The sequence below is a fragment of the Camelus bactrianus genome, chromosome 30 (assembly GCF_048773025.1).
Source record: "Camelus bactrianus isolate YW-2024 breed Bactrian camel chromosome 30, ASM4877302v1, whole genome shotgun sequence".
Classification (NCBI taxonomy): Eukaryota; Metazoa; Chordata; class Mammalia; order Artiodactyla; family Camelidae; genus Camelus; species Camelus bactrianus.
In genome coordinates this window covers 26,094,975-26,239,153 of record NC_133568.1, presented here as the reverse complement: position 1 = coordinate 26,239,153, position 144,179 = coordinate 26,094,975, and the positions used below count along the sequence as shown (strand labels likewise).

General features: G+C 39.5%; 1 protein-coding gene across 2 annotated transcripts; it reads left to right on the top strand.

Annotated features, from left to right (window-relative positions):
- Nucleotides 1-51,056: 51,056 nt before the first annotated feature.
- On the top strand, nt 51,057-127,450 carry NETO1 (neuropilin and tolloid like 1). 2 transcript variants are annotated; one of them, XM_010971938.3, is made up of 11 exons: nt 51,057-51,190; nt 53,217-53,270; nt 53,528-53,665; nt 58,246-58,494; nt 92,439-92,480; nt 92,599-92,726; nt 98,971-99,199; nt 119,655-119,768; nt 121,677-122,235; nt 123,216-123,290; nt 124,161-127,450. In XM_010971938.3, exons 1-10 carry the CDS (start codon nt 51,163-51,165, stop codon nt 123,274-123,276), a joined length of 1,602 nt encoding a protein of 533 aa, XP_010970240.1. In that variant the 5' UTR covers nt 51,057-51,162; the 3' UTR covers nt 123,277-123,290; nt 124,161-127,450. The 2 variants fall into 2 exon arrangements, with proteins under 2 accessions (XP_010970240.1, XP_074211391.1); XM_074355290.1 differs by having other exon boundaries at nt 123,216-127,449.
- The last annotated feature ends 16,729 nt before the right edge of the window (nt 127,451-144,179 follow it).

Sequence of the window (144,179 nt, the reverse complement as noted above, 5' to 3'; positions counted from 1 at the left end):
GTAGCAGCGGGTCAAAGGGTAATGAATACCTTGGTCTGGTAGAAAGCGCAGTTGCTGCCACCTAGGGAGGCAAAAAGTTATTTTGAATTTTTGCAAAACAAAATAACCATAAAAGAGAATTAGCAGGTGAGAGCTACTAGTCTTCAGACAGGATGACAGGTCTCTGGAGTTTCTGACTTGAGGACTGCCTACAGATTTGAAACTCTAGGAACATTGATAAGATAACTGCAATAAGATGACAATCCGCTGTTCACTGTGGAGTTGTAAGTCTTTAGATGGACGTGCACCATGGCCTCAGATCTCCGCGAAGCATAGCCTGAGTCTGTCAGGCGGGTCTTCTGTGCTACTGCTATTAAAAATCACAGCGCAGCCATCACTAAGATGTCAGAAAATGACATTCCCTGTGGGTGGTTGCCCACACCTTACTCGCTCTGTGAAATAGAATCTGGTCTACAATAGTCAGGCACTTCCCACTCAGTTCAGGTATCTGTTCACGTCCCCAAAGGGGCTGTTAAAAGTGGTACTTTATGCAAATGATCAAATAATGCATGGAGAGTAAGTGAGCCCATGTTTATAAAGAGTTTGGTAAAGAATCTGGAAATGGGAGGATGTAAATTAATCTGATAAGTGTATCTGGGTAATTTTGCCCGATTGTCTTAGAAGCTGCAATGAAGAGAATGCCAAGATCAATGTTGGTACCCATGGGAGAATTAATGGGTGGAGCTTTGTACATCTTCTCAGAATGCTGGAATTCTTCAAGTGTCGGGGTTTCCACTTTCCATCTCAGTGACCGCATCTACACATATTTATTGAACCATAAATATATGTCCCAGTATATGCACGGAAGTATGGATGTCATATTATAGTCATAGTACCAGCTCTCAACTGAGATTTTTCTCCAGCTCTAGTAGAGGAGAGAGAAAAAAAATAAAGCAGTTGGACTCACACTCACACCACTTCTGTAGCCTGGCCTGAGCAGGATGTTCTACTGATGCAGGAAAACAGACGTGAGGCATGAGGAGGGCTGTGTTCCAGGTCTCAGTTAAGCCCCTGTGATGTGTCCCGCCAAGTGTGGGTCCTTGCCTTTGTGCAGGAAAGAATTCAAGAGCAAGCCACAGTTGAGTGAAGGTAGATTTATTCAGAGATACATTGAAAGGCAAGAGAAAGGCCACGAGATGTGGGGGTTGGGTGCTCACATTAGAAGTAGGTACACACTCCATAGACAAGAGTGTGGGCCGTCTCCAAAGAGGGAGAGAGAGGGGCAGTGGCAAGGCACCCTGTTTCTAGTTTTTATGGGCTTGGTGGCTTCATATGCTAATAAGTGGAAGGACCAGTCTAAGCAGCCTGGGGAGGGGGCTGGGATTCCCGGGAAGTTGGCCATTTCCCACCCTTTGACCTTTTGTGGCCAGCCTCGGGACTGCCGTGGTGCCTGGGGGCGTGTTATTCACCATGTTAATATATTACAATGAGCACAGAGTGAAGCTCAAAGTCTACTATAAGTTAAATCTCCCACCATCCTGAGCCTCAAGGCCTCCTGGGGGTTGAATCTTCCACCATTTTGATGTTAATTGCTGTAGCATTCCTTGAATGGCTGTGCCCTGCCCCCTTCCTGTCTCACTACCACTATCTGATGTCCTAAAATTATTCTGTCTCTACTCCCAATGTCAAAATTTACTTGGTATGTATTTCATTTAAGTTCTTTCTTCTTAACTGTGCTTAGGGCTTGTACTTTGACAAAATGATGTTAATAGCCGATAGCTTACTCTATTAACCTTCTAGTGGATTTATATTTTTAAAAAAAAAGACTATTGTAGCCATGTTTGTAAAAACTGGAGTACTCCTTACAAAATGAATTATGAATTTCATCTCTATAGGAACGATGAGTAGAAATATATGCATTTTTAGAAAGGAAGACTTTTCCAATGTTTCATAAATCACATCAAAATGTTGATCTTATATAACACAGATCAGCCACCCAACAACATTTTCTTATACAATGTCTCAGTAATCCATGCCCCTTAGCTTAAGTGCAGAAGTAAATGTTCTTCCACATTATAATTCATATTGAATTCTGCTCAGTCTTTCTTCTGTAAGTCTTCACCCCTCGCCGGTAGAAGAGAGTTTAGAAAAAACAGATCATCTTTAAGTTTTCTTAAAACTCTCAAACTCAGAGTTTTCATGGAGCCTATAATTTTATTCTGTAAAGGTTGTAAAATTTCCTTCCCAAATCTTGAATCTGCCTGTTGTCTATTACAATAGTCTTTCACTTAAGCTTTGTACCATATAATCTTTTTATAATCCGAACTACTATAAAATTTTGATATTCTAAGTTCTAAAATTCTGATAATCCTACACCTTGGTCTAAGACATCAAAGAAAATATAAAATTAAGACTTGAGTGAAGACAAATTCTTTGGCACTTCAGCTGGACATTTGTTCCCAGACTTGGTGTGCCATGAGCCAGGTGTATTACAAATGCTTACGTTTTAACTATGCAGCAACTCCAGCGTTAACTTCACTTTAGAAGTGGAAAAGTTTAAGTTCACAGAATTTAAGATATTTTTCTAGGCAATCTCAGCGAGTGGCAGATTGAAGATCCAAATTCAAGTCTTCTCTAGCTTACTGCAAAGCATAAAGTCCTTCTATGACGTCAGTAGTTTGCAATTTGTTCCAAGACTCGTCTGAGATGGAATAGAGTTTTCGGTGAGGAGTCCTGTAAGGGCGAGCCCTCTATTGATTATGCATTCAGTGATCAATTAGTTCTGCCTTTATCACATATGGGTATATGTGTATCATTTATTTATTCATTTATTTAAGTTACTCCAGTATCAAAAAGGGTCAGTCTGTTCAATTAAGACTCACATTAATCAGGTATCTTATCCAATATCAGCTTTTGTCCATAATTTCAAAGACACAGGTAGTTTGAAGTAGTTTATTTTAAATACATAAGTTGGGTGCTAGGAAGCTATTTAGCTCTAAATGTTGTGCACTTTGTTACTGCTTTTCTTTACAAATATCTTCCATCTTTCAATGTCTTATAATTTTAGCTTTTTAATACTCATATTATATATGAGAGAGAGAAAGAAAGGGAGGATGGATTCTTGTAGAATTCTGACCTTTTGGTATTATTTACTTGGCTAATTGGCCGACTCATTTTAATTGGATCTCCTGTATCTTCAGTTTGCTAAAAAGAGCATAAAACTTGTTCTGTAGTGTTTGTTCAGATATTCAAGCCAATCTTCTAACAAAATCTTTTAAAGATATAGCAATCAGTTGCTTTCTGTGTCCTTATGTCATAACATTGGTTTCACATGTGCTCAAATCTGTATGGGAACTTTTAAGAGAATTTAGATTTTGTTCATTTCTATTAGCACTTTGCAGTAGTCTGATAAGAAACACCTTTTGTGATGCTAAGTACACCTAAATTATTTTTTTCCCTAGAATAACATTGATAAACAAGGACTCAAATATACTGATGGCTACTTTAGGCTCATAAGATAAAAAACAATAAATTAGGATGTTAGCACATGAGTTGATCTGTGTAACATTTCCATCACACAAACAAACTAGTTCGTGAACCTTACCTAATTTCATTGATTGTGTGCGTTGAGTATGTTAGTGGATATTTTAATATTTTATTGGTAGTGTGACAAAAGGGAAAGCCAGAGATGGGACAGAGAAAAAAACAATTTTTGTTTTTGTTTATCAAAGTTTGAGTGTAAACTTGCCTTTTTATAACTGGAAAAAAAAAATGAGTAAAGTGTGAATTTATTTGGTTGAAAATATATCAAAATTTTTCAATTCTGTAGAAACAAACTTTGCATCTCCAAATACAAAAGGATTTTAATTACCTAATATTGTGAATTATCTGGCCCATTACTATTATCCTCGGTAAAACTATATGAGCTATATTCATACTCATGAAATATACAGCTAGGAAATGTTAACCATATATAATTTTAATACAAAAACATGCAATTTTTTCAGTTTTGTTTCATAAAGAAAAAAATGAAGAAAATTTTATTCTTGCTTAACAATAACATATGCATTGACTGCATTGCAATGGGAGACATCAACATGTAGTTGAAGCAATGGACAAAAATGATGGTTTTTTTTTTTTTTTAATTTGGGAATGTAAGATTTTGTCCATGAAACTGATATTTCTAGTTTAAAACAAGTCTGATTGTCTAGTAAAGAGTAGAAAACATTACACTTTTCACTAAATTACCCTCTACTTTAATTTAAATATCTGATATTTAATTTTAGAAAATCAGGGTTTGTTTTTTTTTTTATTGTTGTTGTTGTTGTTTACAAAGCTTCAGAAGTTTAGAAACTTTTTAAAACACCCAGAATCAACAAATGCACCTCAGTGTTCTGTTCATTCGATGATTAGCTGGTTTCTTGCTCAAGTGTCACGAGGCACATTAGTCATTCTGCTGAAGACTGTGCTCTAACCTCATGGTAAACTCAGTTTGCTACCGAGTTGCATTGATGCAAGAGTCTGTGTCATTAATGCGAATGGTTATGCAGCCTTAATTCAATTGCTGACTCACTAAATAACCCTAGGCATAATTCCCCTTAGCTTCATTGTAATCAGCTATTGTATCATCTTTATAAAATATTCCCTGTGCACACAAGGTAAACGACTTTCATAAGCAAAACAGCAGTTAAGGAATGACAGCAACAGCCACAAAACTTTGCAGTTTCGTTTCTGCTGTCTTCTTTAAATCCACTGGAGCTTTATCTTGGTCACATCCGCCCTTTCCAGCTGACTGCCATGGGCTAATAGACTGTAGAAGAACCTACTCTCAAAACAGGGCGCGTAATGACAGCGAGGAAATAGTGGTGGCAAAGTCAGTCTGAAATTCAAGCTCATGGATGTTCTAAGCTTTTGTGATTAACCAACCGAGTCTGAATAATAAGTTATATAAAAACAAGTGATCACTCCTGCTAAATTAATACATCTACAGTGTCTTTGACCCTCCTTCCTCCCACATCCATCAATCCCCATTTTGGGGGAAATAAAAGATTGCTGAAGAAATTCCAAGTGCTATTTTAAAGAAAAATTATTTTTCTTCGGATGAGGGCTTTTTTTTTTTTTTTTAATAAAAGGCTTACAGGGAAGATCATCAGAAAGCTTAAAACCAAACTTCTGAAAACACAGTATATATTTAGTGACTAAAGAACATTTTCAAGCATTGTTAGAGAAAGGTATCTAAACCAGAGAATAAATTTGCCCATGACCAATTTAGGAAGAACGACTTATTATTTACAAATCGCTGGCAGTGGTAGATCATATTTAATACACTCAGACTATTGAGAAGAGATGCCAACAATATGCCAATATATGCTGTCTTAAAAAAGAAAACGGAGAAATTATTTTGAGGGAAAAAGTGTTGCACATGTTTGGCATGAAACTAATATTGGTTGAATAATAATGGAATCCATGAGAGATTGAATTTACAAACGGACATGGGCCAGACCGACAGTAGAATTCTGATCCACAATCAGTAGCAGTTAGTCCAAGAATGGCAGACCACAACTTCTGCGGTAATCAGCCCAGAATGGCCAGTTCTTGGTCAATGCCAGCTTCCCTACCTTTTGCATTGCTTCCAAGTCAGGAAAGCCAGCTCTGCTCTCAGACTTAACACAAGATGCCCTTCTTCTACTCAGCCTGCTTCTGGCTTCCTCATGCCAGCAAACTCCAATCAGCACAGACCTTACGCCTTCCTTTTTTGTCTTCACTGTGACCCTTTCCCATTGGCCCACCTGCCTTTGAGTCTTCACGCATCGTGATGGTGGCTGATGCCCTTACTCTGGCAAACTCTGAATAAATGGCCCCTGCTTGATCTCACTTGGGTGGACTTTGTTTATTTCCATATTCATAATCAGTCGTTCTAGTTTGTAGCTTAGGTCTGAAGAGAAATAGTTGGTTTAAGCATAGAAGGTGTACAAACCTGCCAACTCAGTGGAATGGAATCTACAGCTCTGAACGTCAGTGCTGGGATGAACGACTATCACAAACAGCCACAACCATTTTAAATAGAGATCATTTTCCCACTTGAGTCATAAGCATTTTAATTATCCCCACATTTTATGTTATCTCACTGTTTAGTTATGAAATTTACTTTGAAGAAAAGTGTCCTTTGCTCTCAGTTATTTAAGTGGCTTTGGTTTCATCTGTGCTGAACCATGCTGCCCTCAAGTTTAAAACGCAGAGAAAAGCCAACATATTCAAGTGTACTGAGTTCATTTTTCTCCACTTAAAACGTACATTGTACATATGAGTCCTTTGAGAGTCTGACTCTAGTAGCAGAAAATATGACTTCCCTGGACTGAGAAGCAATGTTTGAAAATTACATCATGATGATAATAGTCCTGTTGGTAATACTGAATAACCACTTTGTGCCTGGAAATATGCATAACATGGATCTCCTCATTTTAATTATCATAAAACAGTGTCTGCTAGGATCAGTTAAGAGAACAAACGAGTTGCCTACAATTCCTAGGTAAGGTTCATTAAGAAGGCACCATCAGAACAAGGCTTTACAAAGATGAAGGAATCAGACGTGAAACTTTGGTGTAAGGGTCTTGTAGGCAGAGGAGCAGCCAGAGCAGGAGCACAAGGCAAAATCCAGGGAGCTGCCGGCAGTGTAGAGGCTGAAATGGAACAAGAAAGGGGGAGTAGGGGTCATGAGAGTGAACGTGGAATGAGGAGGGCAGAACACAGGGCCAGAGGAGGCCTTTGTAGGGGTTTGGATTTTCACTGAGTGACATGGGAAACCAATGCGGGACTTCTAAGCAGAGAAGTGTCATAACTGATTTTGTATTTCTACTCTTGAAAACAGACCACATAGGAGCAATTGTAGAAACAGGGGGGAGAGGTTTGAGGGGGGATTGGGTGAAGATGGTAGCAGTTGAGGTGGAGAGAAGTGATTAGATTTTTGGAAAGTTTATCATTGCTGTATAAAACCCACCCCAAAAGCAAGTGTCCTGTTGGGAGTTAAGGGAACGATTGAGTGGTGTTGCTTTGATGTGACGAACTCGCCACTGGGTTGTGATGGCTAATGTTTTGTGTCAGTTTGGCTCGGTCACCATACTCAGATATGTTGTCAAATGTCATGCCAGACATTTCAGTGAAGGTATTTTTTTGATGAGATTAACGTTTAATACGCAAGCTTGAGTAAAGCTGATAAGCTAAAGCTAAAATGTAGTGGGCTTTTTCCAGTCAGTTGGCCTCTCTGGAAGAAGAGGGACCTCTTCCAGCAGACGGTCCGCAGACTTGAACTGCAGCTCCTGCAGGTCTTCAGCCTGCTGGCCCGCCCTGCAGACTTTGGACTTGCCGCCTCCACGGTCTCGTGAACCAGCCCCTTGAAATACATCTTTCTCTCTGTGTTTACAGATGACTCTTGAACAAAGGGAAGCAGACCCTCCACACAAATTAAAATCCACATATAACGTATATTGCTCCTTGGTATCCATGGTTCCGCATCCCTTGATCCAAACAGTCATGGATTGTGTTGTACTGTAATGTTTGCTATTGAAAAATTCTGTGCATAAATAGACCCACACCATTCAAACCTGTGTTATTCAAGGGTCAACTGTGTATATTACATCATGTAGTTCTGTTTCTCTGGAGAATCCTGACTAACACAGGGTCTTTGGTGTACTGCAGATCAGACACCTGTAAAGGGTGGGTGTAGCAAAAACCTTACCCTGTCCTGCAATGTATATATACACATATATTTGTTTTCATATTCTTTTTCCTTAAAAGTTATTACAAGATACTGAATATAGTTCCCTGTGCTATACAGAAGAAATTTATTTTTTAATCTATTTTATATATAGCAGTTATCATTTGCAAATCTCAGACTTCCAAATTTATCCCTTCCCACCATATATATGCATAACTGGGACATTATCCAGAAATTGACACATTGTAACTGACTATACTTCAATTAAAAAAAAAGAAACAGTAACAACAAAAACAAAAAAATAAAAAACAAATAAAAAAACCTTACCACGAACCGTGTTCCCTTATTATTGAGCCCCTGCCTTGTGTCAGCGTGGTGAGGCCCCCGGGGATCCAACAGAAGGAACGGGGACAATGAGGACCTTGTCCATCACGGCCGCTGCCCTGCAGTTTAGAGACACCACCTAAAAGCTAAAAGGTTTCAGGTTCTTCACTTAAAAATAGGCATGTGACTCACCTCATTCACTTGTTGAGAACATTAAATGTCATCATGCATATGAAGTATTTAGTAGTGAACTGGGCTTGAAGAGAGCTCTTAAAATGACAGTGTTATTATTACCGGCTCCCACTCAGAGGCCATTATGTGGCTGCCATCGCTGTTAACAGGACGAGTGTAACAGCGGTAGGAAGGATAATAACACCTTACACTGATTTGACTCACTTAACACTTTAAAGAACTTTCATTTATTATTTCATCATGATGCCACTGATAACCTGTGTAGATTATTGTGCTTTTAACTTCAATGGAAACCAGAAAAGTGTTGCCTGATTTTACTCTCAGTTAAGTATAGAGTTGTATCTGTCTGTAAATGCAAGTCCAACCAGCTGCCTGCTAGGGATGACGTTTTGTTTGACTGCTGTGGTGAGTGACAGGGTTGAAATAATTACTATTGCACCAAAAGTCAATATGATGCCTATGGAAAATATTAAAAGAAGCATATATAATTTCTACAAGAATATTTTAAGGGACTTATGGTTTTTTCCAAAATTTAAAAATTTAAAAATACACTTAATAAACAGAAGCTTTCTGAGTCATAGTGCCCACTTGTGTGGATATTGTGTCATTAATGGAACTTTGAAAAATTGCATTAGAAACATTGTCAACTTCCCCTTGGTGTTTTCCAAAGAGCTTTGCACTGGAAGCTATTTTATTATATTTTAATTGTTTTCCCAAAGAATAGACTGATTGTCTTTAATATTTACTTTAATTGAAAATACTAAAATAGGATTAATAGTAATAATGGCTGTTCCAAGTGAGCACACAATAGGTAGCCGCAGGCAATAAGAGCAAGGCTTTCCAGGTGTTACGCATGTAGCATCACTACAGTCCTATGAATAAGGCATCCTTCCTCATTTTCCAAGTGGATGAGTTGAGATCGAAGGAGGTCAAGTATTTTTCCTAAGGTTCTTCAGCTTGTAAGGCCGAGCTGGTATTTGAATGTTATTATTTGAATGCATGTCTGAAGATAGCACAGTGATCTGTAATTCTCAGATTTCACTGCATGAACGGCACGAGGAGTATTGCTGAAATGCAGATTCGCAGGCCTGCCCTCCAGACCCCCCGGATCAGAGGTCCTCCGGGGCAGGTCGGGACCTTATATCCTGAACACACATCTCAGGCAGTAATCCTGGGACAGGCGGTTGGAGATCCACAATTTGACAAACACTGTCCTGTTGTTAGTGGAATTGGTAAGGCATTGTTAAATACGATTTTCAGGTTTTTATGTTAAATCTTCATCAGTGAAAGAGTTCAAATTCCTGTCCTCACTGTTGTCTTAAGTATCTGTTATTATTTTAGGAAAGAAAACGTTGGGTTCATGTCTTTCCTCGGCTTCAGCCAAGATTAGTGCATGTCACAGGACAGAACTCTTTCTTCCAAATTCACCTTCTAAGGTTTTATGAATAAGCAGGGCTAGACCGACCTACTTCAGAGGGACTTAAATTTGGGAGAGTGCTAATGACCTTGTGCTTCTTTTTTTTTGGTAAAAGTCAAACTTGCTTCTTTCCATATATCTTCCAGGACCATTTTTTTATGTTCTAACATTTCAGATTACTTACATCTAAAATGCTGTGAAAACTTCAGAATAGATTTATGTTGCAAGTATATCCACTAGCAGATTGAATACGTTATCATCAGAGGGTTAAAATAAGAGAATTGTGGGTAAAGAGTGTGTGAGGGTGTCTACGGTGCTATAAACACAGCTAGCGATTGTAACAGAGCGGAAAGGGGGTGTAATTAATTGATCTAACTTTTTAAAAAATTCATTTTATTTAAGTGATTTTCTTATTCTAATTCAACATTATTCCAGCTAACACATTTAATTTGATGGGTTCCTGCCCCAGGAATTACTTGATGAAACCCTGACTTTGGAAAATTTTATTTGTGCTAATGCTGAATCTCTAGCTATCAATGTCATTGGTGCAAATAATTCTTTTATATCAAAACATGAAAGAGATTTTCATTTGTTTTTAATGCATTCATTAGAGTCCTGTCTTGTTTTAACATAGTTTAAAATATATTTTTACCCTTAAAAGAAATTGATGAGATTAGTAGGGAAAGTGATACTTCTTGTAAATAAAGAAAGTGATTTGCAGGGGACTTATTTACTTGCCCAAGATCATACAAATAAAGGTGGGCCCTCGAAGACATTCAGGTCTCTGGACTCCTGGTTTAGCAGTGAGTTTACTAATTTGGTGTAACTGGCCTGTGCTGATGTCCATTTCCAGGAAGGTTAGCTGTCTGTACTGGTGTCTGCCTACCTGGCATGTTTTGAAATATACTTAACAACATTCGTGTATTCAGGTTATTTCCCCAAGGGGTTTTGTCTGAAATTCAATAACATTCATCTCGCTGTCATGTCCTACTCTCATGGAATTGTACTGTCTGGGGAAAGTATGTCTTTGGGGCACCGTTAAATAGGGGATCTGCAAGGGGAGAGGCGGAGAATAAGGCAGCCAGGTCTGTGTTATCGGAAGGGTGGGTTATAGTGTTAGAGCAGTTGCTTGGGGGCAGCTCAAAGGCAGCATAAAGACACTAAAATTCTAAAGGGATGAGCACAGAAAGGGAGCTGAAGAGTCCAGGGCACCCCAACTTGTGGGCATGACTGACTGGGACTAGCCTCGCCCTCTGCATCCAGACCGCCTCTGCCTAGTTCAACTTCACAGGAATATCCGGACACGCCATAGTCTTTACATTGATTGCAGTTAATTGATGAATTAATGGTTGACATACATAGAATTTTCCAAGTTTAAATCTCATGAATGTGTAGATTAACATTACATTTCTCTCATCTTTATACTAAAGTTTAAATGTCAACCTGAGGAAAAAACTGAGAAAGCAAATACTACTCAAATGACAAAAAAAACCAAAAAAGAAAATGCCTCTAAAACATGACAGTTGGTTCTTGAGTGAGGAGTGCACTTTATTTTCTGAGAGAAGAAAATTGAGAGTAATAATTTCCTGAAAATACCCAGTCAGTACATTTTTAGGTAAAAAAACAAGCAATGGTGTTTTTCATAGTAAATTCTCCTGAATAAGATTCTCTGACCACTTCCCTTTCAATGATGCGTCTTCTCACATCTTTGTCAAGCTGAGTTATGTTTTCAATAAAGTCACCAAAGCATTAAAATTCTAAAGCCTTCTGTCACTACTCATGCTTTTTTTTTTTAAAAAAAAAACATCAAAGTTACACTTGAAAACAATCACGAATAAGTCTGCATTCTCTTTGCTGGATCTGGAGAAATCAAGGTGATTTAAATCCTGGCTCATCCACTTGTAACTTGTGTGTCCTTGGGTTAGTTGCCTAATCTCTTTGTGTCCCAGTTTCCCCATCTACAAGAAGATCATAATTATAATGGTCACATTGGTTTACTGTGAGAAGTCAGTGATAATTTGAGGTTAGAACACTCAGAACAGACCTACCAAATAGTAACCATCCCAGAGGTGCTTCTTATAAATGGCTGATAGCATTTGGCATTTTTTATAAATGGGAGGTAGTATGTGGGAATTTTTGTACCCAACTGGAGTCAAGCTCCTCCCACTGTCACTCAGAATGCAGGTATCCGGAAGATCCTGAGTGCTGCTACAAATTCAAAGGCTTATTTGATGTTTGACTGAACCATGGAATCAGTTTCCATGCATAATGCAGATATATCCCTTTAAATAATTTACCAGCCACTTTATTGTCTCAAAAGAAATGTAAAAAATGTGTGAAATACTAGCAAATCCCATATACCCCTTCTATTTGGAAGTTCAAACTAGGGATTTAAGAAATGTTTACTCTCTTTTTCTCTGCTGAGACTATGCCTCCAGCTTAGCCGGCACTATGCTATTTAAATTTTGTTTTCTTTGGAGAACACAGAGGCAGAGGATCTTCTGATAGATACCGAGGCGAAGAGCTCTGTGTGTGCGATTGCGTGCTGACTGCTAGAGCAGGATCTCCCTGGAGGGCTATTTGCCATTATCTTGGTTTTAGGTGAAATAATTTGAAGTTTTTATCCCATGAAAAGATGTGGGCATGGAAAAAGCTGTGGGGTTAACCTAAACAAAACAGCACAAAACAAAAACACGTAATGGCTTAGAATAATGAAACCCGCACTCCTTATCATGAGCTAAAAAATCTCTACATGATTTGGCCCCTCTTTTTTATTCCAAATTCATGTCTAAACCATTTGTACTCACTCAGTCCACTCCAGACCCAGTGCCTTCCATTCTGGTTTCTGTTTGAATCCGAGAGGTGTGTGCAGTGATTCTGGACTGGGTGATTACCAGAGGCCCCATTCAGGTCCCTGTTTGCTGGAGACACGTGCTGGCGGGGCGGAGGGAGGGGGTGGGCAGTGAGCCTGAACTTGCCGCAGACCCTCCTCTTGCTCTGACCCCACCCAGAGCAGGCAGCCCACGGGGCACTCTGTGCCTGGGTCAAAGTCGCACATCATATAGGGCGCGTGTTGCCTTCGCGCGCGTATCTTGATTGTTTTTCAGCAGAATTTGGAAGTGTGCACGTCTAGAAAATATGCAAAACTGCTGAAATGGAAACGTTACAAAACCCCAAGATTTTTTATCTTTCAAATAATGCCCAAGTAGTTAACATAAATATGTCAGGGTTAAAAAAAAAAAAAAAGCAACTAAAGCAAACAAAAACAAGCCCAAAGGTCTCTTCCAATATAATTCCTAATATTAAAATTACACAATTCCATAAATTATTTTTAAGTCTAAAATTCTCAAAATAAATTATCAACAAAGCGTACCATTCTATGTATATACTTTACTGTCATAAATGATTAGCAAGGATATTTGAACAGAATATTAAAGGTCATTTAGAGCACATGTTTTCTCCTGGTTGGTACTTTTCCTGAATGAGTAAGGACAAAACTTTATTTAAATCTATTTCAAAACAGATAAGTAACTAGAAAAAGTATATATATTAAATACATGTTGTATTAAGCTAAGTGATTTATTTTTCTTACAATTTTAAAAGACTATAGCTTTTTCCAGGATAAACTTATAGGTGTTCAAACTTATATGCCAATAAATAATATTTTAAAGTTTCATTTTCTTTGTGGACTGTCTAGATAAAACAATGATTTTACAATATATGTACAAGGTGCATGACATAAATTTTTAATATCAATAAAAGAACTGATTACACATTTATGATAAAATAATCATTTAGAATGAGCTGATTGTTTAATAAAACATACATAAACAACTGCTGAAAATGATTATTTGAGATTTATACTGTTTGACTGAATTTTCTTATCAAATTTATTAAGAGAGTCGAGCCAAATATAAGGTTCAGCTTTCACAATTTCAAAGCATAACTCAGGTATACACAGGAAGTTCAGACTCTTAGGACCTCCGTGAGCAGGCGTCACACTGGCTGAACTCACCTGTACTAATCCGCCTGCCCATCCACTCCTTCCTCCACAGAAGATGCTCAATACACATTAGTTGAATGAATGGATATCTCATTCATGCACTGTGACCTGCAAAATGCTTCTCGTGTTCCCTCTTCACAGCCAGTGTTTCCTTCAATATTCTCTGCCATATCTCTTACCCACCTTTAGGCTGCTCCCACGTCCGAGTAAAAGAAATATTTAACTCACCTCCTAGCCCACGTGTGCCTTCCTGTTTTGCCTTGTCACTCACAGGACTGATTGTTTTGCAACTCGTCCCTTTTATGTTGCTCAACCTTATCTTATCTCTCCAGTAATACATCGGCACTGTTAGCCAAAGGCATATTTGATGGTATGTAAATTGTTTTGGTTGGTTGATTGATGTTTACAGACACAAAAAGGTATGTGATTTTCTCATGTTTACGATGAGCTGGCAGGAAGAGTCTGTCTTACAAAGCAGAATATGAATCACATGCTACAAGTAGCCGTATTCTGATTTTAGAAAAGTCATCACAGAACACAATTTGTCAATTGCTTGTTTAAAGATTATTTGTTTTAAAAACCAAATTAATCTAGGCTATCCAGAATCTTACAGTCTAAGAGGAGACACACAACATGGATGTATGGACAGTGCCAACCTCAGACAAATACATAAAATGCATGATTTTTGCCAGTTCTAACTTTTTGGCTCATTTAAAAATCATTTAATTTAATTGTAGACTCCCATGGAAATTTATCAAAAGTGTACCCTCCATAGATATGATGCTTAAAAAGTATTTAGCCAGTACAGGCAGTCCTCACGGTGCACAGTTCAGTGTCAACTGAAACATCTGTATATTGGCTGAGGGGCTGGACAGAGCAGAGAGTGGGTCAGCTTCTGCCCACCCCTTGCACCCTGCAGACCCAGCTTTGTTTAAGTTAAATTTGCTCAGTCATGTCACTGGTTCTTCCAAATGGTCATTGCTGGATGCACAAAAAAGAAAGGCTTCCTGAGAGAAGGTTAGTGGGTAAGCTGCTTGTCCCAGTGCTTCAGTCAACAGAAGGGCCGTCTTCTCCTTCCTCTTCCACGTTTCCTGCATGATCCTTAACCTTTGCTGGTTTGTGTTGCTTGCACAGCAGAATGACCTTGGCCTCACTTCAAGGTTAATGCAACTCTTTGTTGTGTCTTCGGCCACAGTTACAGAAATTACGTGTAGTTGTATTTGGACATGAGAGCCCCCAAAGCTACCCCGAAGGACCTGCTGAGTCCCAGATACTCTTCTCCCAGGGCCCACCTTGAAGCAGCAAGTCTCTCTTCTCGTGTTGGTCCGAGTGAGTCAAGGACCCCAGCAGTATCTGAACTCTTTTCTCTGCCTAATGGCCTGCCGCTGCGAGGGACCCAGCATGCCAGATGCTAACCTTAACTCTGAATTTGGTGGTCACTTACCAGTCCCTTGGTACCAGCGTGTCACCCATGTAACCAGGACTTGTTCAAGCAGAGCTTAAAGTGAGGAGGACAGGCTGCACAAAGTTCCCAAAGGAGCTTCCACTGCCTCCTACTGGCTGGTAGACTGCAGTGTATATTGCAGTCATGAAGCCCCTCTTAAAGCAGGTTCCTTTGTCTGAGGTGATGCTGGTGAGAAGCCACGACAAAAGTCAGCCTGTGAGCAGTGGCACAGCGGTGCCGCAAAGAAGGCAGGCCCTGCGGGTGTCCCATTCTCAGGAGGGACAAACACTTCCCTCTCCAAGATGGATGGTGTCTGACCCAGACGGCTGGTTGATCTTCTCAAAGATTCATGCCTCATCGAGGGGTCAGCTTCAGTCTCTGCTGCTGACTGCTCAGGGTTTTGGCCGTGGCAACAGCCAAGTCCACCTTGGCAAGTAGGTGACCTCGTTGCTGGGCTCATACCTGGGTTCCATCCCTGCCACTGTGGTGGCTCTGATGACGAGCAGCTGGTTGAAATGCAGAGGTAGGTAGGTTTGCAAGTTGGCTGCCTTCCATTCAATGGGTTATCCTGTCTACCTGGTTGCTTAATGTCTCCTCTGCCGCGGGTGAGCTCCTGTGAGCATGGATAGGAAAAAAATCCCCCTTTTGCCCCCTTTTGCCGACTTATATGCTAATTGATAGCAACAACTCAGCGCTCTGGAAATTGACTAAACAACCTGAGAAGCTCTCATGCCTGAAAAGCCTCTGAACTTCAGGAGAATTCCTAATTAAGTGTGTAGATACTCTGCCTGTAGGAGGTGGAGATAACTCCTCACGCCTTAAGTGTTGGTGCCTCTGGTGACTATTGAAGTGCCAACACCATGAAATCCAGATTCAGTGTGACTTTTATTCCCCTAAACTTGCTGGACAAGTTGGAGGAACGTCCTTGGCCCAGGAGGTCATACAGGGCTATGGCTTTTACCACCCTAGTAAAGGCTGGGCAGAGAAAAGCGTCCGAACAACCACCCCGCAGCTCAAATTAACCACACTGTCATTGCAAACAGCGAGTGTGGCGCCAAATTAAACTGGCACAGCGCAGTTAAGTGTCTGCTTTTAATTTAAGGCCTGGAAGTATCAGCTAACTTAGGGTGGGTGTTAACCAATGTGATAAAGTCTGATTACAAATGGCAGGTTGCCCAATGACACATGACTCTGCCCTCAAAGATCTCACAACGAGTGAAAGAGATACAGTAAGATCACGGAGACAGCCCTGAAGGTGACGCAGCACAGAGGTGCGTGGTCCCAGGACTCCTGCTCGGGCCTCTGCCTGAGTTCAGTCATAAATTGGTAACTTTTAGCACAGAGGGATTATGACTGCTGGTAGGAATAACAAAGGACAGTGCGTGGATGTGCAGGAAGCAGTCATTTCTAGTTGCAGAAGGGATGACTGGACAACCTCCTATTTGCCAAGTACCGTGTGCGCAGAGCGCTCATGCACACATGCTTTCTATGCTCGTCTGTTATCTGGTTATCATCAAATACATCTGTTACACATGAAAGGAGCAAGACATTAAATAACTTTCCCAGGTCAGATGGCAAGAGGAAAAGGGATTTGGACCGCCATCTGAGTGACCCTAATGTCGACTTCCTAGTCCCTGAACCGCATCCTTGGCAACCCCCAAAGCTGTTCAGTGTCACTCAGGTAATATACAGTATGTCCATCTGTAGGATGTCTGTTGAGCTGTATCAGCTGGGGTCCAGTTAGGACCCTGAAACCATGTCACTTGTTTTAACAGAATTTGGGAAGAATTTAACATAACATATCATTGTTTGCTGGTTTTTGAGACCCAAAAAGGCCAAAAAGCAACTCTAAGATACTGTCATATGGCAGTGCTACTTCTTAAAAGGTTGGAAGAATAAAGGGCAGGACTTGAGATGATGAGAACGGAGAAGTTTGGAAGATGAGCCTTTGAGCTGCGATGCAGGTGTCTCATGTGTCCTTTCTGTCCAGGACCCTCACTCAGGGGCTCAAAGAAGGGCCCGGCATATCTGCCAAAGGAGTAATGTGGTTTGTAGAAGCCAGTTCTTGCCTATTGAGGCAAAATACAGCAGGATGAACGTGAAGGAGGGAGACAGTGGTTTAGAGACCATCACGCTCACTGAGGCTGCGTTTTCAGAGACCCAGATGTCCTCTTGGGAACTTTCAGAAATTCTCCTCAAAGGTACAGCTAATGGCGAGTCACCACCGTGACTGACATAACTAACATCAGGAGCTGCTATTAAGTATTTTATTCTCAAAATCCCATAATTTAGCAAAAGGCATTCAGAACTAAGTGGATATATAATTCATATGAAATCTTTATTTATAAAATGATAGCTAATTTTAATTTGCATTTTGAAATGAGTGCAGGAGTGTTGGTGTTTTTATCAGAGACCCGTGACTAAATACAGCTCCTCTGCTGCAAACTTACATGAAATATTTACTTAAGCATAATTATACCACAAGAGCTCATTCACATGCCAGGCGCCGTTAGCCTTTCACAGTTGTCTTAAATCTAGACGGGAGGGTTAATCACAGTGTAATTACTCTGACCTTAAGCCACATATATCTTTTTACATATCGTGCTATTTATAATGCATTTTGGCAGGTTAACCTCTCGAATGTATAGGAGCCTATTTAGTAAAGGGAGTCATTATTACTGTCATCAAGAATGCGCAGACATCAGTGAGAAATGGCGCCTGGACTCCACCTACATGCGTAATGAGCTCCTGGAGATGCAAAGAAGTCCCAGGAAGCCTCAGCTCATTGTGACTCCCATTTCTGCAGAAGGTAAGTCAAGCACACGGGAAAACTGCATTACTCACAGCATCTCGTCAGACTCAACTATATGCTATAATCTATGAGTGAAACTGAAAGCTGGGAAAGGAATTCCCTGCGAGACTCAGGGAAGCTTTCAAGAATGAAGCGGAATTTGAGCTCAAGCTTGAAGAATCATTGCTCTCTGCTGTCATTCACCACCTGTGCTGAACACTGTATTAGCACCTACCCGCCTCCCACCACAGCCCCCTCCTCATCTTAGCTGTCTCTCCACCGGGCCCTGTGTTCCTCCAGGACAGGGGCATTGGCTTGCTTGTCTCTGGATATCTAGTTTGCTTTAAAGAGCATTATCCACGCAGTATGTTGTAAGGCCCTGGACTAAACATCAGTGTGGAAGGATCAGTAGCTCCCCTTCCTTCAGAGTCTCCCCGGGAAGAGAGGCACGGAGATGCAAAGGACGGTGTGCTACACGCAGTGGTGAAACCATCCACCTGCATCCAGGGGAGGAGGAATGAGCACCAGGCAGACAGATCAGCCCTGCATAGTGTTCCCAATTCAGTGCGCTCTGACAGTTGCTTCACGCAGCGGACCACCACACAATCAAGGTGCAGAGTCTTTCCGTCACCCCCTAAGATTCCTCATGCCCCTCTGTAGTCTACCCACTCTGCCTCTAGCCACTGTTTTGCTCTCTGTTATTATAGATGAGTTTGCATTCGTATAAATGGAATGCGTGATGCACGTGCGTACACATCATAAGCACATCATTTGGTGGCTGGCGTCGTTCTCGCAGCGTAGTGGTTTTGAGCTCCATCCGTGTTGCTCCACATGTCATTAGTTGGTTCCTTTTCATTGCTGAGTTTGCCACAGTTATATGGATTGTTTATCTATTCAGGTGTTGATAGACTTCTGTTTGTTTCCAGTTTGGGGCTATTATGCTCAAAGCTGCTATCATCTTTTTATCACAAGTCTTTGTGTGGATGTATGTTTTTCATTTCTTTTGAGTAGAAACAACTTTTTTCTTTGTTTTAGTGGCACTATCGTTTGGGGCCACTTGGTTATAGAAGCTGAATAGATAGCTGAACAATTTAATTCTATATCATGAAACCTAAATCTGATCAGCATCGTATGAATGTACTAAAATTGCATTTTTCTCTTCTGCTATTTAAATAATTTTATTGGTCATCTTTGTTTAGTTTTAAATATTGAATGGATTATTTTCAGGGGATCGCATAAGCTATTTAATTATAAAAGCAACTAGTCCATGAAATAAAGATGTCTCATAAATTGACAATCAATTTTAAATGTAGTTTTGCATAAGGAGCATCTAAGTGGGCCGCTAGGGCAACAGTAGGAGATTTGCACAGCTGCCCCCCAACCTGTGGGTCATTTCAGTCCTCACCTGAAACAAGAGAACAAGCAAAGAGTTCTCAGGTCAGGCACTTCCAGGGCCGAGTTACAATAACAATCTACTCCAGAACACAGCTGCAGACATAGGTGTTTTTATTACCAATGAGGAATACAAGGTATTAAAATTTTAAGTAACTTTTGCCCAAGATCTCAAAGTCAGCCTTGGGGGACATTACGGGGACTCAACCCAAGTCGTCTTCCCTGGAGGACACACACTAAACCTTCTCTGAATTTACGAATCTTTGCCAACTGAAGGAAGGAGCCATGACTTGTCATTCTGCTTCCCTGGTCCCTAACAGACTGAGTAGACATTCAGTAAGTATAACATTTTATACTTTAGCTGAAAAGCTTTCTAATGTAAGGAAATTTCATTGACACAAAGTATTTGAAGGTTCTTTTCGTTTCATTTCATTTTTCAAAAAACATTTTCCTTTTGCAATGAACTTACCAATTGACTGATCTCTACTGGAAGTGAGTGCTGTGTTTAACCAATGAGATTTTGTGGTTTCAGTGTTATTGCAGCTAGCATTAATGATTCCGATGGAAATACATATGTTCCCAATTAGCTTAATGCTTGTCACTCATGGTTCCTTCTTAAGAATATTTAGTCTTGTTTAGGGTCAAAAGAATGGTTTGCTAAAATTTAATGTTGCTGGAGAAATTAATATTGAGTTTTTAAGTACCATCTCAACTTGAATTGCACAAAGAGAATAATTATAATCAAAGTTATTCTGAATTCAAAGGTCAAGGTAAAAAATAAACACCTCATTCAGCCGAGGAGACATGCACTTGAAGATCATGCAGCCAATGTTATATGGATAATTTGAGATACTGAGCTTCTAATGCTATATAAGGATATGTCACATAAGTAAATAACATGAGACATGGCAATATTGTAATTAACCAATAAGAACTTTAAAATAACCAAGAGTAATATAGAATATTAGGGGAAAATAAAAACTGCAAAGTAATCAAGAGAAATTGTTAAACATATAAAAACTGAAAGAAGCCAATACGTAGTTTTAACATTAGTTTAGACACACCTAGATAGAGGAATGGTAAGCTTTAAATAGGGGAAAAAATAACCTCAATGGAAAGATTCCCAATGTCCCAGAACCCCAAGCAGGGTAAGAATAGAGGAAACCACACAAGCATATCACAGTAAAACTTAAAAATTTAAGACAGAGAATCTTAAAATCATCCAGAGAAACACTGACTTTTCAACACAAAGATAGATGGTTTAAGAAAATGGATAGATAACTTCAAAGTGCAAAACAAGCGTACTGCTGATCCAGAATTCTATATATAGCAAAAATGTCCTCAAAAAAGGAAATGCCAATGAGCACATTTTCAGATAAATCAAAATTAAGAGGATTAGTGAACAACAGACCTGCATGAAAGAAAATAATTCGAGAGATCTTCAGACAGAAGAAAAATGATCCCAGGTGGATACGTGTAGATACGCCGACAAGGGACACAGAGCCCGCTGACAGCTGATGTGCGGATACATCTTAATGAGTATTGATTGAACATAACCATAATGATCAAGTCTCAGGTGCATGACTATATAGAACAGCAAAATAGTTGATGACAATTGCACAAAAAAGTAGGAGTTAGTTTGGAAATAAAACAAGAGTTAAATTGTTTTAAGGTCCTTGCAATGTCTAAGTGTTAAAAGTCTACTTTATGTTGGATTTAATGTTAATGTTCAATGTTAGTGATTTTAATGTTAATATAATGGATTTTATAATTTTCACATTAAGCTCTAAGAGTTGGTAAAATGATATATAATACAGAAAGAAAATGAAATATAATAAAATTTTAGTATATGTGCTGCCAAAGTGAGCACAGTAAAATTTAATTATTTGAAAAATAGGAGAAAAGAAATAAAGGCATATAAAACAATTGGACAAAAAAAGTGCAAATAAGGTGGTAGATATACCACACATATCTGTAATCACCTTAAAGATACATGAGTAAAATTATCCAGTTAAGACTCTGGCCTTATCAGATTAGATTTTACGATAAATCTATTATAAGCTTCTTACAAGATATATCCTTTGACTATAAAGCTACAGGTAGAGGGTGAAAATAAAAATATTGCAAAAGATATATGTTGCAAATACAAAATGAAGGAGAGCTGGGACAATGTACAAGAGACAGAATATTTTCTTTAAGAAAAGATATAGTACTGAGATAGAGACATGGAAAAAAAATCAATATATTAGGGATATATAAAAAGTCTAAATATGTTTGCTTCTAATAAAATAGCCTCGAAATATCCAAGGTTAAAAGGAAAAGAGAATTAAAAAGAGAACCCAACATCTAAAATCACAGTGGAAGATAGTTAACATGCTGTTTACAATCACTGATTAAAAGTGGCTACCAAAGACGGGAACAGTTTACTCCAACCCTGTCACAGGATATGAGTTTACAATTATACTCTCATAGATGTGTTGAATTTTAAATCTGTAATTAACATGTGAAATACCTGAGGACCGAAAAGAGCACAGGTTTAAAATAAACAAGATAAAATGAACAAATTAAAATAAACAATAAACTTGGTGATGCTGAAAACAGCAAAATATTATTGTCCTTTGAATAATAATGAAGTCTAGTGATGCCTTTGAAAATCTTGAGCCTGATCATACCTTAGAAGAGAAAAGGATAATGAAAAAAATGAAAAAAAAAATAGCCATGAAAGTTCATGTAAATGTAAAGGCTATGGAATCCAGGAGAAACCTGCTGACAAAGTGAGAACTACACCACATACTCAAAGGCTTAGAAATATACGCACAAGCTAGTCCACCCTGAGCTGCACTCATGATAGTACCCCTGGAATGACAGCTTTCAGAGTAAGTGCCTTGTTAACTTTAAAGAGAAATTCTGTATTATTGTGCTGAATTAGCTCTTAAATAATTTAAACTGATTTACTAGGAAAAGGTTATTTTGTCAGTTTCGGTGATTGTTAATCAAACAATTTGAAATCAATGAAGTAAACATCATTTTTCATTCCACCTTTTATTTTCTACTCTATGTAGAAATTCACATCGTGCCTTTGTATTTTACTAACACGGAGATGCTTCACGTGGGGAGTAGAATCTTTACTACTATTGTTTCCAATTTATTAAATAGCTAAATTAAAGATACTTTTAATCAAAGTAAAAATGATTATTTCTATTTTTTTTTACAACTTTCAATAATAGAGAGTTTTTGTTTAAGAAAAAATTTTAATTACTTGGTAGGGTAGCTGTTTCCTCAAACTCTGTCAGGAATGACTTGTAATTCTAAAAAGGTCCCATCAGGAAGTTATGGGATGTCATGCATTGTGCAGACTTCTAATATTTATCAAAGGCAAATGAAATGAACGCGTATGGACGTTTCTTCCTGGTACCTGCCCCTTTCCTCATTACACAGCATCTCAGTGCCAAGCTCTCCTCCCAGCAGGGGTGTCAGGCTGTGATGGTTCCGGCTCAGTGAGGACTATCTGGATTTGCCTGACCAGATTTTTGCTACTTCCCTTTCATGGTCAAACCCACTTCCATGCTTCCGGATCTGGATGGGTAGCTCTGTAGCTTACCACATATATAAGCAATGGTTTTCCAGAGACCTATAGGCATGTGATGTACTTTTCAAGTTGCAACTTCAAACAGTAAATATTCTATTCATTGAAAATAGTGATGAGTAAAGAAAATAAATATTAAAATGCTGTTAACATTGAATATTGCCAGATTTCTCATGTCCAGAGCCTTGTGCTCATCAACCAATTTTAAAAGGCAGCCAGTGAACTTCGGTTAGTGGTTGTGTCACTTCCGTGTCCATTAGTTCTGACTATATGAATACAATGCTATTTTCCAGCAACATGGGATCAAATTTTTGCTAGGTATTGAAAGAAACAACCATGATCGTGACAAACAAGCGAGAGCTTGACTTGGCCCAATCAAATAAAAGGCTGTCCTCCCTCAGACCTGCTATGACTACTGTTTAACGTCATAAACTAAACTTTTAGGTAGTTCTTGTAGAATATGGCCCAAATGGTGGATTTCTACGCTGTCAGAAGAAGGGTGGAAATTCTTCCTTTGCTTATTTATTTACCATGCGTCTTCACACAATAGGTGGTAACATGTATGATTTCAGGGAGCTTAATAACCAAAAATATCTTACCTTCCTTCTTTTTCTTGGATATCTAAGAGACAGACGCCTCACTCCTTTGTTTAAGAATTTCAAATTCTCTATAGAAAGTTTGTGTGTGTGTGTGTGTGATTTCATACAAAGAGGAGAATAGAAATACCATACACTCCTTAAATACACTAAATTTAACTTGAGATGGGGTAACACATAGAGCCACTGCTCCTCAAAATTCTAAATTTTGCGTACCTCCAGTATATCTGGGAACTCTAAGCCATAGCAATTTAGGAGAAAAACTCACAAAATTTATTTTATATGCCTTGTTTTAATCATACACTTAGGATTTTTTATTGCTTTGACACGTTTTATTATCCATCATGCATAACCGTATTTCCTCTTCTCCATAGATTTAAGGGAAAAACTCAGTATTATTTTTCAGTCCTAGCAAGAGCAGAGGTCATTAAAGTGACTATCATTAGCTCATAAAAGTCTGATTCTAGTGACTTGTGGAGTCAGTTTTACATTTATTATACTTACTTATTGATAGGTTTATTTATTTCAGGCTGAATTTCTTTTGGGGGAAATCTCTGAGCAAATTAAACTGTTACTGTTTAACATAAATATATATCCATATGGAAGGCAATCATCCGAAATGATTCATGATCAATTATAACAGGAAGGAGCCTCGTTGTCCTGCTTTCAAACTGCTAGCAGGATTATTTTTCAAGTTGCAGTATTTCATATTTTAAACAGAAATAGAAGAGGTGTGGGAATCCTTAAATACAGACACTACTCTTCAACAAGGACTCTTGACTAGACATAAGGCAGTACATTCAAAGTCTTGAATGCGTGCTAAACCTTTTCTATTTGTCCAACCAAAATCATATCCATACACTTGGAAATTATGCCCTTGAAATCCTTGTTGAAAGACTCTGAGTAAGTAAGTAAGAAAGATTCTGACTGTGGTGGGTATAGAGTGACACTGGTGTTTATAATCTGGGGTCTATATCTAGGTGAGAGAAAACAGTTTGGATTCATAATGTCAATATTTCCAATATTGCAAAACATGTCCTTTGTAACTATTTAAACTTGAGATGAAAAGCATAAGATGCAATTTAAATGTGAGAGGATGACAGTTAAGCACTCAGTGAGAGGACCTGCTTTCCCTCAGAAACCTAGACATTGTATTCGCTGTACCCCCTTCCCATCCCACTGGAGGAAAATGAGATAACCTCCAGTTTGGCCGTGCCCAAGAAAAGGTCACGAAGAACCACTGTGAGGGTATTAGAAAGAATAAATTGCTCATGAGTTACTAATTAAGTTCTTAAGCTGCAGAGTACGAGGAATTCACTTATAATGGTTAAATTGCAGTATATTTGGGATGTCTGTATCTTTGCAGGACAGGTCTTGATGAGCCTTCCAGGTTCGTGGGAATGATGGGCGTCTGCAAATGGGATATTTCAGCAGGTGTTTCCCGATAAAAAGACTCAAGAAATTTGTTCTCCTTTTCATTTTCACTTAAGTTCAGTAGTTGTAAGTCACCTATAAAAAGTATTTGGCGATGTATCTTTGAAGATTGTTACGAGCTTTATAATGTCTTAGGCTTTGCAAGCTGCCACAGCAGTATTCCAAATTCAGATTAAAACAGGTTATGCAGAAAGAACTAACCAGGAGTGACTCAGTAATGCTAATTATTTGAAACTGTTTGCTCGTGAGAGTTATGTGCACTCTGCAAGCCACCATCACTGTGACAGAGCTGTTTAATTCTCTTTATAGGATAGATAATTCTAATAGAAGTAATTGTTGCTTTTCAACAGTGGAAAACTTGGTCTGTGATTGTTGCTTCCACCACCCCCACCATGGCAGATAGAGTAGGCAAATCCCCAGAGACTGAAAATGGTTCCCAGAGCCACTGGCTTTTTTCTCTTTTCACACATACGAGGTCACCCTAGGTAAAAACAACATCAAAACTGAAAACGTCGAAGTTCAAATTGCAAACTCTCTGAAAGCCAAAGGGAGCCTCTGGGCGAGCGTGGACTCCATCGGTGCTCTCCAAGTGAGGTACTGGACCAGTAGCATCAGCATTTCCTAGGACTTCTTAGAAATGCAAATTCTTGGGCCCCAGCCCAAACCTGCTGAGTCAGAATCTCGGAAGTGGGGCCCAGAAATCTGTGTTTTAACAGGCCCTCCAAGTGATTCTGACGCACCTGAAAACTTGGGAATCACTGGGCTGGAGGAACGCCCAGGCTCCTTGGGGAGATCAAGCCCTGGATCTTAATCCCAGCTCGGACGCGGTGTATATGGCGTCAGATTGCTTCTAATTCATCAGGACTAGCAGTGTCATAGAGTGAGAGCGTGAGAATGGAAATGATTTCAAACCAAAGACAGAAGCAGCTCTGTTAACGGAGTCAGATGTATAAATGCACACGTTATGAGAAAGAAACATAAATCATTGGCTTATTGAAAACATATTCATGTGATATTTCTTGACAAAATAAACAAAGCTTACCACTGCAGTCAAGTCATTCAAGGAAGAGGAAAATATAAAGGATTAGATTTATGGGTCTGCAGGTTGAGGGAAGTCAAAACTATTTTAGAGGAGAAAAATATATGAGAAAACAAAGGCATGAGGTTTCTGATTTTATGTGAAGAAGGAACAAAGGGAGATTTATTCTCATTTCTTCTTAACTCAAGTCATGTAGAATTTGACACTCAAGTTATCTTATTCCTGAGTTCTACTGTTTTCAAGAATGTCCATATCCTCAGAGTAACTGGAATGAGGGGGCGGTGTACGAGGGTGGGAGAGGCATCTCCGGAGGCATCATTCACCAAGAACCCTCTTGTGGAATTTGGAGGACAGGTCAGGCCTTCAAGGTCAGAGGTCAGGGAGATGCACCTCCCGAGGCAGGGTATCCAACCCCCTGCTTGAGCAGCTAGTTCTACAGGTAAGGACATATGTGATGCATTATTGTTTAAAAGGCTTAATTCCAGGGCCTTTCCACATCACTCTGCTTGGGCGAAATCCTGTGCTTGATTACGACGTGGACGTGATGTTACCCCAAACCACCCCTTCACGTGGAAATCAAACTGGGTTTCCAGTGTGACCTCCGACCGTCACAAACTAATCCACTGCCTACAAAACCCTATTATGCACTCTTCTATTCACAAACTGTACTTTCTTACAGAAATTTTTATGCACACTTCTCACTGACAGATCCTCTAATTAAATTAAAATAGTGTTTTGATTGGCAGATGCCGCCACTGTAGCAAATCTCATTAACAATATTATTTATTTTCAGTTGCATCTGGTTTGAGGATCCTTGTTTGTCTGAAGAAGAATAACTTTAATGTGATATTACATACTTTCGTTTCTAAGCAAGTAGCAATCATACACCATTGATGATGCTGAATAAAGGAGATTCACACAAGAAAAGTTCACACAATTTCCCCAAACTTGAGAAGGTCTTTTAGGCAGATTATCATATATGAGCCCCTCATCTCTGGAGCCTAAGGGGCAAGTCAACACAAATCAACGTGCAAAAACCCATCAATCATAATTTATTTCTGTTTGAATTTTTAAAAATTGTATGAAAGTAGCAATATATATTTTAAACCAGAACTAATGCTGTGTGTATTATGGGCAAATTCACAATGAATTCACATTGTGAAAGTAATACTAAGAAATAATAGTCTTGATCTTTGTTAGTAAAATAGAAATTCAAAGAAATAGATATTTTACAATATTTTCTAAAAGTGAGGAGAAAAGTGAGAACACAAAATATCTTCTATAATAAAATTTTATTAGGTCTAGATATTTAATTATTTATTTTATAATAAATAAATAAATAATTTATAAAATTATTCATCTTCCTCAACAGCATTCTGATTTTCACTCCCAATAAAGTCTGATGTCCTCTGGTCTAGAAGAACAGGAGAATTCCCTCAGCAAGTTGTGTAGTTACAGAACTTAAGGGAAGAGAGCAATTTAGTCATGAAAACATCTGACGCTCAATGGCGTAACTTCTGTGAGCTTACACCGAGCAGCCATGACCCATCAACCCTCAGGATGCAGATTTACGTATGCTAAGTACAGTAATCCTTGACAATCAGGTACACTCTGTTCAAAGTGCTCCACAGATAAGCAAAAACTGTTATCTACTTACCAGAATATCCAATTATAGGATGTCTACAAGCAGGTCCCTTGCTCTCTTTCTTCCTGGGGGCTTCCCACTGGTGATGGGAGAGAATAAATCACAGAATTGCTTCTTACGCCTTCCCATTCCAGAGGTCCGTATATAAACGTCCCCAACTGTCTCGAAAACACGCCCTACAGTATTCTTTTCGTCATGATCCGCACGTGGCATTTGGTTTACATGTCTCTTTATTTTACCCAACTCTAGAGAAGGCCCCCCACCTTTTTCTGTCTTTTCTGAGAATATCATCTTTTTGAAATCCAGATTGCTTATTTTGCCAAATCCTCTACATTCTAGATTTCTCATTTTTAGAACACCAATAAAACACTGTTGGCAAAAAAAAACCCTACACGATACTACATATGTTACGCCATATACATTTTTACTTTGTATGCCCAAATCGTTTACCACTAGTTATTATGGATAGGAAGCACAGCAAATGTTACTGTCTGGCTGATGAGTTAAATTGTCAACGCCATGACTGAATCCTGCTATGACAGATTATTCATTAATACAAAAAAAATCAAAGGAATGTGTCTTTCACGTGCATCTAAATGCCTCTTCAAATCATGATTACTCAGACATGCAGCTTTTCTGAGAAACAAGAATTCTTCTTGTGTCTGTGACTCTGAACAGATTCTGAGTTGATAAAGCATGACCTACTTAGAAGAGTATTGATTGTAGGAGATGTCAATCAAAGATTGACTGACATCTCTTAATTGTTTTCAAGAAGATAAACAAATGATTTTGTTCATTTCTTATCTACGTAGTTCTTTGGCTAATATCTCTATGGAGATTTGTGTAACCTTCGGTAGAACATTGTATTGATTCTGTGAGCCTGGTTAGGTGCCTACGGGTGTTATAAATTGCTATCTTATCATTTTACTTAACTCTAAGATAACTTTCTGAGTGATATTTATATCTTAACTATTCCTCTAGATGTAAAAGGCATTTCTTTGCCTTTTTATTGAGATTTCTTTGTGCATTCCTAAATTGAATGTCAGTCCCATCAATTTCTGTCCTTTTCTTTCAGGGAACTCTTCGGTGCAGGGTGTTGAACTGTCTTCTGATGACCACAATTCTTATTCGTTCTTTTGTCTTTGTATATAATGCCAGGCGTCATTAATGTAATATTGAATGGCTTTTCACATGTGTAGATTTAACAATATTTTTCCACTGAAGATTTTAAGCATCTCACACTGGTACTTTTTACTACAAATATTACTACAAAGCTCACTTATGGTCCATGTCCAGCTTTCCTACCACCTCTGGTTAAATCCAAATTCTCCCCGGTTTCCTGTCTCTTCTCTGCAGTAGATTTCTAACCCTTAAGATCTCAAGTCTTCAACCTGACTTGTAATAAACATATGGACTGAATAATAGCTGATGGTAGAGTTCACCAGGTGCGTGGGCACCAGCTTAATGTGCATGGGCGCCAGGCTAAATGGGTTCTGTCCTTGACTATTTACTGTAATATTTTATCATTTACCTGCTAGGATGGAAAATGACAGCTAAACAAACACATCAATAGTACAAAGCTAGGAGGCCGTCATGAAAAACGGCAATGGCAGTATTTATGACAGACTTTGAAAAAGTATAATGAAAGCCCAAAACAAGAAATATAGAAGGTAATATAGGAAAAATGTCCGGCCTTGTGCATAGATGTGTGTGCGTGTATGTACGTGTTTAACAAAGAAGTATTGAAGGAACCTGGTCTCTGAACTTAGGTGGAACTGCGATCAAATCAGTGAAATGGCACTGTTTCTCTTGTGACTTTTGTTAATTATTTATTTCCTAAGACTCTGTTTCCTCTTTCTAATCTGAAAATCTAAGAGGATTAAATGAGATAATGTGCATAAAATGCTTAGCGTGATATGTACCACTAGCTAAACGCTCCAGGAACATCAGCCACTATCATCATCATCATCATCAATTTTATCATTGTATGGAATAAAATGAAATTAAAAGCAGTTAATTTGGAAAAAAAGAAGTTTGGTATTAATAATCACGGGCACAACCTAAGTTATAATGTGCTTTAGCTGCTAAAAAGGTAAGTCAATTTTTATACGTTATCAGGAAAACACATAGCTAACTGCAGGTTAGTAAACAAGCCCCCAGAGCTCATGGGCCAGTGCATCTCCAACTCAAAGGTACACATGAATCAACTGGGCCTCTTGTTACATCATTACAGGGGCTCATTAAGTCTGGGTGGAGTCCATGGTCTACATTTCAGGCTCCCGGCTGATGCTGGCGCTACTGGCCGTAGACCTTAGCAAGGCTGAAGAACTAACCCGGAGTGCGTGTTTCATGCTAGCCGCCAAATTGTAGGAATATTGACGAATAGACATTATTTTAAGAAAAACTAGTAGCATAGAAATGAATTTTCCTTATTTAAGTTATAGGAAAAGCATTACAAAAATTGATTAACTTTGAAGAAAAATAGTGCTTTTTTTCTGTCTCCTACATTTATGAGGAATAGGAAACTTAAAGGCACTTGAAATACTAATTTGAGATATTCAGCAAGTATCAGGTACAAAAGTGCCAAAAATGAGTATTATGTGCTCAGATATATATATTCTTCTAATGTCATCTTGTCAAAGGTCTAAAATTAATTTTAAAATATTTATTAAACAGCCTATGGTATAATATGTCACTGTACTTAGGCCTAAAATTTTATAAAACACTTACCATTCAAAAACTCAGACAAAAGTAGATAAGAACAACATATAAACATCTATTTAATCATACAATAAATTAAACATATGCAAAAATAAATCTATCTACAAAACAACTACCCTAAAAGAGAAACTTAATATTCTACAAAATCAAAGATACAAAATATTTTAAATCTTGTATCAGCAAACTAAATTTACAAATGTCCATAAGGTTCTAGGAATCACATACTCAGCAAAATTCTATATCATATTTAACTCATTGTTTAGAATAATACATCTCAGACTTCATTCTTAAAATAATCTCAGCTATTTTTATTATTATAATTCATTGTGGATATATATACTCAGAATATATGACTATAATTAGAAGTAGTGGTTTATAAGCAAATGACTATCTGATAACACCTACTTCTTTTAAATTATTTTAAATGAAACAACACAAAATGTCGATAGTTGGCTTATTCTGATGTCACCTCATTTTCTTATTTGCTTCTGCTTCTCTGCCAGAGTCACTATTAAATAGATTACATGTGGTGCTAATAATGGTATTGTCCTTTAGAGACTGTCTTGTCAAAGGTACAGAACGTGTGTATTAATTTCAAAAAATGGGAACCCAAGTACGTGCTGAGTTGGGAGTTTCTTAAAATGTTTCCATATCACCAGAGTTATTCAGATTTCAAATGTGGGTGGTGGGTGTCAGGGGGCAATCCGAATCTTAACCCATGGTCAACATCCTCTCTTTCCAGAAACTCTGGCCAAAATAAAACCACAGAAAGAATGTTGAAGGCAAAAGGCATTTGAAGAGCTTGAAATGGTAGGCATCGTACAATGAATGATAGCTTAGAAAGAAAATATTTATATCATTTATGTTAAAGCTTAAACTTTAAATCAGATATCAAGTTAAATAGTGATGCTTTAGTTACTAAGAAAAAAAATATTCTAAACTAGCCCTCAGAGTCCCAGTGGCTGAGAATTGAAGGTGAAAGAACTCAGACATTTACTGGGCATCTGAGTCCAGGCAGTTGTACCTTCTCGTTAGCCTGCATCCTGGGCTTCGTCACCGCCTGAGCTAAGACGGTAGCAGCTCCATGTGTGTGGTGAACATTGGAAGAGTGGGAGCTTTAAATGTCCTGTTTAAAATGGAATCTTCTGGATTATACCGAGGCTATCAGAAAATACGGCATTTAAGGGAGAGAATAACTGCAAAGGAAATATAACTTTAGTAACTCCCTACCCTCCAAAGTAGGTTGGTTTTCTGTTCTGTTTCCCATTTTGATACAAGGCTGTGGACAAATTCGTATTCCTCTCACAGCCTTCGTAGCTCATTATTCTGGAGTCAGATGAATCATGGCAGTTTGTTAGTTTCATGAACTCATGTTAGAGCCAAATGAACTCGTTCTAGCTTAAGACAAATGTCAATGCCTCATCTTTTGCAAGCCAGAGTCATAAACATTGAACAAATACTTTGCTTCATTTTATTGAATTGTATAAAATATGGTCTATGCTAACTAAACATTCTGAATATTTTTGTTGATACCCTGTCCTTTTAAGTGTTCAAGCCATTCAGAACCACGTGGACATAATTTAATTACAAGCACATCCTGTAGGCCTCTAAGTCTTCTCAGTAGACAGAATAAATGTACTTAGAATTAACCTCTTTTAAAGGGAAGCTGTGGTTACATATATTTGATACATTTCAAAATATTTAAAATAACTATATCAATTTCAAAAATGTTTGGTCCCTGTCAAAGTTTACATTATAATTCATGAACACAAGTCAGTGTTCTATGTGCCATGTTGACATAATGCTATAAATCCATGGAGATTATTGAATTTAATTATCAGTATTTATATGGTAGCATTTTGGACACGTGCTCAGTTGTAAAGTAGCTATTCTGTTTCGAGATAAAGAGTATGAGGTAGATTTGTTTTATCTGCCAACAATGTTTGCTATTGTTTTAAGCCTATGCTGTTTCCATAGTTACAGCATGAAGCTCAGAAATCCTCCTCTCTTTGTAATATGTTAAGGGATAATTTTATAATGTTCTGATGGACTATAATGTTTACTGAATATACTATCATAAATATACAGCTTTTATTTTACTATTAGGCCACGCTATATCAAATATGAAATGAGCAGGATTTTTTAATATTGATTATGAATAATAACACTTAATATTCCAGAGATTCTTATCAAAACCAACTAAAGGAAAGGGAGAGAAATAAAATAAATTCTTATTTAGTTGGTTTTGTTATTACAATTATGTAATTTCATTTTCATGCACAGTACTCTAAGGTACCCATTTGTTTATCCAAATCAATGCTCGAAAATTAGAATACAATTTATAGTGTCTTACATCAATGAAGACCTTGTTGTGACTTTGAAACAGTGAACACTTGAAGGAAGCCCTTTGAATGGTGGTCCTCTCTTTCCCAGCTCCCGCATCTAAGATCTCTGGGTAGAGACTGAATGTTCTCCACTGCCCCTTCATCGACTAATTCTGTTTCATGACTAAGTCACTTGTTTTTTCAGTCCTTACTTTCTGCCTTGAGCATGCAATGATGACGAAGTATGTTTGACGTCTCTCTGGCAAAGATGGGAAATGGATAAGACAGGGTGTTGGGAGGATGAGTGGAACTGCACCTGCAGAGAGAATGTTGAGTTTTTCAAAAGGACAACCAGCTCATTGCAGGTTATCTGTTGATGGCAATTAATTCTTCAATTACAGAGGCAAGTATAAAAAAGAGCAAACAAATGTAAAGAAAACCCCTTGGCCCAAATACCAAATGCTAAGAATTCTTTATCTTAAACTTTCGGATTTCCATTCTGCCTGTGCAGTTTCAGAAAAAGATGGGTGCATTTGCAGCAATTAAGGGTTTTGTTGAATAACTGAATCACGCAACTCTCCACAAACTACCCACTACCGATGGCTGCCTGAAATTACCTGCCTGCTCAAGAGGCCGATTGCTTAAATACACCAGTCATCCACTGCACTGAAAAGCCCTTGAACGGCTTCAACGCGATTTTTTTTTTTAACGGAGGAAAGAAATGTGGTCTCTATTGACTCCTTTCATTCTCTTGAGGTAAAGAGATTTTGTTCTCAATTTAAAACCAAATACTATTATCAATATCCCTTGGAAATTCTACTTAATTAAAATGCTCTAGTCACAAAATCTGCCAAATAAAACTTGGTTAGGTTTTTCAATTAACTGCATTTAATTAGAATTATAGAATATGAAGTAGATCCGCTTGTAAAGCTTTTCCTAAGCAAGAAGGTTTTGGTTTGGTCAAAACAAAGAGAACGTTTAAAAAGTAGTGAATATCAATAGGGTGAAATGCTCTCCTTTCCAAATTGCCTTCCCATCTGGCTGACAGCAAAGGGCCAAAGTCTCACGTTCTTGTTTAGTGTATTGTCAGGAATGCGTTCCCAGGACTCCAGTTGGTTGCACCCTAATTCCTGCGTACCTGCGGCCGCATGGCTGTGGCTCAGTCCACAGGGAAGCTCCCTGTTTGTACCCAACTCAAGCCCAAGTCACCAGGCTGTTCTCATGGCACCTATTTGGAAAAGGAAAAGATAAAAAAAAAAAACAAAACCCCAAAACCCTAGCATGTATATCCTAGGATTTATGAATTTACTTTCTTCAGTTTGAAAAGACAAAAATAATCTCTATAGCATTAAATTACAATGCAATGAGACCCTACCCCAGTCTTTAAAGAGAAGGACTAACAAATGTGCCATTAGGAAAATTATATGATCAGGGTCTGTCATCTGCACTCACTTCCCTTTGAGGTCATGGAAATTGTTTTCAAGGGTGTTGATAATAATTACGTATGAGCATCATGCCGAGCTGAAAGCATGCTTCTTTCCATGCAAATCACACCCATGACAAACCGTAAGGAAATAAAATGTCCTGAAGGCAGCTTGACATTCCACACTTCAAAGCATCAGTTAACATTTATAAATTTGCATGAGAAAACTTCTTATGATCATAAAATCTCGATTTTTAGGGTAAAGAGCATTGTCTGTTGTAGCTCAGATTGTCGTGGAGAGAAGAGGACCATGTATCCTAGACGTGGAGGCTCCATGTTAGCGCTCTATCTGGCACTCTGGCCACACCAGACATTTGACAGGGAAAGGGAAATGCAACTGAGCAAAGATCACGGCTTGCCCTAAGTCAAAGGAGGACGAGGAATGCAGACCCCTGAGCCTAAAGGTTTGCTCAGTACATTGATTTAACTGGACAAGATACTCACTCGTTTGCTTGCTTTCGATATATTTCTATTAGTTCTTCAATTGAATTAATATGTTCTGAGACTTTCTAGTAAGGTCACGTTAACTGCTGTATCACAAAATCAGAGCAGAAGTTTAATTATTGCCCACATAAAGTCTAACTGGTGACTGTCATAAGCTGCTTTGTCTGCAAACAGAAGCTCAGCACAGTATGTGGTGGGAGATCAGCCCAGCCTGGAATGCAGTTATCTCTCAGCATCGCCACCTCTGGCTTGCTCCCAATCATTCTTAAGCAAAGCTGACAGTGAGAAGTCTTAGAAGTGTACCAAATCGCCTGCTATCTTTTACTCACATTATTCTTAAAAATATGAAGCACAGTATGGATAAACAAATAGATGAGGAAGCCTCCAACTTGAAGTAAAACTGTAGGTCCCTAACAAGATGAATAAAAACTGAACAGACCAAGGAAAAGTCTCAGAAAATTTCAGAAAATCAGGAATTACAGGAAGCATTTTTGAGTACTTTCAGAAATTAAAATGCAGTTAAACTAAACACAGGAAAGAGTCCTCAATATAGTTTTGTTTTTTTTTTTTAACTTCTTATTCTCAGTACCAGACTTGAAATGCTTTCAAAATACAGAAGGAAAAAAAAAACATTTCCAATCTAAAATTTTATACCTCACAAAACTATCAGTTAAGTGAAAGTTCAATAAAAGACTTTCTAGTCATAGAGAAACTCAAAAAAATTCCTTTCCCTTGTAAGTTTTTCTCAGGAGATTACATGACAATGTATTCCAGCAAAACAGAACGTTAAACCCAAAAATGTTAGATGTGATGTATCAGTAAGGTTACTCTAACTGAAAACCAATAAAAACTAGGACTGAGCAAATAATAACAACAACAACAACAGGGTGGGTATTACTTACTCACTGTGTAATAGTTTAGGGCAAGGCTGCTTTTAGGCTCAAACAATGCTGTCCACAGTTGATTCCTTCCGTCTTTTAGGCCACTCTACCACCTGTTAATGCAATCCTATCTCTTTCCTATTGACTGCAAGTGAATGCAACAGGTCTGAGGCTTATGTTCATGGGAGAAGAGAGAACTCCCTTCTCACAAAAAATAAACAATAGTAGAAGGACTAACTACTCTTCTTGGACAAAACTGGTTACTCGGGCAGCACTGGACCAAGAAGAATCGGTTAGATTAAAGGATTAAACTACTCAGTGTCCACCTTCTGTTACGACGTCAATCCCAATGGAGTTACACTGAGCGAGGGCTAAGACAGTTCCCCCAAATAAAATAATGAGTGGAGCTGGGGAGGAGAATGGACGCCCAGCAAGCAGCAAAAGCCAGATATCCACACACTTGAGGTGCCAGAAATAGTCAATCCATTTGAAAAACAAACGACTGAATGACAGTCTCAGGATGTGTATAACCTGGAGGGCAACGGGGTCAGTGCAGGGCTGGACGGGAGGACACCCGGGTTAGAGACCATCACCTGAAACAAAGGTAGTTCTCTCAGAACACCTGCTAAATTAAACTTTTTAAAAAAACCAATGTTATCATACAGGGGATAAACTCCAGTGAAGAACCAAATCTCTAAGCAAAAGACCCACAACCGTGGTACACTGCTTGGCTTCGTGGTGAAGCAGTTTTTACATGATCATATTGTTAACACACTAAATTTTAATTGTTTAAGGAAATATACTACAAATATCACCAAAGGATGAAGCAGGGGAGGTGGTTTGGGGTGAAAAATAGCTAAATCCAAGAAGTTGATAGGCAGTGTCTAAATCTGAGAACTCAAGATGTAAGTCTGGAGCTATGGCTGTAACGACCCAAGTAAAAAGCTAAAGGACGAAAACACTGTTGCTTTGGAGAGAAAGAGGCAAAGAGGAAAATAAATTTAGGTGGTTGTTTTCCATTAAAATGCTTTTAGGATTATTTTATTTTTATCCATGTTCGTGTATTGCTTGGGCAAAAGTAACTTTTTTTTTTTTTTTTTTGGATAAGCTCAAGATATCTCTGTTGGTCCAGTGTTCACTCCAGAACAACAATCTTTCAAATTAAGAATTATCTAGTGTTACATCAAGTTTTCAATGATAAGTAAATATTTGCTTTTCCTTAAATGTGATTGAACAAAATATCACCAAGAAATAACATGGAATCAAAATAGCCATTTTCCTTTTTGCATTCTGCAAAAGACAGTTTCTTCCCATGAGTGGGTATTATCACTGGTCCAAAGTTTGTACAGTCCAGTTTTTGGTGTAACGGCTCAACATGTTGGATACAAACAATGGAACTGATTTACGGGAGTCTGAGTCATCTTATCTATGTAGTCAATGCATGTCTTCTGTCATTTATGAAATGAAATGCTCAGACTTCCTGTTCACCTTCTCACCAGATAACAGAGGCTGTCTTTAGGTAACAGTAACACAGAGAGAAAACAAGTTAGATCAAAATTAGCTTATCTTCTTCTCCTCATTTTTCTACAGCTTAAGTGAACAAAACCCGGCAACCTTGAATGAGAAAATAAGAATGTGTTATGGCACAAAAAGGAGGCTGCAGCTTGAGAGTGAATATAAAGGAAAGGAGAGAGGGAGGGAGTGTCTTGCAGCCTGCTTCCACCCGGCCCGTGTTTCTCATGAACATACCTATGCGCATACAGCAAGCCTGTTTCAGTCCTGACTGGTGGGCACCTCCCCCTTCTCCTCCACCTGCTCTGCTTCTCCAGGCACCTGGTTCCTTTCCCAGCAAGTCTCTGCAACACACAACTTGTGGCAATGACTTTATTCAAAACAATATTTTTGCTATTTGATAATTCTTGAAACTGATTTAGGAAAAAGAAAATGGAATGAAAGATGGTGACTTCTGGCCTTACTAGCTGCATATCATGCATTTGATGTTTCGCTTTTCCTAATACCTAATCTTTTCCCTGTGCATGTCAGGGGGTACTTTTTCAAGACCCCAATATTCCTGAAATGTTTTTTTATCACAAATGTTGAATTCTGATTCAGACAAATCTAGATACAATTTTAAAAGGCTGTATCATCAGAAGCTAAATTTCAATGTGTATTGGAGAAAATTATTGTGTATTTTATTGAAAACTAAAACTTAAACAATAATAGTATGTATCATTCACTTACTGACAATTCTGGAGGTAATTTCAGCCACCTATGACTACATCAACAACTAGGTTCTTCAGTACCACTGTCTTCAGGATATTAACTTCAGCTTGCTCGTCATGGTCAGAGTGGTCATGAAATCATCTCTTTATACATCCCCAGGAAACATCTTTATAAAAATTTATATGACAATACTTATCATTGCTGTGGGTTTGCTTCTAGGCTGATATCATAATAAAAACATAATGGATTACATCATCTTATAACTCAGCATTGGCTTTTCCTCTAAAACAAAGCAACTATTTATCAATAACCAACTAAAATATAGAGATGATGTTTTATTTCTTAAAATAAGCAAATAATATCATTTCTTTGGTATTTATCTAAAGAATATTTTGGCAAATTTAATTTTCCAAAGTTAAGTCTTACTCTTTAAAGTTTTCTACATGGCAAGTCTAGTAATTTGATTAATTTAAAAGATAAACATTAGCTTTAAGTCTTATACTTTATTATCATGTCATTGTTTTATTTATTCATTTAACCATTAATTCATTTATACATTAATGCAGTTTTTTTCAGTTTTATTATTTTTCAATTAAACAAATGATGACACAGTGGGGAGGCAACATGATAAAAGGTTCAAATATGTGGATTCTACAGCGAAATCTTCCATGTCTGAATCCACTCCTTGGTATATCATTCAATCTCAATGTATCCAAGTTTTTCTATCTGGAAAAAAGGGATAAAATGCACACCCCACATACAGTTATCATCTTTGTGTGAGTTAATATATGTAAATTGCTTAGAAAAGTACATGGTTCCTAATAATTTCTAAATAATTATTAAACACAAATAAACAAATAAATAACATTGAAGGAAAAGATCTACTGTTTTCCTAGGTGCCACATTTAACGGTTTCTGTAGAATTAAAAAACACAAGCGTCAAAAGCAAAAATAGGCAAGTGGGATTGTATCAGACTGAAAAGATACAGCACAGCAAAGGGCACGATCCACAGAGCGAAAGACAAAGCTGTGGAACAGGAGGAAAGAGCTGCACACCATCTATCTAATAAGGGGCTAATATCCAAAATGTATAAGGAACTCCTACAACTCAATATAAAAAAAATCCAAATAATCCAATTAAAAATGGGTAAAGGACTTGAATAGACATTTCTCCAAGGAAGACATATAAATGACCATTAGATACATGAAGACATGCCCAACATCACTAATTATTAGGGGAATGTAAATCAAAACCACAATGAGGTATCACCTTACACCTGTTAGGGTGGCCACTATTTAAAAAAAAAAGCAGAAATTAACAAGTGTTGGTGATGTGGAGAAATTGGAACCCTCTTACACTATGGAAAGTAATGTAAAATGATGCTGGCTCTATAGAAAACAGCGTGGGGTTTTCTTAAAAAGTTAAAAAGTGAACTACCATATGATCCAGCAATCCCACTTCTGGGTATTTATCCAAAAGAACTGAATCAAGATCAAAAAGGAGTACCTGCACTCCCGGGTTCACTGCTGCGCAATTCACAATAGCTAAGGGTTGGAAACAACCTAAATGTCCATCAGTGGATGAACGTATAAAGAACATGTGGTTTATAAATACAACAGAATATTAGCCTCAAAAAAAAAAAAAAAAAAAACCAACCGAAATAAATCATGCCATGTGTGACAACATAGATGAACCTTGAGGACATTGTGTTAAAAAAAGGATATACTGCATAATTCCGTTTACATAAGGTATCTAAAGTAGTCAATCTCATAGAAGCAGAGGGCAGAATTGTGGTTGCCAGGGGATGGGAAGAGGGAGAAACGGGGAGTTGTTGTTCAGTGGTATAGAGTTTCAGTTACACAAGATGAAAAAGTTCTAGAGATCTAATCTACAACAATGTGCATGTAAGTAACAGTACTGTACTGTACGGTTTTAGATTTGTTAAGAGGTTAGAGTTCATGTAATTTTTAAAAAATCACAATTTAAATAAATTAGTTCAATCAATTCAAACCCAGAAAAACTGGATTTGTTTTGGGTGGAGATACCATACAGCCCAATGGTCAGCTGATGATATGTATTTTCCGTTTTCAAATTTTACCCCTGATAGGGCAAAACCTAAAAAGTTCTGGGCTACATGCTTGTACACCTGCTGTCCAATCCGACTGGAATAAGATTTTGTCAGACAAAATTACTTTAAATCGTAGGACTCTTTTCCTCTGCAAATGACAATAAATCAATGCAAACTGACTTTTGCAAAACTGGACTTATTGACTCATAAAACTGAAAAACTCAGGAGCAGGACTTTAGGCACAATTTAATCCAGAAGCTCAAATTATTTGGAATAATGTGTTTCTGTTCTGCTTTTCCCTCTATTGACTTTTTCCTGAGGGTCCTAGGCATCCCCAGGCTCATTTCGTCCTTTCTGGAAGCTGTCCCCCACTGAATGCCTGCATGGTTCTTTCCTGGTACGTCTGTATTATCTTATAGAACATACAGGATAATATGTGCTGTAGTGCATTAGCACAAAATTATCATCACTGAGTAATCCAGTAGGTTCAATAACACTCAACAGTCCATTTAGCCACATTTGTAAAACCCAAAGGTAAATATCCATTTGGCTCCTATGATACGAGATACCTACACCAATGGACTCTCTCTGAACATTTGATAGAAATAGTGTCATTATATCATTTGCTCGATCTGGTCAGGAGTTCCTCACTGACCGGTCACTTCGGCCACAGAACATAATGCACTAGCTGGCTGACCGTAAATCACCCTCTCCGGGGGAGGCAGAAGCGGAGTAGTATATTTTTATATTTTACATTGTTTCGGCAAAGTGCATACTTGTTATATTTTAATAATCCTTTTGAAAATTATGTTCCATGTTTCATTTGTTTTGTCCAAATTCTGCTTACAGTAATGGGCTTTAATTTTATATTCAGTATTCCAGAAGAGTAGATTTTCTTTTCGAGTACCTCTATCCATATGCATGTAGCTATGAATCCTGAGTTATATGCTTCAAATTTTTAAAAAATGAGTCAAAGGTAAATACTAAGAATAAATTATAAAATATCCTATTGCTAAGGGTAACAAGAATAATGTGTTCCATGTTTAAAATAAAGTACAGATTTTTCTAAGGAAAGGCAAATCCTTCATTTCAAGAAGATGGACAGGCTGGTACTTGAAAGTAAATTCTAGATAGATTACATAACGGATTACATTCCAACATGTGAATATGCATTTTCTCCTTATCTACCTATCTGTCTATCTATCTACCTGTCTATCTCTGTCTATCTATCTATCTGATATATTTTCATTTATTGAGCAGTTTTTTTTCGTATTTTGGGGAATCAAAATTATAATTATTTTGTTCTTTTTGAAAGTAATCTACACTATTGGTATTACTACCTAGCTAAGTTGGCCTTGGTTGTGCAAAGCCTATCCTGTGGCTGTGTCAGGGGTGCTATTTTAGGACAGCACGCCGGCTCTTCATGAATCAATCTGACCTTCTTCTCTCACTCCCTTGCAAATCTACTCCCTGTTTATTCAATACAGAACCTTCTTGTAAAGGAAAAGAAACCCTTGAAAAGAAGAGGCTTTATATAAGAGCTTTGTTCTTCCCTGGAGGACTTTCGTCATTTGAGAAATAATTTGGGAGAAATTCCAAAAACAAACACACAAAAAAGATAAATGTCTCCTCACTAAGATGATTGCCATGACCACAAATTTGCGCAAATGATACAGCTGGCACTAATTTGACTATCCCCCTGAATTCCCTGGACGCGTTCCTAATAAGTGGTGCAGGTTTCTACAGCTGGGACGTCCATTACAAATATTTTCCCCATCTTTAGAGTTGAGAACAATTTTCATGTTGAGTATAAGGTTTCAGGTGGAATCTTCATGGTAGCTCTGTGAATGTTGGGAGGAATGCCTCATTCAACCTTGGAGATAAAACTGTTTTGTGGAGCAAAAGGAAACAACTGGGTGTAAATCTAACAGACTGTATACTCAATGTACAAAAATATGACTAGCCCTATTTTCTTATCTCTGAACTCAGTCTAACCTCAAGCTCTAATATTTGCTCAAATGCAGGAAAACAATTATTTTTTAAGCTGAAGATACATAAACAATTATGATTTAAAACTCAATTCCTCACCTCCCTTCATTCATTCTAGACCAATGACTAGGTTCAAGGATCACCATGTTCCAATTGGGGAAATTCTTCTGGTGTTTTGAGGGGAACAGAATTAAAAGTAGGACCTGGGAATTAATGAGCAGGTGCCACACTGGGGAAAAATATAAATATTAAGACATTTTTGATATGGGGGAAATTCACTATAACTCAGAAGTTAATGACTTGACAAGGATACCTAAAGCAAGCACTAATAGTTCGCTGCTAATAGACCACTGAAATATGTCTTTGAAGCCTTGAGAAAATGATGGCTTACAACGAGCCAGCTGGAGGGGCTGCTGTTGAGGGTACAAACGTAGCACCCTCAAGATCCGCTCTCTGCTGCACACCAGAAATCAATGCATTGTAACTGACTGGACTTCAATTTAAAAAATTAAAAAATCCATTCTTAGTTTCTGCTAATAATCTGTTTTGTCTCAAAACAGAGGCAGGACTTCTCCAGCTGAGCCATGCTGAGACTTGAACCTAGGAGTTGGTCCTAAACGTAGTAGCAAGTGAGGTCAGATGTTGAGAGAGCAAGCATCATCCTGTAAGGTGTTCGCCTTGGAGCAGAGAATTACATGGTTTCAAGGCAAGGGGAGGCTGCTTTTCTCGAGCAAGTGTAGGTGAGTCACTTGTGCCGACCCCGAGGATTTAGGGAAATCTGAATGTCCCATGTTGCCATGTGCAGCCACCACGGTCTCCATTACAGGTCTCAGGGTCCCACTCCCCTGTCACAGCCTGGCTTTGATACAGAGCTGGTGGCCGTATGGCATATGCCAGGGCACTCTGCTCTGTCTTCTATCCCAATTTTCCACAGGCAAAAGCCTTAGCAATTGTGATGCAATAACATGCTGGGGCATGGCCATTCCATTCATCTCCATCAGAGGAGCCCTGGCTACCATATGGCCAGTGAGTGATCCAGATGCAGAATCCCATTCTTTGGATGTGCATCCCAGGAACACTTTGGGTACCGATTGTTTTCTTGGCTTTTCCCCAGAAAACAAACAGAAACAAAACAACCCCTATGATAAAAATCTGAATACAAGTAGTTATTTTGGAAGTTTTTCCAGGAAACACTGGTAGGGTATTGGGAACTGGGACTAGGAAGAAAAGACAGCCGTGTAAGTGTGTGTTTTCAAACAAGCTACTACTGCGGGCATAGCTAGTCCTTAATCCCGCTGGGCAGTCTGGAAGCCACAGTGAAGCATGTGCTTTGGGCTTGCACTGAAGGATGGGCGAGGGACACCAAGCAACACAGTTATTGTTTGAAGGTTCCCTGCACTTCTCCCGACTGTGAGCCTCTGAAGAGTCGGCTCCCTGCAGCCAGAGAAAGTCTCTAGAAAAATGTTTGCAGACGCTGGCAGTCAGAGACTAGGCCACTGTGCATTGGTGGGGTGAGGTCCAAGACGTTAATGCCAGGACACCCAACACCAGAGTTCAGTGTATCTGGTTTTAATGCCAGGATTCTGCTAGCTCCATGAAATGAGATTTAGAGCTGCTCCCCCCCCCCCCCCTTTAAAAAATATTTCTGGAACACCGGGTAAAAAAAGTGGCTTTTCCTGTCCTTAGAAGTAAAACTTGTCATAAAGTACAATTTAGACGTTATATCTTGTCAGGAACTCGTTTATTTATGTCCTCCTCCACCCATTCAGGCATGCACTATTCGCGTCTATGTTCCGGTGGGCTGGCACGTGGTGCGCAGGGGCAGCTGGTTCCAGTATATTCTCCTTCTGTGTTGGTTATCTATTGCTATAAAATAAACCAACTCAGAACGTACTGGCTTAAAGCAATAATCAGTTTATTTGCTCGTGATCTTGTGGGTCAACGATTTGAGCTGGGTTCAGCTGGGTCGTCTTCCTGCCGGTCTGGCCTGAGGCCATTCGTTCAGGCGTGGTCACTTGGTGGCTCAGTAAGTGCTGAGGAGGCTAAGATTGTCTTAAGCAGACGCCTTGCGGATGGCGAGCACAGCTGGCTGGGGAGCGCGTTGCTCCCGGGGCCTCCGGCGGGGAGGCTCTGCGCGCCGGGCGGGGGCGTCCTCCGGGAGGCTGCGGAGGACTTCTCCACCGACGACGGACGGCTTCTCACCAGCAAGGAGTCGAGCTCCTGTCTGTGAGCACGTGCTGAGTCTCTGCTGCGTCACGTTCGCGAACGTCTCACTGGACAAAGCACCAGATGTAAGTGGTGGGGAGGGAGGGAAACTCCAGCACGTTTACGGGAAGAACAGCCACGTCATTCTGGAACGGAGCAGGCAGACGGGGAGGGAGGAATTACTGCAGCCACGTATGAGAACAGACTACCACACCTGCACAACTTCCTGAAGGTTTTCAGTGCCCTTCCCTTTAGGTAAGCACTTGTTCTTACGGTTGTGTGGGTACCATGTGCAGTCTTCCTCTCAGAGTGCTTCCACAGCAACTGCGAAAGTCTCTGCTGCTCCCTTGGGACTAGTAGCTGACTTGATGTGATGCTTATGTGAGTTAGAAGATCTCGGATGCCATCAGTTATGTTACAAATGAAGTGGCACTGGGGGAACCACCGCACCTCTGTTGGCCTCATTTCCTTAATTTGTAAAGTGATAAGATGGAATCGATGGAGGACTGCTAACTCGGATGCACAGAGGCCAGCAAATCACCACCTTATTCTACATCCAAAATAGTCAAAACTGGGGGTATAAAAATGTTGACAGAGATGCAAAACTACATGTTAGTGCAAATGAAATGGTGGAGTGTTGCAGAATCCCCTACATCATATCTAGGAGTAGCTGAGAATGGTGGAGATTTTAGAGAATTGTCAATTAAAAGAGCCGCTGACATTTAGGAATGTCCATAAACTGTGGCCCAGTCAGGATTTTTAAGTGAAGCAAAGATTACCCAGCAATGGAGTTAATAAAATACATTACTCAAGAGCATCAGCTCATTTGCCCCAGAACTATGTCGTGCTTTTCAATTACAAATTGAAATTATTTTAATTTAGTCCTGTCTGATTTTAATTCAGGTGTTAACTTGGTTCTTGTAATCTGACCTGGTGAGAATGTCTAGTTCTTGTAATACCAAAGCATGTCTCTCATCCTACAGTCATCAAGAAAAAAGTAAAAAACAAACATTTTCAAATAAAATCTTCAAGTTTATATTCTATGCATATATAACAATTCTTTTCCCTTTACTGACCTGTCTGTTTCTTTGCCAAAGGCCACTGTGCTTGGAGGACTGTGTTAAGACAGCTTTCAGAGCACCTCTTCAAATGCTCTTGCTTTATGTCATCCAAAAACCTTTCTTTCTTTTCACTCCATCAGAAAGCATCTTTTTAGAAGGAGGTACATTTGTGACAGGAGTCATGTACTGTACATAGCTTAAGAGTGACTGTAATAAATCCTTTAGTTCCCTGAGAAATATATTGAAAAATTAACTGTGTATGTCAGTTAGAAAACTATTTTGAAGACTATTATTTTAAAGGATATATTTACTAAAAAGCACTGATGACATTTCCCCTTGATTAAAAAAAAAATTATCACCAAATTGCTTGGCAAAAATTCTGCTGCAGTATCATTGTTTTCTGAAATTGTATTTTTTTTTTTTTTTTTTTTTTGCAAATTGGTCTACCCTAAAATTGGAGGAAAGAGTTATTTAAAAGTTCTCTTTTTGTCTTGGAAAAAGAAACAAAAACATTTCGGGCATTTCCTTAAACATATTGAGTGTAACAGAGAATGAACAATCAAAGAAAGAAGAATAGATTAATGGCTTTGCTATTATAATATACATATGCATATAAAATATATCATTTTCATTAATGTATATATCAATTCATTAATTTCCATGCATTAAAGCTTGTTTGTCTCTTCAAAATTATTTCATGTGTCAGATACAAGTCCTGTCCTACCTTAATATTCAGGGATATTTTCAACAAGTAAGTCTTAGCTTTTATGATTTTCCAAATTACCCACATAACACCCACTAAAACATCATCATCATCATATATGTCCTAAAATAGCCCAAGTAAATTTAGGTGATGCTATTAATTTATATACTTAAGGATAAAAAATTTTATCTAACTCATAAGTAACATTCACATATCTGATGTAGAAACTTTAAGTAGTTTTGCTTGTATTCATTAATGGATGCTTTGATATGGATACATGGATTTACTCTTCAGTTTAACTTATATTTTCTAAATATGATTAAATCCTTTTTTTAAACGAGGGATAGAAGCTCATTTCCCCACAAAATAACCACGAGTGAACACAGTACAAGGTGGCTCCTGTACAGAACAATACACCTTTCAATCTCAGCGTGTATCTTTGGGAAGTTTTCTTTATTTTATGCTGGTTTACAGATGCCTGGTGATTTAATTAGGTTGGTTAAAAATCTTGATGTTACTTCTATGTCACTGTCAATTAAAAATTAACCAGAATAAAGTTTTCCTAAAATGTTGGCATAGATTGGCAGATCATGGAGTTATTTCTAGTCTCCTCATATTTCTCCAGAGATAATAATACACTGTTCCTAGGGGATAAGTTTCACTAAATATGAAAAAGCATGGACAACAACTACATATATGTGAGTATGGGTGGAAATTGATTGAGTCACGTGGTGCTATGAGAGTTCTTGCCCACAAGAGGCTAATATTCTTGTGATATCTTGTAGTACCCTATATTTGTGCTTGGAAGAAAACCACATTTTATTTGCCCTAGTCATTTTCACAAAACATCCTGTCTGTTATAAATGGAAATTTCAAAGATTTTACCTGTCATCTGTTTTAAGAAGATTTTCTACTCTGTCAGAATACATTTACAGATTGAAAAGAAATGGCTTCATCAATACTGTTTAAAACCAGTTTCATATTAGAATATTGCAGACAATTTTTAAAAACATGTCACTAGTTGGCAGCAATAATTTATTGTGTTTTTGATAAATTAATACTATGATTTGTATAATGAGTTAATAAAAGGGAAGAAACAATTTTACATCTCATAACTATGTGCATTAAAATGCATTAAGCCATTTTCAAGAAACTAACATAATACGGAATATGTCAAAAGCACTATTTTATTTTACTCATTTTTCGTACCATCATCTATTTTAACCATTGAAAAAAACCTTGAAGACGATGCCAGTGCTGCAGATGAATTAATGGAAGAGCACTGATGGACCTGGAGAACTACATGCACGCTGATAAATATGGCTTGCTTTTGAGTCAGAAGAGCAGGTGTCCTGTAACAATTCTGTCTAGGGTTTTGGGAATCTTTCTCGCCATTCTCTGTTAGAGGATACAGGCTCAGAGGAAACCAGTGAGATTTTACTTGGGATCAGGAGGTATTAATTCTGCCTTGCCTTCTGTAAGTAGTCTCTGTTTCAGTGCTAACCTTGGAGAACTGTGACCAAGCACCCCCTTCTAGGACAGCTCATTGAACTTATAAAAGCTGTCAGTTTATAAGCTCTTTTGTTCAAAATAATCACATCTTGAAATTTGGCCATATGTGCATAAAACCTTCCCCTGGAGAAGCTGAACTTCTCCCATCTGTTGGTTTTTCTCAGGAAGAAAAAAAATCATGGGTCTCCATTAGGGAGGTGGCATTGCTCCGCAAGTGGTGGTTCAGGACTCAAAAGTAAGAAGGCAGTTTGCCAAGCAAGCAGGATGTGGTGGATGGCAAAAAGTATTTGTGTGTGTGTGTGTGTGTGTGTGTGTGTGTGTGTGTGTGTGTGTGTAGGTAAATGAATGGAATCTTCAAGGGAAAAGATGCAGCCATAACCTGGAAGGATTCAGGAAGCACAGCAAAGGCCTCAGCACCCTCCTGCCTCTTGGAAGTGAAGAAGTGAGCAGAGGACCCGAGAGCCCCTGTCATGGACCAGGTCCAGGATGCGTGCACTGGCTCCATCAGCACTGAGGTCTGGGCAGTATGCAACACCTCAGCCCCAGGCACTGCCAGGAGTGGGGGTGGTCAAGATCAAAGAAGCCCCTATTTATGAGAATTTGATCTCAGATACAGGATATGGGAGGAATAAAGCCATGGACAAAAGGTTTGTCTGTCCCTGCTTTTTACCCCTGGGATTTCCTTTCTAAATTTCCTGGATCCTCTCTTCTGATGCAAGGACCAACCACTGGTCTAGCAACATTTTAGTGGCTACTTCCTTGGCCCGGTTACAAAATCTGTGTCCTGGGGAAACGACCTGGGCAAAGAGAAGGGAAAACATGTTAGACATACTTGAGCGGATGGATTTAGCAAAAAACAAGTTTCCCTTCTTCAATCTTCAAATTGTCACTGAGAAATACAGCGATTTCCCTTAAGATAATTTTTAACGTTGTCATTGTTTCATTGAAAGGTTTCTTTTTTTTTTTTTAAATCATTTTCACAAAGATTTTTGGATGCAAAAAATAGTTACTATCCAATCTTAAATATTTCAGCAGTCTACTATTCACTTGCGTCACTGGCCATTTTTCAAGGACCCTCCATCCCCCTTTGGTGACCTGTTTTTTTTGTCATCTATTCAGCATCCACTAATCGCGCTAACCACGCGTAACCATTCTTCCGCAACTCCTCTCCCATCTACTCACCACCCCTCCAACATACACACACACACACACAACCCCCCACCCCGCGCTGGCACAATAATCGCACGTGCGTCACACAACTCCCGCGAGACCTTATGCTTACTTTCACCTTCGATCTTTTTACAAGTACACATGTGGGCACGGGTTTTCAGAGACGCTTCTCCAGCTCTCAGTCCATCCTCTCACCCCTCGCTCTGTTCTTGAGCCTGCAGCTCCTCTCGCAGGCACAAGGGTCTGGTGGAGTTGGTGCTCTGCGGGCTCGCGCGCGCTCTCTCTCTCCTCTCACTCCTCTCTGTCTCGCTCTGCGCTCTGGTCCTCTCGCTCTAGCTCTCCATTCCCTCCTGCCCCATCTACCCACCTTTCATTAAATGGACAGAAACACGCACAGACACCCACACAGTCCTCTTTAGTCTATCACTTTACCCCACCGTCGACGACGACTTGCAGCTGCCTGGAATCAAGGAGCCAAAAGCTTGATAGAAAGAGTCTTGAAGGTTGCTTTCGGGGCTCGGGGTTCCCCTCCGGCTTCGGGGTTCCCCTCCGGCTTCGGGGTCACCTCTTTATCCCTCATCTCAAATTACTGACCGGAAGACCTTCACCCTCTCCCAGCTGCTTTGCTGGGAAAGCGAGGGCAGGGCCGCGGCGAGCACCGCCCCGCACCCGCCGGCGCGCGCACCCACGTGGGCTGCCCAGCGCCGCAGCAGCAGGTGCCGGGAGGTGGCGGTCAGGCCGGGAGCCCCGCGGCAGCAGCATCCCAGCTGCGACCGCTCTCCGGCCCACTCTCAGGGCCCTTTCCTCTCTCCGGCCCACTCTCAGGGCCCTTTCCTCTCTCCTCCTCCGCCTTTTGAGGTGACCCTAGTCTAGCACCACAGCGTCTCACCGCTTTCTACCTCGGTTAATTCTTCCTACGCCCACCTCGTCACCGCCATCATTCCCAACTGGAGCCGCAGTCCGGGCTGAGGAGCGGCAGACGCGGGGTCCCGGGCCGCTGAGGCGGTGGCCGGGGGTCGACGGCCTCCGCGCGGCCCCGAGGTGCGGCCGGCGGGCGGTGGGCGCGGGCTGAGTCCGCAGCGGGGAGGGCGGGACGGAGAGCGAACGGAGGAGGCGGCGCTGCGCGTCCAGGGACCGACTCCCCCACACTCGCGCGCTCCTGCCCGCCCCCGGCCTCCCTGTGTTTACTGTTCTTCATTTATTCGCATTTTGCAAGCTGTTTTTTTTGGGGGGGGGCTGTTTCCCCAGCAACTCTTTTTTCCCCCTCTCTCTCTCTCCCGAGTTTAACGCGCTGCACGCGCTCGTGTCTGTCCAAGGTGGGGTGGGGTAGGAGGAGATCCGTGTTTTCCTCGGGGAGCTTAAATATCCTGGGGAGGGTGAAGGAGGATTGCGAGAAGCCTGTGTCTTTGCCGGGGCAGTTTGTTGGGGGCGACCTCCGCATCAGGCCAGGTGATAAAAAGCGAAACTTTTAATGCTGCCTTTGCCTCCGACGCGCCCCTGCCTCGTCTCCCAGCCTGAGACCGGAGTAAATCGCAAAGCCTTCACCCTCGAGAGGAGACAGAAACCTTCCACTAGACAGATGGGATATGAGGGGTGGAGGACAGATCAACCGCAATTTCTGATCGTTAAAAAGTGAAAAATTGAACCCCGAAGGGGATTTTCACATGACGGCCCCTCCCCCTTGCACGCCTTTTCTCCGGCGCGAGGATCCAGCTCGGGATTTGCCGGCGCCCTTCTGGCCCCCTCGGCCCAGGCTGGCCGAGTGACGGATCTCAGCCTGGTCCTCACCCCCTCCCTCTTCCCTCCCCCAGGACCGAAGCGGGTGTGATGTCCTTGCCGCCGCCGCCGCCCCATTCCACCGCGCACCAGCCCCGGGGGCGCCGGCCGCGCGGAGCCGCCCGATTCCGCCCCGGCCCGGGGCTTCCAGGAGGGTCGCGCAGCCCCAGGCTGTGACTCAGGCGCCCACTTGGTAACTCTGCCATCTTCCTGCTCCCTCCCCTCCCTCCCGTCCCCGCCCCCCTTTGCCACCCCGGTTCCCCTCCACCACCCTCCTGCCCTCCTCCCAGACGCCCACCCACCCGCTCCTCTTTCCGCAAGATCGCAGAGGTGGCGCGGAGCCCGGCGAGCCGATGACGGACCCCTTCCTCCTGCCTTCAATGCCTCAGCGGAAGAGCCCCAAGGGCTGGGGAGTGGAGGGCTGCCGGACATCCTCCCGGGGGGGCTGCTCCGACCTGCTGCTCGTGGTGTATGAAACCGGGGACTGAGCGGGCCCCAGCCGCCGCCGCTGCCCGCACCGTCGCTGCCGTCGGTCTGGACTGGCCCCCAACTCGCCGCGCCCGCCGCCCGGCCCCGGCCCCGGGCGCCCCAGGGCTCGCCCCGCGCCCGCCACCGCCCGCGCGCCGACTGCCCGCGCGCCCTCCTGACAGCTGCGGCGGCGGCGGTGATGCAAAGGAGGAGGGTGCTGCCGGCGGCGGCGCTGGTGGTGGCGATCGGCGCCCGGGTGTGAGGCGAGCGTCATGGTGGGGATGCTGGCTTCGCGGCGGTGAGAGCGAGCGCGAGCCCGGGGCGGAGGACGCTCCAGTTTGGATTTTGCTGCTGTGTGGGCTCGGACCTGCTTCTTCTTCTCTCTGTCTCTGTCTCTGTCTCCCCCCCCCCCCACCTCTCTGCCCCCCTCCCTCTCTCCCCCCTCCCCACACTTCATTTGTTCTTGGTTTGCATATTTAAAACCTCTCTCCACTCCGTCCTCTCCCCAACCACTGGAAGTCTTCCCGTCTCTAAATGGAATTAGTGGAGATCGGAGCCTCTGGTGTAACGAACAGACATGATCTATGGACGCAGTTTGTTTCACAGTGAGTACCTTTCCCGCCGCGCCGGTCCACTCCCGGGTCCATCCTCCCCGCCTCCCCTCCCTCGTGGCCGAACGCGCAGGGAAAGCCTCTCGCCAGCACCGCGCTCCCGCCGGACCCCGCAGTCCCCGCGAGTCTGGGGCAGATGTAAACTTTGTGTATTGCAGCTTAATAGAACCGGGCGTGGGGGCGGCGCAAGGCAGTGGTGGCTGGGTCGCAGAATCTGCCGAGGAAAACAGGCTGTCGTGTGCGGGAGCATCCCAGGCAGAGAGGTGCCAGTTGCTGGGGGTGGGCACGTGCGGAAGAGGCCGGGGAGTGGGCCCGAGCGAGGTCGCGGTGGGGGGTTGGGGGGGAACAGGCCGAGCGCGGGGCTGATGGTTCCTGGAGGGAGAAGGAACATGCCTCCTTTAGGGGCTTCTGGAGCTCAGCGGCCCCAGCCTCACTCCAGGAGGTAGTTGGCGGTGCACCTGAACGCGAGGCTTGAGGGCAGGGCCAGTGCAACCTCAACTCTTCCGGAGAGCGGTGTTGCTTCACGAGTGTGCGGTACCCGTGCAGTTGAGGGCGGAAGGAATCGGAGGAAAATAGCATGAGAAGTCATCAAGTACACGGCAGTGTGAGAGAACGCGTGGTGGAAATGTCCGCGCACACAGCCAAGACTGGGGCGCCTGTGCCACGCAGTTACAAGGCTGGCTTTGCTGATGTGTTCATCCCAGTGCACGCTCCACAACTGATTCCGTCAAAACAGGGAAAGCAGAGTGAAAACACCGAACCTACATCTTGATACCGAGGGCTGTATACCTCTATGTGTGTCTGTGTGTCTGTGTGTCTGTCTGTGTGTACAGAATCATGGCAAGTTAAAGTAAGACTTTTTTCCCCTTCTTATACACAGACAGTAACGATTGACGTTTTCATCTAAAAGCAGAGGACCAGGCTAGAGTACAAAGTAAAATAATTGCTATCATTTCTCAAATACTCATATCGAGGCCCACATACTTTTCTTGGAATAACCTTTAAGCATAAATTTGTAAGCTCCTGTAGTGAGCTTGAGTTTAGGAAATCATTATGAATTATGCCTTCCCTTTTCCAAATACGTTTCAAGTGGACGTATAATTGTCTACCTAATGGAGCTTAGAGCTTTTAGGTAATGGAGCAAAAGAGTAAATAATAAAAATAACACAGAGAAGGAAAAATCAGAAATTATGAAGACTAGATTATTTTAATACTTTTCTAGTTTTCGGTTTTGTAAAAATAAGAATATGGAAATAAAAGAGGTCAAGTTTCAATGGTCTTCGCAGATTTACCGTCAAGTTCCAGACCAGAGTCTCCTTCTGACACTGAAAATTGACTCAATAAAATGCTTATAGAAACCACCTTTCACAAAATTGTAAACTATTTCTGGATAATACTAAATATTAAAGTTCAGGCTGGAAAGATTAATTTTGTAGCTTAAAAATGCTGAGGACGGGGTTACTTGAGAGTTGAGTGTTTTATAGGAAACATTTTTTTATGCTGCTCAATGCCTCCAATCCTTGTTAATCTGTTTTCCTCCTGTTCCCCTCCCCCATCTGCCACAGGAGTTGCCTAAGTACTTACTTTCTACAGTACAATAACATTGTTGATGAAAATACAACTTTTCCTTTTCATTCTTTTGCCTGATGTCCTTCTGTCTCCCTTTAGAGATACTAGCAAAGTCATCCATAAAAAGCAGCTCAGACACTCCTGAAATCCTACTGTAATGTGACATCCGTTGGTGACAATGTTGCCTCTTGGTCTTGAAGTCGGCATTTGCCTTAGGAGTCTGGATCTCAGACATCCTTTACTTGTATTAGTTTCCTAAGAGATCCCCAAGTTGCTCTGACTTGTACATTGTGAATCGGTTTTTGTTAAGTTCTGAGTCTACTCAGAACAGTTAACAATAATAAAGTAATTTTTCTTGATATCATTTTAACTTTAAATTATACTATGTTGTTTATAGAGTTTGGTCACTTCAGTGTACATTAATCTTTCTAATTTTTCTTTTCTGTTTCAGTTGTAGCAAGTTTAATCATCCTCCATTTGTCTGGGGCAACCAAGAAAGGAACAGGTGTGTTTCTTTGAAAAAAAAAATTGCAAGTGGAAGACCTCTAATTACTTGCATTTTCCTATTTTTCCCATATTCTTAATATTCCAGAATATCTGAACATTTTATAGTCTGTATAATTGATTGGTTTCGACTAAGACAACATTTAGAAGTTAATTTACTAATGGATATTATAAGAATGTCCTCTCTATTTTTAGTTTTAGAGAAAATTGGATAATGGCTCTTTTAAATTTCTTTCCTTCTTTTTTTTTCTTAAACAGAAAAGCAAGCCACCTCCGAAACACAGAAGTCTGTGCAGTGCGGCACTTGGACAAAACATGCGGATGGAGGCATCTTCACCTCACCCAACTACCCGAGCAAGTACCCCCCTGACCGCGAGTGCATCTACATCATAGAAGGTGAGGGGGGCGGCGCCAGAGCTGGAGAGGACACTGGGCCAAGTCTGGCCGTCTCCAAGCTTTGGATGGAAAATATGCACCCAGACATTACAAAAATTGGTTTTGGAAACCATACACAGAAATATCTCTGAGTGAATCAACTAGCTGTAAAATCGGGGATCAAGCTAATATTGAAATTATTTCTAATGGTTTATAAACAGATAAACTCTGGGGGAGAAAAAGAAATCAACAACAGTTTATTTTGCAGTTGACTTAATTGATTTGGAATTCTAAATTAATGGAATGGACGCATGGTTGGCAAACTGTTTCCTAATGTGTAACGCTTTTGGCAACTGGTATTTCATTGGCTTAACAATGATTAGAATAGCCTATATGTTTGTTATTTTTCCCTTTAGTAATATGAAGCACAAAAAAAACATACTAATGTCAGAAATAAACTTACAATCTTATTTTCCAAACATCAATCTGAGTAGCAGTTGCCTTAGTTTGTGCTAATAAGTGCATTTTCATGCTTTTCATGCCAAAGTCTCGATTCCAAATGACGATGCTTCTTTTCATCATTTTTTCCCTAGCTTGAAGGATGAAAAAATGCTGAAAAAGGGATTCACTTCTCTTTGAATGTTTTCCATTTCCATTACCCTTGTGGACACCTCTCTTATTAAGTACAATTTAAAATATATATATGAACATTTCCTCCAGTGATAGAAGTTTTCAATATTATAAGCATTAATATCTAATAGCCCCAAACTTGCAATCTTTCCAACCACCGCACCACACACACACATACACATACACACACACTCACACATAGAGCTACCTTAATGAAAAGAATGTGTTTGCTCACTATTTACCTGTAAGTGAAGGGCACTTTAATTTGATAGGTCTTTCAAATAAAAAAGATTTTCTGGTCTAACTGATTTCAAAAATTTCATTTAGAAATGAGTGTTTTTCTTTTTGTAATTTTTGAGCCAAGATCCTTCCTCTCTTCTCGTCATGCGTCAAGTTGAACTTTTAGCAAAGACATACCATATTACAAGAAGAAGGAAAAGGAATAAACACTGATATAAAAGGTCGAAGCTAAGAAACTGAGCTCTGGCAGTTTTTCTTCCTCTTATGATTGATAGAAAAGGAAATTGAAATGTGGAAATCCTGGGTTAAAATTAGTTGTTCTTTCTATCAAGTTAATATTACATATCTGCTATATGTTGTAGTACATATAATATGTAACTGCATCGCATAGTGCTAGTTTAAGATCCTCGGTTGATTGAATTTGAGGATGTGAAGCTCACGGATGCAGATATGGAGGGCCAAGTAGGGGACCTGAACATCCTTGGATTTTGGTGTCCACAGGGGGTCCTGGGAAAAAACCCTCCCCTGCTCCCACCCCCCAGCAGATACCTAAGGACAACAGTGTGTATACATATATATATATATATATATATATATATATATATATATATATATATATGTGTGTGTGTGTGTGTGTGTGTGTGTGTATATGTATACTTATAAACACTTAATCATAGGAAGTTGGTATTTTTGTTGTCCCAACTTTACATGTAAAGAAACTGAGGCACAGAAATGTTAAATATCTTGCTTAACTTCATATAATGTAATTTGTGTTTTGAAGCAACAGTATTTCAAAACTCCAGATTATTAAAAAGAATAGCATCAACTAATTCTCTTGCTCAGAGGATTAACTTAGAAGAAAATCTTTGCATGTTAATTGTTTTCATGTTTATTATTATTGATAATTTAACAGCATTGCTAACACTTGATTTTAATGTCATGCACACATTTGCACTCATTTATAATCACGCCAAGGATAAAACCTGAAGTTGGTAAATGAACAGAACCTCCTGTTACTATTAATCATACTTCTATACCCTTCTTGGAATCCTTCATATTAGCCTTTTTTTAATTCATAATTTAACAAATATTTATTGAACAACTACTAAGAAACAACCATGCTTGTAGATACAGTTTAGAGAGTATTGGATGGAACAGACATGGTGTTTGCCTTATGGAACTTACAATACCATCTGGGGACTACGCTTTTTTCAGTAAACGATCTAAAGGGGCCCTGAAATGAGCAGTGTTTGGAATAGGGAGAAAGGCAAAAAGGCTGTAAGGAGGAAGAGATGCTTGCACTCAGTTTTAAAGAACGTTCAGGAGATACTCATTCCCCAGACAGAACAGCACGTGCAGCGGTTCAGAGACACGGCGGGGTTGCTCGCCCACGTGTAGCATCGTGAGGCTTCAGCACAGAGTGAGGGGAGGGGCAAGCGAGGCGGCTAAAGGGTAGGTGGTCTCAGAGAAAGGAGAACTTGCTATTTCGTCTTCCACCCAGGGAAGTCTGGACTTCACGTTGCAGACAGTGGAGTGCTATTGAAATAATTTAAGGAGAGGAATGATATGGTGAGATTTTGAGGAACTAACTGGAGAAAAAGTGCATAAGCTGAAATTACCGTGAATGACGAAGTAAACCATGGTAAACGCGTGAACTATGGAAGTGAGGTTGATGGTGGAGTCAAGGGAAGAAATGAGAGGTATTTGGGAAACTGAATCTTGAGTGAGTGGATGTGGAGACAGGAAAATAGGCAATCCCAGGGCTCTTCTAAAAGTTGTGGCTTGATGGCTTGTTAGAAGGAATTGCTGTGCTGGATGAGGAATAGAGGTGGCCAAAGGGGGTTTAAAGGAAAAATAATGTGTTCAGTTTGGTGTTTATGGGGATGTTTTATAAAGAGATTGGATATGTGGGTCTTTAGCTCGGTGGAGAATTCTGGTATGAAAAATATATATATTTATAGGTCATAAATATAGAGATTGCTATTGAGGCTGTTAGTATGAATAAAATTATCTAAAGGGTATTTGGAGCACTGTTTTTCAGTCCTTCTGAAAAAATACAGATGCCTGGGTCTCTCTCCAGGAATTCTGATTTAATTGGTCTTAGATGGAGCTGCAAATATTATTATATTAGAATGTCTCTCCATTGGGATGCCACTGGCATCTGGAGGTCTGGGCTAGAGCGGAAAGAAGACATAGAACAAATTTCTGGAAAATAACATGTAAGGGACGGCAGGGTCAGGAGAAAGGCAACATGAACTGTAAAAAAAAAAAAAAAAAGCCAGAGAGTGTCAGGATTATATTTTATTCTGTAAGGCACTCATTTTCAAGTAATCATGTATCTCAGTTCTGGATACATTTTGATACCCAGGCCTGCAAGGCTTTCGTTTTAAAGCCGTTCAAAGGTGACAGTCAATGTGTATTTAAGAACTGGTGTGGAGGGGACAGCAGTCATTCAGAATGATCGCTGACCACATGGGGAGCAGGCCCAGCTGTGCCAGGTCTTAACTTCCAGGTTTCTGGAAGGCGTTGGTCTTTGAAGAGAGCCAAGTGCGTGGGAGGCACTCGAAGGACTCAAGACAGCTGTTCACGAACTAGGATCAAAGGGTGGATATTCCAACAAATGTAATGGCTAGTCTGGGGGGACCCTGGCTGAATGGGATGCCAGAATTTTGAACTGTTTTGGCCCTGACAAGGGAGGGGCGGAAGGATATGAGTAAATGCGTCCAGTCCACGTGAAGCTTTAGAGAGCTGCTCGCCCTAGCAGGCTCCTCCGTGATTGTTAGAGCGCTATTGACACGTTTATGAAGATATGCTATTTACAGTTCGCTCAACAATGACCCTTTCTGGGAAATCCACAAAGACAAGTACTGTGCTTGAGTGCTGAAAAAAAGAAGATGGATAGATTTTTTTTATCTTTACTGAGTAGATTTAGAGAGGAGCTTTTTTTTTTTTCTAAAAGCAGTTTTTCCCACATAAACAGGAGTTGGATTGGAGGTATATAGACACTTGAGAAAGTGGGAAAACACAGGAAAGCCTGAAAGAGTACAGTATCTTAAGACACATAATGTGCCTGAAGGGGTCTGAGCTTGGGCTGTGCACAGGGTGAAAAGACCCTGGTGGTTTGAGCTGTAGCACACTTTCAGAAAACCTACATGTCCAGCGCGTTGATCATTTTCCTAAAGCTGATAGAGAGTTGGTGAATAAGTTTAAACCTGAGAGTGACATGATAAGACCTGTGTTCTAGAAAAATGACTCTTCACATCCTTGGATACACACCTTGATCGGATCGAGACCTCTGACTGGGACTCTCGATTGTGTAACTCCTTGCTGGACAAATCTCAGGGGGTTTCTGACCTTCAGACTGGGTTCTCCCAGAGATATGGGAAAAGTGACAGAAAGATGCTTCTCTACTTTTTAAACCTGAGTTCACAGCCTTTCACAAAAATACTGCGATTTGTTCATACTGTATTAGACACTATAATGGCCAGTTTTATATCAAAACAATATCTTTTGCAACATCATCAGTTTTAAGAATCATCCTTAGACACTCTTATAAAAATGTTTTCTCTTAGACTGCTAAGTGTAAAAAACCTGCTTTGTGTTTCTATGTGTATCGTGATCAAAGTTTGATAGAACGTATTTAGCTAAAATCTGAAGTAGAATCATAAAAATTGAACTACAGCTTTAAAAAGGACCTTCTAGACATAGTTTTTCTTTCTTGTTTTTTTCAGCTGCCCCAAGACAGTGCATTGAACTTTACTTTGATGAAAAGTACTCTATTGAACCGTCTTGGGAGTGCAAATTTGATCATATTGAAGTTCGAGATGGACCTTTTGGATTTTCTCCAATAATTGGACGTTTTTGTGGACAACAAAATCCACCTGTAATAAAATCCAGCGGCAGATTTCTATGGATTAAATTTTTTGCTGATGGCGAGTTGGAATCTATGGGATTTTCAGCTCGGTACAATTTCACACCTGGTAAGTGGTGGCTTGTTTTTTCCCTTTTATCTTTTTCTTCCTTGGTCTATTGTCATAGTATGAAAACTCTTGTAAGACAACTTTACAATTTTTCACAGGTTCCCAGTTCTATTTAAAACCAAACCTACAATGCTCTCTCTTTTTGTTTCATAAATTCTGAAAGGAAAATAATTTTTTCTTAAAATTTAGCCTGCAGTAGAGGTAAAGCCTGGAGACTCAGGGGTCTACATGGTCATCAGCAACACAGTTCATTGATGGGACTTACATTATGCTGAAACATGTAATTTGAGACACAGTCTGTAATAGAGAGATTAATTATACATTGAATCCCAGAAAACTTGAAAAGGCAATTGCAATATTGTAAAATGTATCTATCAAAATGATCTTTGGAGAACTTGAGTAAAAAATTCATTTGTTCTGAAAATTATAACTTTTAAAGCAAATGGATCTTACTGTATAAAGCAGTCTAATTTCTTTTTAGAAATGCAAATTTCTAAAAGTTGCAATGAAAGGACAAATGAACCTCATTGCAGCCAAATATTCATTTGCAAGGCCTGGCAGGCATTATCTGTTATTACATGATTATCCATTCTGTGTTAATTTTCCTTTTAACCTGTTTAAGATTAAAAAGGGTCTGTAATGTTGACTGCCTTACTTAGGGTGAGTTATTTATTACAACAAAAATAGTTACCACATTTTTAACTGCAAGAACATCAGGCTGAAGTAATTTGAGATTTGATAAAGTCATTTTTTAAAATAAAAATGATTCAAATTACCTAAAGCACATTATTTATATAGAGTTACATATTTTTTCAAGTTTGTACATATTGTTTTACTCAGGTTATAACAGACAATACATTAAATTGGAATATATGTAAAACTTGTTCAAGTTTCTATTCTAAGTTACAGAAGTAGCGTCAGAGCAGGGCTATGATGCTCAGTTCAAGCATAACATTGTTTAGAATAATATAAGATTTATGATGATTTTCATTATATTATGGCTTAATAATACAGTAATTTAGATAAGACGGATATTAACTGTACCACATGCATTCGCCTTAAACATTAGGAATATTTTTTGTGATATGACTAAGAGACTGGTTTTTATTATGCTTTGCTAATATCGGATCGGTTGCAGAAGTCATGGGTATTTTGCAGGTGACAATGAAACTAACTGACGTGTTCCAAAGAAGTGTAAAACATTGAGATTATTTTACTAGGGCTGGAATTGTCAATGGAAATGTGTATATATGTATGTATATATATATATTTATATTTTTATTAACTGGTAAGTTTGAGTATAAACCAGGACCTTAAAGATAATGGCACAGGGTATGGTCTGGGCTTTTGTAAGTTATATTTTCTTCTTGAGGTTGGTGATTATGGGAGTGATGTTAGTCTCATAAGGAACGTAGGGTCGGCCAACATACTTTATCCACTTAAGCGATGCTATCCACGTTTCTAGCTCCACTTGAGATACATCAGTGGTGGTGCTCGATCTGATATCCTAGGTTTTGAAAACCCTTTCTGTTCCTGTGCACTGTTCTTCTTGCTCCTTGTTTCATGAGAGTCATCTTACATGAAGTAAGATGCGACGGGGAAGATAGACGGGGAAGATTTTTATTACCAGGAACAAGTGAATCAGAAGGGGATGTGAGGAGATGATTCCATGAAATTAACCATGAGTTAAGGATGGACTGAGGCTTCTGTGTCACCCGGATAAACAGAGTAAAGTGTACCGGGGCACCTACACGTGGCATCTGAAGGCAAAGGAAGACCATAAAAGGGAGACTTGTAAACCTCCATGCCTGCAGAAGTTGGCATGCTCTGGCCCCAGGCCACTGCCTGGGTGGCACCATAATCTACAAGTCATTCCAGAAAGAGGCGATATTGAGGAAGCTGCTTAGTTAATGAAAGAGGAAGGGGGCAAGGCTTAGTGGTGATTTAGATGGCATTTAGGGAATAGGGATTCGGGCAGGTTTTAGTTTAATTTGGGCTTAAATTTGTTTGGTAGTCCGCTTCATGTGGTGATTTGGGGAAATGGAGCGAGCAGATTTCCTCAAGTCAACTTACTGATTTAAGTTATAAAGCATTGCTGAAATCTTGAGGAATGCACATGATGAGGGGACCTGCCCACCAGAGCACCCCGAGCACCGGACCCCACCCAGTGCAGCTGTGAGGAACTCTAGTTTTGGAAGCAAACTGGGCTCCCAGTTCCGGTTTTCCTACTTCTTGCTTGTTGTGAACCTTGGACGTGATGTTTGCCGTTTTAAGCCTCAATATCTTTATTGTAAAATACGGATAACATTGACTACCTCACAAGGTTGTTTGAAGGTTGATTGATTACCGACCAATGCATATTTATGAATTTTTTCACTTCCCATAAGATCTCAACTATTTATAGCTAATATTTTATCAGTTTGATCCCATGTTCTTCAAAAGTATAGGAGGCTTGGCATAGTTTATTGACAGAACAAATGCCCCAGGTTTTTGACATTACAGCTGCTCTTTCCCTGATTTTTGGGAGGGTGATTGTGTGAAACATACCTACATAATGTCACTTTTCCTTGTTAGGTTCATCTAAATGGGCCCAGGTCTCCACGTGAGGGTTATGGTTATTTCTAATGGCAGTCACAGACATGTTAGGGCGGAAATAGCCATGGGAAGGGCACGTGATCTTTATTATTTTTGAGAATTTGCCACAAACTGGGATCTAGAGCTAAATTTATAGTCTCAGAAGCTTGATGTCAACACAATGAGAATGTATGCACTCCTAGGAATGGATCACATTAGCCCTGCTAAAAAGACTGAGTATGTGTATATACGTGTAAACGCATACACATACCTGTACACATATACACACATGTAAACATGTGTGCATTTTCAGTTAAAATTCTTGGAATCACAAAGCTCAGTGTTTCTTGTACGCAAACATACATGGGTATCCAGGTTGAATGAAAATGATTGTGTAGTGAGTATGAAATCCAAATATGGAAGTTTCATCATTCAACACACATGTTTACTAGCATCCGAGCTGAGGGACATGATAATTCATCTCCATAACATGGATCATTTTCCCAGTGATGCTTAAGGTCTCAGACTGCCATGGTCAGCTGCCCTGTCCACTCTTGAGCTGCCAACTTGCCTGACCGGGTCACTAATTTGGGTCAACTCTTACCTTAAACCTTGTTTCCATCTCTTAGTATCTGAATGTCTTTGACTTTATTTTCTACTCAAGTTTAAAACATAGCTCTGTAATCCTTAGCTCTTGTGTTCCTAGTAGCTGAGCTTCTGGACTGTTGGTAGATGAGAACTAGCCAATGGGAGGTCATGTGTGGACTTGGAGGTAGGAAGTCAGAGCCAGAGAGATGCCACAGATACACTCCTCAAAGGGTTTTCCTATGTCTTCTGACACATTTTGATGACTCTGCAGGTTTTCTTTCAAGGCTTGTGGTTATTCCTGGGCACTGTGCCGTTTCCCGGGCCCACAGCACAGTGATGAATCACCTAGGATTGCAGTCTAGCAGCACGAGAAGGTTTATGAGATTGAACAACAGTTAGAAAGAAGTCAGCTGGTCGGTCAAACCTTGGGGCCTGCAGAAATGAAGGACAGGGTGAGGTTTGAAAAAGGCCAAGGAACTCAGATCCCTGGTGGGAGGCCCCTGAATAGTGCCCACTGGGCAGACCTCTTCTTCCTGTGTAAACACGGTCGTGCTGTGTGCTGTCCTCAACATACACTCTCCCACTTAAGAGAGATGAGCTCAGAGTCACTGAAAAGGTTACAAGTTCCGTGATGGGAAATGTGATAACTCACAAATAATTTAGCAAGAAAACATATAAAAGTGTTCATTGCAAAAGAACGATACTATTTTCTCATCTTAATAATAGTATTTTTCTTTTAAAAAAAGTTTAAGCCAAATGCATTGTAGAAAAATGAATAATGAGAAAATATTTTATAATAAAATTACTTTAATGATACTATAATAATATTCACCAAACTTGTAACAATGGTTACCCTAGATGACGTGAGGGGTCAGGGGATGAGAAGGAACTGAAGGGACCAAGATGGAGATACAGTGAAAATTTATCAGCGTTACCAGGGATGCTCTAATTCTTGAAAAGGATGCTATATTGTTTTCAGTACTACTTATATTAATAAAAATTATTTAAGATAAATTAAAAGAGAGGAAATTCCATAGTTGGCCACTTTAAATGAATCTTCATTAGAATTTTAAAATGTATTTTTCAATGATTTTTGAACTTGGAATGAATTTTTAGAAGGGGGAAATACCATTTCTCCACAATCCTCAATTTTTTTTTTTAACTCAAACTGAGAATGCCTTTTAAGTAGGGAAAAACTCTTCCCTACAGCCCACTGTGCCCAAGTCGCAATTTTCTTTGCTACTTGAAAATACAGACTAAGAAGAAAACATGTGACCATCTACTGTATCCCCAGTCCAGAGGCGTTATCAGGGACTTTATTCAATATCAAGAACAAATCAGATAAACTAGGTCCTACCTACTGTAGAGCACAGGGACCCATATCCAGTAGCTTGTAATAACCTATGATGAAACAGAATATGAGAAAGAATATATGTATACACGTAGAAGCGAATCACTATGCTGCACATCAGAAATGAACACGGCATTGTACATTAACTATACCTCAGTAAAGAAATTGCGAAAAACAAACCTCCAAAAAACCAAAAAGAAAGAACACCCAGGATGTTCTACTCTTGCAGAAAGTAACCCTTTCTTCCAATCTCTTTAGGAACAAAGAGTGTTAGCCTCGTGCTTTCTCTCCTAATGGAAGGATTTTATCCTCTTTACAGACATAGAATGCGATGTTTTTGGAATCTTCCTCTTTTGATGTTATTTTTTTCTGAACTTGTTTTATGAAGCAAAGTTACACGCACCCCACTGGAGAAATTTAACTTGAGGATTTTACCTCTAAGTACCAAATAGGTGAGGTCGAGTTAGGGATTGGCGTGAAAGTCAGTGGAGTTGTTAAATAGGTTGAAATCATTATGATACTTTGTCCTTAAGTAGCACCTTTCATCTGAGGAGCCTAGAGTGTTTTAGGAACATTCTGCCCAGTTTCTAGCCTCCTTTCAAACTCTGCGCTGATTGACTTCAAAGGCAACGGAAAGGATACACTGCAGTGCGGTGATTTAAATTCAGTGTTTTAAAATGATTTCTATGCATCTTAAATGAAATATATTATTTAGGTAAAATATTGTCATGGATTCGATGTTACTTTAATTATCCAAGGCAGTGGTTTTCCTCTTTCTATTTGAAATTGGAATGTATGTGTGAATGTTAACCATGCTGAAAATTCCTAAATTTTCTTGTCCAGATAATCAGAGTTCAGATATTTGCTCTGGCAAGAAAGAAAACGAATATTTGTCCATCTATGTATATCATTTCTCCAATAACTAAAGTTCAATTTGAATTTTACACTAAAAGATGAAAGAATAAGTTTAAAGGCTAAAGTGAAAAGAAAGACTTCATCTCATTATTTTTCACATAGAAATAAAAGATTGACTAAATTTAGTTCAGATAATATTGTATTGTCTTTCTATTATGCTTACACTGTAGACCCCAAATATTCTAATTTCAGCCCCAGCAAAGGCTGTCAAATGAAAAATGTATGAAACAAAATCACATTTCTTCTTGGGGCTGATTTTTCAAGAAATGAGGTTAAAAACTTGAGTCACAGTAGGGACAAAATTGCCAACATGTACTACGTAGCAAAGATACTCATGTGGGGGCAATTTGATCTACCCCGGACTCTTATCCACCTAGACTGCGACTTGGTCGATCTGATCGATGCAAAAGAGACTCTAGGGGAGGGATGAGAAAGAGAGAGAGAGACAAAGTGCTGTTTGGTCTAGGTGGGTGTTCAGGAGAGAAGTTGAGAGTGGGAGAGAGAATTTCCAGGATTAGCTCCCATCTGTACAGAGAATATTGAAAGCAGTGGCAAAGGAGAAGGAAGATTTTTTAAAGAAGCTTCCTGTGCAGAAAGAATCCCTTCCTCATCTTGTGTTTTCCTGGAAAGGAGGAGAAAAGTGTTTAGGTGTTTTTATATTTATTTAATGATTAATTGCTGGACTGCATGCTTTTGAATGTGGTACCTCTGAGACTGGACCATGTGGACGCTCAGGTACGTTTCCATTGTAGGTGTGTATTTTCTTTAGATCTGAAAGAGACCTTGCAGTATGTCTCATTCAGTCTTATCATTTTAAAGATAAAGAAACCAATGGTCTAGAGAAAATGTGTTGTGCTCAGGTTCATGAATTCTATGTGGAGGTCAAGCTACTGCTAGTTTACCAGTTACATAACCACTGTGCTGACACACCTTCTGCAGAGGGGAGACATTATGACTTTAATTACATCACATACTGCAAGTACTTTTAGTTTAGTTATATTAAGAAATTTAATTAAGAGATAATACCGTATCAGCCACATCCCACCATTACTGGTGCATGAATTTTAAAATTCACCTTTTCCATGTTGCCTGGAGTGTCTTTCAATTCACAGTGACCAAAAGGCAATGATTTGTCTTCCTCCCCTCTACCTCTGTTATGAAAATTGCCTTTTCAACCCACCTGAGCCTAAAGTGTGTGCTTCATTTCCTGTTCTTAAAACCTGCTGTTACTGACATGATCAGTCGTGTGTATAATGATCTCGTGGGTTGGAATCTGTGACTTACGTGCTACTCACGGGAAAACTTTAATTTCTTTCTAGATCTCCCACAGTTATTTCTCCTTTCTCGCACGCATGTTTCTCTGACTTTTTCTTGTGATGCCAATTGCTTCTAGTCACCCACACCATCCCTCTCTCCAGGCTGCTGTGTACAGTTGTGCATGTTAAGGACGTTAGATTGAGGGAGAGAGAAGAGCTGATTCCATTCACATCCAGATGCCCTGGAGCAGAGCCATACCCAGAAATGGGTACTGTGTACTGATCTTCACAAAGGTGTCTTACAGACTAGCCAAGATCATGCATTGACCTGTCATAGCATCATCTTTGAACCCAGTCACACATTTGTCCCAACATCAAAGCACCAGCATCCAGCCTTCACTTAAATTGTCCTAAAGAGGGATTGTATTATTTGAGCAAGAGAAACATTCAAGCAACAAAACAAAAGAAAGAATGCATGTGCTCTCTCTCCATTCTGCATTCTCTTGTTTTTTCTTGGTGCCCATAGTTACCAGGCCTTTTGGTAAAGTCTTCCCTTAGAAAACTCTAACATTTAACTTATTCTTGCATGCTCAAGAGGTGTGCTTTTCAAATTATAAACGTCCTATATATTTCGCCTAAGAAAGTGTTATAATCTGGGCTTTTCTTTTTTAACATTTTCTTTCACAATGATTTGCAGAAAGTGTGAGGCTTATTGTTATTTGATTTATGCTCACATCAAATAAAATAATTATCAGGAAAACAACCCACAGTGCTCTTTTCTTGACCAAGAATGTTTTCCCATTTTAGAATTTGTATGCCATAGCTCATGTAACTATTCTGAGTGAATGCACAGAGTAACGTAATCTCCACTAGGCTGTATTTGCCGCTTACATTTATTCAGCAAATACCTATTGATTTACTGTGCTAACACTCTAGAACTACAGTAGGTACAAGACCCTGTCCTCCCTCCCATGATTCATATTCTACAACAATAGGAAACTCATGTGTAGCAGACGGAGTAATACCCTTCTCCTTTCAAAAAAATATGTTCATGTCTATGACTTAATCTCTGGAATCTGTGAATATATTTGATTACATGGCAATGGGAATTGAAGATAGTACGTTGGATTAAGGATGCTGATCAGCTTGCTTTAATACAACAACTTTGGAATATCTGGGAGGGCCCAAAGGATTCACAAAAGTCCTTCAGCTTGGAAGAGGGAGGCAGAAGGCTCAGTGGCAGAATGATGCAGTGTGATAAATGCTCAAATGCCCATTGTTGGCTTTGACGATGGAAAGTACCCATGAACCAAGGAATGTGGGCAGACTCTAGAAGCTGGAAAAGGCAAGGAGTGGATTTTCTCCTAGAGCCTCCAGAAAGAGAACACCACTTATCAACTTGATTTTAACCCAGTCCAGATTTGGCATCCAGAACTGTAAGATGATATATTTGTGTGGTTTCAAGGCACTGCATTTGTAATAATTTGTTACAGGAGCAAAGGGAAACTAATATAGCAAGTGACTAACATTTAAAATATGTGTTAAGATTTGAGAAGTAATGTAAAAATTAAACAAACGATGTAAGAATTCACCTTTGGGACAGAAATCATAACAGTTTGGGTCTATCAGTTTAAAATTTTAAAATACTTTTGTTCCAAACATAAAAATAAAATCCTCTCAGCTGGACTTTCCTATACATAAATTGATATTCTATTTCTATATATGTATATATACATCTCTCTATATATATATCCTTTGATTTTATGTGAATGCCATCTTTATGCATAAATATGGCAGAAACCCCAACAAAATAGCAACTTGCAATCCTTTTCAGAGATGTGCATGGGATGGTGGTATTTTTATTTGTGGCAATAATAGCTATTTGCAGAACCTGGCACTCTTTAAGCTCTGCCTCTTCATGGCATATCTGCCTGATGCCTTTGCTTCAAAAGAGCGATGCTGTCTGTTCTTGCCTGCTCAGTTGGCCAGTGTCCCACCATTCCACAGCTATGCTGACTTGCTTGAAATTCTGCTTTAGTGCATCCTTATGGCATTTTCCTTTTCCAATTGATTTCAGACACTTCACTTCAACCAGACTACCACAAGAATTACAGAGTGATTTTAAGATAGTAGGACTGTTCACAATCAGCAGGGCGTGTGCTACAAAGGAACTAAATCTGACTTTTTTTTTTTAAGCAGAAGGACATATTAGTTATACACATGTCACTTCTGTTCTGTTGTCTGTTGATCATAACCCAAATCAGAAGACCCGTTCTATTCCCTTGGAACTTTTCTCTTGAAATTTGCACTTCAAAGCCCCAAGGAATTTCTCCAAGTGATTCAGAGAGAAATGAGATACAGAAAGCAGCACTACCTTAAAGCATTCCCAGACTCTATTATGCTCGCTGGTGCAGTCCGAAAGGGAAGTGTATTTCCTTTAGCGGATTTGGCGGGCAAACCAAGTGGGCTGTGCAGCATGGTCAGCGGCTGGGTTGATGAACTAGGAAAGCACAGATGAGGGTTGTCATGGCAACCACAGGTAAAGTCCAGACATGGAGGGTTTCCGTGGCCGTGAAAAGGAACCAGGCTTGCAGAGATCTGCTGTCGTCGTTAATTGGTTAACAGGCGAGAAAATTATCCCTAGCTTTTTTTTGCGTGTGCATATTACTTTCCTTTAATAACCATTTTCAAATAATATTTACGTCTTAATTTTCCATTAAAAGAAAATTATTATTGGAAAGCAATATAGCCATGCTTACTTTCTGTTGTTAACTGTGTTGCTGTTTGTATCATTTCCATCTATCCACTTCGTTTACCATCCTCTTGGTTCCACTCTGCATCTTCCTGCCCCCCGCCTTCCTTCTCAGCAACTTTTAGTTACCTGAGCAGTGGCCGCGTACCTCCCTCCCTGATGGCTCCTGGACAGTGTGTCTCCCACTGCCCTCTGCTCACAGGCTGCTGAGTGTCTAGGCTCTGCGTTGTACCTCCTGACTCTTCCAGCCCCGTTTTTTGGTCTGCTCCCACATTTTCTAGAAAAAAATTCTGATTATCATTTCCATCTGAACTATTTATGAGCCCTTAATAGAAATGTAGCAATGATATGAATAAATATCAAAATATTTATTTCAAATATTCAAAATATTCAAAGTATCATTGTTGGCGTTTGTGTTCTTTGGGCTAAACTCTTCACGTCTAGCTTGAATTGGTTATAGCTTTTTCATCTGTTACCAACTTATATGTTCTGTTCTAGATCATAAAGTAATTCACAATAAAGCCCTGCTTTCTGTTAACCTAAGGGAAATTGGGCCTAAGAATATGATTTGGTATATTTTCTCATTATCTATGGATGAAATGTTCTTTTATGCCTACGAGGTACCCATGTTCTAAAAAAGTTCCTCGGTGGTTTCAAGTTATTTTCAATGTAACCTATATTTCCTCATCAGGGAAATATTAGTAATTTGAGGCCATAATTTATAATACATATTTAACTTTACAAAGTTTATTTTAGGTAGTCCTTTAAAATGTCCTGGAGGATGCGTAGTTTCCTTCAGAGACTATTGGCAATTTGCTGAATCTTTTCTATAGTCTGTCTATTTGGGTCTTCAGTTTTTCATCTCTGTGTAAATCCATTTTCTCATAATTTCATAGCTTTTTTTTTAAAGCTTGCATATTATATATGTATACAAAGATATAATAGCTTCATGAAACATGGTCAAACGAGGGCCATAGTGCTGGATTGTCTGAGTGTAAATTTTGACTTGGAAACTTTTTCCTTATGTGACTTTCGCAAAAGCAATTTACTTAATCTCTTGGAGTTTCAGTTTCCTCGTGTAACCAGCACTTGGCACGTTATTATTGATGATGATGATGATACAGTCAAAATATGATACAGTCAAAATATGATATTCCCTGAGATCATATCTAAACCTCTGACTCATTATTTCATAGATTCATTCAACCACAGTAGAAGATTATTGATCCATAACTGGTCCAGACTGTATAATAAATGCTGAGATATGAAAATGTTTGAGATGCAGAATCTAGTCTTGAAGAACTTAGTGTATTTGAGGAAACAAATATTTGTACCCAAAATAGTGAGCGCCATGGTAAGTGTGCAGAGTCCTGGCATCTAAAGGATGGATTGGGGTGTGACCGGATGTGACATGAGACCTGTCCCTTAGTGCCATGTCCCCGCACAGCCCTCACTGCATCCTCACGATGGATCCTGCATCCTCCTGTGCTGACTCAGCCAGAGCTCCATCATGCCCTTGTGAAGTACATTACAAAAAACATTCTTTCTCTCCATCAGACCAAACTTCTCAAAAGAAAGGAGCTTTGGTTTACATCTTTAAACTCCTAGTGCCTTATCAGCACCTAGCATTAGCTGATGTTTACTGAAATTTACGTGAATGGATATCTAAATGAGTTAATGTATGACTGAATGGAATTAAATAATCAAAGATGGTAGGAGGAGTGAGATACCAGGTACAGAAAATTGATAAAATGTACGGCAGGTAGTCAAGACCATTTGGAAGGTAGACGTGTGACCCTGAAAGGAGAGATGCTGAAATGAGATTGATTCAGAGAATGAACGGTTCTGTAAGCCATGGTAATGATACAAACATAACTTCAGGAGAAGTGGGAAATATACTAATATTTTAAATTGAATTGCAATATTTGAGGCCTCTGTTGCAGGCCTGTGACTTATCAGAATGTGGAGGATGGACTGAGTAGAGAGAGAACAGAAGCACAGAAAACAGAGATCACACAGGTGAGAAATTGTGAGAACCAAGATGAGCGCAGTGTGCGCAGCGATGCAGTGAAAGCAAATACGGACTCAGTGGGGTTTAGAGGCATACCAGGTGTGCATGTTGAGAAAAGGAGGTAGAAATGACTGAAGTTTCCATCCCGAATGATGTGCTTATGTCATAACTTACACTGCAGAATTAAAAGAACAGAATATGCTTGTTTGTTTTTCAAGATGTCAAACAAGAAGTACCAGTGTTACATCTTTGTGGGTACATTGCAAAGGCTGTTTCAGCTCCGAGCTGAAGCCCAGGAGAGCAGCCGGGGAAGGTGGAGACTTGAACTAATTAGAGAACTAAGGACAAAACCCCACCTCATTATGACGTCCACAAATTAAAATAGAACCTTACATGAATTTGAGCCAATACTCTTGTCTAAGTAAATTAGAACACAAAATTGTGTATTTTTGGAGTCTTAACATTTTATTCAGTCTTGGCTTCTTCTTTATAGACAATTTTAGCCAGTTATCACTTGGCATCAGTTTTTCTTTGGCTATCAGTGAACTTTAGCAATACATTTTATTTTCTGAAGTACAGGAAGAGTATCTCTTCTGTCTCGTGCTTGGAGTCTTCCAATAATTAGGGACTTTTCCCTAAATTACGCAGAGAATTGCTTTCATGAAACTGGTTACAAAGGGTGAGCTTCCCTGGGATATTTTTGAAAGGTGCAAGGGTAGCGGTGAGCCACTTTGCAGATTAAAGGACAGATCATTTAATAATATTTTCTTTTCCTTTTTGTGTGACTTCGCTATACTCCCTTTTAGGAATGACCTCGTTTATTCATAGTTACTTTTGATAATATAATATCTCTACTAACAGGGTGATTTCAGGAGTCCTGCAAGATTTGAAGAAATAATTTGATCCCACTTAATAAAGAAGCCAGGGAGGGAGGAAAGAGTCACTTTTCTCTATTCATTACTTCCTTGTCACTCATATAATATTTACTCTACTACTTTATCTGTTGCTTGACTCTCTCTATTGGATTTATGCCAATTGCAACTGTAAGCTGTTACACTGTAAAACAGAGATGGTGTTCACTCTAGGCTGCTATTCAGATGGTTGTGATAAGAAAAGGGAAACTGCTTTGGAAAGTATCCTGATACATATATCCTGTATATTTACAAAAAAATAACTATTTTATCAAAAGTATTTGAATTTGTTTATTAGGTAAAACATCTCCCGCCCACATTTCTTCATGAAATTGTCCAGCAGAACAGTATGTGATAAATGCAGTCATTCAAAGTTAATTTAAATGAAGTAATGGTATAATGAGACAGTGATTCTTGCTTTCTACAATCTGATTATCAGATATTCATCTTAATAAAAATAATAAATTGCTGAGTTCTTGTTATATGCCAGGCGTTGTGCTAAGCACGTTACATGCATTGCCTCATTTCATCTTTATAGCCCACCTATGTGGTATTATATCATTGCCATTCTTGTTTTGAATTAAAAAAAAAGACTTAAAATGTTTAAATGTTGTTCTCAAGGTCATCTCCCTAGCAAAGCTGAAATTTGAACACAATAAATGTATATATTTAGGTATTATGCCTCACTGTCAACAAATATCTATTTGTTTCAGGGCTTAACTTCTCAAAAATTGATTTTGTTTCACTCTTTGTGATTTTATTGTGGAGCACTGAGATGTTTTCAGTCATCCTAGAATTTATCGTTTCTTTATTTTCTACCATCTTTCATATAATGGCAACATTTGTCCCTATGTCATAATTAAGCAAAAAAATTCTCCTGGATTTTTAAAATTTTAAATACAAGATGTTACTTTTTGTATTGGCATCATCATTATCTTCATCATCATGTTAATCATCAGTATTAGTAATCAATAATAATAATATCACTGGTATAATTTATACTGAATCAGTTTTAAACCCATAAATATAACATTTTTGTCAGGTACATTACAAATATGTAGAAAGCGATTAATTTGTTCAATCTATATTTTGCCAACTAGTAGAAAAAAGGTGAGTAACAGTTTCAAATGCTGAAATAATAATGGACTTCAGCCGTCTTCATTTTGAATTTATCCCCCCATGGGTACTACTTTCTATTTCTGTGTATTTTTTTTCAAAATTAATTTTGAAACAATTTCAAACAGAGAAAAAATGCAAACATAGTGAAAATACCTTCCCATCCTCCTCCAAACCTTTTCTGAATAAATTTAATTTGTTTTAGTAAGTGAAAAAAATAGCAGCAGTTAGCTTACCTGTTCATTGAATTTCAGAAATAGCTCAATATGTTTTCTCCCCACCATGCTTTCTTTTTTAAATTTAATTTAATTTAATTTAATTTTTTATCTTTTAAATTTTTATTTCATTGAGTTATAGTCAGTTTACAATGTTGTGTCTATTTCCGGTGTACTGCACACTTTTTTCAGTTATACATGAACGTACATATATTCATTGTCACATTCTTTCTCACTGTGAGCTACCACATCTTGTATACATCTCCCTGTGCTATATAGTATAATCTTGTTTATCTACTCTAAATATACCTGTCAGTATCTACAAATTTCGAACTCCCAGTCTGTCCCTTCCCACCCTCCTAACCCCTGGCAACCACAAGTTTGTGTTCTATGTCTATGAGTCTGTTTCTGTTTTGTATTTATGTTTGTTTGCCTTTTTCTTTTCTTTTCTTTTTTCACCACACTTTCTTGACCATGAATGTCAAACATGCTACAGCCCTGTCCATTTAGCTGGTGGGGACAGGTGAGAACATCACTTGACACAGAATATGAAAACAAATCTGTGTATGTTCATGTGTGACTGAAGAACTATGCTGTACACCAGAAATGGGCACAACATTGTAAACTGACTATACTTCAATAAAAACATATATATATACACACACACACACACATATATATATATATATACATACATATACATATATACATAAAAAACAACATATATACATAAAAAACAACAGTTATTTCCATTAAACAATGTTCAAACTATTCAGGAGTATTTTTTAACTTTTGCTTATTTTAAGTTTCAAGTTACCAGCATGATAAACCACACATTAAAAAAAAACAGAATTAAATAGTATCACTTGCTAATCAAACAATACCAATATTAAGAACAGCTTTTTATAATACTACTGAATAAGTGAAATATACATGTAAACACCAAAACATGTATATTTTGTAAATAGAAAGCTGAATTAGAATAAACCATACTTCATTCTATCTATTGCTGGCAGCCTGTATAAACCTGAGAGCAGCCAGCAGAATACACGAGGCTGGTCTAGGCTCGTATCAATCCTGTGGATGATGGTAAGAAACAAGAAGATATTGTGTAATAGGGATTATAAGCATCGCCTGCCAGATGTTACCTACTAGCTCAAGAAACAGAGTTATAAGGTCTGCTTATTCCAGAATATGAGTTAATAAAAGCCTGAGGAAGACAAGTTAACTATTTCTTAATTCTTATGCAGTATGATTTAGAAGTGGTTCTTCCTGAGGAATAAATGTGAGTAAATAAAATCTGAAGTGTTTAGCGGGGAGGGTATAGCTCAGTGGTAGAGTACATGCTTAGCATGCACGAGGTCCTAGGTTCAATCCCCAGTGCCTCCATTAAAAGTAATAAATAAATAAATCGCCTAATTACCTCCACCCACCCACCCCCGCCAGAAACAAAATCTAGTTTTTATATTGCCCTGAGAGAAATTTGATCTTTATGAGAGTGATGCAAACTACTCTAATTTCAGACCTGAGAGTTATTAACTATTGCAAACAATGTTTTTCCTTAAAGTTTATTGAGTCCTACTGAAAATTGTTGGCTATTGTGAAATATTTTTGTAAATAAATTTCAGGAACTACATTTATATTTTATTTTTGAAGAATTACAAAATATTTTACATTGCACCAAATTTTAAGAGTTAAGCACATGGTAGAGCCGAGGGAACACTTAGTTCTTCTATCATTTATCCATTTATTCATGTTCTAGGCACTGAAGGTAACAAATAAATACAACTCAGACTGCTCACATCCTACCTTGGGAGATAGGAGGTACCATGTGATATATGTCATAACAAAGGTAACATACGGTTTTAAGGAAGTGAGTGCCCTGAACTCAGAGGAGCCTAGACAACAGAGAAGCACTCTCAAGAGGTAAATCCAAATCCAGTCTCAAAACACTTAGAAGAGCTAAAAGGAAGTTATGAACAGGCCTTCCAGAGTCTTGGACCATGATGCCCAAAGACAGAAATACTGCTGTTGCTTTTTCACCAAAGAAATTGCAAGTGACTTGTCTTGACCGAAATAAAGGCTATGCACAAAGACATAATAAATGATGTGTTCAGGAAAGTTACCCAAGATGAAAGTCCATTTTTGCTATACTAACGTATTTGAGTTTAGTCTTGAAACAGTGAAAACTTCTGAAAGATTTTATGTGTGGAGATGATCACAGTTGAAACATAAAAATATCGTTGGATTGCAAGATAGAAAGTAAATTGGGAGAGGGTGGAATTGTTGAATCAGGAAGCTGTAAAAGGTGTCCAGGTGAATGAATGCAACTCCTAGTGGTATCACTGGAAATGAACAGGAAGGTATGGCTTCAAGAGTTATGAAGGTGTTAAAATTTATAACAAATGTTCTCTGATTATGTGAGGAGAAGAGACAGTGGGTTACACTGGAACACTTTTGGTTTGTGGTACCTTCGAAATATAGAAATGAGGTAACTCAGTGCCTTTTATTATCTGACAAGCCAGGCTGTAATTCCGTGAAGAGATAAATATTTTTTTAATTCATTGCTGTAGCTCCACTTGTTGGATAGAATTTTAAGTGTATGAGAGAGGTCTGGTCTCTGGAATCAGTTGTATTAGTCACTGGCATGGGGGTGGTCATGGAAACGATGGGTGTCGATGACGTTGCTCAGCAAAGAAATATCAAGAAAGATAAAGGCAACATTTGAGTAGGTGTCCTGGCAAGAAAGCCAAAAGGCTGCTATTTGAGAAACCTAAAATAAATACTCTGATGGCTGGCTAGCTAGTGTCAGGAAAAAGTGAGCTCTAAGTGGGGGAGTGGGGGTGCCAGAAACCAAGGGAAAGAGACCTTTTCAAGTCAAGTTAGTTTGTGATATATAAGATAGAGTGTGATTATCAACCAGATTTTTGCATTTAGAAGAAGTGATTGATATTTCTGTCAAATACAATTTTCCTGAGTGGTTAAGGTGGAATTCAGTCTGCAGAGAACTAAGCAGTGAACAAAACTGAGTGACTGGAGCCTATAAGCATAGAATAATCTTCCAAGAACCTTTTCTGTGAAAGGAATAATGTGGTGGGAGGATGAAAAAGAGTAGCTGGTTGAATCTGCAGAGTTAACAACAGGATGGGGGTGTTAAAGTTCATCTTTTGTCACTTTTTTTGTGCAAGACTTGGCTTCACTAGAAATTGGCCTTCAGACACCTTAAGACAGATTTCCTCATATCTTGCTTCTGCCTGGTGAAACTCACCTCCTTCCTGCCCATCTTGCTACCCTCAAAATGAAATCTGCTCCTCCAAAAATTCTGGCAGTCTTCTTTATCATATCTGTTCATTGAGGAATTGGAAGCCAACCCACAGCCCCATGACCTCTGTTATTTTTGTCGTTTTTCTACGTCTTACCTGGGATACTTGTTTAGATGTCCCAGTCCCATCCAGTGCCCAGTAACAGTGATAGGATAATGGTCTTCTGAAATGTAGGTGGTGCCGCCAACATTGCTGAAGTTCACACCTAGAAGCCGACCTGTTTCCGGTGTTTGGAGACTGTCCATGGTGCTGAACATGTGGACGCAGATGCCACAGCTTTTGCCAATTTCAGCAGCACTATTCCCACTCTCGCAAACCCGAGCCAATATAGCGCTGCTGTTCCTATCTCATGTGGGGGCTGCTTCCTCACTCATGCTGCCGCTTCCCCCAGTCTGTGGATGACTTACATACACCATACGATAGGATGATAAAGCAATAGATATTTTAGGACTTCCTCTTTGATTTCAGCCACATATGTAGCTCTGGGGACTGGACTGAGGTGATCTCATAGACATACACTATGAGCTCTTCCATACTGCCTTCCCCCTTTACTTGTACAACCTACAACCAGGAGTCTCTCTTTTCTTGGACAGAAGTTAATTTTTCTCCCCTGTGGATACACTCCAAATGTATTCAGCAGTATCCTAATATGCCTGGGTCAGTCCTAGGGTAATGCATTTTAGCCTCAAACTGTAATAAAGCAATGCTTATTTATCGCTCAGTATGGGCTTGCTGTCTTTAGAGCTATACTGATGTGCCTGATACAGTAAGAGCAGCGCGATCTTATGGTCCTGATGAAAGAACAGTGTGTCAGTATGCGCTGCCTCAGTTTGAGAGAAGCTGGCCAAACATTGGTTTGTTCCCTAGGGTTTCCATTCTGTCCCTATTATTCCATTTATTTTTCAGTCTACTTTTTGGCAAAGGAGGAAATAACTTGCTTGAATTCTAAAAAGTAAGCATATGCTAGAGTAAAACAAACATAGATTTATTTTTAAAAGCTAAAGTCAAAGCTGGATGTTAAAATACATATTAAAATTTCACAGGTTTGAGTCATGTCAGGTATGTCAGGAATGTGCTAGGACTGTGAAAATACAACAACAGAGATAATAATAAATAGTATCATGATTAGATTTAATAACTGGTTGGAGTGTCTTGGATAGTTTCAGACCTTTATTCTTACATCAAAGAAATTGAGACTTAGCTTGGAAGGTAGATCACTGTTGGGATTTTGGTTGGTCTAGAGCAACTTGAGGAGAGCTAGCATTTTTAATATACTGGGTCTTATATTTCTTGAACATGGTGCATGGTGTAAACCACCTCCTATTTAGGTCTTACCTAATCCTTTTCGCTGTCGTTCAGTTCTAAGTCTTTTCTTCCTTTCTTTTTTTTTTAATTTTCATTCTTTTTATTGAAGTGTAGTCAGTTTACAATGTTGTGTCAAAAAGTTTTTTAAAATTTATTTGAACCATTCTTTTTTTTTCCTGCAATGATTGTGGTTTTCACTTTCTAAGTGAGTTTATTATTGTTACTAACTCCTAATTTAAGTTGCATTGTAATCAGAAGGTGTGGAGTGATCCTTGTTACCATGTTGTTTGTTTACTGCCCTTTCCTGCATTTGAGGCTGTTCTCAGATCATTTTCTTTGGGAACTACAGCCTCAAAATTTTCTTTAGAATAAGTCTCTTGGAGGTAAAATCTTCCCGTGTTTACTTGCTGTCTAAATGTCTTTATTTCTCCTTCATCCTTGAAAGATCCTTTGGCCGAGTGACAATTCTAGATTGACAGGTGTTGTCTCTCAGCTCTTAGTAAATGTTATTTGACTGTCTGTTGGCTTGTGTTTTTGCCATTGACACGTCTGCCATCACTCTATCTGTCATTTCCTTTAATTGACTTTCTGCCCTTTCAAGGTTGTATCATCCGTTTCTGTGCTTAGTGTTTCTGCTGCCATGTGTCTACACGGATTTCCTTTTATTTATTTATTTTCCTGCAAGATATTACACCTTCTAGATCAGCAGCTTTGTATTTTCACCAGCTCCAAAAAATGTTTAGCTATTATGTCTTTAAGTCGTGCCAATTTTTGATTGTGGTCCTTAACAAATTTATAGATGGAAATTCCATTTTTAGCCTCTTTTAAAAAATAATTTCTCATGGTATACTTCTTTTTGCAAATGCCGCTTTTCCATACATCACATATATATACCTACAGAAAGTAGATTCTGTATTTGATGATTCCAGACTCAGGGGTCTGTTGAATCTATTTCTGCTGGCTGTCATGTAGAGAGACGGCCCTTCTCCTTTGGGTGAGTTCTTCATAGTCTTTTTTAACCTATTGCCACGTGTGGACTAATTTGGGGAAGCTCTCCTCTTAAGATGGCTTGTTCTGCTTCTGCTTTGTTTCTGCCAGTAGCAAAGAGTAACGCCTGTCGAAGACTGCTTCAGCACCCTTGAAAGTGTTGGTTTCCAAAGTTCAAAGCCGCCACAGAGATGTCTACATAGGACTCATGCATCAGCAAGACCCTCCCTTTCAGCAACACCCACATTCAGACAGATTTGCATCTGCACTTCTGTGCCCCCAATTCCCTCTTCTTCCAGGCCTGTCTACTCACCCTGGATTCCAGGTGTCTCTCCCAGCTACTGCAGGTCATTTCAGCCCAGGCTCCATCAGGGTCATAGGATAGTTTGAGCCTGAGAGAGTCATCCTGCAGCTAGTGGACCAGTGAGGCCCCCAAGAGTGTGACTGAGCATCATTGGGGAAGTGTGTGTGCACATATGTATGTGTACATGTGTGTGGACAAGTACAATGCTTCTCAAAACTTCTAGTCGATTCATATGGCAGGAAACAGAATCTTTAGAGTCAATTTCTAGCACTTATTTTACTATGAATATATTAAACGTCAAGAAAAAATATAGAGACTGAATATAAAATTCTACAGACCCACTCAGAGCCTTTCCAAATACTGGAAGGTTTCCATTAAATAGGTCACTTACGTATTTGAGAACAACCACTAGATATATAGAAATACTGTCTATAATTTCCAAGCCATCAATGAATTTAAAGGGAATGTAGAAGTCTTATAAATCAAATGGAAAACAGGAAACAGAAAACAGAAAAAAAGGATATGTGAAGGAAAAGAAGGTTTAAAAAAGCATAAAATATAATAGCAAAAGTAAGCCCAGATATGTTACTGAAGAATATAAATATAAACAGAGTAAATTCACCGATTAAAAAAAAAAGCTGAGAAGTGGATTAGATTAAGGAAAAATATTAGCAATACAGTACTTATAAGAAACACACCTAAAATTAATTAAAATATACTGACACACATGCAGGAAGATAGAAAATTAAGGACTGTGAAAAGAGAGCCATTAACTAAAAGCTCCCCCATTTCTGATCTCTTTCCTTGTCTACCATGGTTAGCTCAAGAGTCCATGACTAGAGATTTCTTATTTTATTAGAACTTCCACAAGAGTATGTGACACCTTTTCTTGTTCTACTGTTCTGAAATCAAGATGTAATTTTATATTTAATCCAAATATCTTTTATGGTGATTTATGTCGCTTTTCTAGTCTCAAGAAATGAAGTGAATATTTGGGAACTCTTCTCACATGATGATGTCCTCAGTAGTTAATGAATACTTCTCAGAACCCTTCCTATTGCTCAAAAGGGATACCTAATTCATTTGTACCAAGTATATAGAGCCAGATAATTTCAAATTCAATTTGAGGTCGTAATTCTAAGATTGAGGCTCCCAGAAACTTTATGAGAAGAGAAACATACTAATGGTAGCTTGCCATGGAAATGTCATCAGAAATAAAACTACCTTCGGTCAAGTCCTGGCATCTGGCTGGAGTGCATTATTTCTTTAACAGTTATTTCAAGAGTACCCACTAAATGTTAGGAATTTTGAGAGCGATGTTTACTGAGATTGAAAGAAACCAAAAACCCCTACCTACTCTCCAAGTACATCTCTGCTCCATCAGGAGTTTTGGATGAGTAAACATTATTGCCATAGAACAAAATGCCATAATGCAGACATAAAATTGTATAATAAAGTCAAGCCCTATTCCCAACAGAGTATTTTCCACGTGGCAGCCAGAGTGATCTTTTAAAAATGAAGTCAAAGTTATTCCTCCGGACGAACGCCTACTGTTTTTTTTCTTTCTCCTTCGATCAGAGTCTTTCTATTGCCAAGCTCCCCTTCAGTAAATGTCCAGAAAATAAATATTTGGGGGTCATGCAGCCTCTGTGGCATTTACTCAGCTCTGTGAATGTGGGGGGAAGGCAGCCCCAGACAATGCATAAAGGAGTGGGTGTGGACGTGTCCTGATACATCTTGTTGGTAGACAAAACGATTTTTGAATATCTTTTTATGTTTTTGGAGGGAAGGATGGAGATTGGAGAATTTATCGCTACTGCTGCTTTTGTTCTTGTTTTCCCCAAAATTTGATTGTATATGCAAGTTTAAAAAAATTTTTTTTAAAAGCTTAGAGAACAGTGTCTGCCAAGACTTAAGTCTTCAGCTTTTATTCCTATGACAACCCATGTTGTTTTGACACTAGTAGCACAATTATTATCTATTTTACAAATACAAGATGTGCGGAACTTGGGGACAGAAAAATGTCACTCTATTTCATGACTAAAATTGTGTTCTTGACTCTGAGCTCATGGGTTTGCTTAGCAGTAAACAACTTAATCTTATATAGTGAATTTTTTTTTTAAGTCACATTCAAGATTCACCTTGGTTCTTTGGATGCCTCGTCTGCAAATGGCTCTTGCCCTGTGCTCCACTCCCCAAGTTCTGCAGGGGACGAGAGGGGCAGTGTTCCTGATCTCATTTTTTTGTTGTTGTTACTGGTGTCCGGGCATCGCTGCCGCCGTCCTTGGTGTCTGATCTGTAGCTGGGGTTGTGCGCAGTGCTCAGTCTCCTCTGTGGCCCACTGGTCAGTCTGCATCATCCCAGCATTAGGAGCCCACATGGACTGGCTCCCTTGCCCAGTCCGCCTGCCTGCCTGGTGACTAGCTCTCCCTCTGGTGCCCCCCCCACCCTCTCCAACCTCCCAAGACTGGAGCCCCAGTCGAGCTCCCAGATAACTTCTGCCATCCCCTCTGCGTCTGTGAGTTGCACACAAATTCCCCTCTGGCTGTGAGGAAAAGTCAAAGATGGTACAAGACCTCTCTGCTTTTCTCACAGAATCTCCCCCCACGGGATCGGGTATTAGGTAACTGTTGTCACAAGGGTGTCTAGGCAACGCCCCTCACTCGTCAGACCCCAGGGGGGCAGCTTCTTTGCTTCTCGGTTTAGAGGGCACGGGGACAGGTCAGGAGACTAACAGGAAGCCAGCAGGTGAAGGTCCAGCTTGGAACCTAGGTGAGCAGTGAGTGACGTGTCCCATGAGAGCCTCACGCCTTTCCCTTTGCAGTTACTTTACATTGAATCTTAGAAGGATACTTGAGTAAGACTACATGCATTCAAGTTCCAGTTCTGGACCTTCCCCAGTTTTCTCAGTCACCTGAGGTCTCACCTTCAACTTAAAAAATTGGGGTGATAACCACCCTGGGAGACAGGGGTTACTTTGAGGATTAGCGAGGTCATCACTGTTGAAGTTTCTGCCCAGGGCCTGGCGTAGCATGAGGGCTTGCTGAATGTTGAATGCTGCTTCTGAGACGATTCCTACACTTTTATTTATTTCTATAAAGAGGAGGACAGAAAGGGCGAAGAAAGCTCAGTTCCAGGAGACAAAAATTAGGCGCTAAGCAATCGCCAAGGTGTAGCGTGTCAGTCAGGGCAAGCTGTTTCCGAGTCAGGAAGTGAAAGGGGATTTAGGGCTGTTTCCTAGGCAACAGATGGCAGGAGCGAGAAGCCGGGCAGATCATGGGGTCCTGTGTGTCATCCGTGCTGGTCCAGGTTGTACTGGTCAGAAAAACAGACGCAATTATATTGGCATAGGAATGAGATTTATTATAAAGAATTGGCCCACATGGTTGTGGAAACTTAGAAATCCACAGACCTACAGCTGGAGACCCAGGAGAGTGGATGGCTTACTTCCATTTCATATCCAGAGGTCTGAAAACCAGGACAGCCAGGTGTGCAGTCACAGTCTGAAAGTGGGCAGGATCCAGACCCAAGAGCCAGCTTTTCAGTTTGAGTCCCAAGGTGGGAACAGCCTGATGTCTGAGCCCAAGCCGTCAGACCGGAGGGCTTCCCTCTCGCTCCAGCCCCCTTTTTGTTCCGTTCCAGTCTTCAGCTGTCCCTCTGATGAGGTCCACCCGTGTTAGGGAGGGCAGTCTTCTCCTCTCTCTTTACCAATTCAAAGATTCATCTTATCCGGAAGCACCCTCCCTGACACACCCAGAACAGTGTCTGGCCAAGTGTCTGGGCCCCCCATGGCCCACTCAAGCTGACACATACAGTTGACCCTCACACCCTCCTACATGTTTCCAAAGCCATGACAAGAAGAGCAGATGTCCACTGACTAAACAGTGTCCCTAGCAGAAGCAAGTGGACTGGGGTGGAGACGGATGGGGTTCTTGGCCTAGTTAGGTAAAGATGGCAAAGAATGATGCAGGCTGCGTGTTCTGTAATTGATTTTGCTTCCTGTCAGGGTGGTTTCCAACATGTTAATCTCTCTGTTTAATTGCTCTACATGAAGGTCCATTGTGATGAGTTGAAACTTTAGAAACAGGAGCTTATAAAATTTAATCCCCACACATTTATCGTTGCTCTTTCCTGAAACATGAAAAGTAAAACTCATTCATCCCTCACTCATTGCCTGTGTATAAATTAAACAAACATCAGTGGACTCTCCCAGAGTCAAAAGGCCTTTCTGAACTTTTTTAGAGTAGCTTATAAATGGTCTCCCTTATGTAGTTCTAATGTGAAACAGATTCTTCACTTCCTTCTAGTACAAAAGCAGAAATAGAACCCTTTTAATTTTTCTGGTGCCAGAACAGTGCCATCCACATGTTTGAGTTTTTATTGCATGCATTTCCCATCAGCAAAATAAATCTTGACATAGAGACTGGGAAAGGTTTCATTAAACAGAATGAGTTAAGAGAAATTAAGTCCTGGTATAACATACCGATTTAACATCCAGAAATTACAGTCTTCTTTGTAGCAAATATAATTCAAAATTAATTTTATGCATTTAAAGAAAAAGGAGGGAGAGGGTCCAGACAGGGATGTGGGAGTAAGAGATACAACCTACTATGTATAAAGGAAATTAGCAGCAAGGATGGACTGTGCAGCACAGAGAAGTCCAGTCACTATTTTGTAACAATTTTAAATGGAACATAATAGTAAAAATATTGAATCACTGTGTTGTGCACCTGAAATTAATATAGCATTGTAAGTCAACTATACTTCAATTTAAAGAAAGAGAAAACGCATTCTTTTACTTTTAGCATATTTTATTTAGAAGCACATTGGAATGTATAAAATCAACATATATAAATTATAGTGTTTTATTTGGGCAGAAGATGTGAATTAGAAGATACTTATACTCAGTTGAGTGCCATGTGTATTTAGTTTAGTTTCCTGTTTCCTTTGATGGGAACCCAGCTTTTATGGCGAGAGCAAGGTGGGTTATAAATTAATGTGATTGACTTGCCTGTGGATCTAATATAAATATATTTTCATGGTTTACCTACACACTTTTTGAATTTCTTGCTGTTAAACATTGGTGAGCTCTCCAGCTACATCCTTGCCTTTTATTTTCCCAAGGACATGCTCCAGTTCTCATACCCTGATCATTGTTCAACAAGAACATATTTATCATCTGTATGATATTCGTTTTGCCATTAACTTTGGCGAGACATCCATTTTTCTCAAACCTTTTTTGTATGTCTTTAGAAGGAAACCTTCCCATGTTTATTTATTTTTCTCTTTTGTACTTCCTTTGGATTTTTCCCTCGTTCCTTTGATTGGTCCCTGTGGTGTGGCAAGCAAGTGGCAAGCAGTGATTCAGGCATGAATGGGCACACTGGAGGAGGATGCCTTACTCAGTGACCTTCCTCGTGGGACGTGGGATTGTGGAACGGGAATTCTGACGCTCTGTGGGAGAAGTAGGGCTTCTCAGCACAATAAACCTTCTTTAATTCACACCCCCTGGTGTAGGTCCCCCTGGTGGCGGCTATGCAGTAAGTGGTTCCCTAGACCCGGCTCTGCCCACTCTCGCTTTACTCTCCTCACCTCATCTCTATTGAAGTTTTCCCAGGCCACACAATTTCTAACAGTAATGGGGATTAATTTAAGCAGGAGTGATTTTCTTCATATTAACTCATTGCGGGCGAACTGTCCTGCAGGAGCACTACACACTGCTAACTGCAGGTCTTACGTTGGGTCTTGATTCTTTGATTCATTTTGAGTTAATTTCTGTGTGTGTTGTTCGGGGAAGGGTCAGAATGTATTGTTTTATGTGTGGCTGTCTAGTTTTCCCAGCACCATTCCCAGTGGAGAAAACTGTCCTTTTACCATTGAATGTCTTGGCACCCTTGTCAAAAATTATTTGACCATATATGGGAGGACTTAACTTCTGCTTTTTATGTCAGTTCAGCTCAAGAATTGTATGCGAAGCACTGGAGAAAGGAGGGACTAAGACAAAAGGGATTAGTTAGGACTCTGATGCCCTAAGGTGATGCGGGCTGGCACTGAGACCGTAGACTGGAATGAGAGGTTGGTAGTGAAAAATTTTACAAAAATAATTGAAAGCTCTTCGTATCTTACTGATGAAATAAGAGTGTGAAGGAGTCAAGTTAATTTTGTTTTTGAAGTTTTCAGCTCAGGGAATCATGAGAAGGCTAATGATTGATAAAAATGAAAAGTCTAAGGGAATAAAATGAATGGGATTCCATCAATCTTACTCTCTGACTAAACAGGAGAGACCCAATTCTCTCCTTCCTTGCAAACTAAAATTTATGATATTGGATTTATATTGCTGTAGACCACTACTTTGGGGAAATCACGGATTATTTTCACACCTCTTAATGAAATAACTTTTTTGGTGTTCTTATGTTTGAAAGATAGAAAAATGAGCAAAGGGAATGAAGACTCGGCAAGTTCTCAATAAACAACTGGGTCTTAAACTGTAGTCTAAGGGCAAACGAACCATTTCAGAGTTTTTATAATGCAAAACCAGTTTCATAGTTACACAAGCATTTTTTAAATACCAGTGAAATGTTGGTATAGCATTATTAAAAATTCTAAGACATATTTCAGTGAACACTTCACGTTGCATTTGATGAAGGCTGGAAATGTGCTTGATTCTTACAGTCCTCAGGTAATGATAGATTTGGGGGCCAATGGACCCTGACAGTCCAGCTCTGCCTGGAACTATACTTCTCCCTCATCTCTCAAGATGGAAGTTGCACTTTTGAGAAATAACTCTTTCTCGGAGATGTGAGGGGTTTAGGGAACTCTAGTCTAACTTTCTTAATACGTGGCTCAGAACTAGGTACCCAGCTCTGATCATTTGTTCTCTCAAGTGAAATGCTCATTAAAAGCACTGGTGTTAGACCCTCATTCAAACCTGCTGAATCTCTGTGATATTGGGGAAATGAGTATCAGGGGGATGAAAAGAGATGATGTGAGAAGTGGAGATAAAAGGATTATATATATTTTTTTTCTTGTTGTTGTTGTTGTTTGTAATTGTTAATTCGCCTCTACTTAAAATGAACCAAGGTTACTTTCTAGTGGATAATACAAAAAAAAAGAGAGAGATGATCCTTTCAGTTTTTGGATAGTTGCATCCATCTAGGAGAAGATCTCTGATACTGCCAATCGCGGAATTAGATACAATACTTTCTTAAATGGTTTCTTGCTTATTTAGATTAGCTCAATTTTACTGTTACCTAAAATTTGGATATAATTTTTGAGCTAAACTGACATCAAAGGGCCTTTGGTAGCTGGTGTACATTGTTCTGTATTAAGGGAAAAGTGGCTATCTGGAAATTTACCAGCTATCAAGCATTATTTGGATATTGGTAAACATTCAATGAGGACTTTGTTATGACTTTTCTGCAAGAATTCTCTAGCTGATCTCAGGCATCTGAGGAAATGAGATGAACTTGCCAAAGTTACATGCTTTCTAATGGAAATAATTGCAGCATTCAGAATAGACAGTGAGGCTACAGCAATGGTAATTAATTTGTAAATAATGATTTCAGAGCAACAATAATATTTTAGACATATAAAAGTAATATTTTTGAGGGGGCAGTAATTGGGTTTATTTATTTCTTTCGGTGGAGATAACTGGGGATTGAACTCAGTGTTGCCAAGTCCAAACTTGTTCTGCTTGCTGAATGACAGGCCAATAAATCGGGAGACGAGGTGCTGGGGCAAGGAACAGCGACTTTATTCGGAAAGCTGGCAGACGGAGAGGATGGCAGACTAATGCCCTGGAGAACCATCCTCCTCTAGTCAATACAGGCTCCTTTTATACAAAAAATAAGGCGGGGGAGGGAAAGCAAGGGAGGGGGTGTGCTTGGTTGTCATAACCTTCTTGCTGCAGGCACTCTTTGTTCTTGCAGCCATCCCCGTGGGCTAGGTCATGGCGTCCCTGTAAACCTCCAACAAAACAAAGGTTATTCTCTGCTATATCAGGACCTCACAGGTGCCAAGCATGCACTCTACCACTGAGCTGTACTCTCCCCGCCAAAAATAATATTTTAGGTATTTTTTTAATCCATTCTGAAGCTAAAATTCTGAAATGAACATGGATAAGATAACTTATATTTACATATTGCTTTGTATTTTAGGAAATCTATATCTTATCCATTATTGAGTTGATATTTGCAGGTCCTCTGCTTTGTACCAAGCCCAGCTGATATTTTTATCCACATCTTTTAGAAAGAAGCCTTATTGTTGTTACATAATACAAGTTCATGTTCCATAGTAGCTAATTCAAATATGCAATCACCAAACACGTTTTGGACAATCTAGTTTTTGGGTTTTTTTTTTTGTCTCTATTATTCTTTTGGTCTTCTGATGATTTTTTTTCCCTCTTTCCCTCAAAGTTTTTCTCCATTTTGTATAGTAAATGCTTATCTTCCCCATAGAATAATACTATTGCCTGTGTCTATCAAAAACAAACATTGTAAAAGCCTATTTAATGTGAACACAAGCAAAATCCAGCATCTGTGCATTCATTTTATAGGAAAGAATATATGTTCTCAATATATTTAAAATTATGAATACACACATCATGAGGAAACATAATATATAGCAGCTAAATAAATAAAAGAAAGAATACATCTGTACAAGCCTTGCAAATATCAATAATATTTTACAAAACTTGCAAAATTCCTTTCCTACAATGCTTATAAGTTTTGATTTCTAAAATTTATATGAGTAAATTTCATTTAAACTAGAAAAAAAAGAAGTCATATGTAAATTCTTTGCTGATATTAAGACCGTTAGTGGGGAGAGGGTACAGCTCAGTGGTAGAGTGCATGCTTACTTAGCATGCGTGAGGTCCCAGGTTCAATCCCCAGTACCTCCATTAAAAATAAATAAATAAACCTAATTACCTTGCCTCCCCCCAAAAAAGATCAAGAAAAAAAAAAAAAAGACCGTTAGGGAGGCAAACTTACTGTGAAGCTCTAATTGTCACAGATAAGGGTAAACCTTAAAAAGAGGCTTAAAATATTGTGCTATGAATTTTATGATAGAACCATGTTGCGTCTGGAGAAGAGTGAAATAAATCAGATTAGTAAAATAATCTGATGATGCCAGCTATTTTAGTGCTGTGCGAAGAATTTTTTGCAACTGATTTTTAAAACAGCACCTGAAATTCAGTTAACTGATCTCAGAAACTACAAACGCAGTGCTTTTCAGTCTTGAGTAGGAAGCGAGCTGTCAGCACTGATGGGCTGCAGGCAGGGAAAGAAGGACGGGAACTGGAAAGTGCCTGTTGAAGTGGGCAGCTCATCCCGATGCAAGGGCTAATTTAATAAAGACATGCCAGCTGACATTACAGGGCTTCCCAAAGCAAGTAGAGATGGGAAGTGGAGATGTAATGGAACTCAGGACATGATTCGGGCTGTGTGAGATGGCGGACACTTGCGGAAAGTATTGATCAGCTTTGTCAGGACTAGCCTGGCAGGTGGTTGAGCTGTGCGCTGCAAACTTATTACAGTATCAAAGTTGATTTTTATAATCAGAGGGTTTTGTAGGTATAGTCACAGGGCCGCGTCGGGCAGTTACAGTTTCCCATACTCTTGCGTTCTGTGGTACAATGGCACACCTGAGCTATAAAAGCCTAAACCGACAACGTCTTGATTTTAGCTAAGAAAAAGGTACGTTTCAGAACTTTTTAGTGACTTGTTCAGAGTTACAGAGGTAGCTACGAAACTGTTCAGGTTTTAGGTCAGAACAAGGTTATTTTTCTATTTTTCTTGAATCCCCTTTTTGTTCACTTGTAAAATAAGATGTCTCTGATTTTGATTTATTCATAGTCTAACCGATAAGTAATAATTTACTGGAAGTCCAACTACAGTGTGGCTGGCACTGAGAAAATTGTTTGGAATATGAAATAAATGAATTGCACAGTCCTAAGTTACTAAAGTGTAACGCAGAGTTTTGTTGGGAGATGAAGTGTGTACCCATGATTGAAAGGTGGGCTGTTCAGTGCATTCTGAAATATTTTGGTCTCAAGCGCCCAATCTTCTCTTAAGAAATACTGGAGACCTCAGAGTGCTTTGGCTTACATAGCTGTATCATCCAATATTTACCATATTAGACATTTAAACGGATAAAATTTTAAATAGCTGTTTATTAATTCATAGAAAACTTACATTGAAAACCAGTTATGTATTAACATAAAAGCGTATTTTAAAACGTTGATTAATATTAACATAGCAATTAAGTATTATAATAATAATTAGAGGGGTTACATTGTTTCACATGTTTCTAGGTCTGTTTAGAGTGTGGCTTATTAGCAGACAGCAACTTTCTCACAACTGTTTCTGCCTCACATCTTTGCAATGTGTTCTTACGGTTGAAGTAAATGGAGAAAATTCAGCCTCATGGAGAAATGTAGATGGGAAAGGAAAGAGTATTTTAATGGCTTTTTCTGATGGATACGACATCAAGCCTCTATAAGTGATAGTTTCTCAAAGGTTAGTTGCAATGGGGAATGTGAAGCTACGTCAAGAAGTTTGCGTATCTGTTACGTTAACATCGGTTGATGTATCTTGCTCTTCAAGTGCCTCTTTTACCAGGCATAATTGTTTTAACATCAACCATTACTAGATGGCGGTTACTGGATCGCTGTTATGCAGATGTCCAAGTGTGAAACCATTTCATTATTCAGTATCAAAAATCATACTTGTTCATATAATCAACAGTCACACTGAGAAATTACTCAAGTATTGAGATGCTGTCAAATACACAGTGATGGATACATTTTGTTTGCTTGGAGCTTGAATTTTATCATTGGCAGCAAATATTGTCAGTTTGTTTTCCTTAAAGCCAATAGTTTGGCTGTGTTCATCCTGCAGAAAAATCAACAGATTCACTGTGTTCTCCTTGCAGAAAAGATACATGTGCAAAATCTTACATTTAAAAAATTTAGTAATTTTTTGAATGCCTCATCAAGAAGATTTTAAAGTAAAATAGTCTTTTTTTTTTAATCTCCACGAATGCATGAGGATGACTTATACAATGAATACTAACAGCTGAGTTTTGGTGCCATTGTCTTGGGTGCCCAGGAAGAAAAAGATGTGGGTTTAGTAAACAGGAGATCGGTCTTGAATAGAACATCTAATTTGATAGGTTTCCTGTTAAGAGCTTCTTGATTGGAAAAGTGTAGGTATAAGGCATTACAGAATATGAGGAAATCAACTTAGTGGACTGTAATTATGTTTTTATGCACAAAAAATATGTTAAACTCAATAACACTTATTGGGCACCTACTATGTCCAAGCAGTGTTTGGTCCTGGGCAAAAAGAGGGAGGAGGAATAGACGCAGAGGCCCTTGTAGCGTGGACGTCCTCATGGTCTAGTGGGAGTAGATGGTCAGTAAACAAGTTTGCTATTTGTTAATAGCAAAATGAGAGTAAATTGTGATAAAAGAAACCAGGAAGGGAGAAAAGGAAGAGAGAGTCAGTGCGGCCTTCGAGGGTGTCCCCCAGGAGGGCCTTTCCTAGAAGATAATATTTCAGCCAAGAACTGAAGAATGAGTAATATCCAGCAAAGCAGAGCCTGGCAGGGGTGGGGAGAGAGATCGCAGACAGAGAAAAGAGCAAGTGCAAACAGCCTAGAATGTTGTGCAAATAGGAAGGATCCCCGTGTGTTGAGAGGAGAGAGCAGAGGTGAGCAGCCTGGGGTGCCCTGGGCCAGGTGGTCTGGGGCGAGAACACGCAGGACATTACAGTCCATTAAAAAGAGTTGTGACTGTAACCCAAGGGCAGTGGAAAGCCAGCTGCGTATCATGATGGTTTATATTTTTAAGAGCTTATTCAGGTTGCTTAGTGGACAGTAGATTCGGGAAGTTCTAGAGTCAGAAGATGATGACAAAGTCCAAGGTCGTTGTGCTTCTGCGCAGTAATTTGTCTTTGCCCCAGACAACCTGAAACAATAAATCAATCTCAATATCCTCACATTCGATGTAGGTTGTTTTTAAAAATTATTGTGTTGTTCATTTTCTGTTTGTGTTTGCAGCTCACGGGGGCCACCCGTTAATACGATTGTTATATTATTGGTGCTTAATTCAGATGGAACCGCAGGGATGATTTTTATCCTAAAGGTTTTATTTTTTTTTCCAACAATAAGTCCCTGCACCATTAATACAAAGACAAAAATACATTTTCAGTTCTCAGAACTGGAATCTCTCTCAACGTTGTCTGGCATGAGTTATAAAAATGACAAATGTTAGCCTTCAAACTAGAGGACAGAATACCAACTACATTTTCACAAGTGTCATAGGAAGAGCCACGCAAGGCTGGAACAGTCGCATCACAAAGGAGGCAGTAGTAATAATGACTGCTATTAAGCATTATGCAAAATAGTAAAAGGGACATAATGAATAACAAAGAGTCCAGATAACGGAGGTGGGCAAGCTTGAGGGACATGTCTCTTGAATACCAGGACAACTGCTTAAGGGTGCCAGCCCGTCTGAGTAATTATGGACGAAACAGCTCCTTTCTTGTGCACAGTAGGTAGCACATATACATTCTTTGAAAGAACAACCAAATATCCATTGATTTAGATGAAGGGAAAAAAATCTCTATGCTGTCCTCGTTTCTGTTTCTTCCATGGAAATTGCATACAGATATCTTCCGTCTTTCTTTTCCAAAAAAGGCAAAGGAACTGTTTTCAAAAGAGTTCTGCAAAGCAATTTGGATCTTGATTCAACATTTAATACCACTGTTATTTTGCTATTGTCCTACAATAAAGTGAGTCTAAATAAAGGACATAGCTAAATTGTAGCTGGGCCAATCCAAGCCTTTCAGCATCAGTAGATCAGTGTACATTGCTGTTAAAAACAAACAAGCAGCAACAAAAAAATTGAACCTGTAATGAAGGTGAGTCCCCTCGTACAGTCGGCCTGCAGTTATGGGTCTGGCGTATTCACGCACACAGATGAACTAAGAAGCAGGCTTAGATACACGCAGACTTCCCTACACATACGGTCTTAATATCCAGAATTAATTTTCTCCAGACAGAGTGCCACCCTTTCATATTTCAGTCCTAGACCGTTACTGAACAGTGTCTTACAAAATATTTCTAACTTTGTAAGATTTTTGATTTATCGCTAATACCACAGTAGCAAAAAGGAATTAAATTTCACAATCATCTTTTAAATTGGATACCATGTGTCTCCAAGATAAATCATAGCCTTTGATGCCTTCACCCATAAATAAAAGAAAATCAATTCAAAGTAACCGAGACTACAAGGATGTGTATTGTTTCAAAAAGCAAGAAGCTCAAAGAAGTGCAACTCCAGACTAGGTTAATGCAGTGCCTCAGTGATACCCTTAAGGACTGGTTCTTCGTGGTTCCACTCTGCTCATCCTAAGAGTTAGCATTTTCTTACATTAGCAACTGTCAACATCACAAGTTGGCCAACACACGTGACCCCAAATGCTCCAATATAAACATGACCACACCATGAGCTGGGAAAACGATGTGCCTTGTCCCCATTTGTTATCAAGGAAAATGTTCAGGAGCCCTCCAGTAGGCTCACCTGTGTGTTGCTCTGGCTGCAAACCCACCTCAAAATCAACTCCAGGAAATGGAAGGGAGACCATCATTTTTGGCTTGTAACAGTCAGGACATTTCCGAGGCTTGTGATAAAGCAAGCTTCCCCAAAGCATATAAATGAGCTGTCTGGACTGTGGTAGGCTGGAAGGAAGACTGGGGAGAGACTGGATGTCGCGTGGACACAAGAACATACTGAGGCGTACTTGGAAACTAGCACGGGGTAAAGAGTTACAGAAGTGCAGTCAGCCAGGAGAGAGGGACCTGAGGGTTTACGCCTTAACTCTGTGCTTCCAATATTTCCGTTGAAATTGTGTTTCAACGATTTAAAGAATTTTTTAAGACAGACAAAATAATTGTATCTAGAATAGATGGAAGTTTACCAAATCCTCGAATTATCTATGGACACATTTTACAAAAACATCTATTGTTCGGTTATAGAGTTAAAGGTAATGAGTAAGGTTTTCAACTTGATTATTAGATGAAGGAATGATATTGGATGGCTTTTTTAAAAATGGCTTCTTTTAATTGATAAGAATCCCGTGGTAATAAATATTATATTATACAAATGAACATTTCAGTCTTAACATTATTACGTACTTTTTATTTAACCATTTAATTTCCCCTGATGTGTTTTTTAAGGTGGATCCCTGAGTAATTTAATGGTATCGTACTCAACATCACTTTAAGTAATAAAGGCAGAATAAGACTAATTGTCCTTTTTCTCAATTTTTAAGATCCTGACTTTAAGGACCTTGGAGTTTTGAAACCATTGCCAGGTTGGTAAAATAGATGTTCAATGCTGTTCAGAGGCCTTTGCTTTCTGCTGTGATGTGTACCTTTGGTTTATTACTCAAGCTGCACATCTGTGTGTGTGTTTGGCGTTTTGTTCCTTAGTGTGTGAGTTCGAGACAGGCGGCCCGGAAGGCATCGTGGAGTCTGTGCAGATTACGAAGGAAGGCAAAGCGTCAGCAAGCGAGGCCGTCGATTGCAAGTGGTACATCCGAGCACCTCCACGGTCCAAGGTCAGTCTGAAGGTGAAGTGCAGCCGTGACATTTGGCTGGGAAAGGGTCCCTAGCGCGCATTGCTTTGAACCAAGTGGATGTGTGTAGCACGTCTCAGAGTGCGATCGTAAGCTGCCGTTTTGTCTTGGTTTTGAAATGCAACACGCCTTCCTCTGTGTACCGTAACTCCCAGGGTCGTGAATAATATGGAGAGTGTGCTGCAGGGACGTTGAATAACCTGGACAAGGGACTCCGGGATGGATCTGCCTCTGTAAAAAAAAGGATTGAAATGTCATATATAAGCTATGGTTCTAAGTGTGGTTAACTTATGTCCCGAGTGTCATTATCTGCAGTCTGCTTGCTTTTAACCCTAAAATCATATCTATGGAAGAAACTGCACAGGGCTCACAAAACCATGTATCTCTGGCATATAAAATAAACTTGCCGTAGGGCAGAGGGCCGGTGGTGATCAGGACCAGGCAAAAAGGACAGCAGGTACTTAACGGCCAATTACACTCCTTTTGATGGTCGTCATTAGAAAATGTCAGTCCAGCATTACCCAGTCCTCCTTTTTTTTTTCATAAATGCCCAAAATCTAGATTTTATGTTGATTGTTTTGATCCTTAAATGTTAATAGATTTTAAAAGTGGGAAACATTAGATGCATTAAACAAAATATACGATGGACCAGATTCAGGCTCGGAACACTATTTGGCAAACGTTTCTTTAGAATAACCGCATTCCTCCTATTTTGGTTGTATCTTAAGAAATACTGGGGAAGGGTGGTTTTGAGCCAGTAGTTGCCACAGGTGCAGAGTAGTGGTTACTTGCTTTTTCTCCCTTTAGTGTTGTTCTTCAGAGCATAGTTACAACCAAGCCTTACTGGTTTCTGAGATTTGGAGTTGACTATTTATTGAGGTTGAAACAGTTTGTTATTTAATTAATTGACTTAATGACTTTATAAAGTCTCAAGCACTATGCTGAAGAAATGAAAAATTAAGCGTCCTCACATTTTCAGTTTAATTCTTAGACACATATGTATCAAAAACAAATCCAAGGAGTAAGACAAGATCATTGAGATGTTTTTAAGGTGTAGCAGAGTGAGGGAGAAGACTGTGTGCACGGGAGGAGGTCAATCAAAGGTGGAATCAACTACGACTCAGGGTGTCTGCTGGGTCTTAATGAGAAACGGTGCTGTCAGGCAGGCAAGGTGGGAAGGCTTTCCTGGTAGAGTGAATAGCACCTCTAAGGACATGGAACCGTGAGAAAGTCCGCTGTGTCAGGAATTCAGTAATCGCATGCAGCCAAAGGAACACCAGGAATATGGAGGTGGGTGGTGAGTCATTAAGCTGCAGGGCTTCACAGGCCGAGGTCCCCCTGAAGGGCCTGGATTCATCCTGAGTGCGTTAGTGACACATGGAAGAACGCGAAACAGGGAAGGGATGTGGTCAGATCGCGTTTTCAACAAAATGGATTTTCTCTGCCTAGAAAGGACAGCTAGATAAAAACTTGATGGCTGGATATTCAGGACGAGGGAAAAACAAGAGTCCTCTCCACGGGAGGTGTTATTTCAGGAAAAACACTTTTGTCTTCCTCCCCTTGATTTCCCATGAATACGTCTCTGGGGTTTGCTTATGATTTGGAAATGCGGCACGCTTTCCCAGAACTTCCGGTTAGGCAGATTCAGGCCATGGCCCAGGTTCCAGCTCCGCCACTCGCAGGTCCCTGCATCTGAACCATTTAAAAAAAAAATAATTGCAGTATGAAGAAACACATAGTGATGCCTCCTTTCAAAAAAGAATCCAAGGCTACTGGTGACCAAAAACCCAACCTACTACAGAGAGTGTCCGAGGGCGGGGTTGCAGTGTACTGTGCTCTCTGACGCGATCTGCTCATTTTCCTTAAACTCTGTGAATGAAAGACTTTTTTAGATGTTTTTCCCGTCAAGAAACATTTGAGCCCCACCTCATGGTCATAACTAGCATCTCTGTCCCCGCAGTGTTAAGGAGAGGGTTTCTGTGGAAGTGTAAACACACGCCGTTTCCTTCCAGCTGCTAAGTAGACTGTCTTTTGTACAATCCCAGAACAACAACACCCGGTGTACCTGCCTGTTACAGAATGTGGCATTCTGTGACCCAAAGGGGAAGCCGCCTGCAGAGCTGGACTAAAATGGCTCTATTGTGACAGGCTTCCTCTGTTAAATTAAAGGTTAGGGACTAGGAAGTGGCTTTGAATAGCTGTCGAGAAAAGCAAGAACTGGAGACGACGGCTGCTGTGGGCTTTCTATTTATACGGAGTTCCTAGCAGCCCATGAGAACTGACTATCAAAGCGCCAGCTAAACTCGAAATGGCTTATGTGAATATCCGAATGATAATTGGTGATTGAAATACATTACACGGTGGAAGTGCTAAATAGCTGAGTGAGGTTCTGTTAAAGTCAAGGACATATGGCTTCTCAGTCTTTTGACCAACAGAAAACACAGTATCTGACATCTCCTTTGAGAACAGTAATATAGACGATCGCCTTTCGTTAAAATGTGACTAATCCAGATTTCTTAGAGATTGGAACGCCAGAGCCAGGAGGAAAGTTGGAAATCCATGACTGATGAGTTCATTTCACAGATGAATAAGCTGAGTCAAAATACTGAGGTCGTCTGTGGGTTAATGGGATGTATAAATACGCTTCTGTAAGCAACTCTTTGGTTTCCATGCAGATTCCAGAGCAGGGGTGGTGGGAGGGTATTATGGTGTCTCGCTCTGGATCTGGTCCAGAAAAAAACCCCAGAGAAGAGTGTTGGATGAGCCGCTCATGGTAACTTAATGTTGATTCCATGCAGGTTGGGGCTTATTTCTCTCTAGATACCCAGTGCCAAGAAAAAAAACCTCTGCCATTCAGTTAAAACTCATGGAAGAAAGAAACTGAAGTATAATCTAAAAAACAGGCAAGGTGACAATCTTCAAATATTTGAAGAACTGTCATATGACAGGAATAAAAGGACAAGGCTTCCTCTGCATGGTTTTAAGTACGGCAATTTATTCGAATGCTTGAATCTGGAAAGTCAATAAAAAGGTTTTTGTTTTTTATTTTAATAATAGAGATGCCCAAAGATCAGATAAGAATCTGTGGGAGGAATCCAAGTAAAGTTTGGCAGGGATTTTGTACAATAATTAAAAAGTCAAGTAATTTTTTGGCATAGATAATATTAAACTCCTTTCAAGACCAAACCTGATGAATCGACCATGAGTAACTGCCCGAATATGTGATTAGTTAGTAACAGGTCTGACCCTCAGTGCAGTGTGATGCCACAAAAACACAGTACTTGGAGAAATTGTCAAATTTGTTAAGACTGGGAAAGAGATAAGTCAAAAGGCTTCTAACATTATACAAATGAAGCTAATTAATTTAATGATTAAGATCTTGGGAGAATAAAACTCTTAACTTTTATTAATTACTCATCATTTAAAATTTTAATTTTTAAAATATCACTTCATTCAAAAATGTTTTGAATAAAATTAAACAGAAAAACTTGACAAGTATAATAAGTCAATATTTTACTGTGAAGTTGTGTTATAGTTAATTATGTAATGAACTTAATTGACATGGGCAGAATCTTAAAGATGATGTGCGAGATTTCCAGCCTAATCCCTGGGACTGTGACTACGACAAAATATCACACACCTGGTTGTGTTACACTACCTGGCAAAAGGGATTTTGCTGATGCATTAAGGTTACCAGTCAGTTGACTCTAAGTTAATTAAAAGAGAATTTATCCAGGCAAGCCTAATCTAACCACACGAGCCCTTCAAAAGCAGAGTTTTCTCTGTCTGTGGACGAAAGGGGAAGTCAGAGAGATAGGCAACGAGGAACATTTCCTAGGGGCTCAAAGTGATCCACGGTAGAAGGTCATCAAAACACAGGAACCTTGGTCCCAGAACTGCAAGCACAGAGTTTCCGCCTCACGTGCCCTTAGCAGAGAACACAGTCCAGTCCGCCAACACTTCTAACCTACAGAACTTGGAGATGATATATGGGTACCGTTTAAAGCTGCTCAATTTGCAGTAATTTGTTAAGGAAGCAAGGAGAAAATTAATGCAATAGGCAAAAGGTAGCAACTGAAATTGGCTGCAATATGGTACGTTTCTGGATTCTGAAGATGAAATCTGCCTTTGCTATCTCCAAAAATGAAAATTAAAACTGAATAAACAAAAATGGAAATTTTGCATGACTAGATTAACGACCAATGAAAATGTTATGGTTCAGCTTTGTTTTTAAATAAAGTCTCAGTTTCGTAGCATCAGATTTTGGAAGATGACTGAGATGGACTTTAGATATTTTGATACTTGTCTGTGCACAGCAGAAAACAAACCATTTGAATGTTGTTGGATCCGGGTTCTCTGTGTTGGGGGGGTGTTTTCCCAACATTTCAGGAAAAAGTGTGATGTTCTGGTTTTCTCCTCCAACTCAAGTGTGTGCTGCTGCCTCCAAATTCATGGGAAATCCTACCCCAAATTATAAGGCCTGGCAAGTCCAGCCACAAATGAAACAGGTTTGAGAATGTGGGCTTTATCTAGCCTTTTTCAGACTGTGGTGTTTTTAATTTGTATTTACCGCGGAGAAAACTGTTCTGGCAAGTCTTAAATAATTGCCCCAAACAGTGTTTGTTTTCTGGATCTCTTTGTGTCATGAGGGGAGGAGGGGACCAGCTGAATGGTCGGTATTAACTGTATTCTCTTAGTACATTGTTAGCTAGACTGACTGGCGTTAAGTACATGAAAGGGATTCTGCTGTCCGTATTGGTGCGAGGTGGAGGACGGTGCTACTAGAAACTGTTTGCATGTTCTGAAGCTCCCCACGTCCACGTCAGTAAATCATTTTGTCAGCTCGAGCTCTTTGTGATTGATTAGGAAGCAGGATGCCTCCGAATGATTCACAGAGAGGAGATTGTAATCTTGACTGCTTCACCGGATTGTATATGATCCTGTTTATCATCTTCTCTTTTCTTCAGCAGGAAGACTAGAGAGCTTTCTGTAGTTTCCCGCCCTAAGTGAAAACATTGCTATGCGGCACTCTCCCCTCTGGCGACAACGGGGCACAGGCTTCAAGTTGCCGAGCTGCCGTTTACATCATAATGCAGGGAGGGCTTTTACATGATGTAAACCGCAGCTAGTGCAGGAAGACGCAGTCGCCGTCCTGGCACGTGGCCTTTGCGGTAACGACTCTGTACCCAGCGAAACTAAGACCCACTGGGGTATTTTATTTCTTTTTTTATAGCTATAAAAGAGTTTAAAAAAATGACTGAAGGCTTCTGAAGTGAATATATAAAAATCTATTGATGGGTGAATAGACAAATGACTTCCATTTAGATTTATCATTGGTCGAAGTAACTGCTAGTGATTTTTAATGCACATTCGGACAGAGTCAAATAATGTCTGTTGCTCATAAAACAGTATGTCTGGCGAGGTGTGATATTGTGCGGAGACTATGGACTAGCGAGTTCGAGGGAGCTTGTGTCTAATTTCCAGCTTGTACCATCTGAGCGAGCAATTCCTGAATACGACAATAAAATGTGCCACTTTATAGAGTTGTTTCGAGTATTTGACAATAATCTATCAAGTAGGTTGTACAGTTCTTTTTAGTCATTAAGTATTAATTCTTGTTTATATGGACTTAGCTACATGGCTTGACTCTTATGGTGAGAATGACCATAGATGAGTTACACTGTTTTAATGTACTTCTACCTCGAAAATGAAGCAGTGTAGTTATGTGAAACAATTTAAGCAAAGTAAAAGCAGAGACTATCTTTTGATACCCTTTCTGGGTATTTGTTGGATACTAAAACAGATTACTTATTTCCATGCATTTTTGGAAGTACATGGAAGGCATTGGACAGTAACGGGAATGTATCAGGGATATTGAAAACATATTTGTGCTGATTAAAATCAAACAGTGTGTGCAGGAACTAACAACTGGTTCTGGATAAGTTATGAGAAGAAATCAGGAACATTTGGGCGAAAGTACTCAGCTATGGGAAGTGGCACATTTACGTAAAGCAAGGATAATAACGTTCGAAAAAATATTCAACACAAGTGGATCTTAGCCATACTTACTTAGTTTTCTACACTCCACAGGCGGAAAATACTAAGATTGATTGCAATCAAGACTGTCTTGTGAGGCTGAGACAGAGAAAGGACGTTCGCAGACTTCCTGAACCACTTTCCTATTTCCGTTCTGGGGTATGACTGTATCTTTGCTGCTGTTTCACAGATCTACTTACGATTCTTGGACTACGAGATGCAGAATTCAAACGAATGCAAACGGAATTTCGTGGCCGTGTACGACGGGAGCAGCGCAGTGGAGGACCTGAAGGCTAAGTTCTGCAGCACCGTGGCTAACGACGTGATGCTCCGCACCGGCCTGGGGGTCATCCGCATGTGGGCCGACGAGGGCAGTCGCAACAGCCGATTTCAGATGCTCTTCACGTCCTTTCAAGAACGTAAGAATCTCTGCACTTGACTGTCTGTCCTTCAAATATGTCATGCGGTGCAAATCTCATAAACCGTGAATGGTGTTTTCCTCATGCAGTGTGAGCACAGCAGGGTGAGCCTTAATAAGCTGTTCAAATAGCTGAGATTCCCTTTCCTTCGCTTTGATCCAGCGACAGGAGAGCTACATATTACATTTTGATTACTTATTTCAGTGTATGCATCAGAGCCTTGCTTAAGACAGTTCACACTACTCAACTGGGAAATGATGGATTTTGTCTGTCTCTGGTTTGGCTCTTCGGAAGCGTACAGAGCTGATGCATCAGCTTCCAATGAAGTTTGAGTTTAAATCTTAAAAACCTGCATAAAAATCTTTGGTAGGTTCCTTCAGTAAGCTTCTCTTGCAGCTCCGTTGATTTAAAATAGGTCTGTGACTACCGAGTTCCAATTAAAGTACGCAAAGAGAGAGAATTGCTTGGGAAGAGAGTAAATACAAAAAGTTTCGGAAAATGTTTTAAATGGCACAATGGGTGAGTGCTGGGCAAAACACAGCAATTTTAGAAAATCATGTTCCAACAAATGATGAGTCATGTTAATAGATGTATATTTGGAATGTTCTTTAGAAACCCTGAACAACTCATGCCTAATACATTTATACAAACGAAAAACAACCCTAAGAAATTCAGCTTTAAGGAATCAGTACCTTGTCATTTGAAGCTATACATTAAAAAAAAAAATAGAAAAAGCAAAATATTTTTGAAGGATCAAGGATTTCTCAATGATAGGTACAGAGGCCAGTATTTTTTTTTTCAGTTCAAAAATGTTACATGTATTAGATGATTATTTTATATCATAAAGAAATAATTTTGGCTTTAAATTCCTCTCTAATTACCCGGTTGGAGAATTCTAGGGCACCAGAAGTACTGTCACCCCGTCTTTCTAAATATTGACACCATCACAGAGGAAGTGAAATCTGTCCCGGAATTACTGCAGATTTAAACAGCACCTTGCCATCTCTGTCTTCATTTCAGCACTTGATTAAAATGTTACAGGTAGTGCATTTTTATTTCAGCAAAATATCTGGTCAAAAAAAACTTCTTCTCATTTTCTTGCTTAGAATTTGAAGAAATCCAGGCGATAAGATAGCACATTTGGTGTTTTCACCGATGATTGCTCTCCCATATCCAATAGACTGTGCCTTTGGTGAGAGTCAATGTGTACCTTATTCAATATTTCCATCAGCCTTACATAATCGTAGATTGGAAACATCTGTCTAATTTAACAAATATGGAAGGGCTAGGTAATATGTTAGATTATATAATTAAGTTTTTAAAATAATAAAAAATACACAATTTTTATCAAAGTGATACCATAAAATGTAGTCAGGATAAATTAAAATATATAAAATATGTATTCTTACGTTTCAAGTATTAAATAAATAATATAAAGGAACCCTGACTTCTAGGATTTCCGAAGCTTTTAGTTCATTCAAACTCGATATGCATCAATAATTTTTTTTTAATTGGCAAAAAAATATCTTACGCAGTATTAGCTTATATTAAAGAAAGTGAGATCAGCAGCTCAAAGATGCTCTCACGGGAAGCAGCGCTGGTCGAAACGCAAGCCGCAGACCCGGTCCTCTTCTGCGCGTCAGCGGTCAGGCGCAGCGTGACCAGTTAGAAGGGGCTGGCCGGGACGCAGACGCATCCAGGATCATGGGAAAGGCCAAAGGAGAAGGACTGTTTATCTAGAGATTTCTTTTGTTTGAAATGTGATGACTACCTTAGACCTAGGAGGGTGATACGGATTAACGTCTGAGAGGTAAGATTAATGTTTGTTAAATTAATTCTAGGAAACCATTTGTAGTTCAGGGGGAAGAAAATGCCTAACTCATAGGAATCATATTTCAAAACTGAATGGATTCTCATAGAGGTTATGGACTCTGGAAAGAGGGATGGTTCAGTCTGAAACCCGATTCCCAGGAAGAGGGAGGTGGCGTTTGTGCTGGGCGGGGAAAAGGAGGACTAACCAACGTCTAAGGTCCCTTTCCATTTGAAGATAAGATCTGTGAGTCTTTAAAACTCTGCTTACGTAAGAAATGATGACTTATATCATACTGTGTATATATCATTAGAGATATTTCTATTTGAGCTAAAAGACAGAGTTTTCATGTTATAATTCAGTGACTTCTGGAAGCCATTTAAGTGGGTGGACTTCTCAGTCACTAACCCAGGAGAAACAGGGTATTTTTCCTGCACAGGAAGAAGGCACCCACCCTTTATGTGCCTACACGGTGGATGGATGATTACCCTCATTGGAATGCTGAGGATTCAATAGTCATTTCCGCAAGTATCTCATACATTTACAGGACACTTTGACTGAAACAAATTTGCCCTCTGTGGCATGTTGCCTGTGTAGTCTTAGGATCATTTGTTTTTTGTATGTTGACTAAAACTGTGCAGAATTCTGCTACGACAGGCTGAGATCAAAGTCACCAGGGGATGCAGTACATGGGTTGTAGCCTTAGTCTTTTTGTTTTGAAATCAAGGTGTTCCGGGTAAGAGATGAAAGATTTTAAAACAACAGGAAGTGGACTTAATCAATTCTCCTACTCAGAAATGGGTGGTACTGTCTCTGTTCCACATACACGCACGCATGGGAAAAGCTTAGAGATGTGCAATCAATGGCCAGCGTTCTTCTTACTCAAATAATAAGAAACCCCCTAGATGGTTTTCTGGGTTCCTGCATTTATTGGGCGGTATCCCCAGTGCAGTGCTGAGAAGCACTTAGGGGCATACTCAACAATATTCTAGTATCTGTCAAAATGTCTTATGTTAAGACCATAGGATATTTTTAGAAGTTAGACAAGAGCTTGGTGGCCACCTGTTTCAAGCCCAAACATTTTATGCATTCAAACATTCAAACAGAAAAAAGGAAAGATCCGAGGAAGTTAACTGACTTTCTCTGAATGCCTTCAGCGCATGCTTAATGATTTGTTAACGGCACTAAGGCAAGGATGTAAAGCCTGATGCCTGAGATCAGAAAGCCTCCTGGGGATAACTTTGTCACATTTAAGGGACGGACAGGGCTCCCATTTTCTAAAGATGATGATAATGATGATGATGATGGTAAAAACAGCAGCATTTCTGCATCACTCATGTAGCTTACATATGTCAGCAAGTTTTGCTGGCTTTACAAACTGAATTCTGATTCTTCTGTCCTATCTATTGCATCTTATGTCTGGATTCTGTGCCCACACTCTGTAATCATACATAATTATACAGTAGCCCGCTGTCTCGTGACTGCAAACATTAGACTAAAGTAGAATCATAACAAAGGGCTTCTGCTCCAGAACATATTGATCCAAAGACTAATAGTCACAAATAGGAATATAGTTTCAAATCAACTTATTTTTACATTTGTATCTGAATAAATTACAGAGAAAGGGAAGAATGAGTGTATAAGGAAGAGGCATAGAAATTCTAACTGTGAGTCATCAGACTTTGAGATTTCACATGCACATTAGAAGCATTTTATAAAGTCTGGATTAAATGCCAACATTTGCAGCAACAGAAGATATTCTCTAATGTCACAGGGAGCATATAGCTCACTGAATGGAGAAGTATTTACCTTCACCTGCATCTTGAGGAATAACATCCTCCCTAGATTGCGCCCATAAATATTGCTCCTGCCCCCACTGTCTTGCTAACTCTTCACCTCAGCCTTTCTCAGCTCTACCTGAGACTCCTGCCCTGATGAATGATCTCACACTGCTGCTGGCTGCTGCTAAAATACGTTAGCTTCAGAGGAATAGTATCCAGACTTCAACTTGTTGAGCAACATTGAAACCCAGCAGCTAGAGGGAAAAACAGTCAGTATTATCAACAAAGAGACACTGTCTCACTTCCTGAGATGATAGTCTTTTTAATACTTCAAATGTCATTTTTGTCCTTGGATTAGTCAAAATGCTTAGTCTACTCTTTAAAAATATTTTTTTTGTTTTACTTTTGGGAAGGAGGTGATTAGGTTTCATGCAATGTAAGTCTCATGTGATGTTTGTTTCATGGGCAGCACATTTCTGTTAAAAACAGACATGCAAGCAAAAGGAGATGGAAAGCAAATTGTTTCCTTTAAGGATGTGGGGAAACTGTTTACAATAATTTGCTAAGATGAGATCATGTATTCAGTTTCATATCAATTTGGGACAAAAAGAGTATCGAGTCTGAACGATGAATTTATTTACAGTAAAGAAATATACATACAATAACATTTTTATTTCAAAGAGGAATTGAATTGAAGGATTCTGTGGGGGGCAGAATTCTGAGATAAACCCAAAGAGCCCCACCTCTCAGTACAGAAGCATCTTGTGACGTCCTTCCCTTGAGACAAGCAGAACTTGTGAGTAGCTTGGGACATCATTCTGTAATTAAATTACATTCTATGGCAAAAGCTATTTTGCAAATGTAAGTAAGGTCTTTAGTCAGTTGATTCTGAGTTCATCCAAAAGGGAGATTACTTGGGTGGGCCTGACCCAATCAGGTGAGCTCTCTAAAATAAAGTGAAGCATGAGTCAGAAAGATGGCTGGCCTGGGAGAAGAAAGCAAACAGGTATGTTGTGAACTGCCTGCCTCTTAGAAGGGTGAACTCTAGCAGCTGAGAGCATCCCTGGCCACCAACTAGCAAGTAAATGGGGGCCCCAGTCATACAACTGCAAGGAACTGAATTCTGCCAACACTCTGAATAAGCTAGGGAAAGAACCCTGAGAGCCATACGAAAGCCGCAGCCCCAGCAAACATCTTGGTTTCACCTTCTAAGATCTTAGCAAAGGATCCAATACTTGGGCTTCTGCAATTGTGTGAAAAAAACTAGGTGTTATTTTAAGATAATAAATTGCAGTGATTGTTACACAGCAGTAGATGACTGTGTGGATTTTGGTACCGTACGTGAGATGCTGCTATAACAGATACCTGATACGTGGAAGCAGGTTTGGGGTCAAGCAATGGCCGTAGGTTGGTTGAATTTTGAGGATAATGCTAGAAAAAGCATAAACTGCTTCAGACAAATGGTTAGAGCAACCTGGACTTAGAGGGCTGTCTGGGGCCCAGCTAGAAGTGAGGAATGTTTATTAGAAGCTGGAGGAAGGGAGATCCTCGTTCTGAGTGGTGGAAAGCGTAGCGAAGTTTAGTGAAATTGTGTCCTGCAGGGATGTCAGCAGGCAGACTTGTAAGTGACAAACGTTGGCTCCCCAGCTAAGTGAATTACCGAGAAAAGTGGCAGAGGTGTAGCCTGGTCTCTCTTGCTGCTTAATGTTCCATGAGAGAGGGGAGAAATAAATTTGAGGAAGAATTATTAAACCAAAAGGAATTAGGACCAGATGATTTTGAAAGCACCCGCTTGTCCGGGGGCAAAGATGTTAAAAGTTGGAGACGATGCTGAAAATGTGGCAGAAAGACAAGGCTGAATGTGAGTGTATAACCTTTGCTCAACCATCGGAAACATCAGAAGATCACAGTGTTTAGTAACTAAAAGGCCTTTGAAAGAAGAGTTTAAAGTGGGGCCTCACAGATCCTCTGAGTCAGGTTAGAGGCCCTCCAGGAGGGTGAGGGCAGGCCCCCTTACCCTTCTCAACAGTCGCCAAGGAGAGAGAAAGGATCCTCTCAAACAGATTTACAGGTGTGGCATCTGTCCAGGAGAACAAAACCCAGTGTTTCAAGCAAGACCTGCAAGGCTCTTGAGAAAATTATTTCAGCAGAAACACTGTCAGCTTGGACTGAAAGGGGCAGAGAAACCCAAATGAAAAGAGCCATCAAAACCCTAAAATTCTAAGAGCATGAAGCAATCTGATGAGATGGCCCAGCTACGTTAGTGTTCATGAGAAAAGAGGGATGGCTCAGAGAGCAGAGCCAAGTCCACAGCCACAGAGGATGAGAACTGGAAACGTAATCAGGAAAACCCGAGTGTTTACCCTTCTGGGTTTCAAGGCAGTCGTGGACCAGTGACTCCTGTTGACTCTCCATTCTCTTTGAACCGGAATCTCTATAACTATTATCCAATGCCATTCCAACCATTTGTGTTGGAGTGTTGAGGAGGACAGCTCGTCTCTTTGGTTCCATGGGTCCACATGTCGAGAGGAGCTGTACTGCAGGAATGGAAGTGCAGACTCCTTCACAGACAGCCCCCAGGAGCCTTCTCTGCACAACATTTAGATGATTTCGATGTGACATTTCAGACTTTGAGCTGGTGACATTTAGATGAGATTTTGGACTTTGAGTTGATGCTGTAATCAGATGATACTCTTGGTAACTTTGGGGAAGTACGAAAGTATGGGTTCATTTCTGGGCTCTGTGTTCTGTTGCACTGACCTGTGTGTCTGCTTCTGTCCCAGTATATGCTGTTTTAATTACTGCAGCTTCATAGTGTAGTCTGAAGTCAGGGGATGTGATACCTTCAGCTTTGTTCTTCTCTCTCAAGTTTGCTTTGACTATTTGGGATTTTGGGGGGTTCCACAAAAAATTTTAAATCACTTGTTCTATTTCTATGAGTGTTTTGATAGGGATTGCACAGAATCTGTATATTGCTTGGGGTACTATGGACATTTTTCACAGTATCAGTTCTTCCGATCCATGAACATGGTATAGGTCATCTTCAGCTTCTTTCATCAAAGTCTTGCAGTTTCCTTAGTGTGGGTCTTTTACCTCCTTGGTTAAATTTATTCCTAGGCATCTATTCATTTTGTTATAATTGTAAATGGAATTGTTTTTTTAATTTCTCTTTTGGATAGTTTGTTATCAGTATATAGAAGGGCAACACATAACCTGGTTGGTCTGACTATACAGAACAAATATTGGTAATACTCTTTATGTTCTTTTAAAAGAAGATCTAAAGGTCAGAGATGGGAGAAGTCAGAGACATTTTAAGCTGCAGCAAATGCTCTTGCTGGCATTAAAGGAACACACTGACATGTTATAGAAAGGGCCATATGGCAGAGAATGATGGTGATGACCTTTAGGGGCTAAAAAATCCACCCCCTCCCATTTGACAGCCAGCAAGAAAGCAGGAACCTCAGTCCTACAACCCCAAAGGACTGAATTCTTCCAACAGCTTGAATGAGCTTGAAAGAGGCCTCCATGTTCCAGATGAGAATCCAATCTAGGCCACCTCTTTGATTTAGCTTTGTGAGACCCTAAGGAGAGACCTCACCCAACCCAGACTTCTGACCTGCCTAGCTGGAGATATTAAGTGGGTGTTGCTTTAAGCCAGCAGGTTTGTAATAATTTGTTACTCAGCAATAGAAACTAAAACATATTCATTGTAGTGATGCACAATTTTTAATGCAATGGATAATGCAGATACAATCTATGAATGTTACTTAATATATTACTTAAATATATTAATATATTATTATTCAGTAATGTATTGCTATTCCTAAATTTGTTAGTTCAAGTGACAAGATATAACCGTAGGCAATATAAGAAAGAGAATCACTCCAGCATCAGCTTGACCTATAGCTGAGTAATGACTACTGCTGTAGTGACGTAGACGTGGATGGGTTTTCAGCTTGATACTCCTTTGAATTCCTCCATTCATTCTGTTGTGCCTTCAGTGAACATGGAAGCAGCAGGCGCCGATGGCCCACAGATGAGTAGGAGGGTTCGCCTCGTGAGGTGCAGCCACACTCATTCAAATGGAATTCAAGTGTGTGACTCACTGCGGAAAACCTTCCCGGATACCTGGTACTCTGCTCCTCACTCCCACCGCTTACTTCCTCCTTTACTTCAGTAAATTATCCACCAAAACGCTGTATTCTAAGAAGTCAAATTCTCTTCTCGTAGAGTTTTTTTTCCCTCCAGCATTTGTTTGTATTACATATAAATCCTTACTCTTCTGCCACCGTAACTGATTATTATTTCACTGTTCAGTTTGATTATCTTATGGTTTCTTGTCTGGAACATGGTTGGTCTGCCATCTGCCTCCTGTACCCGATGTGCATTCTGTCCTAGAGTGCAAATTCCCAGTTTTGTAATGCGTGAGTGAAATGACCATATCACCTCAATAAACTAAATTTAATGGCTCCTAAAGGGAAAAAAGTATATAGATTGTAATTTGATTATTACTGTGAAAGTGCACAGAGTTCAGTAACCCTCTGAGAAAATACATCAAAAAAGGCTGATGATAATCGACTCACAACAATAACATTTTGTTTTCCCCCTAGAAAAAGGCCAACACATTACAAGGTGGAGGACATGCTAAGAGCAAAAGGCATTATATTCTCTAATTATTTCACAGGGAAAGAAGGTGTATGTGTTGGAGGAAACAAGGTGAGCAAACGTAGCATAGATTCAAGTGGAAACTGACGTCTTACTGATCTAGACCTCCACGCCCCCCATTACATGAGTTGATGTATTTTTAAAAAAGATTGAGACCATTTTATTAACACAGGAATGACTTTCTTATGTATGTCACACAGCAGCCTAAGTAGCAGAGGGCATAGATCTAATATCAATGATACACGAAATATGATGGGAAAATTGCTGACTGTGTAATGGGCTTTGGCACATCTCTATAAAGCAGACATACGACACACTATGGAAAAGGGAAACCATCACTAAATACAAATGTACAAGATTTAGGATGCATTATTCTTTAAATTTTAAAATTTAAATTAAACTTAATTTAAATATTTAAATTTAAGATGTATTATTCATATAAAAACATAATTAAAACAAAAAGGAAAAAGGTGAACTGAAGGACAATTAGTAACATAAAGGACAGGCAGTGGCAGACGTAGTGCCCTGTAAAGAAGCCCGAATGTGTGGTGTATAATCCACAAAAATACTGAATCACTATGTTGTACACCTGAAGCTAATATAATATTGTGAGTCCGCTATACTTCATTACAAATAACAAATGAACAAAAACAAACAAAAAAGAATATAAATTGTATAAGACAGTAAGAAAATGTTTTATAAGTGCACCAATAAAAAATGGGGCAAATAAAGTGAAAAATTAATTCATAGAGAAGCATCAACAGCCTGCTGGTATAGGAAACAAACACCTATTCATGCTAGTAAACAAAGAGACGTAAATTCCAACAGCAATGAGACATCATTTCTATCTGTCAAATTGTTTAAAAAAAAACAGCAATAATGAAATACCCAGTTTTGGAGATGATATGGTAAAATGAAGATATTTGTATACTGGCAGGAAAGTAAATGTTCTCTCAAGGGCAATTCAGCACTATATATCAAAATTCTAATGTAGGTAAAAAACAAAAATAGGGTCTCACCTGTTGATCTAAAAAATTAACCTAAGAATACACACTAGTAATGAGAATGTTTAGAATCATTTGAAGCATGAAAATTGCTTAAATAGCTTGATCAAATAGGTCTTGAAACATGTATATGTTCTTTTAACTGTTAAGATGATGTGTTAGATGAATACTTACTGACAATGAACTATGTTAGAAATAAAATTCAAAAAGCAAGTAGCAAACAAAACACATGTGACATTACACATATATTCTTGTAAATCCATGAGAGAAATATTTAATCTACAGTATCTATTCCATATGTAATACGTATGTGTAGAAGGCAATGCAATTAACTGATTGTTTTTAGTTGATGAGGTTTATGGATTATCAATACTTAATGGTTTTTCTGTAATGAATAGTTGTTGTAGTAAACATTTTTAAAAAGCCGTCAGTATAATTAGATTTGACTTTCTGAAGGGATTTATTAAATCTAAAGAAACAGGAGTATATACATTATTTATTTTTTAATTGAAATATGGTTGACTTACAATGCTGTGTTAGTTTCAGGTGTACAGCAAAGTGGATTCAGTTATACATATACAAATATGTTTTCAGATTGTTTCCATTATAGGTTATTACAGGATATTGAATTATACACTATTTTCTTTATTGGAAAAATTAAGACTCATTTACAAATTCAGAAAATACTAATTGATCATCAGAGTGTTTTTGGAGGGGTGATGCTTACGCCCGCAGTTCAGGATACCACACTGCTATCTAATAACCTATTCTTTTAGCCCAAATCATCCCTGCAGCCTACAATGGATTCCCAGCTCTGATCACACTGGGAAATTCCCTGAACTTTTTGGTAGGATCCTTGGGGATAATATATATTGATCTCCTTGATTCTGGCTTCACAGCTCCTGGAGTTTATGTCTGTCAGTGAAAGTAAATAATGTATGTGCTATGGAGAAAGAAAATTATCATTCCGATTTGTCAGTCTCCGAACTACCAGAGTCACAAGCTGTGGCGGTCCATTGATGCTGCTTGGCTCTTATCCTGATTTGCAGCAAGTCCTCCTTTGGGGAGCTGGCGTGTTCAGAAATGAAGCCAAATACAAGTAATACCTTTAACCAAGCCGCGAGGCTGCACTGACTGCACACACTGCCGCAGGTGTGTGTGCCCCAGTCACGGGAGCAAACCCTGGGCCACGTGTTCAAGTCCTCATAACGATCGGAGTGCAGACCCGAATGAGCTACAGTTTCCTACGCACTGGCCCTAGAGGCACGTCTAACGGCACACTGTGATAATCACCGGATGGCCGGCCCAAGGCAGACAAAATCATGGTGTAGAGTGTATAATAATTCCTCAGCATCAAGCGGAATGGATAAACCATGCTGTGCTTCACGCCCCCTGCGAGGAAAGGAACGGTCTCTCCCTATGAAATTTAATCTTCCCATGAAGAAGTTTCTCTTCTCGTAATAGCATGTCTTTTGGAACAGTAGGAATATGCAGTTCTAGCAGAGAGATGGAGGGGACCTCATGATTGGGAGTGGAATTAGATGGCGAGCAGAAGTTTTTGTATTAGAAAAAGATTAAGATATATCTTAATAATAATGCTGGATATTTTGACCGATAACTGTCACATTGGAACAGAGAGTTTTGGGAGCAGATATTGATTTTTCAAAAAAAATATGAAGATAATAAAAAATGAAGAGAAGATGCAGCAATCCATTTCTGGCCTCAAATCTTGTCAGTGTTTTTCAAATAAAATGGCATTTTCTCTAATTGCATACATAGCCCAAGGGCCATTTTATGTTTAAAGCCCGGTGGCAGGGAGTTTTTTCTATTTATTTTGAGAAAAATAAAGCAAAACATTCATTTTGGGAGACAATTCTCATGGCCAAATATATTTGATATTTTCTTTCACGTTCTCTTTTTCTGTAATTAGAATTCTGCCATTAAAAATGATGCTTAGCAGCAAGCAAGGCTTTTGGATCCCGTGTCTGAAGTCTTTGAATCCTGACTTGGATGCTTACAGCTAACTGAGATCTCTGATATTTCAGATATTTTCTTCTATCAGGTTCATTAGGAGGAGCTTAGCTATTGCTCCAAAATTAAAAATCATTGTTTGAATTTAATGAGAAGATGGCACTTTGTATCCGTTTTACTGCATAAAGAAGTTTGGTCTGCTAGCTAGCTGACGAGGGTTTATCAAGCACGTGCAAGATGGCACCTGGTGATAAAGCAGTGAGCAGAGCTCCATTGCCTCTTATTCTTACAAGAGGACGCAAACCATGGACAAGTGGATTAATTAAAAAAGGATGAGCTCAAATCCTAGTAAGCGTTGTGGGCATACACAACGTGGGGTAACGAACGTGGTGGTGAGGGGTGTGGCCCCGAGTGCCCTGAGGCTGTGGTGGGTGACTGAAGTTCAGGAGGAAGCCGGGTAAAGAGGAAAGGTTTGGGTTCGCAAAGGTGCACTGAGGAGTCTGGAATTTAATCTGGCTTTATTGGGAAGGTTTTGGAGTGTTTTAAAAGGAGTGAGACTCGATCAGATTCACACTTGAATGTGCAAGGCTTCTCTGGCCACTGTGTCCATGGATCCGTGTAGGGGACTGTTTGGTGAAAGGTGACTCAGTCCTGAAAACGGAGACATTGCCAGGAGCGTGGGGTTGAGAGAGGGCTGGTACAGCCACAGGACGGTGGATGTGGGGTGGGGGTGGGCAGCAGAAAGGACTCGAGGATGACCCTGAGCCTTTAGCCTGAGCGGCCAAGGGGCTGGGGCTAGTCAGGTCTCTTAACATCAGGAAGGAGGGTGGAGGCAGGGGGGTGATTAAGAGGAGTAGGGTGATAACCCTTCTCCGTGAGCCCCCCTCCCCAGACATACTCCATTTGAGGCGGTCGTGAGAATGCCAGGTGGAGATGTTAGGGAGAGTTTTGGACGCGCAGTACAAATCTGGACCTCAGAAAGGAGCCAGAGCCCGGAGTGTGAGCCCAGGAGGAGACAGAGTGTCCAATGTCTGAGTCGGACTGAGATGCCCCAGGAGAGGGCTGTGTACAGAGGACAAGGGGTCTGCTGTGACCCCAGGAGACCGACTGCAGGGTCTGTAGCCACCAGCCAGGAGGCCTGAGGGGGCGAGGAGAATCGCCTTTGTCACCTGAAAGATGCAAGTTATTATTGAGTAAAAGCAATTGAATTTTTAAGTATGCCAGATTTTGCTGTTTAGTATAAATTCATTACCTAAACATATAATGCATGTACATATCGTATTTACATAATAATAATAATTTTAAGCTTTGTTTCCATCTCTCAAAGGAAGTGATAGACTCTGGAACATCTTGAGTGTCAGAAAGTTTTAATAACTCAGTGTCTTCAGGGCTGGTAAGAGCTGGAAGCAGGATGTGAAGCAGTGGCATGGCAGGTTCTCCAAGCTGCTTCCTCGTCCTGATGCCTCTCCACACGCTTCCGTGACCATTTCCATCCACGTTATGACTGGGGAAGAAACGAAGAATACAAAGGAATGGAAGGAGGAGACTCGAAGATGTGAGTGTGTGTGTGAGTGTGAGTTTGAGTGACCGTGAGTGTGTGTGTGTGTGTGTGCAGGTCAGCACATGGCTGGGTGAGCTTTTGACAAACCTCAAACTGAAGATGTTAAAAGGAAGTGATCTGAGGGAAGCCAGAAGCCAGGACTTGCCTGTGGAAGGACGCAGGATTTGGGCTGGGGGCTGGGAGACCTAGGGGGTGGCATCTGACTGAAAGCTCCCAGCAGGTTTCAGCTGGTAAAGTGATGTTTAAAGGAAAATCGGATCGAGCGCGAATCCCTTCTATTTCCACATGATCTTGAGGAAATATGATGTAATTTGACTTTGAACTGCTCTAGCAATGATAGTTTTATTAGCCATGAAGCACAGGTATTTGAAGTATCAATGTTTCAGAGAGAAATCTGCCAGTTTCTATTTCCATTTTGTTTTGGTTTTGCCTGAGTAGTGTTTTGTGGATTTCTGGACTTGAAAAGAAAGGTGGTGGGTGGTGGTAGCATCGAATAGCAATTATAAGTTAAATGCCTCTTAATTACAGAATTAGAACGATATTTATAAGCACGTGCCATGATACTGAAAAGTGATGGTGCATCCATGATTAGACCTTTAACGTTATGATATGTTTTGTGATGCTTTCTTATATTTTAAAGTAAAACTCCCTTTATTTTGAGTACCTGGCAGCCTTTCTTTCTCTTCTCCTCCTTTACCTAATTAAGATGGGCCACAAAATCGTTTGGTTATCCCCTAATAGTGTTTATTCCTTGAGAATCAGCAGTATATAGGTATAAAAGTTGTTTGTAGCAGATGCGTTTGTGATTTAAGCATCACGAAGGATTGAAACGCTCCTTCACCGAAGTATGGTGCACTCTCGCCACCTAGTGGTCAGAAAGGGAACATACGTGGATTTAAAAAAAAATTCCGAAGAAAGCAATGAGTTCAGTGAACTACTGATTTAATTAGGTATCTTTAGATATAATAACGTAGAAATGTTATTTTAAAACTATCCTTTTACTGGTTAAAATTTGAAATAGAAAATTGACTTATTTGGATTAATATTTAACTTTTTTTCATGAAAATTTATCAGATTTTTCCAGTCATAAAAAGTAACTGTATGTGTGTATATTGTTGTGTTTACACACATATCCGTATATATGGAAGATTTCTCGGCAGAAACTAAGTATAACTTGTAAATATCCTATAAATAGTCATTGCTAACATTTCGTCTCAGTATTTCTAGTAAAATTTTCCATATGTATGTTTGCATGTGAGGCTTTATAATTTAAAATGATTTGCTTTTTCCAGCCAACTTTATACCTTCATAATTCCCCATACTTTTTATTCTATGACCCCTTAAGAATTAAGAATCTTACCACTATTAGATTTTTGAACATTAGGCAACGCTTGGTAACCTTTTTTTGTTTTTATATTGTCTTTTAAGTTGTATACAAATAAAATTGGAGATATTTGAATTAAACAAAGTTAAACAGGCTTCTTGGTGCATGAATTCTCTGAACAAGGCACTGGCATCACTAGAAGGGAGATACGCAGGAACGCACTGCATTTTCCAGTCCTGTGACGCGCAGTATGCGTCTTCCTTGCCAGAGCAAAGCGTTGAGTTAAATTTTGTGTTTCCAGATAATCTGTTATGGGATATTTGGATAAATGTTCACTTAAGAGATTTTAAATTTGAATTTTAAATTTTAGCTTAAAGGACCTTTAGATAATCTCAAAATCTGTATCTGTGTACCATGTTTCTCTATATTGAAAACTGTTAGTACAATTGCAGGACAAATGCCACTTTTATCCAAGCCTCAAATTCATAGGATCACTCAAAACTTCAGAGCATCCCCGGGTTTATACTGGAACCAAAAGGCTGTTCTTGTCTACATGCTGCTTCTCTTGGTTTTCCAGGATGAGATCTGAATCTCTCTCTTTCCAACTTGGTGTTGGAAAATGCATATTATCTCGCTGGTCTTGTTACCCTGTGAATGACGGGGCACCACAGATACCGTAGACGTCTACTCCTTCCTTATATAAGACAGTGCAAACTCATGCTAAAATCTCCATTCGCTATAGGAGCTATGTCATAAATTCTGTTTTGTTTTGTTTTAAAAGTTGAACTTTAATGATATTTCATACTGGGCATGAGTGCAGCACAGGACTGTACCCCACAAGATGTTAAAATAACTCAGGAAGTCTTAGTTTTAGGAAAGTCCTGGGTGTATCTTAGAAAGGTGTGGTTATTGTGTACTTGCATATAAAAAAATGGAGACTGGTTATAGACGGGATTTTTTTTTTTCTTTTTACACGTAAACAGTGCAGCAGACATAGCATAAAAGAGCTTGGAGCTGATGGCCTCTGGTGTATCGCTGACTCCACTTTCACATTCAAATGTATTACTATGCTGACGTCATGACTTAGGAGAGCAAGAGGATAAAAACCTTAATTTCTGCAAACTGTAACATTAATTATTCATATTACCTATCATTGGGCTACTTCATGTAATATCAGAATTAATTTAAAACTACTTTTTGAATCATAGAAGGGAGTTATCCCTTTAGCCCTTGGGATTGAATTTTTGTGAAACCCATGGTGTGTTGGAGGAAGATACGCTAGAAAAATTACTAAAACAAGCATGCCCCAGTAATTTTTGAGAAAAAGATGTTTCATTATGCATTAATTAATTTTTCCCAGCTTCTTGCATGTGGCTGTAAACTGGGATGTTATAAAGCTGGTGCACACAGGCAGGCTGAGATCCCCTCCTGTGACATGACCATCAGCATCTATTTAACGCTGGTTGGTGGGTTCCCATGAAGTGCTGGTTGTTAAATTTTAAATATTACTCCCAGGCGTAGTATCTTACAGGTCTATGTAGTGAAACCCTTTTAATTATGCTGTTTTTATTACAATATTATTTTACTACCTAAAGAATAACTATCTGCTATTTTTGTTACATGAAAAAACAACAGTTCTCTGTGTAACTCATCTTCTTAAACAGCGTTTCTTTATTTACTGCATCATGCTCTTCTGTAAGAAGTTCTGTGCGGTTTACTCAAACTTGCGTTCTCGTTTAGTCTTAACAAGCGGGCTGTGAATGACTAGCCTCACTGTACGAATTCGGAAGTTTAATATAAATCACTTAACTTTTCATATCATGTATCTCCTTAACTTAGCCCCATTATATAGAAGTAAACTAAAACTGACAAAATTTAAGTAAAATCTGCTTAAGGTCACACAACTGGGATTGAACCCAGGATTCAATCTCAGACACTTTGACCACAGCCTCTGTGCAATCCTGGTTCTTTAGAACAGCTTGCGAGACATTCTAATGCTTGAATCCATACGGCCAGGACTATCCTGCGTTCTTGGCATAATTAAATCACTTAGGTAGGTGTTATCTGTCTCTCTGTTTTGTAGATGTGGTAACTGAGTGCCCCCTCCTTAGGGACGATGGCTCCGTAGAGCCGGAGACGCAGCCCCACCCTCTGTGACGCGCTCAGGACTCTAGGACCCCAGGATGAAGTGCCTGGAAAAGCACTCGGTTTCAGGTTCACGTACACTTAACCTGGTCCAGAAAGAATACTTTGCCCAAATGCCTGTGTGTTGGTGCATGAGAGAGGAGGGGACAGAGTGGGAAGACTCATTGTGCAGAGTTAAAATACCCATTTTCTGTATTAGCTGAATGACTTATATCAAGAGCGATATTGTAAAACAAACAAACAAAAAAAAAAGGAGGGGGAGGGGAGAGCTCAGTGGTGGAGTGTGTGCATGGCATGCACAGGGTGCTAGGGTCAATGTCCAGCACCTCCATCAAAAATAGATAATAAATAAATAAACCTGATTACCTCCTGCCCCCCAAAAAATTTTTAAAAAAAAGAGCAGTGCTGTGCCTACACGTAGGACATTCTTTTGGCTAACTGCAATACTTCACTCCATGTAGTTTTGGTCTTAAAAAGAAACACGTAGCATTAGATCTGGATAATAAAATGGTGATGTTCAATAAACCCTTAGTGAGGTTACAATAGTTGCGGTCATTATGTCTAAGTGCGCTTTTAATAATTCAGAGACAAAAAGCCATGCAAATAGTTTCTTCTATGTATTAGTTCTTACCATCAATATGAGGCTGTATTTGTTATTCTGAAAGCAACAGAGGACCTAGTCCCAGAAGTAAGTAGGTTCATCTGATCAGCAGAACCACCTGTGTGAGGTTCTCTGAGTTTTGAGGATAATAATTTTACTTCATTAGCTGCCAGTTTATTATAAGTAAACCTTAATTTTGAGTGTCTTCCAGATAATTTTAGGAAATAAAGGAGCTGCTTCTTAAGATGCGATAGCTTTTGACAATGTGCATTGAATTTCCACGTAGGGTAAGTCCTCTAAAAATGGGTGGGCTACGTGATTCCTCAGCTGTTAGGAGCAAGACAGCCAAATAAACGAGTGAGTCTTAGTTTCTGAGAATGTCACCGTTTGTATCGTGTTGGAAGACCTTGGCATTGAGGTTTCAGAGGTTTCATTCTCCCCTAGGAGACACACCTGTGAGAGTCTCCCGCCCTCTGGGATCCTCATGGAAGCAGCCTGACCAGAACGAAACTTTTGCTCCGTGACGTTAATCAATTCAAAATTGAATTAATGGAATATCTGAATATTTACTATCATATAATAAATTGAATATTATGACAATAACTGAGTCGTCTTGATATTCAACATTAACACTGAATGTTTTACTGTGGTTGAATATTTACTACATGCTTAGAGATATTAAACCATATAAGAACTTGCAGGGAAAGATGATAAACATATACTAAGTGTGAAACCCTTTTAAAAATTGTTAGTAGAATAGGACTTAAGGAAAAAGTCATTTTCCAGTGGATTGGAATAGTTATTTCAAAACTGTCTAGTTGACACAGTTCTGATATGATTGCAATGGCAGCGTGGAGAGGGGATGTTCCAGGACAGAGAGAGGGAGGGAGCCGGGTGTGGCCGCTGAACCAGCGATCCGAGGAGTGTGCACAGAGCAGTGGGAGATGTTTATGCACAGAGCCTAGGCATCGGGCATCCTTGAAGGAGCAGTGAGAACCTAGCTTGATTTGGGAGGCAAGACGGTGTCATTTTATATTTTTAGCAGGAGATAGAAATGAAAATCTTTAATGAACTACTAGATATCTGTATGTCTAGGAGAGAAATATTCAGACGTGCACTATAAGGAAGCTTCAGAATCCAGTCTGTTTTAGTTTGGGTGTCTACGAGACACAATTAGTTTTTGTTCAAAGGGTGTAACTCATGATACATTTGTTTCTCAGCCACTGCAAGATTTGCTTTTTTGTTTTTGTTTGCGTGCTTGTTGCTGGCAAAGCGGTTCCATAAATGTTAGCAAAGGTAAGGAGGAAAAGATGGAGTGGTGCCCTGAATAATAATACTTTTTAAAAAGTGAGGATGACTCCAGTTAACTGGCTCATTTGAATATTATTTGATGTAAAGAACTGTGTCGGGAACTTGATTCATTGGCAGTCCGGGATTACCAGTTCCACTCCCAGTCAAACCACCGATATTTAATGATGACGGATACTGGCACGCTGATTGGCATTTTGTAAACATTTTTGCTTCTACTAAGCTGCAGAAACAGAAACAAAATTACATTTGGAGGATTTGGAATTCAGATCTCAAGTGCTCTTACCAACATACTGTTCTCGTTCAATCACTTACAGTGTGCAAAGTCATTTTTATGTCTATATTTAAATTAAAAAAACCCAAAGCCACCCTATTTAATAGTAATTGTAATATCTTTTCCAACTCATTCTGGAAGGTCATTTAATCCGTATGCTCCTCTAAAGGTATTCTTTATTTGATGGATTAACTGTACTTTACAAACCGCTGCAATTTATCAGGTTCTGAGTGCTTTTTACATTTCCCACTAAAGCATTTTGCAGCTGCTCTAATCTATTTGCAGAAAACTCCTTTCTGTTCTGTGTACACATTCTGACAACATTCATTATCTGCTTAACAGACCTTATCAGTTCTGCAAAAGCCATTATGGCTGACGACAGTAATTCAAATTTAGTTCCTTACTGAAAAGCAGATCTTTGCAATAGTATATTGGATTGTTAAATTTTACATGATAAAAGTTTTACACCGTGTTGAAAGCAGGAGCCAAATAAAATGTTAATCATGACACTTTTCAAAATGACTATCTACTGGATCTGCATCTTTTCTGCCCTTTAGTACTTTGTTTTTCAAAATGACTGTTACATCTTTTTTACTCTTTAACCAGGGACTTCACAGGCAAATCAAGTAGAGGGAGGAAGAAACTCTTCCTCTGAGGACTGGGGCTGGGAGGGAGGGCGTGGACAGTCCGAGGAATCCCGGGCTCAAGTTACTCATCTTTGCCATACTTTTGATTTTCAAGACGAGCATTTTTTAAAAAATGATTCCTCTAGGAATGTTAAAATATATTGTGACCTTATGCAAAGTATTTTCCTAACAATTTTGATTAATACAGAAAATACATTTAAAGAAAGAAACTTTATTTAAAAAAGAAAACCCTGCAATATGTAGTTTTGAAGGTGAAAAATTAATGATAACATGACTGATCATTAATAAAACTTTCCTGTTGATTAACCACTGTAAATTCTGTGTTTTGTGCCTGATGTTTTTCTAGAATGCCTATCTGTTAAAGGGTCACAGAACCATTATTGAAAGAAACACTAAAATTGCATCTTATAAGATATGTGGGATGATTACAAAGGTAAAAACAGAAATTACTTTAAAGCGTTGTCCGTAAACTGTAATTCCTAATGTCGTACTACTCCAGAGAGTCATTATTCTAAACATCTTACTACTCTGATAATGAAAGAAATGTATTTTTTCTAATATTGAAGTCATTCCTAACGTTATGCTTTGCTATATTAAACTCATCTCTAATTCTCATATTTCTGCAGCCAAATTATATACTTCTGAAAGTTCTTATTTTACCTCCCAGTGCCCTAAACGTGGCAACCTGGAGCTCATGGACCATTGTACCTAAAGTTAGTAGAATGTGTGAAATATATGCAAAGTAGGTTAAAGTAGTATGTAAGTTAAATGTTGCTGAGTATAATACATATTTTTCTTATGTTGTTCAGGATGGATTTTCCCTTGTTCTGAAATTTCATAACATTCTTTGCATCTTTCATATGCTTAAACAATATCATAGGGTTTTGTTTAATATATATCTCCTTCATTAATATTTTGTAAGTGTATACTTTCCAAAAATATTTCAATATTTCCATTAAACTAAAATTTTTGCACAGTACAATTAAATGTACACTTACAGAATTTCAGTGTAAGGCATTATGTTATGCATGTGGTAGGCACTTATGTTTTGCTAAATGAATGCACCAAGTTAAAAAAAAAAAAAGAACTCATATGGATAATTCACTTCATTTTTATGATGGAAAACCTTGTGTGCCTGTTTTATAAGCTGCTCACGTCAAGGGGAATGCCGGCTCTGTTAGTAACACAAGAAATAATTACCCCTACGGCAACACTTCTGAGAATAGAATGTCGTTTCATCATTTACCTCAATTTGACGGCAAATTATCATACTAATCTTTTTGTTTTTAGATTTGCAGTGCGAGTGATTTGTAACTGAGCCCCAGGTAAAACTTTTTTCCTTGCCTTTTTCTTCTCCTTTGTAGCTCCCTGCGAAGGCAATACATTCTTCTGCCACAGTAACATGTGTATTAACAACACATTGGTCTGCAATGGACTCCAGAACTGTGTGTACCCTTGGGACGAAAATCATTGTAAAGGTAATGATTAGCCCCCGAAATTTGCAAAATCCGTCTACCTGTAGCGCGGGAAGAAGTTTATCCGATGTTTCTCTGTTGTAGACAGTGTTAACAATAGGTTGTATACTGCCTTTTATGAACTTCCTGTATGTCTTATAACTGATTTGTAAGCCTCTTCCTTGCTTCTGCTTGTGATGTAACCAGAAGGTTCCACATTCATTAGTGCACGGTGGACTATCGTTAACACTTGGTGCTCACTGGAGATTCTCCTTGTTGGAGCCTGCAGGACCATGGACAGGGCCTCGGCGCTTTTCACGCAATGCAGGCTTTCCTATCGGAAGCCCCTTCATCTGTGGCTGTATTTCTCGCTCAATTCCAGTCTGTCTTCACCTGACATTGTGCACATAGTCTAGAGATAAGGTGTAAAGGAACGTTACAGCTTTCGAGTACCTCAAACCACTTACCTTGACTTCAGTCTTCCCACCAAAATGCTTTTCGTCTTTCCAGTGCGAATGGCTCCCAACGTGCCAGATCCCTTCTGTAGCCTGTAGAAAAAGGTTTGTTTACGTAGAGAGAAACCCTTGGCTTGGTTATGAATGTTGCATATTTTGGTTAAGTTCAGAGCGCCACGTGTCCTCTTGTTCAGATCCAGTATTAACCAATTTGCAAAGGAAAAGAAACTGGCAAATAACTCTTCATGCTTCAAGTCCAACATCTTTTACTAAAATGCCCTCTGTGGACAGAAGCCGAGAGCATTGCCACAGGACCCGTGGTTCACAGAGTCAGTAAGAAGAGCAGATCCAGTGGCAGCTGTTCTGAGGGGGGATGTGGGCAGTGATGCATGTTGTGTCCAATGAACCACTTGGGAACGGATCGGAAATTGGATAGTTTGTGAAGAGTCTGAATGCAGGCTGTTCATGGTCAGTGGTCACAGTCAGTTTTACTTGCCTACAGTGGGTTTGCTCCCATGGTTCCTGGGGCCTGCCTCTCTCCAGGGGCCACATCTCTGCACCACTGCCCTGGTGTGACTGGGGCCCTGTACTCTCAACCTGTGTGCCTGGCATAGACCCTCTGTGCTAGCAGTGGGGCCTGGGGGGAGGAGGGGAGCCCCAACATCTCAGACGCTCCTGCCTGTGGATCTGGGGGTGGAAAGGGCACTGAGAAGTGCTGGTGTCCTGCCCTTCCTGGGGAGACACTAGCTCCAGGCTGGGGGCCATAGGGGGAGGGGCCTTGTGTTGTCTGAAACCTCCCTGAGCAGAGCTTCCATCTGGATGAACTGGGGGGACCTCAAAGGCCCTGTTCCTAACGAAATTTAGATTTTCTTGACTAAAGGTACCTAATATGTGCCATTAGGACAATTTCTAAGAACCTTACATGTTTTTTGTTTGTTTTAATTTTTACCATAACTGATTACTTCATTGGGGAAAAGGCTCACAGGAGCCCCCATGCCACCATTCTAGAAACATCTGTCTTAAAGTGTAATCACCTTTCAGTATCAAAATATTACTGTCACTTCGCCTTCAGTGATCCACACCAGGATACGTTCAGAACAATATTTGTCCCCAGTAGTGGGCTTTGGAGGTTTTCTTATCCAGTGAGAAGAATAGAAACTTACTACTTTTAACATCCCAGTTGAGTCCTAAATGTCATCCTGAAGGTTTTGTAAGACCTCCTCCAAAACACATACTTAGTTTAAAGTAGGGGTGCAGCAACGAGAGGGCTGTTTCTAAGGCTGGAAGATAGGGCTCTTGTGAAAAGTGAAGCTGTGTTTCTTTTTAAAGACCTGTGTTTACGCTCAGGGCAGCACAAAATGTAACGCACAGCTCTCTCATTTTAAGGCTCTCGGCGTTCGCTTGGACTACCGTATTAACGCGTGGTGGGTTGTCTCTTGTCTGTTCGTTTGTTGTTTTCGCCCTCCTCACCCTGTAGAGAAGAGGAAAGCCAGCCTGCTGGACCAGCTGACCAACACCAGTGGGACTGTCATTGGCGTGACTTCCTGCATTGTGATCATCCTTATTATCGTTTCTGTCATTGTGCAGATCAAACAGCCTCGTAAAAAATATGTCCAAAGGAAATCGGACTTTGACCAGACCGTTTTCCAGGAGGTGTTTGAGCCTCCTCATTATGAGTTATGCACCCTCAGAGGGACAGGAGCTACAGCTGACTTTGCAGATGTGGCCGATGACTTTGAAAACTACCACAAACTGAGGAGGTCCTCTTCCAAGTGTGTTCATGACCATCACTGTGGATCACAACTGTCCAGCACGAAAGGCAGCCGCGGCAGCCTCAGCACGAGAGACGCTTCCGTCCTGACGGAGATGCCCCCGCAGCCCGCCAAGCCCCTCGTCCCGCCCGTGAACAGAAGAAACATCCTCGTCATGAAACACAACTACTCCCAGGATGCTGCAGACGCCTGTGACATTGACGAGCTCGAGGAGGTGCCCACCACCAGCCACAGGCTGTCCCGACACGACAAAGCCGTCCAGCGGTCAGTATCAGTAGATTTTTTGATGACCACTATAACCTGAGGACCGAAATGCTTCCAGGATATCGTGTTCTGTTTTGTCTTCATATTTCAGTTTCTCTTTTTATTGGTGGTTGAAAGCACAGCGTCTCAACTTTCGCCCCTTCTTTTCCTTTTTCCGTGCTGTCTATGCTCTTCCTGTTATCCCATTTCTGTACACGTGTACGCGTGTGAGCACACACAGACCAAAGAGATTTCATTTATTTCTATACATAATAATATTTATTTGTATGAAGATTATGGTTTTAATTTATATTACAAATTTATATTGCTAATTTGCTTTCACATGGTCATAAACATTACTCCAATTGATATTTACATATTTTAAGATATGAAATGATATTTCAAAATAATTGCCTTACCAAGATGGTTAACCCATCTTGTTGAATAATTTTAATGTAAAAATAACATATTTTGCAATATAATGTATTATATTTTTGGTATGAAAATGACAATACTTTTTTCCACGTATCACATAATACTTCTATTACAAATTGCATATGATAGCATGGTACGCTGAAATACTAAACATTTATATTTAAATGTAGCAAGGATTAGTAGAAACATTTTCCTTTTAATATGAAGACAATATTATCTATATTGGTTATTAGCCCTAAAATGAAAAGTCTTGAGGAAAGAAAATTTAAATTTAGAAAAAAATTATTTTGAATCCCCAGATCCAATCTATTCATGTTTTGTTTTGCATGTTTACTAGCATTCAGTTTATTTTATGAACGTACAGACTTTCTCAATTCACTTTACATCCTCAAAACCTGAACTATGTTTAGTTGGTTTAATATTTTTGCATGCTGATGGGAAAAAAAATCTATTTCCACCGTTTTATGAATTTTTAGGAATGCTTTTAAGTAAATACACGTGTGAATTTTTTTTTTTTTTTTTGTGAAAATATTACTTTGTTGAATGAAATAGCCATAACATTCCAGGTTCTGCCTCATTGGGTCTCTAAGCAAACATGAATCTGAATACAACACAACTAGGGTCTAAAAAGAAAATTCAAGGTAAGCGAACGCCCTCGGCTCCTTCTCCCAGTTTGTTCTGTTCTGTTCCGTTCCGTTCTGTTTTGTTGCGATTGTCTTGTAGTTTTTTAGGGAATGTGCTATTTATTCATTATTTCTCGAGATACGTGCTTCACAACACCTTACAATTTGAAATATAACAGATTCAATGCTGATGGAAGAATGCCTCTTAGTAGACGTATCTTTAAAATAAATGTTAATATTCTTACCATCAGGCGTTGTACCACAACGTTATTAAAAACGAGAAGTCAGTAAGTCAAATTTTACATGTTTTAAGGTAAAGAGACAAAAATTAGTGAACTAAAACAAATACCAGAAGCAGCCCAAGATTTTCATAATTAAAAACTCGAATACTTTCTCAGTATAACTGAAGCCAATGTGTAAAACTGGTAATAATTGTATTGATTTAATTTGGCAACATTCTGCTCAAAACGCATATACTAAACATTTGGTGGGACTTATTCAATTTGTGCACTCTTACGTTTGCATGACTATGTAGCTTATTTCATCAAAATTAAATGCAGCATGTTATGTCAAATTTTATGGTATAAAATTTGAATGCTTGATGATGTAAACTGTTCCATAAATACTAGTTGTCTCTGTGTACATTTATTTTGTCGTTGGGTATCACACCGGCTTTATTTTTAGCACTTGATAGTCAATATCTCTATCAGACTAATTTGTCTCCAATTAAATTTGCTTGACAGTTAATCTCTTCAAAACTCTTCAGACCTATCAACTATTCTTGAATTAGGTGAATGCAATTCCATGCTCTATATTACCGTGATAAATTGGTGTCTTTGTATGCGTATTTCATTGGGAGAAAATGTTTTAACTGTGTTTTATTTTCAGAGAAGAACTATTTATACAAACATGGGGACTGTGAAAAGAAAATTCTATAGTGAATTGTGAAAAGTGGACATATTTCTAAATTCATTCCACTGCCTTTACCCAAACTTAAGAATTACAGACATTTGTTATTCCTTCGGCAAGACATCCCAGCTGCACAATGATATGTTCATTTCGTAATTTGGTTGCTGGCCACCAAGTGCTCCTTAGTCTTTAAATACATTTTGAGATTTACTGGAAACTTGAAGAAGAAATTAGTTGCTGATTAAGACTATCCCAACTTTATTTTTACCATCAGTTTCACTTTGTTTCTATGTTGTTTTATGTCTTTGTTAGGTAACTGTACATTGTGTGATATGTGAAAAAACACGATTTTGGATGAACCTTGTGTTACATGTACATTGTTTTCATTATATAGACTGCTTGAGAATAGTGCGTTCCAGAGTGATTTTGAACGTGCTACAGTGAAAAGTGAGAATATGGACCATGGAAACACCAGCTAGAGGTTTTATGGACTATAAACATCTGTTGTTGTATTATGATTAAATACAGCCAAAAGTGATGAGTAAAATTACTAGACTGCAATAAGAAAAAATCTCATTTTTTGGTCTTTCCCATATACCCCTATTTCCTTTTTGTTTTTGATTTTTTTTAATCAAAGGAAGATATCGAGTTTCAGAAATAGTTTTGAAATCAGGTATTTTGCCATTCATACCCTTCAACAGAAATGATTTTTGATTAAGCACTTAGCAATATGATTGAATTGGCAGTTTGAGAAAATACCCTGCATGTCAGTACTGGATATTTGAGTTGGAAAAATATCCTTTTTATGAGACACATTGTAAAAAGCATGCATTCTCCAATACCGCTGTTACTCTTCCATTTCCTTGTGTCATATGCTTGCTACTTGTAACTTTTTATATAAAGATATATAAAAATGTATAATAATTTCCTAACTTGAGTTAAGAAAAATGTTTTCTTCTATTAGAGTGATTAAAAACTGACTTACGTAAGAACACACTTTATATCAACCCTTTCCACCTTTTAGGCTACAGGATGTCCCTTAGTATTAAAGCAGACTTCTTCAGACAGATTTCCCTAAAACTTTGTGAAATATTTTTTTCTCCTTTTAGAATAGGAAGGTCTTTTCTAAATGTTTTAAAATCACAGGCCCTTTTATGACCCAAATTAAACCATTCGGAGTTGTTCCTTATACTTAGACACACATATGATTGCTGAAGACTTACTAATTATGATGTCTTTAATATAAATAAAGAAAAATAATATTATAATATATTAAATTGCTGTTGAATTATATAAACACTCTAAAGTTTGATTTAGTAGGTGGATACTTTTAAAATATTGAGTGTGCATTCTTGGGAAATAATTAAAAAATTTTTTTAAACACCAAATTACTATAAATCTGCTTACCATCATTTCCAAAATTGCTAAATTCTCTAGGAGTTTGTCCTTCCGATAGCAAGGCCATCTGGTCTATCACAGTTCCACCTTGGTAACTCAAGCAGGCGCTACAGACCCAGGACATGATTTACTCACATACATCCCTGTTAGGCATTCAACTTGACATGTGTTAAAAAAAAAACAAATAAATGAGAAAGAAAATTAAATTTGATGATAGAAAAATTAATCATCACAGCAATTCTGAATAGTCTGTATTGAAAAAATATCAATCTACAGAAATAATTACTTCCATGAATTTGATAAACTGATGAAGAGAAAAAAATACATTGAACATTATAAGGAAATTGTTCTTATTGTTTTGCTACGTATTTTATACACATTGATTATGCCACAATTTAGCCTTTTTATTTGACTTTGCTAATTCATTTATTCCCAGGCCTATTGTCATGCCCTTTATTTCAAAGTTAATGCGTCCAGAGATTTTTTTAAGGTGATTAGCCATATTTTGTATCACTGTCTCTATTTAGAAATCTTCATAGGGCCCTTTACGCTTATGAATGAATAATTTCAAAAGAAGTATGACATCCATGTGAAGCGCTTACCATGCACTGTCCTTGAGCTGTCCACACTGTCCACACTGTCCACAGTCCTTCTGTCTCCAGTTCTTCCTGAAGGTGTGGAGTGCTGATCTGCTGGGTCGCCACCAACAGGACATTTGCACCAGAAATCAGGGACTTAAAAAAAAAAAAAAATCCAGCTGCACTAAGCGTAATGATTAAAATGAACTGCTTACACATATTTAATACACAGCAGCTCCATGGGCAAACAATATTTCAAGTGAAGAGCAGACTTCTTCAGTGGTAATGCTGGAAGGTACAACTATGGGCATTGCACAATCATAAAAGGAGTCAGTGGTAACTCCGAGGCAGGGGACTGGAGGCATCCTCTGGTCCTGGGGCTCAACTCTTGATGCTGGATCTCGGTTGGGAGTGTGGGGCTCCACATGCCTGCACGTCCCCTGCAGGGAAGTCTTGAAAGGCCAGCACTGAAATCTATCAACACATTAAAAAATTCCTATTTACTGGCTACATCGGAATCGTGTCACCTGAGTATCAACATTTGGTTTATATTCAAATGGGAAGACACGTGTGGATAAGAAATGAGATACTTCAAGACTTTCAAGATGTTTCAAATAAATTTCTCTTAATAAATAACTTTATTTTTTGATAGAGTGAATTCAAATATTATTCGCACAAGTGCTTTATTAATCCCATAAGATGTTTTCTGATAGGGTAATTATATACCGTGTCAGTCAATTTGAAAGGAACTTCTTGTTTCATTTCTCAATGTTTGAATTCACTTGCAAAGTCTGGGAGGCAGGTCGTGATTATGTGCAACACCTTTGAAACTCTGAACTGAGCTTCCACTTCTGTCCAAGTGCACTTTGTTTGGTTGCCTAACTCGACGTTGGTGTGCTGCGTTGGAAATACGATTTTTTTGTACCTGATTTTATACACATGCCATTTTTAATGCATCATATTGGAAAAATAGACATTTGCAATGTTTGATTTGCCGTCATTAAGTATCATTTGATTAGATAATTAAAATGTGGATACAAACCTAATTGGAAATCAGTGTCTTTGGGCTTTTAAAGGAGAGCAGTCCATGTGATGGAGATGCTATCTTTTGTTTTGCATTTTATTTTTCCACTAAAAAGATTTTGTGGGTCTGACTCCATAAACCATTATTCTCGGTGTTTAATAAAGTTAGGCCTTTGACATTTCTTGAATAGTCACTTAACCTAGTTCATCAATTTTTTCTAACTTTTTTTTCCTTCAGGGATTTGGGTTTTCTTCAAATCTGATAGCTTTTAAAAATTCCACAGATGGGTTTTTCCTCAGCCTCAGAATATCTTCATAAATTGCAAAATGTGATACTGGTCCCTGTTACCTTAAAGTCATGACAAAAAATTCATTGATCTTTGGTGGTAAAATAAATAAGAGCATTTTCTCTTACTATGAAGTTTGGATATTTTGGTGATGAACATGCGGCTCGTCAGATTCCAGCTCTGGAGGGAAGTTAAAGAATTAAAACCTTCTGAATCCTAACTGCATACGATGTGAAAAGCAGGTCTCGGTTTTGTCCAACTTCCTTGAAGCAAGTTCATTTCTGTGCACATCTCTCCGTGCATCCTCCCACCTTGGCCCACTTCTTATCCACTTAGCTAATGATCCCCATTTCTCTCAAAGGTGGAATAAAGTAGCAGAATAAGATACATTGTTAAAATAGCCAGAGATATGTGTTTATAGATAATCGTGTTTAATAAATCAGAGCCCTTTGTTAACGCAGAATTATCCAGACTAGTCTTCTTAATGAGCTTGTTTACATCGTACTGCACATTTCTTTCACTGAATTTACATCATTCAAATGCATCCAACAGTGTGATAAAAATAACAAGTCCAGGGGACTGAGGTCAGGCACTCATAACATCTCATCTTTTTCTATTGCGGCCTCTGGTATGTGTTATTAAAGAAGTAAATGCCTTCTTAATATGCCCTTAATTCCTCAGAGGTAGTCATAATAAACTCAACCTGCTTCAGACTTCAGACTGACTAGGGCTGGTTTCCAGAGAGTTCTTATTCCTGCATTGGTATGACTGTCACGTTAAACCATTTCTTTGCATCCATCATTGTGCAGTCAGCACATTCTTATTTAGTCCCAAATTCTATCATCTCTCCAAACTCTGAGGCATCTTGCTTTACATTGGTTCATTCTTTGAAAAAAAAAAAAACTTTTTTTTTGCCTTAATAGTCACAGATCTAGACACAAATGTAGAAAACATAGCATTTAATATCAATATAGCCAGCTTGTTTTGAACTGGTGCAATCTGTATACCAGGCTTCTTCCTAAGCACTTTGGGGATGAAAACAAAAGTTGGCAAACTAGTAGGGAGCATAATTATAGAGCCTTATAGAAGGAAGTTTCCTTTGAGGAGCTCAGAAAGGAAAATGAAGCTCAAAATTATTTGCTAAGCTTTCCATCTTGAAGGGCTAATTAGCTCCTTCCCGCTAACCTCGCGTGGAAGATGAAACACAGTCAGCTGTCAAGAGACTACAATGCAGATAACGTTTTATAATAAAGCAGTTAGCAGCTTAGATGTTAGGATACAGTATATTCTCAAGGAGATCAAGAGGGGCTTAATGCGTAGTTACTCTTCCAAGCAGCTCTTGAAGATTGAAGACCATTGTCAAATAGTGGAGCAGGGAGAAATTCCTGCCAAGAGAGTTTGGGGCAGGGACTAGTCTCCCAAGGCCCCGTGTCTGAGCGGGAGGTACGAGGAACCTGAAGAAGTAGCTGCAGCGTCCTCGGAAGAGCAGGCTGGCGTTTGCATCCTGACCTCCGAGTGCGGGTAGCGCCATCCGAAGGAGCTCGCATCTTACTCAAGGGAGAATGCCAATGTCTCTGGACAAAATACGGCTTAAAAATTGTCTTTGAAGGAGAATCGTCTGACAGCAGTGTGTTTGCTGAACTGGATGAAACTGGGATAAATACAGGAAATCAAAACAAGCCATTAAAAAAGAATAATCGATGGATGTTAGATATCCAGAAATTTCTGTCTTGGTTTCTATTTATTTTCTACCTTTTTTTTTTTTTTTTTAATTTCAAGATTATGGTTGGGTAACTAGTCAAAATACTGAGTGTTCTATGGTAAGCACCACTCTGAGGGTTTTCCGTGTAAGTCTTCCTTTAGTCGTCTCAGCAATTCTGTGACTAATAACAGTAACACTTGGTAGAGCTGTTGTTTGTGGTGTTGTTCCATCATACACACGAGGAAACTGAGGGAGTCTGGTAGCTTTTCTAAGATTGCACAATAAGGAATGATAAATCCGGGTCTGAACTCAGGCCGATTAACTCCACAGTCAGCCAGCAGTTCTCACCGATGTGAACACAACTCTTTCATATTCGATGTCGCGTGTTTCACTGTGAGAAGCTGATGCTTTTTCATAGAAACCCCATACTGTTGTGTTTTCTCATCTGCACAAATATGTATTACAGCAACTTCTCCCCGCCCGATAGCTTTTGGGGACAAAATGACAGTGCATTGGAAGATAATTTTTATACCTTATATAATATATTATAAGTAAATCATTTTTCCTAAATCATGTGTAAACTTCATTTTGTAATCGACATGCAGCAAATGCATCGTCTGTAAAGAGCAGCAATGGAGGACACCTTCCAGCCTTCTCTCGTCCACAGGGACAGGTGCACTTCCGGGCCCCGCGGAGGCGTACTTCACCTGGATGGCCTTTTCCTGGGAGCTTACTTTCCTACATCATCTTATTGAACAGCATGGAACTCCGGAGCTCCTCAGTGACCCCCAAAGCCCTAGTCATCAAGTACAAACAGAAATACTAACACGTGACAGAAAATCCTGCTTTTTAATCCCAGACAGTTGTTAGGTATAAATTTGCACGTGGGATAAGCAAGCAAATAGATAGGTACTCTATCTATTTGTGAGTCTGAACCGCAGTCTCACAACCACAATTACGGTATAAAAATGTGGTATAACGCAGTGAAAACAAGCTTTTCAACAGGACGAATTCAAACTCAAATTTTACCTTTGCTTCCGACTTGTCACGTGCTCTCAGAAATGTTGCTTGACTTCTCTGAGCTTCACTTTCTTGATCTGTTAAATTGTCTAAACCTGAGGAAGAAAGTTGCTGTGAAAGTCAGAGACGGCACCGCCCACAAACAAACAGCCCGAGGTCGGCACTGCCAGCGTGGCCGGGAGGCTGCTGTTCTCGTGCTGCTGTCTCGCTCCAGCCCGACTTCTACGCCCGACTTCTGTCTCTCTATGAACCCAGCACTGCTGACAGAGACGCAGCCTCCGTCTCTGTGACCAGCCCCGGGTTCAGACAACTTGGGGGGAGGCCTCACCTTTCAAAGGCGCCAATCAGCTGACACCAGTTTAGGAGGGGTTCCTGGGACAGGACCAGGGGGAAACACTGCAGAGGTTCGTTAGATGGAGAAAAGCAAGGCCAGCCACCGCCTCTTAGCTCTTGAGGTGCCACCATTTGGGGTCTATGAGGTTGACCCTGGAAAAGACCCCAACACGCACATGCCCGTATGCTATTCATGATGCGTAATTGAGAACTGCTGATTTCTAGAATGTAAGGATTGAAAGTGGGCATCTGGAAATGACGTTTGGGTATCCTTCAAAGCAGCTGTTCAGTGCATAGTGAATATGGCTCTGTTTAGATGAGCAGATGAGTACAAACTTACATTTAAATAAATAAATAATTTCCTTTGTCACCGAAGCACTGTCCTGACCTGACACCTGGCTTATGTTTTTATTAACCCTTCCTTCTAGAAACTATAGAATTAAGCCAGATTCAAAAGTAAGCCTAAAGAAGGAGTATTTGATAACCATTCTTATAGGCATATTATCTTTCTCATTTAAAAAAAAAAGTTTAATTTGCAGGCTGTGTTTTCAAAGAAAACTCACACAAAAGTACAGAAAAAGATACGTTTAAAAAACACAAAGACTTAGAATAACATTTAAATAGAATTACTTGAAGTACGTATCAACTCAATATACTTATAAACCATGGGTCACACTAGATTTTTATGTTCTTACATATGCTAACTGTATGAATAAAAGTGTCTTTTTTTTTTAAATCACTTTAAAAGGCAGCTTTTCCAAGTAGATCATTATTGTTACAATGTATATGAGACTATGTTTTCATACAATATAGTTGCCCAACTTTCTGAAAGGACAATCTTCATGTGTGAAAGATGAATGAATTCTTATCAATTGGTAATATTAAAGTATTTTATAAAATATTAATGCACTTGTAAGGAGACACATTTTCTCTCGACTCCTTTTCTACAGCCACGCTTTTTCTTCCAACTCTGCTGGGACTTTTATACAACATACAGATATTTCCTGACCTGGTGCTTATTCTTAAGTCACTTGTAAACAAACATCATTATTTTTTAAGAACTGTGCTGGTTGGTAAGAGATTGTATCTCACCTTCAAATCGACTCTGCTCGGAATCAGTAGGGCTGAGACTCTGCAAATGAACCATTGTCTTTGCCAGCTGATCACTGTTCAGATGTCCTAACAGAGGGGCACAGAGGAAGACTGAAAGACACGAGGACCTAAAGGACTTCTACGTCGGCTTCCTGTCCCTGTCAGCTTCCTCCAAGGAGCAGCACTTGGATTCAGCAGCGGCCTCTGGCTTCTTCCTGCACGTGGAGACCCAGCCCCCAGCTCCCCTTGGGGTACCTGCACCGCCGGGTGTGTCCTCCTCAGAGCTCTGAGCCCTGCCTCTGCAGGACTCCTTCTAGACTCTAGATTCTGAAAAGCCCAATTTATTTGCGCTGTTTCCTCAGTCCTACAGCTGGCCTGGTTTTGTACAGCTTTTTATGTTACCTCCTGATTCCCTTTTTGTTTTTCCAGCCTTCCAACCTGTGCAACAGATTCCCCTGCATCACAAGTCCTCTGTTGATGTACCTACTGTGTTTTCTGTTTTCCTGACCCGAGGATGATGATGGATTTTAACTGGAATTTTTTTCATTGCTAAAGGCATTTACTTCAAAATTGTCATCTGAGATCCTTTTGCTTAACTTATGACAACTTTGCCTAATTGAATTTCACACTAGAGAGAAGTCTTTGGCTAAATTATTTCTGGAATATTAGTTCTAGAGCATGAGATATTAAATGATGTATGAGTAATACCTATGTTTATGATGAGCAGGTGTCCCCTTTCATGGGGTGGGTATTTGGGGACTTAAAAGGGAGAATATAATTTATATTAAAATGACATGGAAATGAAAAAGCATCATGGATCCTCTTTCTAATATTATATATATTTACATTCCTGACCTAAACAGCTCTAGTCAACTCTTCTTAATTCATTTATGTGGACCCAAATCAATTCTTCTGGATCTCTAAATTTTTTCTTTATTCTCTGGGGATAAAGTCCTTTTTAAAGGTTGGTTGGCATGGTATGGGCCTTCAGGGGAGACTGGAGACTCTGCCCTAGTCTGTTAGACGTTTCAGAGCATTTACTAAGAGGGTTAATAACTTAAATTCTAACTAATCAGCCGCTGAACTTAGAAAGTTAAAATTTTATAACTTCAATTTTTCACAGGGAATGACTTCAAATCTAATCACCTGGTGATAAGAATTTTAATCTTTCTAAAGTCAACCACCATCAAACTTTTATCTCAAGGGAACAGGGAGACAACTAAATGTGGCTGATTGGTGCACTGAGTAATTTGACTCAGACTGTGGTCTGTCAAAATTGTGATTCCCTGCAGTTTGTGATTATACAGAGGAAAAGATACATTTTTTCTGGCTTAATCAGATGAAACTATAGCTTGTTGTGATAAATGCGTTTCATACAAAAAATACTGACACTACATAAATTTGGATTTTTTTTCCCCAAGAGCACTCTCTCATATGTATTCCTGTTTTTCAAGTAAATCTAGCAAACTTAGTGATTTCCGATGCCACAAAAAAAAAAAAAAAAAAAGAGCTTTATCTCAGAAGAGAGATGACCAGCAAACCATAGCTCTGCATTAAAGTATTAAAAACAAGTAATGGGGGTTGAATGCCCTGTTTGTGTGAAACACTGTTTCAAAGTATTTTGCAGGTATTTACCCAGTTAACCCCCATAACAATCTTAGACAGTAGCTATTATTAGCTTTAATTCACAGATGGGAAAATGCAGTCCAAAGAAGTTATGTAACCAATTCCCAAGCTCATGTAACTCAAAGGTTGTAAGACTTGGATGTAGACGTTGGAAGTCGAGACACAGAAGCTTCAGTCTTAACCATGCATCATTTCACCTGTCACTGCTTACTCATTTCTTAGTTTTAATAAGTGGGAAAGAGAATGTTAGCCACTAACTGAAACCCACTCTTCCTAACCTGGTGAGCACACTCAGAGAGGAGAGACAAGGAACAAAAGACAGAAATCACAGTCAATTCTCCTTGAAAACGTTCTTTTGGAATCCCTGATGGGAATCCCTGGGGAAAATAATGCTGAAACTTCCTTCATATGTGGAACGACTGTAGTGTGATGTGCTGGTCGGTCTAGGGTGTCTTTGGTCAATGAATTTACAATTCATGGATTTATGGTACAGGACCTGCTAAAAGCCGCGAGAGTCAGCATATGACGACCTAAGTGATAAATGACAATGTTTCACAACATATTCATAAATATCTCTCGGTGTAAGAGATGCTCCACTCGCGTCACTTTGAGAGGTCCTATGATTAAACTGTGTCAGATGGTCCCCCAGTAGCTATAAAGGCCGGAAAGGGTTGTGCGTACCCCACCATTACCTCTGCGTGCTTCATAGTTACCTGCATCCTTTGAAGTGTTGGTGAATTTTGATCCTGTGTAACATATGTGATTCTTGTAAGTCTGACTTGAGAGTCTCACCCTTTTTGCTATAGCAAGGTGTTTACTGCAGATCAACTTTTGGAATTCCGAAGCTGTCTGCTCCTTTGGCTTGCCTTGGTAATTATCATGAGCATTGTTAATTTGTTCCACAAACATATCACAAACAACAGCAGCTCATTTAACAAATACTTATCTCATGCCTACTAGGTGCACGGAACAGTTTTAGTCACAAAACAGAGAAAAATATTCACTCTTGTGTGTCTTGCAATCTAGCTGAAGGAAACAGACAATAAAGAACAAACAATAGCAATAAAAACCATATGTCATGTTAGGAATGTGCCTTGACCCACCCCCGCCAAAAAAAGGCATAGTGGAGAATAGAAAGTGTTGGGATACAGAGCTAGTATTTTATGAGGACAAGACATGAGCACTCTGATAGTGTGATGTTGGACCAGCATCTTTTTTTAAACACGTTTATTGTGGTATGATTCCTGTACAGTAAACTGCACATTTCAGATGTACACTGGATGAATTTTGATAGATGTGCACACCAATGAAACCACCACCATCCCTCCCCAAGAGGTGCAGTTTCTGAATTCCCAATTTATCCCTTCTCAGCCCCTTTTAACCTCCGGTAACCGTAAGTTTGTTCTCTATGCGTGTGAGTCTGTTTCTGTTTTGTAGATAAGTTCATTTTGTCCCCTTTTTTAGAGTCCGCATATAAGCAATGTCATGTGGCATTTTTCTTTCTCTTTCTGGCTCACGTCACTTAGAATGATGATCTCCAGTGGGCCAGCGTCTTTAATGAAATAAAACAGTGAGACATGAGTATTTGAGGGAAGAGATTTTGTGGCCAAAGGAGTTTTCCTGGTGTGTCTGAGGAGGCAGTGTGGTAGGAATGGAATCAGAGTGTGACCACAAGAAGAGATTAAGGGAGAAGTAGATGGGGGTGGGGTCAGAGAAGGATGAACAAGCAACACTTAAAAAATTAGATTTTATTCTGCCTGAAATGGGAGGCCACCGAGAAGTGTTAGCAGAGCAGTGGCAGAACACGGCCGAGCTTCATCCGTCCCCTCCGTAGCTGTGCTGGGACCAGTCTATGAAAGAATAAGGGAGGAAGTGGGTGAGAACAGTCAGGAGGCAGCAGTGCAGCAACAGTGCAGGTGAGAGAGGACGGAAGCGCGGTGGTCTGCCAGCGAGCAGCCAGGAAAACTGACGCCACTTTAAACACTCCAAGCGTGAGACACGGATCTAGCAGTTAAGGGCTCACAGAAGCTTTGGAAAGCCTGAAGGGACAGAGTTCAGAGACGTTTCCCCAAAAGTCTCAGCCTGAGGCATCAAAGTAGCTCTGATGCCGAGATGACTCTGCCATCCTCAAGATTCTCTGGAAAACTGCACAAAACCACCTGAGTCTACTGAAGTCGAGTGGGGAGCGTAGCTCTGAAGACCATGCCTGTGCATATGGGAAGACACGCCGGTGCACCTGGCCGGATGTGCCTTGCAGGGTAACACCCACTTCTGTCTCTTCCATTTGTCAAATATTGCAAGAGAGCTTATCACTGACAAGTCATACCATTAACTTATGCTTCTTAAAATTCCTTAAATTATTACCTGCTTGCAGAATTGCTTTCAGTGCAACCTTCTTTTCCTATGTCATTCAGTATTCAGTGGGTTGGTAGAAAGGGAAGATAAATATTTGGTCCTACTCTGCCTCTGGAAATAGAAGTCTACCCCAATGTACTTAATGAATTACTAAATCAAGTTGCTTATTTTTGTATATTTTCTTCCTACAAGTGCACCAGCTTTTCAAGGGAAAGAAGATACACTTTTTGTTTCTGTATCCACAGAACATAGCACCATTCCTGGAATATACTGGATGCACAATGAACACTTTAGGCTGAAGGAAAAAAATTCCATACTATAATAATAATCGTGAGGCAAACTAAGGCCAACAGGCAAAGAGAGTCAAGATGAGCATGTAGTGAGTGTATATCAAGTGATCTACGCTGAGAGAAGAAAATGTCCTTATGAAATTATGATTTGAGTTTGAGTGGGTTTGTGAAGGACGTATTGGACCAAAAGGGCAGGATGTCTAAGAGCAGAAAAATATATAAGAAGCAGGAACTTAAAAAAAAAAGTATTCAGGGCACATCCAGGCTTAAAAGAGCTGAAAAACATTTTGAGTATACCATTTCATTTTTTCTATTAGCTTTTTTTTTAATCAGGGAAATCTTGCAACTATTCATCATGGACTTGGGGAAAAAAAGATTAAGGAGTTATATTCTCTTCAAGGTTTACCGAGAATGATTGAATTGATATGCTTGTATTTTTTTTTCAGATACTGTGACATTTCTTGGTGCAATTCTTTGTAAATAGACAGCTCAATCTTGTCAAGCTCTGAAAAGACACATCTAAAGTCTATCCAAGGTATTATTTTGGAAAATGTGCTTCTTAAAAAACAACACTGCAATCCCAATAAAATTCCTTTAGAACCAGACTTGATCTGTTGCCTTCCGTGGAGCACTCTCAATTTACCTGATGGTCGTGAGCAGGTCGGAGTCCAGCAGAGGCTGGAGCCTGGTCACAGCAAAGGCAAACAACATAGGCGTCTGTTAGGAGGCTCTGGTTTCTCAACAATAGACTCCTGGTTTTCTTATGTCAGAGTCAGCTTTCATTGTGAAAGTGACAAGTTGCTATGAAGTAAGATAAGGTTAACTATAAAGAGATTCTTGGACACACATTGTTTTGTTTAATTGTGTCCTGCCTGTAATTCTGAAGGAAGATATTATTATGTTCTCCATTTTACAGGTGAGTAAACTGAGTCTTAAAGAAGTCAACTGATGTATCCAGCTCACGGAGACAATTAATAGAGGGACTTCCTGAAGTTAGTCTAGGTTTCCCAAAGACAAACTCAAATTCTACCAACATGGTGACTTTGCACATCGAGCCCCTGAGATGTGCTGCTGTTTGATCCCCAGAACCTCACTATAATGTGGATGTAGGTAGCCCCATGTTTTCCCTCAGGAAATTGGTGCTCAGTGACATTATATGATTAATGCCAATGAAAGGATTTAAAACCATTGGGAGGGTTAAAGAGAAAAACAAAACAAAACTATAATAATATGCATGCATCTTCATCTCTGTGAAAACCGATTTTCCCATTGACAGTGAGTGATTCATTTGGCTTCTCTTTACAGGAATTAGATTGGATTGTCTGTTCTTAATGAAGCACCACCGACACTCTCTATAGGACTGGAAACTAGGTTGCACGGTGTTCCTTCCCGCTCTGGCTCAGGGTTAGAGTTTGTCCATGAGAGGAAGTCACATAAGATTTGGAAGGAGAAATAGAGCGGACGTCAGTCTTCTCAGGAGGTTGTGGTGGGCGGATGCAGTGGCCTCTTGGCCGCGTCTACAAACACCCAGTTCTGCTCTGTGCTGACCCGAGATGGAGACTCCGACATCTCTTGAGCTCTGCCTCCTCTCTGACCCCTGTGCTTCTGTGGTACGTCCTTTTGGACCACGTCCCCCATCCTTTAGCTGCTGCTTTCCAGAACATTCTACCCATCTCCTCTCACCTCTGTGGAATCCCCAGTTCCTATATTAAATTCCTTATTCTTATAATGATATAGAAATTCCGTTCCCCTGACTGAGCCCAGATTAAGTACAGGTGGAAGCTCTCGCCTGTGGCCTAATCCAGGTTGCGGTGTTGCCATTAGCGGTGCCGTGATTCCTTTTTGAAAGAAAAAGGATGGTCATCGGGTGGAACGCACTTGAAATTTTGAAAAGATATATATTTCAGTAAGTTTGCTTAATTCAACCCAAGTAACTGTGGGGTGGAAAAAAGATAGAACACATCAGAGAAATAATTAGCATGCGCAAAGAAGCGTGTGTCTGTAAGATAAACAAGTTTCCTTAACTGCCTTTTCCTGCCTAGTGGTGCCTTTGGCCTTGACATGTGGTAAATTGCACACAAAAACGCAAAGGGATTTTGACGTCACCGAAACAGAAGTAGTAATAATATTCTTGTCAATAGCAATGAGACAAAGCCTTCAAACACATTGACAGTGACGTTGGTATGTCACATGTAGACTATATTTTTTAAAGTTTCTACTCTAGAGAATGAACATCATTTTTTATTGTTAATCTGGCTACCATTTATTGAGTACATACAACATTTGACCCACTTAAGTTTATAAAAATTTTTTAAAAATGTATTTTTTGTGATAGGTAATGTAGTGCAAAAATACAAAAATAACACTTTCAGGAGAGCATGTGTTTTAAAAGCCTGGAATTTTAAAATCATACATAGACTGTACACATAAGGTCTTATTATGCACCCAGTGGCAGCGTATTGAACTGTATCTGATGGGAAAGAAACACCGTCTTGTCTGCAGAGTATACAAACCTAACATATAAAATGATGGCACTGTCACCGGTGCTGTCATAAAGATTAATGCAGAGGAAGTCCTTCAAAAACAAAGCCTGATATTAAATGCTCAGTGCAATTACCATTATGAGATTCAGCTCCATCCATCAGCATCCACTAAATAAAGATTAACGGCCTTTATTACAAGTGTTACTTACTCCTATTCCGTCTCTGCCTCTGAGGGATAAAATAATCTTTATCCATAATACTGCTGCCAATTTATTGTGAGTGGAATTACTATCAAGGTATACACAGATTTATAGTTTGACTGTTAATAATCTGATCAAACCGTTTTAGACCAGGCTGTGACTAAAACAGATTACAGACCACTTTTTGTTAGACATAAGTGAGCACTGATTTGTGAATTCAAAATAAAACATATTGAGCATCGCATTTCCAAAAATAGCATGAAAAATAACTAGGTCTATAATACGTTAGATGTGCAGTGAACCGTCCCCCCACAGTGTCATAGAGAATGCCTCTGGGACCCATTTCCAGTTAAGACTATCACTCAGAATGACAACAAAAATACCCAGTTTCTGCCTCTTTGACTTGAACTTCTGAGTTCCTTGCAGTCACCACCGGGAATGAGTTGAATCACACGCAGGCCCAGGAGGAAACCTACCTGGTGATGTCCGCCTTCACAGATGTTCAGAAAGGTCATGCCAAGTTTTAATTGTATAAATCTAAAGAATAAAATAATTGCCTCAGAAAAAAAGAGAAATTGTTACTGTATTCTTGGGAGACTTATGTTTTGGTTACTTAACTTCAGAGCTTCTGTAAGATCCACTCTTCCTGTTTATCCTTGTTGTTTAGCCTTTGTTTTGGCTAAAACATCATGTGTTCCTGGTCTTCACCCGTCTCTCAGTACCTGCGTTCCTGGTGTGTCTGCTGTGTGGCGCTCACGCGCACGTCCCTCAGTCCACCTCCCTGCTGAGGTAGACATTACTCCAATGTGCCAACAGTCAGGACAGAGAACAGTGACCCCTGCAGGCTGGAACTCCGCTGAGGAGTTTGTTTTGATTACCCCTCTGCGTGCGTTCTCTCACACAGCTCCAAGGACATAGATGACTATCAGTGTATGTTTGGTGAATGAACAGATAAATAATACAGATAAAATGTTTTGCAATAAGAGTATATGCTTAGTTTTTTTTTTTTCTTTCCCTCTCAAGGAGCCAGTGAGCATTTTAAATATTCTAGAATGACATCAAGACGGTCAACGTTATCCCAGCACCAGGGCGTTTTTCTTCTAAACTAGCTTGGCAGCCACAAGATATGACCCATGAACTTCAACAGCTCATGCAAACAAACTCCTCTTCCTCACTCCCCTCACATGTCAGGGGTCGGGGGTCGGCTCCCACACCTTTGTGCCCCGTGGTTCTCATTCTGGAAGCCAGTCTGGAAGAGCCCTTTTTGAGGACATGCTATTCTCACTGGAGAGGAAAAAACAAGAGAGTTGGAGGAAACTCAAGTGATATTTCTGACGCTTCTGCTTGGTCTTGGCTGATGCCACATGTGCACACATTCCATCAGCCAAAGCTGTAATGTGGCCAGGCCCAGAATCAGTGTGGAGGGATGTAAAATTGTCTCACAGAGAGGGAGGGAGCAAGTAGTTGGAGACACTAATACAGTCCACCTCATCTCTCTAGAAAGTTGACCCTGTAAGGGAGGTGTGTTTCTGGAAGATATCCCCATTTCAAGAATGACATCCAAGGACCAGGATGCGTTACTTACAGTGTTTAATTAAAATCATAGAAATCGGAAAGGTCTTTGGCATCCAACACATTGAATTCAGGCTCGACCATTAAAATACCTGTGAACTTTATAGGTTTCATGGTTACTTGTCCTTTCTGAATCTTAGTGTCAGTATATGTAAAAAGTTTTTTTGAACGAAAATACCTACCTTATAGAATTTTTGTGCAAATTATATATAAAAATGTTTAAAAGTACCAAGGACAGCTCCAGACTTAGAGCAGCACACACCGCCCTCCTCTCTCTCACTCCCTAGCCTCCAGTCCCCTCTCTTTTCTCTCAAATATCTTTCCTCTCCCTCCTCCTTTCTCTAAATTATCTCTTTGCTGGGATAAACACTTCGTTTCATTGCTTTGTTCAGTAACGTTTGGCTTCCTGAAATCTAGCTCTGAAATCTAAATCTCACCAACTGCCTTTGACACTGAGAGCGGGGGATTTCTTCTCCACCTCCCAGACCTGGGGCTGCAGCTGACTTCCACATCTTCCTACAGGCACTATGTTCTCCCAACCTGCACTATTAGACATAAATCAGGAGTAATTTGGCTTTTTCTCTTTAATTCTAGAGATCTCCTAGGCCACTGCCATTCCTTCAGTCTTTTCCTGTAACCTTCTTCATAAGAAATATATCACAAACATATGAGAACACCGTTACTGGCAGCAAGAAATTCAACTTTTCAATTTCATTCTTGAAAAAAAAAACCTCTCTCTTCTCTCTCGCCCACATTCTTTCAAACCGTCACAGAATAAAGTGACTGTACCATCTTCCAACCTGAAATAATCTGACAGATTGCATCGGAAATGAATCTAAACTTAAATCAAAATATAAAGCTTTAATTAACAAACAGAAGTAATGCTGTACCCATGGACTTTATAGCTTCATGACACGTTGACACTTTGCTGTAATACTTCTCAGACTCGGTCAAAATCAAGGGTTTATTAGCCTGCCTTTTGACTAGCAAGCACAAAAAATAAATATGGGAAATATTTGAAGTGTTATAATGTATGTATAATTATATACGTACATATTATACATATGCAATAGAACTTTTCAATAAAGTAATTTGTGCTTATGTAAAAGCTTTCTCATTTTTATATTTCAAAAAATATTTGTGTCCACTTAACCTTTCAATCAAACACGTTAAATCACAGTTACAAAGTGGAGGCTCTGTGTCAGACATCTATATTGGGACCTAGAAATGTAAATGTGAGCTTTCGTGTTCTCATGAGGAAGACAAGTAACTAGATAGTTGCTGTACCACAGGTTTGACATATATAGAAATATAAAGTATATTTACACTGACAGTGTATAATATAAATATAAATTGAATATTGTGAAGGCAGATAGCTCCCTCTGAAAGTTAAAAAGGTATTTCCTCCGTGCCTGATGCTGGCCTGGTTGTTTTATACACATCACCTTCTTACGGACTCGTGGTGACCAGCATCCTCTCCAGCAGAGGCAGGGGGCAGAGGTAACTGTCCTGGCTACGAAGCCTGTGCCACTAAAATGACTCAGACTAGGAGTCAAAGGAAAATCAGAAGGTCTCCGTGTGAGGAGGCTTGTCAAAGGTTTTCCCAGAACGAGGACAGCTGCTGGTGGTTGGGAAAGGGGACAGTGCTTCACATACTGTGCCTGAGGGGTAGACCAGCCCATAAGGAAGAGGCTAGGGCGTTCCATCTCCATGGCGATGGCCTTGCTCAGATTCCTTTCCTGTGAACCAACATCACCTCTCACCATTCACTCTTGCAAACCAACCTTTGCTGAACACCACACCAGATCTTAGGAGAGACAATGATGAACAAAAAGAGGATGGGTCTCTGACTGAGAGGCTTATAGTCACTAGCGGGTGGAGTATTCACACAAACAGTTGCAAGCTCATGGGCAGAACAGGGTCAGACGCTTGGAAGTTTGGTGTGAGAGGATCGACCTGGTCAGAGCAGAAAGCAGAAGTCTAATTTGTCTGAATCAGTTGAATCTCAGTTACGCTTTTGACCTCTGCATCTGGAAATCACCTACATTTCTGTCACTTCTGCTAGGCAGAGTTTTCTGGACCCATTTTTAAGCTGCTCACATGCTGTTAACGCTAACCACCCCCCTCCCATTGCTTGTTCTTCAACCTTTAAAGGTTTCTAACGTTTCTTTTAGCTTCAATCTGTTCAGGCCACAGTTGATCAACTTTCAACAAAATAAGTTCCTCTTTAAGTATCTTTGAAGTTTCTTTGTTATTTCTTTTCTCAGTCACCACATTTATTATTCCCCATTCATCACCATTACTGACGTTCAGACATGCACATCTTCTAATCTGACACCCCAGATTAATTCATTCACCTTCCTTCTGATGAAGAACTTTCTGGCCTAAGTATTCCTCTAGTGCCAAATTGGTATTTGGAGAACCAGTCTGCGTTACAATAACCTCTGTCTTGACCTGAGGTCTTCAGTGTTATCTTACCTCCCAGATTCACCCTGGGCACCTGCCTGAGAGATTCCGTGTCTCTCTTGCATTCTGAACTATACCTGACTCTCGGTCTGGTGTGGCTGCCCCTCCGTTCTGCTCCTTAGACTTGAATTCTTCTATGATAGCCTGTTATTGTAATGACAGGCTTTCTCAGTTATTTCTCTTCATTGTATTTGAATATTTGGGACAACAGAGGATCCTATTTATATTTCATCACTAAAACTCAGCAAAATTTCTGATGTAGAGTATAGCCAATGAGCGTTTATAAGGTTTGAGTGAATTATTATATATTAAGAGAGAGAAAACGTCCCTCACCCCAATCTTAAGTAAAAATTTTACTAAATATTCTAGTCATGATTTCCTGTATTTTTCTTCAAAAATTACTCATCATTTATTAATAATGAGCATGCATTATATACGAGCAAACTTTTTAAAATCAATTAACCCATCTGAGCTGCATCGCGGTGAGGGAGGGGGCTGTTGGGACTATTTGCTTTTCTGTTACGTAAGAGTTCCCCAAGGATGGGGTGGATGCCATGGGGTTTGTATCCCTGTTGGAATTTGGGGACCAAAGCAGTACGCTTCAGGGGGAATAGCAGAGTGAATTCAAAGGAAAACTGCTTCCCTAAATAACTAAATTGTTAACCAATACTAATTATAGTAATTATAGTATTTCCGTATATAAAGATGATTAGGTTCTTGGAGGTAATAACAAAAATACACGGTTTTCGAGAATTCAGATTTAAGGCGACAACAGAGGGCAAATAGTAAAACTTTCATATAGATGTTAGCATATTTAAGTCATGTTTTCTTATTAATTTTTATTTTCTTTAACTCCTTAAATTATTAACATTTATTTCATTTTGTCCGCAACTTATTCATGGAACAAATGGAACAGTAATAGATATAAAGGTTACTTCTTTCTTTCAGGAAAAAAAAAAGGCAGCGATCAGTCTTAATTAATTTACATCACTAAACATAGTGCACTGACATTGATCACTTTTTATCATTTTTCAAATACTTTTTCATTTCGATCCACACCACCAAAAAACATTCCTTTGCCCTCGGCACCACCATCTACCAGCATATATATTTTGCACACAGAAATATTGCATACACTGCATTTTGGCATATGGTGCATTTTTGTCCCTTCTCAGGAATATTTAATTACTCCTATGCATTTATGATCTAATTGCTAAAACTGAACAGATAAACTGCAGATGCGTGACAATAGTTTATTCCTGTCAAGGTTGTACTCAGCACCAAGGCTAGATGGAAACTAACATTTTTAGGTTACTTTTGTTTTTTTCATTCTTTGCTAGATTTTTGTTACCCAACCCTCTCCAGTTGGTCCTCAACAAGAGTTTTTCTGCCTGGTATCCTCCTAGTCACTAGAATAAGACGGAGTTGGGTTCAGAAGCAAAGGAAGGCTTTATTCTCTGATCAGAGAACGGAGAGGTGCGGGCTGGGGCTGTGGGGCACAGACTCTCCCAGAGCGGCTGTGGGAGGGGCTGCTTTAGCAGGTCCTCCCGGAGCCGGGTTCTCCTGGGGGTGC

Bases quoted from the DNA above. Each gene is read 5' to 3' on its own strand.
- NETO1 (XM_010971938.3), top strand. From the start codon at position 51,163: ATGATCTATGGACGCAGTTTGTTTCACA. The intron at 99,200-119,654 runs GTAAGAATCTCT...TCTCCTTTGTAG, and splicing joins CTTCACGTCCTTTCAAGAAC to CTCCCTGCGAAGGCAATACA. The intron at 122,236-123,215 runs GTCAGTATCAGT...ATAACATTCCAG, and splicing joins CACGACAAAGCCGTCCAGCG to GTTCTGCCTCATTGGGTCTC.